We start from the raw sequence: 144,179 nt of genomic DNA, 5'->3' as shown, positions 1-144,179 counted from the left end.
TCAGTAAATGAAAATTCATCAACTTTGGTAGTGTGCTCCATTGCGTGGGCCCTAAACGAGAATGGCAGGAAATAAAGAAGGGAGAGAGATAGAATGGATTCGATCTAAGATGACAGACCTTTCGGAACCCATCAGTTTAGTTACTAGAAACATCTAGTCGGAGTATAAGGAAGAGGGAGAAGGACCATATGTCAGTGAACCTAGTGAACATGTATGGAGAGAGTATGTTAGTGTGGACAAGTGGTTGGCATACGGGTTGATGCAATGGTATATTGCGGTGGTGTGTTTTTCCATGTGTGCATTTCATTCTTAATGTCTTATTTGAACAGGTGGGCACACATAGTGGTTGTTTGTTTAGTATGTCAACAGTCTCCTGAGGTAAGTTTACTTAGTTGTATTACAATCTCTCACATAGTTTGCACATTACATAATATTATAAGGCATACATGTTAGACTAAGAGGTGCTAATAAGGTTATGAATATCTTGATCAAATTTATACGATGACCTTCCAATTCATTCTGTTGATTCTGGTGGTGACTCAGTCAATTGAGTAGTAGATCTGATAGTGAATACCTCTGCCAATGACTAGGAAAAAAAATCTCGTTCATGGAGTTGGATAGAGTATCTCTATGAAATACAACTTTGAAGTGATCTATCCCCAAAATTGGTTGCTGGGAGAGTGGCCAAAAGGTCAGCTATTCCCCATCCATCGACCCCATAAGTAGCGACCTTATAAAATGCATAGTGACCAGGGTTCGCATATTTCCCGATTTATACATTCATACTAATATTGAAATAAATATATGCAACACAATTTGAGAAGGAGATGGGATTGAAATTAGCTCTTGTAGAAAACTATGGTGTATCGTATGAAAATCAAACTTATAAAGAGTGACCTTTCTAAACATTTGAACTGAACTTTGAAATTTTATTGGGCAGGTGTGCAATGTGCAACACAAACTTTTTTTTTATGCAATAATGAAAAATCTATTTAAATATGTCTCCAAAACAAATGACACAATAACGAATAGTAGAAATATCATGCATATTACCATTATGCATAATAATAATGCTTCAAGAGTATTGGGAATATCGATGTTTGAAGTAAACACATGGACATGAAGTATATTATTACAAAAGTGTGGACATTTTGATATATTCATGAATTTAATGCCTTGATTATTTTAAGAAAACCACTCGTACCTTCAAAAAAATCTATGTTTAATGTGGTCTTGAACTTCAAAAAAATATTGAAACCCTTGTTGTCTAGGATGAAAATATAGTAAATACAATAGCTATAATTTTGACACATAGATAGTCTCCTAAATGAATAATATTAGCTAGTTTCCTCCAATAAAAAATGATGAACTTGTCCTTTAATGAATAAGAAAATATGTAACTTATCTAGGGAAAATACATATATGATCTGCACATCCTTAATAATAGATGACCACTAAGGTCTCTTATAACTCTCTAAACTAAAGTTGGGTGGATTTGGGTTCCTTTACCGATTAATGACAACTCATGGTTCTATGGACCTCACATGACGTGAGCCTCACATGACAGGAAAATTATAATAATTAAGATTGTGAAAAGGAGAAAACAAGACAAATAACTCACATAATAGAACTATAGCTCATGAGTTCAAAATTATTTAATTTGTTGATATAGAAGTATATGTAGGAAAAAATTCTTATAAAATATCATGTAGAAAGATCTTTGTATGCTAATAATAGCCTCACTAGATAACTTTTTAGTTTTATATTTTACATATATGTTAAACACTTTTCTAAATTTAGATTCTCCACATGTAACTATATGAAAATTGAGAGTAAGTATATCTAACGTAGGTAATGACATGTAGATGTTAGTTTGACCTGAGTATTTTATAAATCAAATCACTTTAGATACATATATTTTGGTGCAATAAGTTATAGGTTAATATAATTTTGTAGGGCCATAAGGGAGTATTGAAGTGTTGATTTCAAAAAGTAATTGTAACGCCCTCTTACCACACTTACCCAAGATAACTAGCCCATTGGGGTAAGTATGTGACAAATAGTTACTATTATATGGTTCAACTCCCTAAGTATAGTTAAGGAAGTGGAATTGACAAACCAAAACCAAATCGACCTTCCTCAGGAGCTACAGGACCCCCAGTTGCTAACCAACCACTCTAGGGGCCCAACCCCTGAGTTACCTTTATTTTTAATTGAACTAGACCCCAAATCACTCACATGACAAGCCCTCTATGTGACTATAACCCTCCAGTCTCTCCCAAAATGAGGCCTTTATGTGACTGTAGTCTTTTCTAGGTAGTCCTATGCGAGCAACCCCAAAATCTGAGCCACATTTTCAGAGCTAGGACTTAGGCCTTTGCCTAGAACTCGCTGAAATTATGAAAAATGATAAATAACAAGAATACAGGGCCTCAAATTCAAAACTTGAACAAGGACCTAACCAGACTCATCCTAACCATGACATGCATTTCGTCAAACACATCATGAACATCTAATGTACAAGTCATAAAAGCACATCTGAGCATAGTAGCCTTATACTTATCTTAGATTTGTCGAGAAGGACTAATGACCTCTTATATTTGCTGCATTATAATATATTAGGTCATTCATTCATTACATTTTCATCTACTAATCAAAACATGATGAGAGCCATAACCAAGATTTGTCATAAACCATGCTTATCAATAGCATATAACCATAGAAATATTGATGGTGGAAAAACCATTAAAGCCCCATAATAACAAGTATATTTACTCATAGAATACAAGAGGTAAATAGTTCTTATTAACTTTTTCAAAATCCAACCAAGTTAGGGATTTTCATGTAGCACCCATCTAAAGATTGGTTTGAACCAAACGTTTCTTTCAACTGATCACCCCCACGCCATATTCTAAGAATGAATGTGGAATATCATGGAATAAACAAAGAAAACCAAACCAGGGATTCTAGAGGCCAAATCACCTCAACCCTTAACTAGTGATTCGATCTCATTGTCATACATCACTAACCATCAGGAGACTGATCTCCATCCATGTTGTCCACGACTCCAAAGAATTTGTTTCAAACCAGCTTCCAGGACTAGTAACTCAACCCACAACTGCCATTAGGCTCCAGAGTGTTCGTTCAACCAACCTTTAGGTCTAGAAAATCAACCCACCAATGGATCTAGATCATTTTTCCAATCAAGGTTTCCAGGACTAGTAACTCAACCAAATTTTTTATAGGGCTTCCAAAGAATTTTTCCAACCAGGGCTCCAGGAACTAATAATTCAAGCCATAACCGTAAGGAACATGAGCAAAAACCATAAAACAAATGGTAAAACCCACAACACCATGGCTATCAAGGAAATCACAACACTAGGAAAAACCACTTTCAATCGAGCCAATCTTCTATGCCAATCATAGATCATAACCAAATAACCACATCCATATGCCATGTGTGTCGAAACTTGCAAGGAAATCATACATGCAACATTGTACCTGCAAGAAAAACCTGTTGTAGTTGTTGGTCCCATTGTTTCCTTTCTCTTTCTTTCTTTACCTTTTCCTTCTTGCTCCAAATCTAAAGTATAGCCAAAATCCTCCAAGAGTGCTCCAAGAAACTCTAAGTGTGCAAGAGTATGAGAGAGAGAATAGAGAGAGAGATCCAAGCTAAGACTAACAAAATGTTGTCACCCTCACAAAGGTTTCTCATACTAAAAAAATGTTGTGAACTGATCCTCATAATCCTTTTTATCAATGAGGCCTCTATTTTCTTCATTTTCCACTATTTTCTTCATTTTCCACATTACATGCAACATGTGACCTTTCACCTTCCGTTTCTCCTATTTTCCATTATTTTCATAAATAAATGCCAATTAATGCCCCATTCCTTTCTAAAGCATTTTCCATTTCCTTTGTTAGTTTCCGTAACCATTAATTAATCACCAGTGATTCCTATCGTAATGTTTTCTTCCCAACGTTCAGCTTGGAATAGGTGTCCCACTACCTTGGTTATTATTTTGCCTTTATTAACTTTATTAAATGGATTTTTAACCTAGGGCTATTACAGACCCCTCCCCTTACGAGAACACCATCCGCAGTGTTAAATGACACCTAGAACCAATAAGTCAACTAAAAATAAAACATACTTCCTATGAAGCTTTATAATGTAGCTCAATGCAATATTTATAATGATCAGCTTGTTGAAAATCAAACCAAGATGACAAAAATAGCAGCATGACAACCATACCACTTATTGTAGATTTATAACACAACTTGTTGTGGTATTTATAATAACAACCATACATAGATATGTACATATACCAAAACTCATTTACCTCCTCCAACAAACAAGGAAGGATACATAGCCCACCTCTAATAATACATCTCCCATGTCACTTCAGCGGGCCCAAAGTGCTTCCATTGCACTTTAACTTGTTTGATTGCTCGATTTCAGAGCATGAACATCTTTCTTTGCAAAATGTAATAAGGTTCCAGCTAGAATTCACTATTGGTTCGACCTGCAATACATACTAGCCAATCATGTGATCAACATCTTTAACATACTTGTTAAGTAATGGCACATGGAAAACATCATGGACATTCACTATCAAAGGCAATGCAAATCAATAGGCCATTGGTATAATCATCTCAAGGATCTCAAAAGGCCCACAATACTGAGGTTTTAGCTTCACACATGACCCAATTATCAAGCATATCTTCTTGGGATTTTTTAGTGTCAGTGTCTTCACACTGCCATTAGTGATCAAAATCTGCTCTTTTGCATTTCATAGTAGGAGTCCCATACTGATGAGTTTGCATTCCATTAGGTCATGGATTCAATGATGGTAGGGTTTTCTTCAAATTTTTCCCTCATGATCTGTACTTGCTGATCCTCTTTCATATATTTTAGTCATGGCTCATGTTCACTTTGCAATTCATTTCATTAGGTCTTAGGGTTTGGTCTCATTAGGTTTTAGGGTCCCACCATGGTCAAATCCAATAATTACATGCCAATAATGATCAGCAAGGACATGAGGAGGCCAATAATGATTGGTAAAACCATAATTTATCATTTTGAAAGCCTAATGTAGTTCTCACCTCAAAACTTGCTTTGAGGTGAAAACATAGTATTTTGTTTTTATCTTCATTTATGATGTAATTTTATCTTTTCATATGTAATATTGGTTCCCAGCTACTCCTAAGCATCTTGTGATGTTGCCAAGCACCTGCCACTACAAAAATCAAGTCATCTTGAGCACCAATCCACCTGCAAGAGCAAAAGAAAACAAGCATGAGAAACAAAGTATTAAAAAGTCAAATAAACATTAGAAAAGTGGGTTTTCCAAAAGCAAAAATCAAATGGAGTTCATATAAAACCCCCCCATCCTAATTTCAAAATCATTATGCCATGTTGGAAAAAGCCAAAGGAGAGAAAAACATCAAATGAGCAAGTGTTTGTGAGCAAGGAATTCGAGCGCTGCGCTTAGAGAGAAAAACACTGCGCTTTTGAAGTTTTTGGCCCGGTGCTGTGCTTAGGGAGGAGGGAACTACACTTAGAGCCAATCACTATGCTTAGGGTCCATTTTTTCAGTTCAAAATATAATAGGCACTGCGCTTAGAGGGTGGCGTTACGCACCTGGGTAGTGGCACTACGCACCTGGGTAGTGGCGCTGCGCTTAGGCCAACCAACCCAAAAAACGCTCCCGAATTTAGATTTACACCAAATTTCCTCCAATTCCATACTTTGCAAGTAAGTATCACTCCTCTCCCTCTAATTTGGTTTGCACATGTTAAGATTTTCATAAGTTTCCACTCATTATATAAAACCCTAATGCTCACCATAAACCCTAAATCATTTGGTTTATTTCACTACATAGTTCATAGCTACAGCCTTCCACATATCATGTCCTCCATCCTCACCTGCTTCTCATCACTTGTTTTTTCATCCCCATAAATCATCCTCTCATTCTCATAATTTGTACCCTAGCTATAAATACATACAATCACTCATAAACCCTAGAGCCTACCCCTCATTCCATTCATATTGGTCTCTCTACACTGTAAATTTTTATGAAATTAAATAGTGAAACCATGGACAGAGGAAGTGATTTTGAATATGATGAGGAGACAGCCAGTGACAGTTCTGTAGAGAGACATAGGCAGAGAAAGCCTCACAAGGGAGGAAAAATCATAAGAGAAGAGCCCACCAGTTTAAGAGAATTGCAAGCTTGCCCACTTACAGTCTCTTGTTTCAGACACTTTGGATGTTTTCAATTCTATGAACTAGTGGAAATAGCTCATTTTCATCATGAGTTGGCCAGACTTTTTGTGGCTCATTTGCATAACTATGAGGTGACACTTGCTGGAGTAACCTTCACAATATCACTAGCTATCATTTCAGAGGCCACTAGAATTCCTAATGTTGGTGAGAAATGGTACAAGGCTTAGGATTTTGATGAGCATTACCATGAGCCTTACATGAAGACTTAGTACAGAAACTAGGTGAAGAGGCTTTTCACCTTCAAATTTTTGGAGAACAGGTATGTTCCTTTGATGAGGATTATCATCAAATATTTCACTTGTGAAGGCAGATTCTCCAGGTTGTATTCTTACCATATCAGACTCCTCATGCACTTCACCAGGGTAAAGATGATGAATCTCCCATATTTTTTGTTTAGAAACATTGACAAAATATCTTACCTTCTGCAAAAGAAGCCATACCCTCAGCAGTTGAACAACATCTATCATTACTCTTTGATAAAAATCATTGTTCTTCACCATCTCAGTCTTCTTAACATTCCTCTAGAGACTTTCATTACTCATGAGATGTCCAGAGGTCCACAGATTCTTTCACCAGTGCATCAAGAAAAAGGTGGGCCTTCTAGCCATGGAGAAATAAGGGAAGAGGTCAAGGAAACCAAAACTGCTGAGGTGCCAGTGTACTTGACATACCAGAGAGGCATAAGGAGACTTTTTGCAGCTGCTAGGCAAGTGTTTTCTCCACGGGATGTGGAAGGGACCTTGCCTTCTTCGTCAGTCCATAGGGAAATGTTATCCCCACGAGGTGTGGAAGGGGCTTTTCCTTCTACATCGACAAAATAGGTATTGGTTGAACAGCTGAGAAAAGGCAAGGAAAAAGTGCAAGAGGAAGGCCTTGGTGATGAGGAGGAAAGCGATTTTGACTTGACTAAGCATGAGGAGCCACAACAGTGCTATACTCATCATGGAGTTAATATCATTGACTTGGAGGCTCAGGATGAAGAAACCATCAAAGACATTATCATACAGGAAAGGTAAGCTCAAATACAGGCTTTGGCCGACAACTTATAGAGAGCCAAGTTCATCATCAAATACTTGGAATAGGAAAACAAATAGTTCAGTGACAAACAAGTCCTCATGGAGTTGGAAATGATCAAAGAAAAGAAGCAAATTGCTAAAGAGGCTCATGTCACATTGACTCCTATTGATCAGGAGATTGAAAATGATAGGGAAACCTAGCTTGAGAGAGTCAACATACATCCAGAAGGGCTCATTGAGAAGCCCAACAAGGATAAGAAAATGATCTGACACATGGCACACCATTACATGACCCGCAACAAAATTGTAACATGAGGATTAGAAAATTAAAGGCTAGGCTAAGGAGAGCTTTGGAAGGCAAAAGGAAGTAAGATAGATTGAAGATGTTGGATGAAGCCTCCCTAGCCCATCAAAGTAGTTGATGGTGGTCTCTCATGCCAAATTTGGGTAGCTTTTGAAGAAATTTTGTCATTTTGAAATTTTGGAAATACAAAACACAGAAACTCTGCTCAAAAGTGTAGCGCCACTGGCGTTGTGCTTTTTCTAGTGGCATCCAATGCACAAATCATTTACATTTTTGGATTCAGGGCATCAAGAACTTGGACCCTACCAATTTTCCGAATTTTTGAAGAAGATTAAATCCACCAAATGGTCCAAAAACACTCAAAATTTGACCTCTTTGCCAGTTTTTGGACACACAAAAGAAGCCTTGGGAGAAATAGTTTTTGAGGGGGCAAATGAGCTCCAAATCTAGAAATTCTAGATGTTCCAGAAACTAGACTTGAATATCTTTCCAATTGGCTATTCTGGGCTCAATTTTGATGATGGTAAGGCCTCCAAAAGTGGAATCAAATTGGCACTACGCTTAGGACCAGTGGCGCTACGCGTAGGGCATTTTTACTCAGGATGACTATTTTGCTAAATTTAGACCACTTTCTTGTTTTCTCTCTCATGGAGGTGAATTTTTCTAATGTAATTAATGCCGTATTTTGTAAGTGTAATTGTAAAACTCTAATAGTTGGTAGATTTATTAGATGAAAGTGGTTTTGAGGGTAATGAATCAGTTTCCCTTCTTTTAGAGGCAAGTTGTTTGACTGCCTAGATTCCTGGTCTTTGTTTGGAAATGGTTGAAACAACTCCTATTCTCATGGTTTCAACCCCTGATGGTTAGGATGAGGGATTTCAATGTCTATATCATGTATTTTATTTCTCATTTTCAAGGGTTGGATTTAGCTGGAGGCTCATGTACTGAACAGTTATCATTTTGTAGCAGTTGTGGCAAGAAACTAATAAAGTTGCAGCTATTTTTATGGGATACCTATGGTATGGCCTTTAGCATGTGTTTCGTATTCTGTTAATATGTTCTCATGTTATTTATGTATGCCACTTTTATATAATTGCTTCTGGTTGGTTGTTTTCAAGTCAAATAGGTGGAATACATTAGCTTTTAATGCTCTGCCTTTGGAAAACACCAGTATTTCATGTTTTCTTCTATTTAGGAAGGATTCTTGACTTGCACGGGACATTCTTAGCTCCTCACTAGTCTAGCCTTTCACCCCATCAAGCTTTAAGGTGCTGAAGATCATACCTACCTTGCCTCATAGAATCCCCTGCAATTTTGACTTAGTTTCCTAGACCCAAATTGCCCAGCTCCTCCTGATCTGGCAAAAATACCACAAATTCAATCCAAACCCTTGAGCTACTATACCTCGCATAAAATCTTATTCCTGAGATAGTAATATTGACTAAGATCCATAAGGAGAGAGCCCTCTCCTGACCTAGTAGGGCTAGCTACTAGGTTAAGCGTGGTTTGTGGTTACCCTATAATTGCCTCCCTTCAGCCTGAGGTCAATCTAGGCGATAACATAGTGGCAACCATACTGGGGAACAAAATAATAATCACCCTGGTAATATCTTTCAACTAAATTATTGAACTTTGGATGATCAGTTTTAGAATTTGCTAGGCTGAAACAAAAAGTTGTAAAGAAAAATAAAAATTTCAAAATTTGAACACACTGGCTTCGAGAAGGTACATGAGGGCCAATCCTGATCTGAATCCTCCCCTTGTATTTGAAAATCCCAACCTAATTCCAAGAATAATCGGACAAGATGGTTCGGTAAGCCCTAGACCTATTTTCAAATCAAATTCCTATCCCAGTGAGTGGTTGTTTATTGAAGATCTCCCTTTTGATGAGTATTTTGATCTTTCTCTCTTTGAAACCAAATCTGAAACTGCGCTTGATAATATAGTTCTAAATCCGGAATTTGTTGCAAATCTTGAAAAAGAAAGGGCAAACAGATAAATTGACGAATATATCTTAAATTCTCCCCAATCATCCATCACCGCTGCCAATGTCCCTGAGCTTTCAGAATCAGCATCCACTACTCTCATCTTACTCGTATTCCCATAAATTCCTGAAGTCCATTCTCAACCTCAGTTTATACCTACCCTTCCTCTTCAACCTATCATATTCGATCAAAAACCTATCACCCCTACTCCTCCATCAACCACTCCATTAAACCCAGGTAGTCCAACCGTTGTTTCAAATCCACCTCGAGTCATGGTTGCTTGATATGCACCCCTTATTTTGCCTCAAAATCTAGATGATATGCTCGCTGATTACCAAAGTAAGATACCTCTTTTTGATGCCACTCAAAGTATTACAGCACAACAACATGTTGACAGAATGAATGACTTCTTCGACCTTCATGAGGTAGATGTAGAAAATGTGACTATGAGGTTATTTGTGCAATGTTTTGGAGGCGAGGTTTGAAAATGGTTTAGAGCTTTACCAGCAACCTCTATCAACAATCTGTCGCAACTGCATAGACAATTCCTAGATCGGTGGGACGTAAAGAAGAACCCACTTCAAATTTTATTTGAGTATGAAAATATCAAAAGGAATGCGGATGGAAGTGTGAAATATTACTGTGTGAGGTTCAATGTAGTCTATAATTCTATTCCGGCTGACATTAAACCACCGATGGGGTTAGCATTGCTCAAATTTCCAGACGGTTTCGATGCTGATATGGCATATCAGTTACGAGAAAGAGATCCTACCACACTTGAAGATATGCAGAAGAACGTTGTAAGTGTAGAAGCAAATTTGCTAGCCAAAAGAGCGAGAATGAAATCTGAAAAGAAGGTGACTATAAAGGAAGAAGCATCTACCTCAGATGTTAAGATGGATACTTTGCTCCAGAAAATTGAGAAGATGTTTGACCAGCTAACTGTTGCAGATAAACCTAAAACACCAATCACGAATCCAAACTTCAGAGGACAACAGCAACACCAATTCCAGATTAAGCAGAGGGAGAAAAAGGCATAATATCAGATAGCACCACAATAGCAGGTTAGAACTCCTTTGCAGTAGAACTATGTGCACGGAATGGAGGAGTAAGATGATGATGATCCGGTGGATGTGGCAAACCATCTCTTCACTGCGGATGGTATGCCCATTTTTCTGACGAAAGATGAAGAATATTTGGAGGTTCCAGATACCCAAAGGGATGAAGATTACATACTATCAAATGAGGCAGTTTTGGAGGACGAGTCTGATGATTATCAGTGAGGATATATGAATGCATTGATAACACAACATAAGCAATATTCATTGAGAAGAAAAGATGTACCAGTCAGTCCAATTCAAGAAAGAAAGGAAGCACAATCCAAAAACGACTCCACAAACATTCAGAAGAGAGGGAAGGAGCTTGTTGATCTGACTTCTAGCAAAGGACCATCTGCAAATAGCGTTTCAAAAGAGAAGAACAATCAGTAAAGTGCAGCAAAAAAAAGGGCAGAAAAGAAGGACCTTTTTGTCAAAGAGCTAGAGAAAGTTTCAACTTTTAGTATAGAAAATGAAATTGCTAAATTAAAAGTTTCAATTCCTTTGACTAAGTTGATTAAGAACAGTAGCTATAAACACCAAGTGTCCAAAGTTTTGCATATAGATCCTTTATCTGATATAGTCAATGTAGAATATGATCATCCTAAGCTCATTTTTGGCCCTGCCTTAGAATGTTAGTCGGAAGATAATGAAGTTCCTCCATTTTATATAAGCCTTAGGCTACACGAGTATGTTCTCCATAATGCCATGTTCGACTTCGGAGCTTCTCATAATCTAATGCCAAAAGCTATTATGGAGAAACTAGGCCTTGAAATTACTCGAAAATATCATGACCTATATTCTTTTGATTTCGGTAGGGTTCATTGTATTGGTCTTATCAAAGACTTGATAGTATCTCTAGACTAGATCCCAGCAAAAAATGTTTTGATGGATGTGGTTGTTACTGACATTCCCCCATGGTTTGGTATGCTTTTGTCTAGATTGTTGTTGTGGGGAAAAATGCCTATGCAGGACGATCCTATCCACCTAACGTGTGACAGTGCCTTAGCAACAAACGAGTATAGCTATTCTGGTTTCTTCCTTTATGAAATGTGAAAGAAGAGAGACCAATAGACTTACCGGTGTCTTCCATTTGTCCCTCGATCTGGCCTCTCTTCTCTTTGGGAGTTCACAACTACTTGCCTTCTTGCTTATCCAGCTTCAACTTCCTGCAAGATCACAAGAGAACAGCTACTTGCGACAAGAGAAGAACACTACACAAAGACAAATGTTCACATTCATAACTAGTTTAGGATTAGAAATAAACCAAATACACTAATGCAATCACACATCAAGAATACATCAGAATATAGGAGAAACCAAGATAGCTTTATTGATGAATAACAAGGTTCAGGAAGAGATACAACCCAGAGGGCTCCAATCCAGCATCTCCTTCCCAGCAAATGGAATTCCTATCTTCAGCTCCTTCAAAGCATTAAGCACCCAATGATTCCAGTCTCAAACCAACAACAATTCTTTGCAATAACAAAATTCCAGCCTCTAGATCTCATGGAGGAGAGATCCATATATAGATGTTTGGAGAGAGGATGAGTCAGCTTGAGATCTGACTAGTGTCCTCTCCCTCTGTCAGTTCTTGAGTCCACTTGGAGGTTCTTGCTTCCACTTGGAGATTTGGAACCTCTTACTCATCACCAGTCGAATTCCCTGAGGCAAGTGTCATTTTGGAAGCTTCCTGGGTTTTGACACCTTGAGAAATGAGCCTGCCACTTGTCCATTTTCGTTCAGCGCAGCTAGCGAGTGTTCCAGTTGACATTCAACGCAGGTAGCCAGTGTTGGCTTTGACATTCAGTGCAAACAGCTAGTGTAGCCACTGAAATGATCCTGAATTGACTTGTTTCTGAGCAATTTCAGGTGGAGAACTTCTGTGAATTGCTGTGGTTTGTGAGCCTTGTTCCTCTAGTGGTAGGAACAACATGCTTAGGGACTTTGGATCCCTTAGATTATGGACATTTCATGCTCAATGCTGTAAGGCACAAAAATGTCTATAACAGTTGCCCCCTAAAGTATGAGGCTGTTTATCGGGCGAAATGATTTATCAGGGGGATCCAAAGTTCATCCAATGCTGAGAGGAGACCTGTAATAAGATACAATACAATACATTATTTTTCATACTGCTTTCGTGATCTAGCTGAGGTGGGCATTCCCATGCTCAGCTTTATAAATTCATTTTTCTGTACATAGAACAAACAATCGTCTGATGGTAGACTGATAATTTTGATGAAATTATCATCCTTTCAGTAGGATGATTATCTGCTGCAATGATGTACATGTCAATGTCTTTATTTTTCCTGAATATATATCGCAGCCCGGATGGATGAAACTAGATCTGGGGTCTTCAAACTCGTTCGATCTTCACTCTAAGTACAAGTCGATCCATGTGAGAAATGTTCTGAAGTCGAACATGGAAAGACATCGCTTGCTTACCGGTCAATGATGTAAACCGTTAACAAGCGCGAGAGGAATCACCGATAATGATAATGACCCTCAAGGTACTGCAGTACAATTCACGTGGTGTGAATAAAGGACTTGGCATCGAACACCACGCAAAATATTTCGGTTGAAGGTCATTGATGTATACTTGTCGCCGGAAGTGAGAAACTTGCCATTGTGGCATGCAAGCTTCAAAGTATTGAAGGGGTTGTTCCTAGATCAACTTCTTGGATAATGAGCTGATGTCGACAAGAAGCGATCCGTCAAAGGAGGGCCTTAATGAATCCCACATCAGTGACATGGAACGGAGCTAATGATTTTAATGGAGGTGAAAACGATCTGTGACATATGATTCAGGGTGGCGGTCATGAAAGGATGAAGGATAATGTATGGCAGTGGATGGGACACGATTGACTTCTTCTGAATGACTTCTCTTGAACATGTGGCGACATTGATACGATGGATTGGTAGCATTACCCCAAATATGGATGTTATGGCGAGACCATGGATGTGACCAGTGAATGAAACAACCCAACCCGATTGTGGTGCGGAGGAAAAGTGTCATGTTCAAGAGCGACTTGCTACCATCAAAGTTTTCTTTAGTTTCTCCCAATTTTTCCCCAGTCATTGCTGACCAGTACCTCTTTATTTTTGTCAAGCTTGAGGAGGATAACATATGCTTGTTCTATAACCTGCCCTTCGGGCAAGCCCATCGCTATGTTTTAACGAGCCTAGCGATAATGAAACTCGTTCTCGTCTAAAGACAAGTTTGTCGCTATTTAATGATTTTAACGAGTCTAACGACAAGGATAACTCGGTCCTTTTCATTTTTAGAGAGTCTGAAAAGGTACATAAAGTTAACTCCAAAATTCCTTTTTCGTCATCTAATCCCTTCAGTCCGAAAAAGTATAAAACAATACAGAAGGGATGAGTTTTCGATAGTTTTAGCGAGCTGAACAAAACAAGCACTCGATATTTTTGTGCAATAATCCCTCAGGTCCAATAAGATTAAAATCTAGAGGAGGGATAGCTCTTATGGTCGCTTTAACGAGTTGGAAGGCCAAAACTCAGCAATCTTTTCATATTTTACGAGTCAGTTGAAAAGAGCTTAAAGAAGACTCGTCTTTTGAGGAACGAGTGATAAACAAGGATAGCATCTGATTCCAGGTACAGGTTGGAATTTTCCAATCACGGCAGTGTCACAAGGATGGCTAGGTGAAATCACTCTTCGCAGTTGTTCCTCAAAATGGGTAAACAATCATATGGAGGTGAACGATCGGCCAAATGAAAAGTGGAGGTGATGGTGCAAACACGACCAAGGTTTTAATGGCTGATGATATTACATTCACAGTGGTTATTTATCGGGATGGTTCATTTTTTAACGAGCTTAAACGCGGGTGGAAACATTTGCTCGAACTTATGTTTATTTTTTAACGAGCATGAACTATGTGCTAAAACTGCTCGGATCTTGCGTTTATTTTTTAACGAGCATGAACTTTGTGCTAAAACTGCTCGATTACCCAGTCATATGATAAGAGTGTCTCATCATGATTCTATTTTTTATGAAGCTTCATCTCACTAAGCTTTGCTCCGGATCCTTTCTTTATGCAACTTTGGAAACGACTAATCCTACGAGTTTAAAGGGTTAGAGGTCCTAAAAATTTAAAAAATAAATAGCGCCCCTTTCTAGCACTCCAAAAGGTTTGCATGCCCCCAGGTATAAAGTACGATTTCAAGGTTACCTCTACTTCTCTTCTTTCAAAACAATTGTTTTAAAGAGAGAGACTTCACCTCTTTCAGGTTACCCAAAGATTGTCTCGTTAATCTTTCAAAACAAAACACTTCTTCAGCAATGTCTACCGAAATAGACAAGGGTGAGTGACGATGCCCGCCCTCTCACATAACTTTGACAATAGAATCTTATTCTAGAATAACCCTCTTCCTAGACAGACGGGGTACAGACTAGTCATATTTTCCCACGGAAACCTACTCTATACCCAAAGTTTCCCTGCCGAAGCAGACCAAGACGCATGCCCCCTGGGTTCCAGTCATATCCTCCCGGATTGCTCGCGCTCATCAGGAGGATGGACCGTGGGTTGAGAGACTTCTTGTGTGAATAGACCATTTAGGGATGGTACATGACTATTTGCGATGCGTGATCCGGGAAATGAAAGTTGGTCCACGAGCTTGACCACTCTTCCTCCATGCGGAAAACACATTACTCTAAAGAGTGAGGAGACTATAGCTCCCATGCAATATATATAGTCTCGTCCAAGGAGTAGGTTATAATCCAAGGGTCCTTGAATGACCATCACGTTCATTTGAACGGTCTTCCCTTTCAATGTTATGGGCACATTGGGGAGGATCCCTAAAGGTCGACTGGTTCCTTTATCAAAGCCTGATAGATTTCTCATTTCAGGCAAAAGCGCTGGCGAACCAAGCGCTTTCCAAGCAATAGAGGAAAGGATACTCACAGATGCCCCCTCATCAATGATAGTGCCAGCCATTACCATTCTGTATATTTGAATGATAATTCTGAATGGTATGCTTGCTGGCAATCGGGGTCTGCCTAGTTGTTTCCAGTCAAAGGACACAACCAGGTTGCTTGGGGGTGGGACCGAATAGACGGCCGGATATCGCTCTGACGAACTTCCTTCCTGCGATAAAGGAATGGGTGCATTGCCCCCTTGTTCATCAGAGTCAGTGTTGATGAAGAGAATCTAGACGGTGTCGTCTTTATTCTCCTCTGTGATGGTATCATTCGAAGATAGAGCCTCTGAAGGCAAAACCGGGTCAACTGCCATCTCAACCTTTTGACCTTCGTCAGGCATGGATCCAGACGGTTCATCTTGAATGATAGGTGCTTCGGCTGACCACCTGGGCGGGCCAGCCGGGTTCTCAACTAGTGAAGGCCTTGGCAGGAGTTTTTGATATCCAGGAGGAAGTTGCGCTCGCAAAATCGGGCGGTCTTCCAGAACTCTTTTAGCCTCATCTAAGAAGGGACAACGGTGGATGGCGTGATCGCCTTCACACAGTTTGCAGGGAAATCTAACTTTCCCTCTCTGTCCTGGGACTTCACTTTCACTAGTCGACGATGAGCAGTCAACATGGATATCAGAGGTTGATGCTACTGAATTGTGCAAACGGGGAGACCAGTCCCTTAGTATTCGAGGGATACAGGGACAATCTCTGTGGAAATGGTCTCCCTTGCATATGACGCATGGCGATTTAGGCTTGGTCAGTGCTGTGTGTTGATTTTTGTCAGACGACACTTGTTTGCCCCCAGTCGCCTTTGGCTCCTTCTTCTTCTTCTCTTTCTTCTTCTTTTCCTTCTTCTCCTTAGGAACCTGGGTTTTTGTTTTACCAGCTCTGTCAAGCGAAGAGGAAGGAGGAGAGGAAGAGTTCGATGAAGTAGAAGGCTGGTTGGCAACTCTTGTCTGGTCTAACTATTGACTCGACTGTTCAGGAATGGTGGTGTTCTGAACGACATTGGTTGAAAAGAGCCACACTGGCAAGCCAATTGTCAGTCCTAGAAGCGACAATGTGGCCATGTGGGGCACACCAACATCTCCCCAAGAGGAGAAGGGACTAGGATTTCCACCAAGGGGAATTCCTTGGTTGGTGTGCTCCATCTTTCAACCTAAAGATCAACACAGGAATTAAAGGGTGATTGTTCCGTTTAAAATAAATTTTTAACGACGCTTAGACACAACTTGCTTTTTCAGTTTTAAAGAGTCGAGAAAAAGCTAAAGATGACTCTAGTCTCCTTCGATGTTTTAACGAGCCCGAAGTGACAAATGCTCAGATGGACTTTTTCTGTTATAGAGTCTGAAAAAGGCCAAAAGGAACTGCTCTGGAGTTCTAGGTAGAGGGTGTGCCAAACTTTTCGCAAAACCGCAGAATACTTTTTAGGGTACGAGCCGTCGATCTTCCTGAATGTTGTGTTCAGTGCATTGCGATCAGTAGGGCAGCCGGCACGGCTTCCTAAGGATAAAGGTTTTATACCTATAGGGGTCTCCCAATATATACGCGACGGTACGTGGGAGCACAATCCGTACTGGCGCTATCGTCCCTCAGGAGGAATCACCCACCATCCACGAGATCGACAGTATCCAGGCTTAACGACGCCGGAACACATCTCTAGCCTAGACCTCTATGTTGTGCGTTACGTTACAAAGCGTTGTTAAGTTCATTCAATTTATTTTAGGTTGATGTTTTTAAAGTTTGCCTTTCAAGGTTCACCACGATATGTATGATACAAATTCCTAAATGCAGTCTAAAGATGATAAGCAAGCTTTATATCTTTTCAACTTTGAAAATCCTAGCTACTAAGGGAAAAGAAAGACACCATCTTTTCTCAAAGAGCAATCAGCACACTCTAATGCACTTTTCCTAAATCCAACATGCAAACTATCAAATGCAAATGCACAATGCAGGTGTTTGTTTTCCGCTTTCTTAGTATTGATGCCTACAAAGAAAGCTTTTTGTACAACTTTGAATTTGCTTTTAAATGATCAATACAAACAAGTTTACTTTTTCGAAATCAGAGAGGGTAGAAGAGATTACAACACTTAACGATTTTTGAAATAAAGACTTGTTTTGACACTTAAAAGAGACAAATTCAAACCAATAAGAAAAAGTAAATGTATAATCAATCTGCAAACAGCCAATGAACTCTCTTCTAAGATCACAATCAATAGATCTGAATCAAGGGCGACAGGATGATTATTTCACTCATGCAAAGGAAAACCGTAAATGACGCCACAAACACATAAAAACACTCACAGTCTTTTTGTACAAAATGAGGAGGAATCTAAGCAGAGAAAAGGAGTTATCAGACTGGTACCTATGCTGGTTACAGGCTGCAAAAATCAGAGATCAAAACAAGGCAAAACAGAGCAGAGAACCCCAACTGCACAAGGCAAAACTGGTTCAGTGCAACCTCAACACAGGGGTTTTGACATTCAGCGTAGGTAGCCTTCACAGGACCTGCGTTGAAATGCAGAATCCCTTCGCTCGGTCTGCGCTAAAGGAGAAACTCTCGTTTCCCTCAGGTTCTGGGTCACAGTTTGCTATTTAATTCACTGTTTCAGGCCAAATAAAAGCAACAAGCAAGGTGTAATCAAAGGGATGCTTTGAAGGGCTACTAAGATCTATCACAAGGATCATCAAATCATTTGTGAATCCATTGTTAAGATCATAGACAAGTCCAGCAATTGGATCAAAGCAGCAACTGTCTACTTTGCATCCAGGAAAGATGCAGTTCGATTGTTGATGTCAAGTCTATGAATCAAACAATGATAGAAACACAAATAAAATGACTAAACAAATTTCCCCACTAGAGTCGCCAATTTGTTGTGGGGAAAAATGCCTATGCAGAACGATCCTATCCATCTAAGATGTGACAGTGCCTTAGCAACAAACGAGTACCGCTATTCTGGTTTCTTCCTTTATGAAATGTGAAAGAAGAGAGATCAATAGACTTACCGGTGTCTTCCGTTTGTCCCTTGATCTGGCCTCTCTTCTCTTTGGGAGTTCACAGCTACTTGCCTTCTTGCTTATCGAGCTTCAACTTCCTGCAAGATCACAAGAGAACAGCTACTTGCGACAAGAGAAGAACACTACACAAAGACAAATGTTCATATTCATAACTAGTTTAGGATTAGAAATAAACCAAATACACTAATGCAATCATACATCAAGAATACATCAGAATATAGGAGAAACCAAGATAGCTTTATTGATGAATAACAAGGTTCAGGAAGAGATACAACCTAGAGGGCTCCAATCCAGCATCTCCTTCCCAGCAAATGGAATTCCTATCTTCAGCCCCTTCAAAGCATTAAGCACCCAATGATTCCAGTCTCAAACCAACAACAATTCTTTGCAATAACAAAATTCCAGCCTCTAGATCTCATGGAGGAGAGATCCATATATAGATGTTTGGAGAGAGGATGAGTCAGCTTGAGATCTGACTAGTGTCCTATCCCTCTGTCAATTCTTGAGTCCACTTGGAGGTTCTTGCTTCCACTTGGAGATTTGGAACCTCTTACTCATCACCAGTCGAATTCCCTGAGGCAAGTGTCATTTTGGAAGCTTCCTGGGTTTTGACACCTTGAGAAATGAGACTGCCACTTGTCCATTTTCATTTAGCGCAGGTAGCCAGTGTTCCAGTTGACATTCAACGCAGGTAGCCAGTGTTGGCTTTGACATTTAGCGCAAACAGCTAGTGTAGCCACTGAAATGATCCTGAATTGACTTGTTTCTGAGCAATTTCAGGTGGAGAACTTCTGTGAATTGCTGTGGTTTGTGAGCCTTGTTCCTCTAGGGGTAGGAACAACATGCTTAGGGACTTTGGATCCCTTAGATTATGGACATTTCATGCTCAATGCTGTAAGGCACAAAAATGTCTATAACAATTGTGGGGTGTGAAACTTAAAGGAACTTTACAACTCGATTTCTCTTATGCTACCATTCCTGTGTTTGGCCAATTGAGAAAACTATACAGGGAAAAGAAAATGAAATACATGATTACTAGCAAAGAGAAGCCACTCAATCATCTAATAAACGTTGTATATACAGATTTAGAATCATTTGTACTATATTCAGATAGTGGTTTGAATGATGTTGATAGTCAGTTAGTTGAAGTAGAAGATGTTCTGGAAATTTCAGAAAATTTTAGAGCAGCCCTTGATCAAGAAAGACAGAAAATAGCAAGTTCTTCTGAGCAGTCCACATACCAGCAGCAAAAAGATAGTGAACAACAAAAAAATGAAGAGATCAATCAAGGTAAGAAAGAGAAGGAAACAAAATTTCAGCATCTAGAAGAAGAGGCAGGCCTTTGGAGCATGGATTTTGACAGAGTCGTGGGTAAGGATGGTGCTGGCATAGGGATTTGGATTCAGAGCCCTGCTTTCTAGCCTGACAAAGTCCCTAGTAATGTTAGAGTATGTTCTTACAAATTGGCTTTTGATTGCTCTAACAATGAAGTGGAGTATGAAGCTTTGATTACAGGTCCAAAAATTTTGAATAAATTAAATGCAAAAAGGATTTCAGTCTATGGAGATTCAGAGTTGGTAATCAAACAGGTAAAGGGAGAGTATCGAGAAACGCACTCGCGGATGAGAGCCTACAGAAATACAGTCTTCGACATCTTGCGAATGTTTCCTGATTATACCTTGACAATTGTACCCCGAACTTAGAATATTATTGTAGATTCACTCACCACTGCTGCAAGCAATTTGAAGATCCCAATGAACTCCAGCAACAAGTTTGAAATTCATGTCAAACACCAGCCTGTTGTTCTGGATAATTTAAGGTATTGGCAAGTGTTTTGGGATGATAATGAAATCAATACCTTTTTGCAAAATGAAGGAAATTACAAGGATGCTTCCATAGATGATGACTATGATACTGATGAACAAGAGATTGAGGTGAACCATATGGAGATATTGCAGCTGAAAGACAACATTATTCCTAAAGGTCTCATACCTTTAGAAGAACTTTTTGATCAAGATGATGTGGCTAGAAAGTCGAGTTTGGTGCCTACAGACAAAGAAGTTGAGGATGTCAATCTTGGAACAACAGATAAGCCCAAGTTTGTGAAATTGTCCAAAGAATTTTCTCCCGAGCTAAAGACTAAATATGTTAAATTTTTATCTGAATTTTCTAATGTGTTTGCTTGGGATTATTCAAATCTGAAGGTGTATGATAAAGATATAATTCAGCACACTATTCCCATCAAGCCAAACCAGAAGCCGTTCATATAGAAGTTGAGAAGGATTAACCCAAAATTACTGCCTTCCATTGAAAAAGAGGTAAACAGATTATTTAAAGCTGGTATAATTGTCCCAATCAGATTTTCTGATTGGATTTTGAATCTGGTTCCAGTACAAAAGAAGACTGGAGAAATAAGATTGTGTATCGATTTCCAGAACCTTAACAAGGTATCTTTGAAAGACAATTACCCACTTCCGAAGATGGATCATATCCTGTAAAGAGTGGTTGGAGCATTGTGCATGTCGCTACTTGATGGCTATTCAAGTTATACTTAGATCCTGGTGAATGAAAAGGATCGGGACAAAACTACATTTACAACACCTTGGGGAAATTTTCATTATGCTAAAATTCATTTGGTTTGAAGAATGTTGGAGCCACGTTTCAACGAGCCATGGACATCGCTTTTGCCAATGAAAAGGTTGTATTTTTGGTTGTATATTTAGATGATTTGACAATGTTTTCAGGTTCCCGTGATGAGAATATACATCATTTAAATATTGTGTTTCAGAGATGTAGGAAGTTCAGGATATCTCTTAATCCAAAGAAAAGTCTCTTTGCCATGGATGAAGGAAAGTTTCTTGCTCATATTATCTCAAAAAGAAGGAATTCACATTGATCCTTCAAGGGTGGAGGCAATTCAGTAAATAGATTTCCCCCGAAACAAGAAGGAGATACAAGCTTTTAATGGTAAGATGAATTTCTTATGCAGATTCATACCCAATCTAACTGAACATTTAAGAGAAATAACTAAAATGTTGTAAAACGATAGCATGGTAAAATGGATGGAGGATCCCATGAAGTCATTAATTTTGGTAAAGTATGCTTTATCTACAGCCTTGGTCTTGATTAGTCCTGATTACACTCAAGATTTCATTATATCATTTGCATTCAAGCATACCATGGCCACAATATTGATGCAAAAGAGAGATCAGCTGGAGAAGCCCATTGCCTTTTTCAGTAGGACTATCCAAGATGTTGCCTTGTGGTACAATATAATTGAAAAACAGGCTCTTGCTCTTGTCAAAGCATTGAAGGATTTCAGAGTGTACATTTTGCACTCACACATTATAGCATATGTCCCCAATGCAACAGTAAAGGATGTGTTGATACAAATTGATTCGAAAGGAAGGCAAGGAAAGTGGATTGCAGTGATGTTGGAATACGATTTGGAGATTAAACCCACAAAGCTGATCAAAGGACAAGGTTTGGCGAGACTAATGGCTGAATCAAATCTGCATGCTTTAGATATCAATCTCATCACAACCATGTCAGAAGATGAAGAAGAAGGCTCTCTCATTCAAGTGTCTGAAATGTTTCTTTAGTCACCATGGTATTCAGACATAGTGTATGTACTTCAACACCTTTCGCCACCTCTGGGAATGACAAAGAACAAAGGTAGATCACTCAAACTCAAAGCTGCAAAATTCTACATTCTAAATAATGCCCTTTATTGGAAAGATCTGGGAGGTGTGTTACTTAATTGTTTAGTTGAAGATGAAGCTCAACAGGTGATGTATTACTTTCACAAAGGTGATTGTGGTGGTCACTTGTTCTGGAAGACAACGGCAAACAAAGTGTTGAGAGGAGGTTATTATTGGCCGACTCTATTTTCAGATGTTTACAAAACAATCATGAGCTGTCATGAATGTTAGGTCTTTCAAGGGAAAAGAAAATTGCTGCCTCTTCCTCTGAAACCTGTCAAAGTCAATGCACCATTTCAGCAGTGGGGACTCGATTTCATCGGGGAAATCCATCCAATTTTGTCGGTGCAACACAAGTGGATCCTAACAGCAACCGACTACTTTACCAAGTGGATTGAAGTGATTCCGACTAGACAAACCACATATACGGTAATCATCCAATTTCTAGAGTCAAATATTTTATCTCGTTTCGGTTGTCCTAATAAAATCATCAGAGATAATGCAGCCACATTCAAATCAAAGAGGATGATTGAATTTTGCAGCAAGTATAACATTACTTTGCATCATTCTACAGCATATTACCCACAGGGAAATGGTTTGGATGAATCATCAAATAAGTATTTGGCAAACATCATCAAGAAGATGCTGGAAACAAACAAAAAAAGTTGGCACAAGAAGTTGGTTAATGCCTTATGGGCTAATAGAGTGAGCCACAAGAAATCCATAGGTATGTCTACATTTGAATTAGTTTAAGGCACTGACACAAATTTTCCAACATTTGTTCCAGTTCCAATTATGAGACTGTTACAGGAGGCCGGTAGTGAAGAGGATGACTTTCAGCGAAGAATCAATCAGATGATTCATCTGCAGCAAACAAGGGATGAAGTTTTCCAAAACACTTTCAAATTATAGGAAAAGATCAATAAGATCTATGATTGGAAAACTAAAGCAAACAAATTTCAGCTAGAGGATGTAGTGTTGCAGTGGGATGCTCGGAATGAGGACAAAGGGAAGCATGGTAAGTTTGAAAACTTATGGAAAGGACCCTATAAGATTGCAGCATACAGAGGATAGAATGCTTTTTTCTCAAGGAAATGGATGGTCAAGATTGTCGAGGAGGGCCAGTTAATGGTAGGCTCCTGAAGCACTACTACTTCTAAGGTGGTTTCTGAAATTATAACATGATCAATGTACATACCATTTTCTCTTTCATTGCAATATTTCAAGGTACACAGTCATTCCAGCTTGGGGCCCGAGGCGAAGGCTATAAATTTTGAATGATTTGTGTAAGGTTTGTCAGTTTTGATTTAGTTTCTAGTCACAACTTGAGTCATGAGTCATTTTCAGTTTGCATTGTTTCAGTGTTCAATTTTTGAAAAGTTTTGACTCCGTTGCCCAATGGATAAGGCTTCTAAGTATACGGTATTGTTGCCACCTCCAAGGAGCTACCATCCCCATTGGAGCCAATGTTAGTGTTAGTGTCAGTGTCTTCACATTGCCATCAGTGATCAAAATATTCTCTTTTGCATTTCTTAGTAGGAGTCCCATACTAATGAGTTTGCATTCCATTAGGTCATGGACTCATTGATGGTAGGGTTTTCTTCAAATTTTTCCCTCATGATCTGTACTTGTTCATCCTCTTTCATATATTTCAGTCACAGCTCATGTTCACTTTGCAATTCATTTCATTAGGTCTTAGGGTTTGGTCTCATTAGGTTCTAGGGTCCCACCATGGTTAAATCCAATAATTACATGCCAATAATGATAAAAAAGGACATTAGGAGGCCAATAATGATTGGTAAAGCCATAATTTATCATTTTCAAAGCCTAATGTAGTTCTCACCTCAAAACTTGCTTTGAGGTGAAAACAAAGATTCTTGTTTTTATCTTCATTTATGATGTAATTTTATATTTTCATATGTAATATTGGTTCCCAGTTTCTCCTAAGCATCTTTTGATGTTGCCAAGCACCTGCCACTACAAAAATCAAGTCATATTGAGCACCAATCCACCTACAAGAGCAAAAGAAAACAAACATGAAAAACAGAGTATTAAAAGGACAAATAGACATTAGAAAAGTGGGTTTTTCAAAAGAAAAAATCAAATGGATTTCATATAAAACCCTCCCATACTAATTTCAAAATCATTATGCCATGTTTGCAAAAGACAAAGGAGAGAAAAACATCAAATGAACAAGTGTTTGTGAGCAAGGAAGTCAGGCGCTGCACTTAGAGAGGAAAAAGTTGCGCTTCTGAAGTTTTTGGCCTGGTGCTGCGCTTAGGGGATCTTTTATCAGTTCAAAATATAACGAGCACTGCGCTTAGAGGGTGGTGCTACGCACTTGGGTAGTGGCACTACGCTTAGGAGAGCCAACCCAAAAAACGCTCCCAACATCAGATTTACACCAAATTTCCTCCAATTCCACACTTGGAAAGTAAGTATCACTCCTCTCCCTCCAATTTGGTTTGCACATGTTAAGATTTTCATAAGTTTCCACTCATTATATAAAACCCTAATTCTCACCATAAACCCTAAATCATTTGGTTATTTAACTACATAGCTTCATAGTTGTAGCCTTCCACATATCATCTCCTCCATCCTCACTTGCTTCTCATCACTTTTTTTTCATCCCCATAAACCCTCCTCTCATTCTCATAATTTGTGCCCTAGCTATAAATACATACAATCACTCATAAACCCTAGAGCCTACCCCTCATTCCATTGATACTGGTCTCTCTACATTATAAATTTTAGTGAAATTAAACAGTGAAACCATGGACAGAGGAAGTGATAGTTCTATAGAGAGACATAGGAAGAGAAAGCCTCGCAAGGGACGAAAAATCATAAGAGAAGAGCCCACCAATCTAAGAGAATTGCAAGCTTTCCCACTTGTAGTCTCTTGTTTCAGACACTTTGCATGCTTTGAATTCTGTGAACTAGTGGAAAGAGCTCAATTTCATCATGAGTTGGCCAGAATTTTTGTGGATCATTTGCATAACTATGAGGTGACACTTGCAGGAGTAACCTTCACAATATCACCAACTGTCATTTCAAAGGCCACTAGAATTCCTAATGTTGGTGAGAAATGGTACAAGGCTCAGGATCTTGATAAGCATTACTATGAGCCTTACATCAAGCCTTAGTACATAAACCAGGTGAAGAGGTTTTCCCTCTTTAAATTTTTGGAGAACATGTATGTTCCTCTGATGAGGATTATCATCAAATATTTCTGTGAAGGCAGATTCTCTCAGTTGTATTCTTACCATATCAAACTCCTCATGCACTTCACCAGGGTAAAGATGATGAATCTCCTATATTTCTTGTTTAGAAACATTGACAAAATAGTTTACCTTTTGCAGAATAAGCCATACCCTCAGCAGTTGAACAACATCTATCATTACTCTTTGATCAAAATCATTGTTCTTCATCATCTTAGTCTTCTTAACATTCCTTGGGAGACTTTCATTGCTCATGAGATGTTCAGAGGTCCACAGATCCCTTCACCAGTGCATCAAGAAAAAGGTGGGCCTTCTAGCCATGGGGAAACAAGGGAAGAGGTCAAGGAAACCAAAAATGCTGAGGTTCCAGTGTACTTGATATATCAGAGAGGCACAATGAGACTTTTTCCAGCTACTAGGCAAGTGTTTGCTCCACGGGATGTGGAAGGGACCTTGCCTTCTTCATCAATCCACATGCAAATGTTATCTCCACGAGGTGTGGAGGGGGCTTTACCTTCTACATCGAAAAAATAGGTACAGGTTGAACAGCTGAGCAAAGGCAAGGAAAAAGTGTAGGAGGAAGTCCTTGGTGATGAGGAGGAAAGATATTTTGACTTGACTAAGCATGAGGAGCCGCAACAACACTATACTAATCATGGAGTTAATATCATTGACTTGGAGGCTCAGGATGAAGAAACCATCAAGGACATTATCATACAGGAAAGGGAAGCTCAAATACATGCTTTGGCTGACAACTTAGAGAGAGCCAAGTTCATCATCAAATACTTGGAATAGTAAAACAAATAGTTGAGTCGCAAACAAGTCCTCATGGAGCTAGAAATGATCAAAGGAAATAGGCAAATAGCTATTGAGGCTCATGTCACATTGACTCCTATTGAGCAGGAGATTGAAAATGATAGGGAAACCTAGCTTGAGAGAGTCAACATACATCTATAAGGGCTCATTGAGAAGGCCAACAGGGATAAGAAAATGCTCCGACGCATGGCATACCATTACATGACCCGCAATAGAATTTGTAACATGAGGATTAGAAAATTAAAGGCTATGCTAAGGAGAGCTTTGGAAGGCAAAAGGAAGCAAGATAGATTGAAGATGCTTGCTGAAGTCTCCCTAGCCTATCAAAGTAGTTGATGGTGGTGTCTCATGCCAAATTTGGGCAGGTTTTGAAGAAATTTTGTCATTTTGAAATTTTGGAAATACAAAACATAGAAAATATGCTCAGAAGCATAGCGCCACCGGCGCTATGATTTTTCTAGGGGCATATAATGCACAAATGGTTTACATTTTTGGATTTAGGACATCAAGAACATGCACCCTACCAATTTTCAGAATTTTTGAAGTAGATTAAGTGCAACAAAAGGTCCAAAAACACTCAAAATTGGACCTTTCTGCCAGTTTTTGGACACACAGAAGCAGCCTTGGGAGAAATAGTTTTTGAGGGGGAAAGTGAGCTCCAATTCTATAAATTCTTGGTGTTCCAGAGACTTGAATACCTTTCCAATGAGCTATCCTAGGCTCAATTTTGATTATGGGAAGGCCTCCAAACGTAGACTCAAAATGGCACTCCGCTTAGGACCAGTGGCACTGTGCATAGGGCATTTTTACTGAAGATGACTGTTTTTCTAAATTTCTACCATCTTCTTGTTTTCTCTCTCATGGAGGTGAATTTTTCTAATGTAATTAATGCCATGGTTTGTAAGTGTAATAATAAAACTCTGGTAGATGGTAGATTCATTAGATGAAAGTGTTTTTGAGGGTAATGAATCAATTTCCCTTCTTTTAGAGGGAAGTTGTTTGACTGCCTAGATTCTTGGTCCTTGTTTGGAAATGGTTGAAACAGCTCCTCTTCTCATGGTTTCAACCCCTGATGGTTAGGATGAGGGATTGAAATGTCTATGTCATGTATTTTATTTCTCATTTGCAAGGGTTGGATTCAATTGGAGGCTCATGTACTGAACACTTATCATTTTGTAGCAGTTGTGGCAGGAAACTAATAAGGTTGCAGCTATTTTTATGGGATACCTGTGGTAAGGCCTTCAACATGTGTTTTTTCTTCTATTAATATGTGCTCATGTTATTTATGTATGCCTCTTTCATATAATTTCTTATGATTGGTTGTTTTCAAGTTAGATAGGTGGAATACATTAGGTTTTAATGCTCTCCCTCGGGAAAACACCAGTATTTCATGTTTTCTTCTTTTTAGGAAGGATTCTTGACTTGCTCAGGCCCTTCTTAGCTCCTCACCAATTTAACCTTTCATGCAATCAATATTTAGGGTGTTGAATATCATACCTACCTTGCCCCATAGAATTCCCTGCAATTTTGACATAGTTTCCTAGACCCAAATTGCCCAGCTCCTCCTGATCTGACAAAAATACCAACAAATTCAATCAAAACCCTTGAGCTACTATACCTAGCATAAAATCTTGGTCCTGATATAGTGATATTGACTGAGATCCATAATGACAGAGCCCTCTCCCGACCTAGTAGGGCTAGCTACTAGGTTAAGCGTGGTTTGTGGTTACCTTAGAATTGCCTCCCTTCAGCCTGAGGTCAATCTAGGCCATAATAGGATTGATGCATAAATACACATGTTCCCCAACATGAAACTCATTAAATTCCTTGTGCTAATATAAATAATGTTTCTAACTATCATGTGTTTCTCTTAGATTATTCTTAATAACCTGCATTTGTTATTTTATCTCTGCCAACAAGTCTGGTCCTACCAATACCCTATTAGCTAGATCACTCCACCTAATAGGAGTATTACAACTCCACCCATACATTTCCTCAAATTAACTAATCCTTAGTGACTCCTCATATCCATTGTTGTATGTAAACTTAGCCAGTGGAAGACACTCTTCCCACTTTCACTACCCATGCATCACATACATTATCAACATGTCCTCTAGAATCTTATTGACCCTCTCTATATGTCCATCTATCTGTAGATGATAAGCTATGATGAAGGTCGACTATGTACCCAATCCTAATAATAAGTCTTTCCAGAACCTAGAAGTGAACTTAGCACCCCTATATGACATAATCTTCATTGGAACACCTTGTAACCTCACTATCTCCGTGATGAAGAATTGTGCTACGAAACTAGCTAAATACATAGACTTCGTGAGAATGAAGTGTGCTACATTTTTCAACCCATCCACCACAACCATAATAGAATCATTTTTAATAGATTTCCTTGGCAAACCTGTAATGAAATCCATGGAAATGACCTCCCATTTCCATTCTGGAATTGGAATTAGTTGTAGTATACCATCTCGATGCTTACACTCTTCTTTTAATTGTTAACAATCCAAGCATCTAGCCACAAACATTTCCACTTCTCTCTTCAAATTCATGCAATAATAGAACTTCTTCACTGATGTTAATTTCTTTTGATATCTTGGGTGACCTAAATATGGCTTAGCATGAAATTCCCTCAAGATAAGCTTCATGAGCTCATTGTTGTCCAACACATAGACTTTATCCTTAAATCTGATCAAACCATCCGATGTGAGATGAAAGTCCACATCCTAATCACCTGTATCCTACTGTAACATGTGCCTAAGATCCCTCTACCTTTCATCCTTCTGACCCTGCAAGATTTGATCCTATAAATATGTACCATATATACGACCTCATAACTGCTAGACGATTTACCTATACTCTTATTGTAAGAACATCTGCAAACCCATTCTCTTTCCTTTTAATGTACTTGATCTCAAAGTCAAACTCACTAATCATGGCCAACCATCTATCTTGTCTGGCATTCAGATTTGGTTGGTCAAATAGGTATCTCAATCAACTATGATCCCTCATCAATATGAATTACCTTCCAAGAAGATAATGTCTCCATATCTTCAAAGGATGGATGATTAGTGCCAACTCAAGATCAAATTTAACATAATTATTCTCATGTTGATTTAGTTTCCTTGATTCATAGAATGCTACCTATCCTTCTTGCATCAAGACTCCACCAAGCCCTCTCTTGAAAGCATCTGTACATACCACAAACTCTTTGTCTAGATCTGTGATTTTTAGAACTTGGTAGTTTGTCAAGAACTACTTCAATTGCTTGAAAGTAGCTACACATTATTCTATCCATTCAAATTTATTACCTTTCCTTTGCAATGATATAATGGGATAAGAAATTTGTGATAATTTCCCGATGAAGTTCCTATAATAACTTGCTAACCACATGAATGATCTAACCTCATCCATAGTCCTAGGATATTCCCAATCCATGATAGATTTTATATTTTCTGGGTTCTTTGTTATAGATTTCTTCGAGACAACATGCCACAAGTAATGTACCTCTCTCTAAAAGAAACTACATTTAATAATCTTGGCATACAACATATTCTCTCTTAGCAATCGCAATGCTGCCGCTAAGTGTTCGAAATGCTCTTCCTCATTCTTAGAACATATGAATATATCATCAATGAATACAATAACAAACTTGTCTAGATAAGAACACAATACGTTATTCATCAAATAGATAAAATTCATTGGATCATTAGTCAAACCAAAAGGAACGATAACAAGCTCATAATTCCCATACCTAGTCCAGAAAGTAGTCTTGTAGATGTCCTATTTTTTAATGCATACCAGATGATATCCCAATCTTAGCTCAATATTGAAGAATATTGTTGCTCCCTTCAATTGGACTAACAAATCATCAATCATTGGAAACAAATACCTATTCTTGATGGTTACATTATTCAGGTTCTTGTAATCAATGCACAGTCCAAGATTACCATCCTTTTTATTGATAAATAACACTGGTGCACCCCAGGGTGACGCACTTTGTATGGTGTATCCCTTGTCAAGCATTTCCTTCAAGTATAACTTCAATTCCTCTGGTTTTCTCATCATGTATGGTGCCTTTGATGTTGGTGCTTCCCCTAGTACCAGCTCAATAGAAAAGGAAACTTCCCTATGAGGTAGTAACGAGAATCTTTGTTAGAAATACATCTTAAACTATTGTAGAACTAAGTACCTATTCAAGATTTCCACATCCTCAACATCCTTACCTTTATCACTAGAAATATGAACTGCAAATAATAGAGACGCTTTCATCATACTAAGATTTGTGTGCATTGTTGTAACTGGCAGTGGAATTTTGATTTCTCTTTACCCGTCAGACCAATTTTATTTTGCGTTTTGGATTTTTATGTTCTCCTTAAGGAATAATATGTTTAAAATTTTTCCCTTTAAGAGTGATATTCTAGGAATTTCGTCCTTAAATTTGACCAAACCATCCATTGTGAGACAAAACTCCACGTCCTAATCACCTGTATCCTATTGTAACATTGCCTAAGCTCCCTATACCTATCATCCTGCTGACACTACAAGATCGCATCTTGTAAATATGTACAATATGAGCTCATAACTTCTACACAATTTACCTCTACTCTTATTCTATGACCATATGCAACCCTCTTCTCTTTCCCTTTAATGTACTTGATCTCAAAGTCAATGTCATTGATCATGGCCAACCATCTAGCTTGCTAGCATTCAGATTTGGTTGGTCAAATAGGTATCTCAATCCACTATGATCACTGATCAAGATGAATCACCTTCCAAGAAGATAATGTCTCCATATCTTCAAAGGATGGATGATCGCTGCCAACTCAAGATCATGTTTAACATAATTCTTCTCATGTTAATCTAGTTTCCTTGATTCATAGAACACTACCTATCCTTCCTGCATCAGGGCTCCACCAAGCCCTCTCTTGCAAGCATTTGTATATACCAAAAATTCTTTGTCTAGATCTATGATTTTTAGAACTCGGTAACTTGTCAACAAGTGCTTCAATTGCTTGAAACTAGCTACATATTATTATATCCATTCAAATTTATTACCTTTCCTTTACAATGATGTAATGGGATAAGAAATCTATGATAAGCTCCTAATGAACTTCCTATAACAATCTAGTAACCACATGAATGATCTAACCTCATCCACAGTCCTAGGAACTTCACAATCGATGACATATTCAATATTTTTTGGGTCAATTGTTATGTCTTCCTTCGAGACAACATGCCCCAAGTAATGTACCTCTATCTAAAATAAACTACATTTAATAATCTTGGCATACAACATATTCTCTCTTAGAAATCTCAATATTGTCGGTAATTGTTCGACATGATCTTATTCATCCTTAGAATATATGAATATGTCATCAATGAATACAATAACGAACTTATCCAGATAAGAACACTGTACACTATTCATAAAACAAGTAAAAGCAGTTGGAGCATTAGTCAAACCAAAAGGAAATATAAAAAGTTCATAGTTCCCATACCTGGTCTAGAAAGCAGTCTTGTAGATGTCCTATTTTTTAATGCATACCTGATGGCATCCTAATCTCAACTAAATATTAGAGAATACTGTTGCTCCCTTCAACTGGTCTAACAAGTCATTAATCCTTGGAAACATATATCTATTCTTGATGGTTACCTTGTTCAGTTTCCTATAATCAATGTATGGTCTAATATTACCATCCTTTTTATTGACAAAGAACACTGGTGCACCCCAAGGCGACACACTTTGTATGGTGTATCACTTGTCGAGCATTTCCTTAAACTATAAATTCAATTCCTATGGTGTTCTCATCATGTATGGTGCCTTTGATGTTGGTGCTTCCCCTGGTACCAACTCAATAGAGAAGGCAACTTCCCTATGAGGTGGTAAATGGAATGTCTATCGGAAATACACCCTTAAACTATTGTAGAACTGGGTACCTATTCAAGATTAATACGTCCTCAACATCCTTACCTTTATTAGTAGAAATATTCACTGCAAATATTACACACACTTTCATCAGGCTAATATTTGCATGCATAGTTGTAACTAGCCTTGGAATTTGGATTTCACTTTACCCGTCAGACCAATTTTTTCCGACGTTTTGGATTTTTATGTTCCCATCAAGGAACGTTATGTTTAAAATTCCCTTTAAGATTGATGTTCTAAGAATAAATTAACCTTTCATTAATAAATGTTATATTAATAATTTACACTTCAATAATACAATTATGTTAAATATTCAGATATTTATCATAAGAAAGAAAGAAAATAACTATAACACACAACTGAGGAGTTAACAAACACAAATGAAGAGTTATTTTGTTTATTTTTCATGGAGAGAAAAAAAATATAATTGTGATCACTAAGAAGATCCTTGAATTTTATTTTTAGACTAGAGTTATCCAAACAAATCGAACTTGAAAGGATAACAAAAAAAATTGTAAATGTTTTTGCACCATACAATTCAAACCAATGCTAGTACCTATGGCAAGACTTGATAGCCCTGATCCCTGTTGTTTTTCTAGAACAAACTTGTGAAATACATTGATGTCATCATGGGGAACAAATTCCCAAGAGATACATAATATGTGATACTACAGATAAGGGTTACTACAAATAACTAATTCACGTAAGGCCTCCGTACGACATGTCCTTGTCCACATGAACAACTATGCAATAAAATTTTTTTGAATAGTGTAAAAGTATTCAACAAATACTGAAATCTATTTTATTTATGAATGTTTATATCTGAGGTTTGAACAAATTCATATTGTAGCAATAAAATCGCAAATCAAGTTTCGTGAATCCCTGTTTGAATACAGAAACCTGAACAAGGTTTGCATGTCACCACATAGTAGCAGGATCCACCAGATATTGGCTGCACTAGATATTTTCAAAAAATACTTGCCCATGAAAACCCTAATATCAACATATCTAGAGCATCAAGTAATATTACAGACAACCAAACTTACGAAATTTAACATACAGATAAAAAAAGGGTTGAAATGGTCAAAATAGAGCCTAGGATCTCATGAAAATGAAAAAAGAAACGAAATAGTCGAGTTTCTCCTTCTAGAGTATCTTGACTGCATTGATAATATGAATAGTCTTTACACTTTCGATCCCTACATTGGCAAATATTGTGATTACAACATGCTCTCTCATATTAAAGGGCCCCAAATTCAACAAGAATTCCCATTTTTTCCTTGTTAAAAACTTTTCCATTAAATGACACAGACCAAGCACTGCAATTTGTGAAGAGATTAGCGTAATTGTGATGGGTTCTCTTCTATAACCAAAGAAATGTTTGAGAAACAAGAACATGATGCACAACAAAATTCCAATAACCCACATCCTGAAATTCATGACAGGAATGTCTGGATTGTCTATAGTTGAATGTGCCCTGATCGATGGGATATTGTTCATCGTACTTTTCCTCAGTTGAATCCTCTTTTAATGTTATATTCCTTTCCTCTTCCTCTTTCTCAATCGATTTCCCAAGATCTCCCTGTGAGTACCATGACAATTTATTTATCTCTTCTCCATAATTTTTGCTGGTTCAAGTTTCTTCTATAGGTACTTCCATTTGAACACTACACTTATTGTTTTATCCCTCAAACATAGAAAAAATAATCTCAAGTATCCTATTAAACAAATAATCTATCATTCAACTTAGATCTCACTCAATGTTCAGTGAGGTCCAAGTTGAATGATAGATTCTCCATTTTATAGGTTACTTGCGTTTTTTTTTTTTTTGCTTAAGTGATAAAAAATAATCCTAGTGTTCTAATGATAGTACCTTCATAAGCATACCCAACCAGAAAAATTCATGGATAAGAGATACATAAATATTCATGCCATTCATAGGGAGGTCCTGGGAAAGTCACTGAGAAAGTGGAAGCAGAAAGCCTTATTCGATTAAAATTCTAAGTCTTCTTGAGATAACTATTTACGTTGACTCTACTATGTGAGAAAATTGAGAAAAAATTACTCCTTCGAAAGAATTTAAGTCTCTCTTTATAGTTCCCCTTGAATCCAAAAATATATTTGTAATCTTAACTCATAAGTATGACTAAGACTATATAGTAGGATGTGACTTGAATATATTTGGTCAGTCTCACTTTCAAGTGAGACTAAAAAATTTCGAAGAATAAGATACTTTTCTTGTGCTTCTACGAGTATCCATACTATGTAAACAAAATACATGTCTATTCTACTGAATTTTGTCACTATGTTATGTGGGTTTTCTTTTGTGTTTCACTACGAATGCTCCATGCATATATATATATATATATATATATATATGACCTTCTTTGTTAGACTGAAAACTTGCAAGTGAGACTGAAAATGTTCAAAGATAATTTGTTTCCTTTCCTTCCAAGAGGTCTTTCAAAATATGAAACTAATGGACATTCCCATTCCGATAATTTTTGTAGGTTTTATTATGTTCCACTCACAATGTTTCATACATTGGTTGCAATTTCATTTTAACGTTAAGTGAAATTATTCTTCGATTGAATTTTTGTAGACTTAAATGCCTTTTCGTTTCAAAGAGAAAAGTTGCTTTGCTGATTACAAAAATGATTCGAAATACTTGGTATATGTATTTACGTTAAATAAAATTTCTTCTAAATTAAATAACCTTATGTGCTTACATCTTCTTCAGGGCTACACAATTTGGGCTCTCAGAGACCTTTCCACTTTAGTTTGGTTGATTCTTTCTTGTTTGCTACATGCTAAAATAGTGGGATCCTTACATAACCTTTCATTCCCCATATCTACTGCACAACACATCCAATGTCTCTAGAAAAATACTCCCATGGATTCCACTTGAAAAGTAGCTCCACAAACCATGCAGTGACATATTATTTTTCTGAACTCTATTACTTAATTTCTATTTTTCCCTAATAACATTATCAATTGTTTGTGGGACTCGTGACCAACTTTTAGACGTCATTTACAGTTTATTAGTGACAAAATTGTTTTTCATTATCTATGCTTTCAAATTATAAGAATTATTCTGCTGAAGGGATGATTTGGATTTCTTTGAATGCTTTTCGCTTTAGAAAATTTAAATAATCAAGCATACAGTACAATACAACTAAGAACGACCATATATTTGAATATTGTTAATATTTGATCAAATTCCAAAATCGTAGGAAGCAAAGATTTGAAATAATGTATATTAGTTGAAAATACCATTCTTCACTTGGCTAACATTATTGTCATTAAATTATTTTACTTATCAAATTACTAGTTCCAAGTTGGTAGCGAAGGGAAACTTTTGCTAATGGAATGGTGTTAGATGATATTATTAACATTTTCCCAAACAAAAAACCGTCAACAATATGTTCCTTAACCTTTCATAGCATGTCACTAGGAACAATCATTTAAAATTTTAACCATATTTTATGGGAAAAATCCTCTATGACGGGAAAAATGCCTATCAAATTCCAACCCTGGTCATAACCATTGTAACGAATGTTGAATTTTTCTTACCTTCCAAGATCCCCTTTTCTTCGTTGTCATCCAGGCACTCAATATCCTTTTCATAATAATTCACCCTGGTCGTATGAGAATGTAACCAATCCATACCTGTTACAGGCATATTTGGGCACATCACTCCCTACGATCAAATTAGTGTAAATAGGGTCTATAAAACTCTAATTCGGTTGCTACATGCCCTAGACATGCCAACTCATTGATTGCTTTCATCCATGAGAGTTTCCTAACTTCAAAACTTGCTGAAGTACTTCCTTGGGTCACCAACGAACCGTTGGTCACGTGTAAGTGCTCTGCGGAGTAGGTAGCCCCATTTAAGGCTTCGTTGTAGAGCACCTAAGCCCACTCATGCCTACGCTGGGCAAGAATACTCGAAATGTTCATTGGATCCTGAGTATATTCCTCCTTTCTAGAGCCTTCTAGAAGGAATCCACCTCCTATCCTATCAAGATGAGCTCGACTTAGGATAGCCTTGGATCATCTAATCCTCTATCCTCTCATCCCTTTGAACATGGAAACTAATCATACAATTATGCAAAACCATTCAATACCATATTAATGACAAAATAAATTTCATTCATCTATAAATTGGCCTCCCATCATAGAGCCAAATACCTTGGATATTATAGAGAAATATTGTTGGTTTAGAGACTTGAAATCATTGTCAAAGTAATGCTATGCTGCTGGATGGATGTTGCTATTGGTGTGATGAGGGTTTGGACTAAGCTGGATGAGTGACACGAGATTGAACCACATTGGGTGTAGCTTCTCCTTCTATCAATCAATAAAGTTGTTTGTTCCCTTTCCAATACTTTTGTCTATATCAATGATGAATGGATGTTCAAATGTTGTGGATTCCATTTGTTTACAATAAATAGATCATATGCTTTCATTATTGTCGTCTTTTGTTTATGTTGGAAAGTACCAATTGAGCGAATTCAATTTGAGCGGGAGTGATGGGAGAAACTCAAAGGAGATCAGAGGAAGGAAATGATCACAAGTAGGTTCTTTTATCTTATCTGTTTATTGTACGAAAAGGTTAAAAATCTTTACTTCAGTTGTTCGAAGTGTAACTACCCACTTAGGGAAGATATAGTTATCCGTAGGTATAAATTTCGTATAACAAATTGGTGACCAGATTGGGGAATGACCATCGTTCCTAATAGTTATCCCCTATGTTAGTAGTACCAGTAGACTTTTCTTGAGTTCATTTACCTATAATCAGTCATTTTGAGGATTGTTTGGTGAAAATGTGTGCTTATTTGTGTGCTGATAGTGCTCTCTAGCATCAACGCACTATTGTTCTTGACACAGTGTGCTGCAGAGTAGCCTTAGCCTAGAGACAATGCTCTGCAACACACTGTCTCCCACTTAGGGCTGCACTGGTACCTTTCAAACCAAAAACCCATTTCTTGCTTGATTTTTTCCAAACTGTTTCACATCTTGTTTGTTGAATGGTTAATGTTTCTCTGTCCCTAAAGTCCAAATTAGCGTTTCTTTTCCCTGCCCACTTTGGCTATGTTTGTTCAATGTTTCTTTATGTTTTCTTTATCATTGTCAAATCAATCCCAAAGTTATCTTACATTGATTAGTCTTTACTTTTCTGAAAAGTAATTGTCGTAAAGTCTTCATTTCTTTAAAAAAGAAACTGTCGTAAAGTATTCGTTTCTTATGAAAAGCATTGATTGATTGTTTATGAATTTAGTTTCTTTATGTTCTTCTAAACATTAAAGGAATGAAAATAAAGACATGCATAATGCATGTAGAAGTTTGTGTGTGCTTGTAGGAATGGTATAGGGAAAGTTGCATTAGATGTGCTCTATGATCTTTGTTTAGAGATTTTGATTGCTCTATCCCTTTTAATTACAGTTTTCATTGTTTAAATAAAATGGAAAGAATGTTTCCTATCTTCATTGCATTCTAGGAGTTTTAGAAACATCACACGGTGAACCTGAAAGGCAAATATTTAAACAAGATCAACTAAAATTTATCTCAATTAACCTAATGGAGAATTGTGACTTAACGCACAATAATTAGAGGTCTAGGCTAGAGACGTCTTCTGGGGTTGTTAAACATAGTAGCTGTCGCTAATGGTCTGCAATACATTTCAAGTGCGATACCTCATTCCACGTACGTAAGTATATCGTAGCTCATCCACGTACTTTTGGGTATATCAGATAGTTTTATAGTACGAAAAGTATAAGGGAATGCTCTCATTCTGCGGTTTCACATTAGATAGCGCTAACACAAATTAGGCCTCCACGTACTTTCGTGTATACTCGGGAGGACTACATAGGTTGCTATCCATCCATAGGTAACCGAGTTGGCTGCCTTATATACTGTGATACACCAAAAACAACATTCAGGGAGATCACCTGCACGTATGTTAAGTCCTTGGATCCTCCGAGGCAGTATATTGCAGTTCACAGTTACTTGGTAATTCTTTTTCCTAGATTACCTTGTTTTTGTTTATTTATTTTTATAATAAAATCAATCAGCGATCATGGAAGAAAATCAACGTTTACCCCATTGTTCGCGTAGGACATCGAGTAAACCACCTTTATCGCCTAAAGCTATACGTAGTCAGCGAAAGCGGTCATGTTTAACTGAGTCTAGTACATCACAAACTTCTGGTTCTTCATCTGATTTACCAGAGTCACCTATACTGGTACGTACTACGATTCTGGTTGCTCCTACTATTACTGGTTTATCTGCTACTGATGTGGAACCTTTACAAATACTTGAGGACACTAAAAGTGAACTTAGTGAAACGCAACTAAGGTTTTCCAATAATAAGTTGATCATCAACCAAAATTTGTTCAAGAAATTCATCATCAACCCATTATTCTTTTACCAGAACACTTGGATCCCAAGGTTGAACAACCAGAAGTTGTTTGCATATTGGAAGATGATCGACCGGTTTATTCTCAGACATCTGTAAATGTTGAGACTTCTCCTTTACTGTAGAGTCAAACACCAGAAATTTATTACGGACCTGGCGGTGAAATCCTTCCACTCGGTTTGGTTGCTATTGAAGAGGAATTTTAAGAAGAAACTTCACCTAGAACTCCAACTCGTTTTGGACCAAGGCTATATCTTTATCCTTATTTTCCTCGGTCAACTTGTATTAATCCTCTTGATCTTGTTTACTTTCAAACTCCCATAGATTCATTAGGACATTTATTGGGTCATTTGACTACGGCTGAAACAACATCCTAGACTATATCATCTGTTACAGCTGCGACAACATCTATTGTTGCTACTTCTTCGATGTTTACCACAACACATGAGTCACATTAGTATGGTGGTCCGTCCATCCCACTGGGTTACCAATCATTATCTGGAACTCACTCTAGTGTTTCTTATAGTCCATGGTCTTCACCCATGTCGTCCACAAGAATTTTACCTGGTTCTTCACTTACGGATACTGAACAATTTGATCCATCAAGTCAATATCAATCTGGTCCATCTGGTTACCATCTAATTTATCCACTTAACACTGGATTATCTCCATATGGAGAATAATATGCCCAATCTTCTTATTCTCCATACCTTGGGGGGACACCATATGGCAGTATACCATCATCTTTAGGTCGAACTTATTCTGGAATGACTATTTGTCAATGGCAGCCTACAATGCATGTTCAACCAAGGCTTGTGTATTCATCACAACCAATACAACATGTTTCATCCATACCTACTACACCTGTCGTTACGACTTTACCATAGTCACAAGCTCAGTTGGTTGTATCTCACCCTTTGGAAGCTGGTCCTTCAATCTCTTACCCTCAACTTTCAGGTCTATAGAATTATTCTTCTCAGGCCATTTTACAACAACCATTTGTGTCTGAAATCCAACAACCTTAGGCCAGTTTACCATTAACTGGGATGACCTAGACTTATACTGGTCCAATTTATCCACAAACTGGTTAACCTTATAGTGGTGGGAAACAACCATTGTATCAACAACCGTGGTAGCCACAATACCAACAACAACAACAATTCCAACAGTACCAAACTTATCATGGGCTTGGTCAGCAAGTCTATGCTGGGTTTGGTCTCTGCAAGCTCACCCAGGTTCTAGTTAATAAGCCTATGCTGGTTTCTTCAAAAAAAAATTATCCTGGTTCCCAACAACAACCTTATATTGGATATGCTCAAGAAACCTACCCCTATCAAGGTTACCAGTAGCAGATTCCTTATGCTAGTATGCAAAGGGCTTTTTCCCAGGTAATTCCATCTTACCCTGGTTATGCTCATCCCGGCCTAAACCGACAGTGGCCTTTTGTCGCAACACTTGAATTACCAGATTTAAATCGGATTACCAATGATCCCATTATATATCTAGTTTGGTGGCCAATGATTCCACACAAATTTCCTTCTGATATTCCTAATTTCAATGGAAACCCTGGAGAATATCCATCCAATCATGTTATGACTTTTCATTTATGGTGTTCATCCAACTCCCTAAATGACGATTCAGTAAGACTACATCTTTTCCAGTGAACGCTCATTGGCCTGGCTGCAAAGTGGTATATTTAATTGCCACGAGCTTCATTTGATAACTTCATAACCTTAACCACTATATTTTTAACCCTTTTCCAGTTACCCATCAGATATGAAACTGGAACGGAACTGTTGACCAACTTTAAATAGACCACTGCTACTCACATTTCTGATCATATTCATGAGTGGCGTCATCGTCATTCAATGGTCAAAAATTTTGTTCTTGGTCAACTTTTAGCTAAGCAGTTTATTAAATCCTTGTTACCATCTATCACCGAGGATGTGGCTAAAGCAAGAGTTGTTACCGAAGAGAAAGTAATTTCTTGTGCCCAATACTTGTACTTGATTTACACCCAGTCTCGCATGCTCTATGATAAGATTCCAAATGCACCTAGACCAACTTTTACTATTCCACCACCTCCATCTAGTAAGGACTCTCATGTCGGTGATGGTGTGATAGATTCTTCAAGAACTGAAATAGCAAGTAAACCATCTAGTCAAAAACTTGATATTTCAAATCAAAGCTCTAAAACCCATCATAATACACTTGCTTCCAAAATAAATGCCCTGTATTCTAAGAAAGGTAAAAACGAAAAGCAACCTGGAAGCAAGAAAAAGGGGAAAAAAAAAGAAACAAAATTATCCCCCTGAAGAGAAATCATCTGATTCCTCTTCTCCGGCTATGAAACGTCATTACCCATGTTTAATTTGTAATCAGGAGCACTTTATGCGAGACTGTCCTCACCACTCTAAAGTCTCAAAACTTCTTTAGACTTCTAGTATAGCCATTGTGTTGACAAACCCTTTTCCAAACTCATAGACTCATTTGGTTGCTACAGATCATCCTTCCACATCACACGTGTGTATGCTATTGCCACTAAGCCTAAGACTAATGTTTTGGTGACTACACGAAGTAAATATTATGGTAATCCACTGTCGTCGATGAATAAACAAGCTATATATCAACCCAATACTTCGACTTCTACTTCGTCTAACTCCATTTGACCTCCCATTTCACCAGAGTTAAAAATAAAACTGCCTAAGATAGTTGTTCATAAATCTACATTCGACCCTCGAGCTCGAGCAGCGCAAAATTATAACATAGTAGAAGATTTGGTGCAATCACCTTCTATTATGTCAACGCTTGAGGTGCTTCAAAGTTTTCCCTCCCAAAAGCATGCTTTATTGTAGCAATTGGTGGAATTGATCCGACGAATTCCAATCTCGTAGGTTTTAACCATGCAAGTTATACGCCACAATTATGACCATAGTTAGCATTCTTGATCTAATTAAATGCTTTGAGTCACCTCCTTCACCGAACCATTGTTGGCGAAGGTGAATCTACATGTATCATGTCAATGAAATGCTGGAAAACACTTGGCTCACCACCTTTGTCATGATCACCTATGATGGTAAAAGCTTTTCATGGTCACACTTATACACCCCGTGGAATTTTAAGTAACCTGCAGATAGAACAGGGGGAAAAACTGTAACTTTTGAAGTTGAGGTCATTGAAGGACCCCTTGAATACAATATTTTACTAGGAATACCATGGGTTTACACTATGGTTGATGTGATTTTGACATACTTTTATATGATCACTTTCCCTCATAAAGGCGGAATCACAGTAATTGATCAACTCGCCTTCTTCGCCTCTAGTTCATAGGCAACTGGAAGCATTCTATTAGTTCATGGACCTCCGCTATCTCTTCAGAACATTGGAGTAGGTCTCTTCAAAGATTCTTCCCTAATGGGCACCTTTTCACTACCGTCACCATCACAAATGGCGGAAGTTGCAAAAGTTGAGACTTGTAACATGATATCTTCCACTTCATCTGACTCATGGAAGATTTCCAATAATTTTGAAGTTGATATGCATAATGAAACCATGTCGCTAAGCCCAATTGAGCTCGCATAGCAATCAATATTTTTGGCTTGCGTGGAAAATCCAAATCCATCATCACCGATTATATGGGTTGATCATTTGTTAGAATATGGTACTTCCTATGATGCTTTTTCATGTACATTTTCTATTCATGAAGGAATCATCCAATCAATGATGACAGAATAAGAACCATGGGCAGATTATCATCATCGATCCCATCTTCCAGATCACATAGAAGATATTACAAATGAACTAAATTGCCCTTCAATTGTTAATTTCCTTTCAAACTAGTTATTTATAGACACAATCGATTCCAAACGAATCTTATCGAATATTGAAGAAACCATTTATATTGATATTTCGACCAAAGCTGGAATTCTAGAAAACATCCACGTTGGAAAATCTTGTTCTCCATCAGAACTTGAAACTTATCATGCTCTTTTTTGTGAATTCCACGATATATTTGCTTAGTCATATGAGGAAATGCCAGGTATTGATTCTAGTACAGTTGAAGATAAGATTAAACTATACCTTGCTGCCAATTCAGTATGGCAATGCCTCCATCCTATTCATTCGAAGAAGGCTGCTACCATAAAAGCAGAAGTGAAAAAACTTTTTCATGTTGGTTTCATATACCCCGTTCCTCTTACCGATTGGGTTTCCAATATTGTTCCTGTCATGAAGAAACAAGGAATAATATGAGTGTGTGTTGATTATAGTGATGTTAATCATGCATGTCCAAAAGACAACTATCCCACTCCCTTTATGGACCAGATATTTGATGAATGTGTTGGATGTGAAATATTTTCATTTATGAATGGCTTTTCCAGCTATAATCATATCAATATCCACCCACGACCAAAATAAAAATGTCATTATTTGTCCCTGGGGCACACTCGCATATAGAAAACTCCCTTTTGGTTTGAAGAATTATGGGGCAACTTTTCAGAGGGAAATAAATTATGCCTTCCATGGCATCAAACACATCATTCAACCCTATCTAGATGACTTACCTACTCATTCACAAAAATGAGCTGATCACCCCCAACATTTGAGAGCCATCTTTTTATAATTTCAACACTACAAAATTCGACTCAATCCACATAAATGTGTGTTTTGTGTTGGTTCTACTCATTTTCTTGTTTTCGTAGTGTCCAAAGAAAGAATTCGACTTGACCTCTTGAAGGTTAAGGCAATTCTTGATCTGCCGCTATCTTCCAATTTACTTCAATTACGGAGACTCCAAGGGAAGGCTAACTTTCTAAGGAGATTCATTCCCAACTCATCTTTACTCATCTTTTGGAAAAGGGAATTCCCTTCCATTGGGACGAGGTTGTGCAAGCTTCCTTTGATGCTCTCAAAGATACCTTGATCCGAGCATCATTAATGTATTCCCCTAATTTTTAGAACGAATATTTCCTCTATCTTGCCACTCCAGATACAACCATTGCTATGGTTTTAGTACAAGAAGAAGATGGGATTGAACATCCGATCTATTATTTGAGTCGTAATCTCAACGATACGGAATTAAGTATTCTTACGTGGAGAATCTAGCTTTGGCTTCCATTCAAGGTGCACAGAGATTTCACCATTATATCCTACTCTGAAAGACCACTATCATTTCGGATTACAACCCTATCACATATATCTTGTCACGTCAATTGATAAGGGGGAAATATTCAAAATGAATCATCATTTTGGAGGAATTTGATTTTTAATTCATCAAATCCAAGTCAAAGAAATCTCTAGTTTTTTCCGAGCTTCTTTGCGACGTTCCCTCTACCGCCATCCAAGGATGTGCAAGGAGGCTCGACCAAAGGGAGAGGAAAAATCTCCCTGACTTCAACCAGTTTCCAGTTTCCTTCAACCCATATCCTCTTTAGGAAGGTGAGGGCAGGTTGAGTTTGAATTCCTTCTGGGCATTCAAATCAATGACTCAAGAACGAAACCATCAATTCTAGATGAGTCTTTGTTTCTCATCTTGTCATCTGACCCTTGGTATGGCTATATAGTGATCTATCTCAAAACCAAAAATTTACGGTCTGATACCTCTTTCTTGAAAAACTGAAGTATTTGATATCAAGCCAAATCTTATCTAATCATTGGCCCTTTACCATCATGGTATCGATATGATTTTTCGTAGGTGCCTCACAAATGAGGAATCCAAAAAAGTTCTAAATGATTTCCATTCTTATGATTGTGGTGGACATTTATCTAGGTATGCTACCGCACAAAAAATTCTTTGTGCTGGTTACTTCTAGACTACCATATTTAATGGTTACATTACTGATGTCAGAAGTTGTCATGCATGCTAGATTTTTTACTGTAAAACTCGATTACCACCTGCACCACTGCATCATGTCGTCTTTGTTGGAACATTTGAAAAATGGGGCATTGATTTCATGACATGTAACCCTTACTCGGTTGGGGGGCATGGGTATATTATTGTTGTCATTGACTATTCTACGAAATGGGCCAAGGCGATGCCTACATTAAAAAACTCTGGTGAGATAGCTGCACTTTTTTTCTTCAACCATGTTGTTGCACAGTTTGGTGTACCACAAGATGTAGTTACAAATCATGGTTCACATTTTCACAATCACATGATGACTGAATTAACTGCCAAGTTAGGACTCTCACATGATAGTTCTACTCCTTATTATCCACAGGCTAATGGACAAGTTGAATCCATCAACAAAGTCCTTAAGCGAATTCTTCAACAAATGATAGGAGTTCACAAACGAAACTCACATTTGAACTTGTACTTAATTTTGTGGGCTTACCGAACCTTAGTATGAAATGCAACTGGATTCATACCTTTCCAATTCGTGTATGATCTTGAGGAAATCTTACCAATACAATGTGAGATTTCATCACTAAAACTCGCAAAAGGAGCTTACGAGTTGGTTGATTATGATGGAATTCCATTGTTGCAGCCTCGAAACGGGTTGTATATTAAACGTTACTATGCTTGATTGTGCGTAGTAAAAACACTGTATATATACTTTGATTGCGTGCGTTTGTCATAGTGTGACCTTTAGAGTTTTCATGTGGTTATTAATCCGCTTTGCATTTGTTACAAATGTCAGAATATTTGGAACCATTTGTTGGTTGTGCCAATGGTGCTAATCTTAGTACGTAGAGCCTATCCTCTGCAGCATGGGTCATATTCACTCCAAGTGGCGAGTTAGTGAGTTTTCAAGGGATTTGTATCAGTCACTCTATGAACAATATCGCTTAGTATAGCACATTGGTCGAACTCCTATGTGATGCCATTTCACCTGGAATTCGCTGAATCATCATTAGGCTAGAATCATAACTTGTCGTACTACAACTTACGAATGCTTATACTGTTCAAAATCAAACTATTCATCGTATATTCCTTAGAGTTCATCTCTTGGAAACAAATTTTGATTACATTCAATATCAACACATTTCCAGAAACTTTAACACATTGACTGATTCTTTAGTGAATTATGTGATAAACGGACATTTATGACATATGTAAAGAGTAAATTTTCAATTCACATCAATAGTTGAATAGGATTACACATAACCATACAAATACACTGAAAGTAAAATAGATAGATGTTCAAAGTTTTTACAAAAATTTGTGTCCAAGACATGTTGGTGAATTTAACATTAAAACCTCAAAATGCATATAGTAAATCATCCTAAGTAGATCTAATGATGCTCATGATAACAGGTCACTGCCTGAGCTATGATGCACAATAGCCTTATCCAACATCTAGGTAAACCAATAGTATGGCGTTGTAGTTTCATCGTTAACTCCTCGATCTGAACATCTGGTATACTGAGGATTAACCCCTCTATATGATGTTGCAACTCTGCTAGTGTCAAGATTAGATCTAAATCTTAGAGAACTTCTCTTCCAACATTTATCCCCACTGGTTCACCTACATCCTATTGATGACCCCTTGGTCAAACAGTTCCAACATCTATATACAGTAGAACATTTTTAGTTTATTCTTGGAAAAATAAAAAGACACAAAAACATGTAAAAACTCAAAAAATAAAAAATACATGGTCAAAAAAATCTACGTATAGAACCCCATTGAGCACCCATTGGTAATCTCAAATTTTGATCTCTATGGAAATCCATCCCGGAAATCAATCCCTGCGTTGGATGCTCTTCTGTGACAATATGTTGTCAATGGAGCCAACTAAAGAATGTGGTAGAAAATGGGATTGAGGACTGACCATCATGTGTAGCCATCAACTCTACCCATATCTGCATCCGTGGATCTCTAAGACCGGCTAAACTCAATGTCACATGCTGAGGTTACATCAATGGAATTCTCTCCAAAGTAAAAGTGATCAAGATCGATCCATAGCTGAATTTTTCGTGTTACCAATTTTTACTTTAGTCAGTTACTCTTTCATAAAAGAGAATACTACCTCATACCAGTTGAACATAGTTTTCTCGAGACACTCAAGCACATACTGCATATATGATCTATTCACGACATGAAGTGTCACGCTACCTGCCAACTTTGTGATAGTAAAGAGGATTGTTCGTAAGGGAATATCACGCACATGCCTGATGTTTATATTTCCATATTTACTAGGTTGTATACCTAGCTGGCAGAATTGTCGAATGTAGTCCCTCACTAATTCAACCCCATTGGTAGAACCTAAAAGAGAAATTGGGGCACCACGCCCTAACAATCTTTTGAGAAAGTAAATATCATTGATCAATATAGGGAGCAATTTTTCCCCTATGTGAAAAACCTATTCCGCTCGATCCCATGAATGAACCAAGAACTGCAATAGTTCTAACTGTTGCCTCATCCCTGATAACCTTAAATATTTGAGTAACCCACAATCTCTGAGGGCCTCAACAGTACCAGGATCATTTAGGGAAACCATATCTTGTTCTTGATGTTCTCTTTCATGCCATGTGATAGCCATTCTGATTGGATCAAAATTGGAAATCACACCATAGGATTAGTTGGGATACATTTCATGAAACAAGCTGCAGATATTTTGGGTAGAAATGATGACTCAAATTTCTAAATTGCACCCGCACCCCTAATATTTAGACAGTGTGATGCAAAGCAGTTTCCCTTTTGTTTGACTGTTCTGCAACGTATTTTTCGATGCATAAGGGTGTGTTGATCCTAGGGCATGATATATTTACCCTAGGGACCCCAAAACCCTAAAAGATTTCCCTGAAATTGAAAAAGAATGACCTTAAATGAAATAGAAGACTCCTACCTAGTCCTTATGGCCCAAAGAATGATCCACATAATCTCCCACAATCAGTTGCTAAAGTTTGAGGTAAAAAAAGGGTTCAGAGCACAAAACTGAATGATAAATGTCAAATGGTAAAATGACTTGATAAAGTATTGTTTTGTGGTTATTTCATATTCATTAAATGAATAAACTATAGTTTTTACCTATTTTTCCCAATGAAACATGTATGCTTAATCTGTTTGGTGGTTCTTTGAGTAGGTTTAAAGCTGCCATAGTGAATTTGACACGCATGATCGTAAAATGTACTTTTGACCACAAAGCATACTTTATCTCTTTTTCGAGCTTTGTTAAACATCGAAAAAGGAACCCCCCTAAAGTCCTCTTTCAACTCTTTTCAAACTCTCAAAATATGAAAATCTTATCAGGCGCTTGTCCTTTTCAGCTCATAAATGGATTGGAAACAACATCCACTCATCATAAGTTTAACCCTTTTCCTGACTGAGGTAGATTACTTACGAAAAAGGAATACATTGGTCAAACATGTAGGCTCTCTCTTGTATTATTTTACGTTTTTTCGGACTTGAGAGACAAATTTATGAAAGAGAACTTGTGGAGTTTTCTTTTTGTCCCTTTTCAAACTCTCTAAATATGAAAAGGATTGAGTTCTTATTATTGATAAATTCGTTAAATAGCAACAAACTTGTCCATCATGACAAGGCCGAGTTTCACCTTCACTAGACTCATTAAAATATCACATAGAGATGGATTCACATAAAGGGTAGAATTATACATCAAGCATATGTTGTCCTCCTCATTCTTGTTAAAAAATAAAGAGGTACTGGTCAGCAATGATTGGGGAAAATGGAAAAAGGGATAAATCACTTTATGGTAGCAAGTTGCTCATGAACACGACACTTTCACTTCATCTCTGTGACTATTTTGGTTGGGTTATCTACTTGATGGTTATCATACCTATGGTCTATCACACCATCCATCACTTTCATTATGGGTCAATGCTGCCAATTCATTTCATGTCACCGACATGCTCAAGAGAAGTCACTTAGTAAACTTCATCCTTTCCAATACTCATAAACCTTAATTTTCACGACTTCCATTCTTAAACATTGTGTCATCAGTCACATATATTCAGAATCATTACACTTGTTTTGTGTCATTAATGTGGGGTACATCAAGGCACTCCTGTAAAGAGTCACTTCTTGTCGACATCAGCACATTATCCACGAAGTTGACTTAGAAACACCCTTCTAGTACCTTGAGGCTTGCATACATCAATGGCAAGTTTCTCGCTTTAGGTGATAGGTTGGCACAACAAGCCTTCGATTAAAATCGTTTGTGTCATGTTCGACATCAAAACATCTATTCACCCCATGCAGAACGTATTGTAGTACATTGAGATGCATTATCATTATTGGTGATTTCTCTTGCACTTGTTAAAAACTTACACCATTGGCTGGTAATTAGACGATGTCTTGCCATGTTTGACTTTAGAACACATTTTCACATGGTTAGACTCGTACTTGAGCAAAAAAATTGGACGAGATAGAGGACCCCAGATCTAGTTTCATCCATCTAGGCTGTGATTTCAAGAGAGTACTCAATCATCTGTACCTTGGATTTACATAGATGGTCATCTTATCATGGGTCTATATCTGTAGATGACTATCTGAGTTATGTACATGTAATGAAAAGTTTATATGTTGAGCATGGGTATGCCTTACCTCAATAATTCATGAAAAATTCAAAGCTATCATGATATTATGTATTGTAATTGATTCAGGTCGCCATTTGCTTCATATCCTCCTCATCACATCATAAAGCATATCACTCAACATTATCCTTTTTGACTTCATGCTTTAGGGGGTAGATGTTACAGGTCTATTTGGGCACATCACTCCTGATGATAAAATCAGTGTAAACAAGGTCTGTCAAACTATAATTCAGTTGCTACATGCCCTAGACATGCCACCTCATTGAGTGCTTTCATCGATGAGAGTTTCCTGACTTCAAACTCTGCTGAAGTGCTTCCTTGGGTCACTAGCGCACCCTTGGTCAGGTGTAAGTGCTCTATAGAGTAGGTAGTCCCATTCAACATTGCGTTGCAGAGCATATAAGCCCACTCGAGCCTGCTTTGGGTGAGAATCCTTGAAATGTTCATTGGATCCTAAATATATTCCTCCTTTCCAGAGCCTTCTAGAAGGAACCCACCTTCTATCCTATCAAGATGAGCTCGACTTAAGATAGCCTTGGATCATCTAATCCTCTATCCTCTGATCCCTTTGAACATGGAAATTAATCATCCAATTATGGAAAACAATTCAATGCCATATTAATGACAAAACCACTTGCATTCATCTATAAATTGGCATCCCATCATAGAGCCAAAGATCTTGGATATTATAGAGAACTATTGTTGGTTTAGAGACCTGAAATCATTGTCAAAGTAATGTTATGCTACTAGATTGATGTTGTTATTGGTGTGATGAGGGCTTGGACTAAGCTGGATGAGTGACATGAGATCGATCCACATTGGGTTTACCTTCTCCTTCTATCAATCAATAAATTTGTTTGTTCCTTTTCCCTTTTTTTTCTCTATATCTATGATGAATGTATGTTCAATTGTTGTCGATTCCATTTTTTTACAATAAAAAGATCACATGATTTGATTGCTTTCGTCTTATATTTATGTTGGTAGGTACCAGTGGAGCGAACTCAGTTTGAGAGGGAGCAATGGGAGCAACTCAAAGGAGATCAAAGGAAGCAAAGGATCACAAGTAGGTTCTTTTATCTTATCTATTTATTGTAGGAAAAGGTTAAACATCTTTAATTCAATGCTTTTCATTGATGACCATAATGTCACTAACCCATAGTTGGAAATAATACTGAGAGGGGGGCGGGGTGAATTAGTATTAGTCAACTCAATAATCTTTTTCTTTTCATTTTGAAATTCATATACGCTACTTCATTGAATCTAACTCCCATGTACACACAGCTGCGATTAAGAAAACCAATGTATATCAAGCAAACTTATGATTCAGTTAATTCATCATATGGTGATCTTTAATCAGTGCATCTATACATCATTAACCATATAAATAGTAACCATGTGTACTAATATCAGAACAAACCATCACACATAAGAAACACACATGAACACCAAGATATAAGGTGGAAACCCAATGTGAGACAAAAACCACCTGATGTTGTCTTCTTTTAATATAAGAAAAAGCTATTTACAATCTTGTACTAATGTAGACACATACCAGTACGCTGACACCCACCTGCAGAAGGATACAACCTTCTGCCATTCTCCAGCTACTAATGGAAGGGAGCTACAACCCCCTAGCTCTTGTACTAGACGATCTGTTTACTAGTACGTAGGTGCCAACCTACTGAAGGCTGCAACCTTCAATCGTTTTCCAGCTAATACTGGAAGGGAGCTCCAACCCCCTAGCTCTTCTACTAGTTGATATGTTTACCAATACATAGGCACCAACCTACAGAAGGCTATGACCTTCTCTCTTCCTCCAAGGACCACGTTTCATAAATTTTCAAACTGGATACTCTTGGAACACAACACCATAATCTGAAGCCCACGTTTCATCCAATTTTCATACTGGACCCATCAACAACAACGAAGCTCAAAATCAATCATCACTGCAATACAACCATTGCATTAACTAATCATTGAATACTCAATCATCAATCTTTGTATCACTCACAACTAAATCACTGAAGCCCTGTCATCAAAACACAGTCACCAGAACTCAAAGCAGAACCCAGAACTTTGCAACAACCACTAGAACCAACTGAAAATTCAAATATCATATTTCATAATGTATACGCTATTTTGACGAACTTAACTAGCATGTATAAGTGTTTTTACCAAAGCGAACACATGTACATATCTGCAAATACTAACTTAAAAACTTCAAAACTATTATTGAATTTAGTCATACACAGTTCATAAAATTTGCAGAATAAAACATGCGTCAATATTCAGATCTAGTCTATCCATGATCAAACCAAATAATGATAATACATTCCAAGCCTTAAGATCTCGATCCATCATCCATCATCATCCACATAGGTGCATCCTTAGTTCAGATCAAGCAAAACATCACAAACCTATAACATGCATACTGGATCTCACACTTCGTCAGATATTCAATACTTGCACACTTGGCCTAATGATCTTCTCCTCCTTTTATAGTTTTACGCCTTTCTCAATACCATGGACCAAAACCACTTAGGAACAATACCTTGGACCAAATACCTAGGGTCAATACCTCGGACCAGATACCTTGGACCAATACCATGGATCAAAATATCATGGACCAAATACCCTGGATCAAAACTTAGTTTTCCAAGATATACGTGCTTTTCCTTCTGTGAAATTGCATGTGTACATTATACGCTCCTTTTGGTATGTTGACTCGCGTGTATATGCTACTTTGTCACGCTGAACCTCCATATACATCTCTTTATTCATTCTTTGTAGTTTGATCATTAATTCTTTGCTATTGACCTGCAGCACTATGATCTGTCATCTAAGTGAGTTTCCATCAAGGACAACACCTGTATCATAATGCCAACACCCACATTTTTCAAGTATGCCATACTCTTTACTCCCAGATTGAGATAGCAAGAGTGTTTACATAGTACTCCAAATCTATTAATAACAAGAATTTATGCAATCATGATTTTAAAACAACGTACATAGCAGTTGTAATGAAACAATTATAAGGCTACAAATCATGTATAAGGTATGATAATAGATGTATTTCCAAAACTATGGAAAGTCTTCCAATACCTTCCACAATAAACATCTCTTGTTCTTCTTATCTAATCTATAGTATCTTTGGTGATGAATGACTTATGAGTTGAATAGTGCATAAGTAATTCTGAGCCTCTTTTTCAACTCCTCTTCAACACATTATAGATATATAGAAATTATAATATCCACATAAAGTATCTTGTTGCAAAACTAAAATCCCACATTTAATATCTCTGAAACAATGCTCACAACTATTTTTGTGCATAGCGAGGAAAGTGATTTAGCACTCAATAATCTTACACATATCTTCCATTATTTGGAAAATCCAAACCAATTTCTAGACATTCTCTAACCTCCCGGATACATGGAAAAACAAGTATATTTTTTCCTTTGTTAACTCATTATATAAGTTATAGGTATGTAAGAGCTAACAATTACTCCACACAAATACGAAACCAAAAGTATTTAGAATCTATATAAAAAACAAAAAGAAACACACTAAACATTATTGATCCACTTGCATTAGTATACTAAGAAAAAATGACTTATTCATGGACTGCTATCCATTTCTTCATAAATAATACTACCATTCTTGAAAATTCCTAAAGCATTCATCCATATGGCATGTTCAATCTGATAATTTTTTTACTTGACCAAGTACTGAATATAATCTTTTCCCCTAGTTGTCTTCACCACCTTATTATCTAGGATTGATAGAATTTATATTATTTGTGCTTTATGTAGCTTTTTCTTTAAATTTATAAGAGTATAATATTTCAAGAATACAAGCCTAAAATATTAAAAATAGGATATATTCCATTGTTATTTGCAAGCACTATCTCATAATAATTTGAAAAAAAAAAATTGAGACCTTACAAGGTCTAATTTTCTTCAATTTTAACTCATTTTCTCTCTCTAAGGAAATATTTTCATCTTTAAATATGTAAGAACCAAATATTCAACCTGAAATACTACCTCTTTCTCAATTAAATATACTTTTTTCTTGTATTTTACTATGTTTACTTTGAGGTATCGTTTGACTTTTTTATGAAGCTCATGCATCATTATTACAAACTCTTCTTCATAAACACTTAATGTAAATTTACTTCCTAGGTGTATTAACTCATAAATAAACTTTGAATTCATGTTATACATAGAATAAAATGGAATGGAACTTATTCTCCATTTAGGTTAATCATTTTAGAAAAGCATTGTTTGAGCAAGTATTTAGTCTCACTATTTGGGATGTTCACACACTAAACTTCTTAATATATTTCTGAAAATTTTGTTAGCTAACACAATCCATTTATATGAAGACGGTAAGATGAAAAGAAACTAAAACATGTTGTTAGTACTTATAAACGAGGCCTCATAAAAGACCAAAAATCTTTTGTAATAAACAATACTTCTAGAAAGTGCATGAAATCTTACTACATTAAAAAATAAGTTGGCTATGTTAGTTGCATCACTTGCTTTAGTACATCATATAAAATCGACTACTTTGTAAAATCTATCAACTACAACAAATATGGAATTTGTGGATTGCGACATTGTATTTTCCACATTATTGAAAGACAAAAATCGATGTTTCGAATCTGAAGGGCCATCCATCATTAGGAAAAAAAAGCGTGGGGGATTGAACACATTGGATCATATATATATACGAATGAGATGTTATATATGATAAGTTAGAGACAAAGGTGAAGGAGAGAGATCAAATCATGAAAAGTAGGGTGAGTTACCTACAAACAAAAAACTTAAAAACCAAAAAGATTAAAATTATTAATAAATATTCATTAAATTTAATGTATAGTAAACCAAACTATCTATTAGAAAATTTCTAGTATTGAATTATTACTATGAACATAAATGTTAATATAATTATTATGAAGACTAATATTAAAACGAGTGGTATATTAGAGTTGAAACTAAATATTAAAAACTACATGTAATATAGTGGTCTATTAATATTAATATTACCAATGAATACAATAAAATATTAATATAAATACTTTATTGAAGTAATATTAATATTTTAATAAACTATTAGTGATAATATTTTATTATATAAGGTATTGCTAGGAATAATACTAAGTAGAGCTAATAATAAGTAGAGCTGAATTTATCCTTGTGTATAGTGTAATATTATTATAAATTATTGTTTTTAAACTATTAAAAACTTTAATGAGTTAATAATAATATTAATATTAATAACTATAATCTTTAAAATTATAATAAATTGTTTTTAAACATGTTAAATGTTTAATAATGATACTAAGATAATATATATTACTAAAGTATTATTATTATGAATACTATTCTTAGGACTATAGCTATGAAATTACGAGAAAAGTGACAGGGGAACATGTAAAGTGACAACTCTAGTGTATTAAAGTAAATGGAGAATGAAAGAGTGATAGAGGGCCAGTGAAATTAAGTGAGAGAGATAAATGCTAATAAAGGAAAGAGGAATAAGAATAAATTGATAAGGGGTAAGAGAATAAAAGGGGTAGATCAAAACTAGGACGAAGTGGGGGTAACCGAGTATAGGAAAGGAGAAGGAACAATAAGGAGACGAAAGAGGATAAAGGGAGGGGAGGGGAGGGAAGGGAGGAGGTGGGGAGGGGGAGGGAAAAGTGGTTAATAATACTCAGGAAAATGTAATGGGAGAATGAAAGAAGAATAAGTCAAAAACTATAGGGGTAGGAGACAAGTGAAATGAATGGATGGACCTGGGGAACCTAGTGGGGAAAGAAAACAGAAGGGGATCATGGTAATAGAGTAGGGAAACTAACATTAGGCTCGTGTGTCTTAAGGTTCTTCATCGAGGGAATCAGCCTTATGCTTACTTCTAAAACGATGTCTCTATTAACATTGTTAGGTTGCTTGATAGTGTCAATAACTTCCCTAAAACATCTTTTGAAGTGACGATTTTATTTAGAAATCACCTTTGTTTCTTAAATGAAAACATGGTGCATATTTTGTGTACAATTTTCTGTAAGGGAAGATGTTTGTATGCAACCATGTTAAATATATACAATGTGTTCTTTAACTCTTGTGAGGAATGATCTTCTAGTTTCTCCAATGTAACAAATTCCACATGAATAGTTTACCATGTACACCCCTGAGTTAATGAGGGTTATATTTCTCATCAAAATATTCAATTTTACTACCAATGGTTTCCATAGAATCTAAAGCAATAATAATTTCCTTTTTCTTAAGGCTTTTAGCTATTTTTTCTATGACCCTCTACATATAAGTTATATAAGTTGGTTTGGAGGGGTTAAGTGTCTAGTGAATGAGTTCCTATTCTTCAATCTATTTTGATAGGTTTCTTCATTTCCTTCTCCATATAACCAATGTTCTTAAATACCTTTATCAAATGAATGTTCTCCTTATTAATGTTTTCATTGACTAATATCCTTAGAGCTCTTACAACTAGAGTTTTATGGACCCCTATTTTCTAAGAGTTGTGGTGATGAGGGTTGGTGTGGAGGAATCTTTCTATGTTTTTTTTCTTTCTAAATACTTGGTGTCCTAGGGTTCTATTACATTTTCTAGTGATTATCGCATTAAGAAAATATATTTTTCTTTTCTTGTTTTCAAGCCCCATGGTAAACTTGATATTATCTAAGATAGAATTGAGGTGTTTAAAGAAATTATCAGTTTCTTCACTTCCATGGGGCCATTCAATCCCTTAGGATTTTTGTCGTGATCATGGATACCATTTAGATTCCAAAATTTAACATTTATATTTCAATGCTATGGAAAATTTGATGTCTCAATCCATCAACAAACACCACAAAAGCTTAAAAATCTAAATTTAGCATCATTACCTTTATTATTCTTTATAATCGAAGTTCAAAATCCGTAGTTATTGAACCTCATGGCCTATTAGTAATAATAAAATCTTGATATAATCCTATGTTCTTATTTCTTCCCCTAAAATTTCAAAATATCTCACATCTTTGAACAAAAAAATTCATATTAACTTGCATTGTTGGCCAAAAATACTGTGTATTCAATTCAGAATGAATTTTATTTTTCCCAAATGTCTTGTCAAATTTTCTCTATGTTTATTCTTCAGTAAGAGATGTAAAATTTAGGAATCCATAACTAATTACACTTTAACAACATTACTTCTATAAGGATGTACTCTATCGATGGGATCCAATCTATTTTCTTATGGGATTCTCACTTGTTGCACAAGCATCATATATGTTTAGATCCTCTTTGTACATGTATTTAAAGACACAAAATCACAATATATTCTCTTGAGACTCTTGAAAATCAATAGTTGTCATACTAAATCCATATACATCTTTCTTAAATTGTCCACTTGTATGCTTGAAAATGAAGTGAAAATTTTCATAAAGTTAATTGGTTTTACATTCCCTTTACATAATTTAGGATGACTGTCGACAAACTATAAGCCATAGTGTTTGGTAATCTGATTTTTAGTTAAATTACTTGTCATTATATTTTCAAACCTGGGGTTTGTGAACTTGCAAAGTACACTTGCACAATATATGCAAGGAATCAACTTTCAATTTCAAAAGGAAATTATACTATATTGAAAGAAATTAGAAGACTGAAATAAACCTATTCATGAAAATTTTATAATATGAGTATGCACACACTTTCTTTTTCAAAAGTCTCGAATTAAGAACTTGGAAAGAAATATTTTAATCTATGAAATTGAAATGACGATTGGCATGAAAGTAAATTTACTCTATTGACATGAAAAAAAAACTATTTTAGTGACATGAAAGTAAATCCATGTTTCAATTGAAATTACTAATGTGTGCATTGTCAAATTAGAATCATTCAAGACTATCTATGAATTAAAAAGAAAACAAATTGAAAAACAATGAGCCTATAATACGAAAGCAAAGGTAACATCTTTCTCTACACACTTGCTGGAGACTAGAGCGAAGATGAACCCTACATGCAGAGCCGCCGCCTCCTCGCCTTCGGCCGCCGTCTGGCCTCTGGAAGGCTCTGTTGATGCAGGCGAAATGCGATCTATTCAAGGACCTCCGCTCCAGTGCATTGCTGATACGCCAGGTCTCCATTACATTCTGAAAGCAACCCTCCATCTCCACTGCGTCGCCTTCGGCCCTGAAGATGCCAGATCTGGATCTTTTACGGCCGCATCTCGTGCCAGCTGCCTCCTATAGAATGCAGAGGCGGCAACTGAGAAAGAGGACGCAGATTTTTCTCTTGTTTCTCCTCAAACCTCTGTAGAACGCATGAAAAGCTGCCTCCTGCAGAATGCAGAGGCGGCGACTGAGAAAGAGGACGCAGATCTTTCTCTTGTTTCTCCAATGGACGAGCCCGCGTACACAGAAGGCAGCCTGCCTAAAGAAGCCAATGTTGTTTCAGAAATTTCATATTCGGATACCCTTCACAGTGCGAACCTGAAAACGAGATCTCTGTCAGAATCTCCGACACGAAAGAACTCCTTTGCATCGGATCTGGGCTGGAATGAAAGCTACCAACGGCAGAAACCTTTTTCTCCCCCTCTGCCTCCAGGGCGTCAAGAGTTAGGAGACCCTACAGCCTCTGGCCCTGTGCTGCTTCAGAATGTTTCTGGAAAAAAGTTCTCTGCCCCCTTTTAGGTTCAGATCACACAGATCTCAGGCAAAACCATTATGCAATGGGTACACCCTTCAGATCTGGTGCAGAACCTCAAAGCAAATCTGGAGCACAGACTTGGGATCCCCACAGCCCTTCAAAGACTTATCTTCCAAGGTAAACAGCTCGACGATCTTCTTCCTCTCTCTTTTTATAGCATAAAAATCAACAGTTCTTTAGTGTTTTCCTTTCGCTTGAGAGGTGGAGCTGCAGGGCAATCCTCTTCTGCTCCTCCATTCTCCTACAAAGATGCAGTCCGCTCTGAGATACCTGCAACCCAGGAACCTCCTAAACCCAAGCCTTTTTTGGTGGACAAATTGGAGGAGGTTCCCTCTGTTGAGATCTCCTACTCTGATCTCGCAGACGACACCCAAAAATTTGCTGAAAGGGCCATCATCTGCAGATTCAATGGGCTATGGCCACGCTCAAAGGATCTTTATGACTGGATCAATGACAACTGGACTGATCGTTGCAAGGTTCATTTCTGTGCAAAGGGATATATTATAGTGTTGTTCTATAACCCCGAGAACTATGAAAAGGCCTTAGAAGAAGGCCCTTGGTTCATGGGTGCAGCAGGCCTCTTCTTAACTCCATGGTTCCCAGACTTTGACCCAGCTTCTGCAGTCTTCACTAAAGCCCCTGTATGGATCAGACTTCCAAATCTCCCAATAAACCTGTGGCGCACAGAAGTATACAGGCAAATAGGCAACGCCTTGGGCTGCTTTTTAATGGGAGATTACAAGAGGGAACGACAAGGTCTCTATACATATGCTAGAGTATGTGTGGAGCTAGATTTAAGCAAGGGATTGCCAGAGCAAATCAACCTCAAGATCAATGACTCGGTTTGGACCCAGTTTCTAGATTACGAAAACACTGCCTTCCGATGCCGCCATTGTCACCTAACAGGGCACTTGCAGAACTCATGCCCATCGCTGACAGAAAGAATGAAAAAGGGCATCTTCGCAAAATCCAAACCCAAGCGTTGGGCCCCCTGTCCACCGCCACCAGCTGGGAGCTCTAGCTCCCCAAGTAAGGAGGATGAGGAAAGTGATTCAGATCCGGACCAGGCGCCTCAGCCGATGGTTCCGCCCACGGAAACTGAGGGGTACACCCATGTCACAGCAATCTCTCAGAAACGCGCCCATGAGACTTCCTCCTCTGAATCTGAAAAGGAGTTCCCGAAGATAGAGAATTCCAGTCTTCAAGTTGTTCTAGCTCATTCTCCCCATGAGGGCTGGACAAAAGTCAACAAAAAGAGAGGGAAAAAACACTGTGTTGAAGTTTCTGCCCCTGTGGGGTAAAAGTCAGTTAGTCAGTCTTTACTCTCAAATTACTTGATGTAGCTGTGAGATTGATTCCTTCCTCCGGGACCGAGGTTGATGGATCCATCATTTCCGGTCTGCCGGTCTCTTGCTTCTCTTGATTGTACTATATTTTACTTAATAGAATTAGTCTTTACCGATAAAAAAAAATAAAAATACGAAAGCAATAATGTTTGACCTGCAAAAGAACACAAATGGAATGAGCATAAAATAATGTAAATAATGCATGTAATTAAAACACTTAGAATGAATTATAAAAGTAACTAATCTATAAAATATATGAAACGTTAAAATGCATCTCATGCTCACTAAGTGGCCATTTGAAAGTTCATGAGAGGTGGAAATTTGGGAAAACTATTGATCAAATTCCAACCATATCAAAGTGAACTACAATGGTATTCATAACATCAATCATAAACATAGTGTCAATCCTAAACAGCGAAAACTCTACAATCAATCATGAGCATAGCTCCCAAAATATTCACACCTTTTTAGCGGTGAAGTCACTCGTATTTATAAAAAAACTAAGATAACTAATTCATAAATGTTAATCCACAAATATCTCATAGATCCAAAAATATCTCATGTGGTTACAACCCTGTGTTGACATTTAGCAATTTGCATCTCTTCATATCCTCTCACAAACTCTCCTAGATTTGATAGGATACACCTATGAAAACTTCCATTATTCTTCTCCATTAATTTTTCTTGATCAATGATCTCAAATATTCAAGAATTTGAAGAGGAAATTCAAATTTAAGACTTAGATGTTGAATATGACTGTGTTGGAATCTTCAAATATGCCTACATATGTCACAAAACTTATGTAACCTTTATATGAGTAAAAATTATTTTTCTACTATTTAACCATAAATTCACTCAAAATACCAAAATATATGTATTTTAAAATCATATGTCTACAACCATATTTGATTATGAAGTTGGTCTTAATGCATAGTTATGGAATTGCATAATATGGAAAATTCTAAAGGAAAGTGAAAGAAACAAGGGTGAAATGAATAGAATTTTGGAGACCCAACACAGCTATCAATATACGACATGGAATCTTTAGGAATCAAATACTACTCAATTTATTCAAATTTTGGACAATGCTTTTGAACTCTTTGTCATTTGTGGAAAATTATTTTTTGCATCATTAAGTTTAACATTAAAATAAGAAAGCAGCTTAACTTCTTGACTCCTATAAATTCAATTGGCATCTCATTCAACTTGGAAAAGTTCACGAAAATTATGTAGACTTAAAAATGTTTGTTCTGTGATCATTTCCTTGATAAACTAAAATTTTTTTTAGCCACCTAATTCCATTGGAATAGTTTCTTATTTCACTTAATTGTTTTCATAATTGGAGGAGAAATCCCTATCCAATTTGTTATAATTTTTTTTATAAGAACTAGTTAGAGCATGAAAACTTATTTAAATGATACTCTTTCAATTACATAATTCTATAATTTCTTTTAACTTTTCTTGATCCACCAAAATAGATAAGCTATATCATCGTAAAAATACACTTCCTGTGATTGATTAATAGTTTTTTTTTCCTCACTAATTATTTGAAACCAATTTAAGATGTGTCAAGTGCTCCTCCTTTGAAAGAATATAGAGTACAATATAATATAAATAAACTATGAAAAAATTACCTATGAAATACTTAATAACTTTATTCATAAGCCTCATGAATGTCCTTAAGGGTTTTTTAATATAAATTGAATAACTATCCACTCATAAAGCCTAACATTGGTATTACATATTGTTTTCCTTTCACCACCTTCTTTGATTCTCATATGATAATATCTACTTTCAAAATATATCTTAGAAAAATATCTTCCAACACTGAAATAATGCATCAAATTATACATACTAGGAAAAGGGAATTCACATGTATTTAGAGTCTTGTTTATGGCTCTCAAATCTATATAGTTTTGCCAACTTCCATCCTCCTTTGGCCTAAAAATTGTTAGAATAGCACAATGGATTAAACACTCTCTTACTATCCATAAGGTCGATAATTCATATACTTGATTCTTGATTTTATCATTTTCCTTTTGAGTCATCCTATAAGGTTTTGTGATTGGGAGATTAGATCTTATAATGAGATATATACGATGGTTAAATATTCTCACTAGAGGTAATTCATTAGGTAATCATCCACAATAATATCAACAAATTCACTAAACAAATCTTGAATTCTTATAATCATGTCAATAAACCTTGTGTTGTGGGAAACTATTCTTGGATATCGAATCAATGAAAAGCTTAATTTTTCATTTATAATACAATGTAATAATACTTAACCACTATCCATTAGCACTTTGAAACTAAGATCCTCAGTTGCAGTTCATGTGCTTTCTTCCATCTTTCTCAAAATTGTAGGTTTCACATCTTCCATATTGGATTCTTTTCTAATCGAATTGTTGAGGCATACCCAAAATAACATGAAAAACATGTATTTTGACATAAAATAATATATTACATGATATTCACACCTCCATATATGAATTTCCTATTGGAATTATTCATTTTAACAAGAATTGCTGCACATTTTGCAACCAAGACACGTTATATGAAGTTGGATGTCTTGTCTTCTTTAGCCTAGTTTATTAACAATCTCAACGGACACAAAGTTGTTATCACTTTTTCTATCAATAATAAATTTGCAGCATTAACCTTTCACCTTGTATGTCATCTTGAACAATGGGTGAAAACGTGAATCTGGGTTACACTTTTGTGAGAAATTCCCTCGAAAAATTCGCAACCTCATTTTTTCAGCCAAACAATTTTTGTTTTTTCGGCTAAATTTCCTAAATTTACTCACTTGAAATATTATAAAAATGTTCATCTGAACTTCTAGCCATTTAAACTAATGGCCATCGTTAAACAAAAAATTCTCCAGAGTTGAAAAAATGGCAAAAAAGGGGTTCGGCCAAACTATATTTTTCGACTAAAAAAATGTTTATATATATGACAGGTTACACCCTGCTACAAAGTTTTATTCTCTTTTGATTTATGATTGTGTTCTATTGAGTCGAGTGATCTTACCATGTGTGTTGTCTGTGATCTGTGGTTTGCTGAGCCAATTTCAAGTTGAGCGTTGTGATTCGGATTTAAACAAGAACACAACAAATTACAGACATAACCATAAATACAAATATGCAGTAGAAATAACAATTCATTTCATTAATATAAAACACTGAAATATGCTTACAAACATAATGGAAACAAGACTAGCTCGGGCAATGGTAGCTTATCTCTAAGAAGAGATGTGGTGGCTACATGCCTCTAAACTACATTACAATGAGGCTCAAAGGACTATTGATTATTGAGAAACAATGGAAAACATTAAACATCAGAAAACCTAACCCCAGGAGATGAAGCGCCAAACTATGGGCCTCGTTTGGGTAAATTGGTACATCAACTTGTCGGGGTCGTAACTTTGGCATACGATCTCTATTTAACGTGCACAATGCCTCACTAGAAAGATATATCCGAGGAATATAACTTTTGAATGATAAACATAGGTATATTACCCATGTTGGACCTGATTTTCCCAAAAAATATTGGTTAGGGCCTCAAAACGGCTCTGGGATTTTAAGACCCGAAAAACTGCCAAAAATAGTAAATTGTGCTACAAATAAGGAAAATAAAAAACTGAAAGAAACAATGGTGGGGGTCGAAATGGAATAGGAGGGTGGACACCAGTATCCACCCGGATCATTCCCCCCCCCCACAAGGAAGCAATGGTCCCCATTGCATTGAGTTCCTCCATGAGATGAGGAAATTTCTTCTAAACCTGGTCTCTGGTGAGCCACTTGCCCTGGTGAAGGCGTTGGCCTGCTTTGACAACTCGATATAGTTGGATCCTTTATTTTCAGGCGTTTTTGATCTACACATCCATGATCCAATCAGCCGTGGCTTGTTCCATGCAATCTGGATTTAACTTTATAGGTTTGAGTTGTTCTGCAATGTCTGATGTGTCTAGCAATGGTGGGAAGTATGGTCGAAGGCAGTCCACATTGGACACTCAATGCAGGCCAAGGAATGTGGGAATGTTGAGATCAAATGCATTGTCTGCCATAGCCTTAGTAATGGTGTAAGGACCATATGAGAGTGGTTTGAGTTTATGATAGGCTCTAGTAAGGCATTCCTTCTATAAATGCAACCAGACTTTGTCGCCCACCTGAAACTTGTGTGGCACCCAATGTTGATCATGTTGCTACTTGTACTTGGAATTTGATTTCTCCAAAATGTCATGGACCTGGTGGTGGATATTTTGAATGTTCTCAATGAATTTGTTTTCCTTATTGGCTTCGACCTGGACATGAGCCAAATCTACATGAGTAGATGCAAATGATATTGCCACATCAATGGGACATACTGGCTAGAATGCCAAGCGCACTTGAAAAGGGTTGTGGCCAGTCGAGTTGTGGAGAGCCCAGTCATAGTTGTGTTGGAAATAGGGTAGGCTCTCAACCCATGCGTGTGGCTTCTTTGAGCTGTACATGCACGAAATGTGTACAATCACCCTATTGACGACCTCTCTCTGGCCATCAGTTTGGGGTTGGAAAGTTGTGGACTTAGTGAGCTTGGTGTCCAACATCGATGATAGACTAGACCAAAATGTAATGAGGAACCTATTATCCCAATTTCAGATGATCCCAAAGTGTACCCACACTCATTCCAAGAAGAGTTTAGTAGTGACATTTGCTGTGATATTCTTGTTGCAGGCCGCCATAATGGCCATCTTCGAGAATCTGTCGATGACCAAAAAAACAAAGTCATTTCCATTCTTAGTAGAAGGAAGTCTTGACCTGTAATCCATGGAGATGGATTCCCAAGGTCTACTAGGGGTATGAAGCAAAGTATAGAGGCCTTGCTTCTTAATGGTTGGTTTGGCAATGAGACAGGTAGTGCAGGATCTAATGTACTTCCCAACATCTTGTCGAAGATTCAACCAATAGAAATACTTCTGTAGTACTGCCACTATTTTCTCGACCTCAAAATGCCCAACAGCCTAACTGTAGTGTGCTTCCCAAATCATCTTGGCACGCTCGCTTGAAGGAACACAAAGGTGTCCCAGGTGGCATAATAGGGAATCCTTGAGGTCAAAATTTGGAACTTATTGACCCTCCAAAAGTGTGTGGTATGTGTGGCCAATCAGAAGTATCGTGCTGACAAGAGTTAAGCAGAGTGGTTAAAGCCATTATCGGTGGTCTCCATAGGAAATTTGCAACATTATTGGTTCTGCCCTTCTTATACTTTATATTCAAATGAAACTGTTGCATGTATGTGGACCACCTCTGATGGTGATCATTCTGCAACTTCCCTTGTGTCTATATGAATTGCAGGAATCTGTGGTCTGTGTGGATGACCCTTTCCTTCCCCAAAATGTAGTTCTTCCATTGTTAGTAAGCCTCCACAGTGGAATACATCTCTTTTTCATAAGTGGGATACTTCCAGACTACGTCTGAAAGTGACTCACAGTGATATGCCACTAGATGCCCCTCTTGAGTAAGGACTGCCCCAATAACATAGTCAGAGGCATCTATCTCGATCTCAAATGGTTGTATCAAGTCTAGTAATGTGAGCACTAGTGAAGAGCAGAGGAAATGTTTCAACTCTGCGAATGCCTTCTGTTTAGATTCAAAGAAAAAGAATTTTGCTTTCTTTCCTCCCTTGGTGACTTGACTCAAGGGACAAGTGATATGAGAGAATCCCAACATGAACCTGTGTAAAAATTGGCAACACCCAGAAAGTTGTAGAGCTCTATGAAAGTGGTTGGGGCTGGCCAATCCCAAATTACTTGGATCCTGGATGGATCCACATGCACCCCGTTGTTCATCAATAAAGTATCCCAGATACTGAACCTGGATCATCCAAAAATGCATTTCTCCAAATTGGCACACAACTTGTGTTGCCGTAGTGCTTGGTGAACCTATCGGATGTGTTGGAGGTTCTCTTCCCAACTCTAGATGAATATCAGGGTGTCATCCAAGGATACCACTAAAAATGTGTTGGTGAATGGCCACAAGATGTCATCCATCAGCCTCATGAAGGTTACAGGAGCATTCGTCAACTTGAAATGCATAACCAACCATTCAAAAAGGCCCTCCTTGGCTTTGAAGGCAGTCTTCCACATATCGGTGGGTTTGATTGGTACTTGGTGATATCAGGACATCAAGTCAATCTTGCTGAAATATTTGCCCCACTTGAGCTAGTCCAGAAGGTCATCAATCCGTGGGATCGAGTACCTATTTTGGACAGTGATCTTGTCCAGTGCTTGATAATCAATAGAGAGTCTCCAAGTCCTATCCTACTTTTGTACCAACATGATGAGGCTCCCATAGGGTGATGAACTCGGTCAAATGTGAACTTTCTACAATAGCTTGTGAAACTACCTCTTGATTTCGTCGTTCTCCAAAATGGTGCGCCAATAGATTGGTCCATTTGGAAACGATACACCTGGGATCATATCGATAAAATGCTTGACCTGACAGTGCAAAGACACCCGTGCAGGGGAGGTGAATATGTCCTCGTTCTCCTCCACGACCTTGTCCAAGTGTTGTTTCCATGTGGAGGGGCCCTGTCTAGAGGTCATGGCCACCGTATTCTCCTTTCCCTGAGGGCATATCATTAGGAAAAAATATTCCTGGTTTTGGAAATGAGCTTGTTGCATTGTTTTACAGTAACCAAAGATATGGAAAAAGGCAGTGCTACCTCTGGTATCTTGTACGACTTATTTCCCAATGTAAGAATAACAGTGTGAGGCCTTGACTCATACACAACATGTCGCTTCCACAAGTATGGTAGGCCTAATAATACATCACAAACATCAAGGGGAGCAATGTCCTATAATACCTCATATGTGAAGGGCTTGATGTTGTATGGAAGGTGACATTGCTAACTCAAGCAAAGATCCCATCCTTATTGAAGCCACCCGATGGTGTATAGTTGCGGGGGTGTTGTGGTTAGTAAGCCTAGCTGCTTCGTGACCTCTGCAGAATGAGGTTCTTTTGGCTCCTAATGTCAACAATGAATGGTAGCGGGGAACCTTTTACACTCACCTGGGAGTGGAAGAGGCGCTCGTCCTCATCTAGATCTTCAAGTTCCTCCTTCTGGATCTTCGTGGTAGGAACGTTGGAATTGGGCTCCACATCGATAATCTTCTTCCACTTTTCATTCCCCTTGGTGGGTTCTGACTCAGACTTAGAAAATGCATCTAATTCCAAAGCCTTCACCTCTGCCACTAGTGAATACATGGCCTAACACTCACTTCTGTTGTGAGCGGAGATATTATGTAACTCACACCACTTTCCTGTGTCCTTATTCAACTTCGTGGTGTTGTTCTTTTCTGTTGGATTTGGTGGGTTAACTTTGACCGCCCCACCTTGATGTTCTGTGGTTTGGTAGCACATTTCCCTTGCTTTGGATTTGCAGATCCAAAGTCTCACTTCTTCTGTTTAAAAATTTTCTCAATCTTGACGGCGTACTGGTACAACGGGCCTAGCAAGGAGATGTCTAGGAACTCCATCTCATCCTAGATGTACTTGTGTAGGGAGCCGTGGTACTTAAGTATCAAATGTTTCTTAGAATCCTTGATACCTAACCTCATGCGAAGGGTACATAAAACATTGGTAAGCTCTGGCACATCTTGGTCCCTTGCCTACAACAAAGTTGTCTATTTCATGTATTTATCCTCATAGATCCTGACAGGGTAATACTGCTCCTTGATGGCATCCCGAAATGAATTCCAAGTGAGTACAACTGAAAATAGTGAGGTCGTACTTTCATCCTTCAAACATACTTAACCAATTATCTACAACATCTGCATCTATTTGGTGATCAAATATGGGAATGTCAAAGTTTATGTGTACCTTAAAAGGAGTGGAGCCTCGAGAGTGGCTGTTGGACGTGGATGCATCGTTGGTGGGAAACTATTGAAGGATCTGGGCAAAGTTATCCATCATCGCATTCCCTCTTTTCTCAAGGAACTCCTCAAGAAATATTTTGATAGGAACTCCTACCTCTTCATCTTTCTTTTCTTTCCCCATGGGTGGTCGTCTAGCTTTGCAAATATGATCTTGCAATGGTTCAACCAGATCGAGCCCTAACTTGTTATATCCCGACCTCGTTGGGGACAAACAAAGAAAAACAAAGGAAGAGCAAACCACTCTGATACCACTGATTCGAATTTAAACAAGAACGAAGCAAATTACAGATATAACCATAAATACAAAGATGCAGTAGAAATAAAACTTAATTTCATTAATATCAAATACTGAAATATGCTTACAAACATAATGGAAATAAGACTAGCTCGGGCAATGGTAGCTTATCTCTAGGAAGAAATGTGGCAGCTAAATGCTTTTGAACTACGTTACAATGAGGCTCAAAGGCCTATTTATTATTGAGAAACAATTGAAAACCCTAACCATACAAAAACCTAACACTAGGAGATGGAACGACAAACAATCGGCCCTATTTGGCAAATTGGTACATCAACTTCCCAGGGTCGTAAATTTGGCATACGATCTTTGTTTGACACGCACAATACCTCGTTAGAAATATCTATCCGAGGATTAAAAATTTTGAATGACCAACATCAACCAAGAATCCATTGTGGTCTCGACGTTTCCAAAAAACTTCATTTAGGGCCTCAAAACTGCTTCGGAAGTTTAAGACCTGAAAAACTGCCAAAAATAGTAAATTGTGCTACGAGTAGGGAAACTAAATACTGAAAGAAGAAATGGTGGGGTTCCAAGTGGAATAGATAGGTGGCCACCAGTATCCACTTGGATCATGTTGAAGGTTCACTTGTTTCGTCAGTAATTTAATTTCTCGGAGCCGAGAGTTGTGAGGTTCATTCGTTTCTTTCGTAATTTAATTTTTTTATATAGGAATTTTTTAGGTGGATTTTTTTATAATGTTTTTTTTTGTTTGCAGTGTGGTGTGAGAGGAATTTTGGTTGGTTTGACTCATCACTGGAAGCTTTCTCAACCTTCTTGTCTAACTTCCTCATCTGGACAAAGTAAGTCACCCAAGGCTCCATTTTGCGGTCAGAAGATAAAATCAATAGATAATGATAATGGCAATGATTTTAAATTTGTACCTATGTATAAATTCTTAGAAATGATTTAATATCCAGCACCTTAATTTTGTAACTCTGTCAAAATTCTTTTACCATGAAAAAAAATTAACTTAAGGGGAATTCTAATTACATTCTGATCCAAAATGGATTTTGGATAGACTCCTAAGTCTAAGTTTTCCTCCCTGAGGAAAATGAAAGTCCAAGGAAGTTCCTAGAACTCGCCTCATTGTAGAGGTCATCTCATTCTGAATCTACTACAACTTGAATGGGTAAAAATTGACTTAGGATGCAGAAGTTATCATAAAATGAAGCTTCCTATATCCTTTGGAAAAAGGGGCAAAATCCCTTGAAAATGGGTCCTAAAAACCCTCTAAGTCTTCAAAATCTCCTAAAAGGTCAAAAACATCACAAAAGGAGAAGTTTTGGAAAAGGTGGATAACGCTATCGGGCCTTAAAAAAATGAGAAAACAAAAAAAATCGAGCCCATAGGAGGTCAAAGGGACAGTGAACAGGAGACATTGGATCTGGCCAATCAACGGTCCAGATCCGATCAACAATCGTAATCGGCGGTGGTTATCGAAGCATATCGGAGCATAATATATGATTATTTCGATCACAAAAATTACAATTGGCGATCACAATAGAGCGCAACATCGGCCCGAGGCTTGACCAATATGCGATTGAGATCAATCGCATCGTGATATTGCAATCGGAGTTACACAAAGGAGCGATCATACACACATATATATGCGATGTGATCAGCTGGACCCGATAACAAATATAAATGCTATTTGATATGATTTTAAATCCATCAAATGGTGTATTTCTATGTATTTCGTGTATTTTGTTTACTAAACAAATTACAAAGAAAATGTGTCGATGCGATATTACGGACCCGAAAGGGTTTATTAATACTGTTACATATGATTTCAAGTCCAATAAGCGGGATTTTCAATGTTTTTAATGTACTTTATAAATACAAAAGGAAAACCATGGAACAGGTAATTGCAACATGCGACAGTGACTAAGGGCATACCTGATAACGTTATAAAGTGCATTTATGAAAATTTCAAGTCCGGTGAACAATGTTTTCTATGGATTTTTCCCGTGTTTGGTATATTTTCCTATGTAAGCAAGCAATGGCTATGATGGGGGATTTCAAGCGCTGATGCACTCTCCCGTTACATAATAGGTAGCATCCATCCCCGAGGACGTTTAGCAATGATTGCTAATGCTCAGAAAGGGGATTTGAGCATACCAAAATAGGAAGACAGAGAGCCGGAGAGGGAAAATAAACCAACAACACCGATTTGGTTTAAAAGCCATAGAATGACAGAAGCAGGGGAGTTGTTGGTTGTTGAAGTCATTGTTGGGTTTTGTTGCTGAAAGTGAAGCCAAAGCAGGAAGCTAAGGCGAAGGAGGTAGCGCAGAAGCAAAAAGGCAGCCAAGGGAGTCACTTGGAAGTCAAGTGAAAAGTTGAGAGGGTTGTAAGCTGATAGAGGGCAGAAAGAAGCCAGAACTGAAGAGCCAAAGCTAGAGCTAGAGCCTAAGAGCCAGAGTCAGAGCCAAAGAGCCAGAACCAACAGCCAAGAGCTAGAGCCAAGAGCCAGAGCCAAGTGCTAGAGCTTCAAGATCCAAGGAATAACATGGTGTCTGAACCCACTGTTTCTGTGTAAAACAATAAGTGTTAGGCCAAGAGCTTGTAAAAAAGACTAATACCATAATCCCAGAGAGCCTAGAAAGATGACTAGAGCTCATGGAGATGTAGCCCAAGAGTTGTGGGTGAACTCCTAATTAAATTGATGTCTTATGTGTTTTCTTACTGCTGCATTATTCACTTTTATATGCATTTATATATCAATTTAAGCACATTCACACAATTGATAAAATAGCCAATTTTTAAAGCATATAATCAGTTAAAAACAAACATAATCATACATTATATTCTCAAGAAGATTATCAATTCCGCATTGGTTAATCAATAAGACTTGGCAATATTCAAGCTTTGGAAGTGGGAGAGGTTCTTGTAAGTTAGACAAAAAGCCGAAGTGCCCCATTTTCAGATCAGGTGGTATCAGAGCTTAAGATTGATTAATCCCACCTTCAAAGAAGCTTATATTAGAATGCTTCATTGACAGAGCAAAGATTGCTTGTCTGAAAGGTGTTTAGGCAATCAATGATTGATTGTCTGATTGTTGTATGCTTGTTTTATAGACTGACTATTTTCTAAGTTTGTAGAGGTAAAGGGAGAGATACTGATAGCTCAGTCTAGGAAGGGAAAATAGGAAGAAGGGCTGAAGGCATTCCTCTATCCCAAAGGACCTCAAGGAAGTCCTTAAAGCATAAGAGGTTTGTTGCAAAAGTTTTCTGAATAAGCTCCTTATTTATCTTGTTAAAGTTTTTTGTTCATTGGCATAATGACAACTTCTACAAGTGGGTCCTCAAATTCTTCTTTCTTCACAAGATTCTTTGATGAAGACATGAAGCAAGAATTTTCCACCATGGTGGATATGGTGAGCGAAATGTATGAGGATAGAAGGAAGAGCAACAAACTTAGGGAGCAGTTAAATTCCATGAAGGAAGAGAAGCAGTTGCTTTCTGACAAATTGTAGGAAATGGAGAGGTAACTTCATATTGCAAATATGAACCTGAAAAGGATGCATGAGTTGGAGACATAGCTCTTTGTTGCCTAAGAAGCCTTAGTCAAGTATCAGCTTGAAGAAGAGGTAAACCGTTCCAGTTTGTCTTCAAATTCCTCTAAGGATGCTTTTATTGGTTCTTTTTAAAAACATACTAGAGTCATAGGTTCCAAGCTAATGTCCAAGATGGCTATGAAGGAAAAGGCTTGTGTAGACATGCATAAGGTATTTTTGAGCCAATAATGATTGAGGAAAGGCCTAAGTATTTTGGACTTGGCTATGGAAGCTCATGGAGAAATTTCCAAATCCGCCATGAAGGCCATTGAAACAGCTACAAGAAGGGGTTGCATTGTAGAGTGTGAAGACTGTATTCAGGAGGAATGCAATAGCTTGAAACATCATTTGAAGGATGCAGGTGTTTAGAATCACACACTAGAGAGTGGGGGAGACTCTAGCAGCCTTGAAGAGATTGATGGTGTCCCAAAGGGAGCCACTTATTCATTTGATTCACCTCGTCATGAAGGCAATAAAGGTGAAAGAGAAAGGTATAAATCTGGTTCTAAACATTTTCCTTTTGATTGTGCAAAGCATGATAAATTTCCACATATGTATGGGAAAATAATTGCATGTTCCTTTTGTGGTTTGGATAACCATAATGTTTCTAGATGTTGGAAGAGAATGGCCACATATAGGAAACTTTTGAAGGAAAAGAAGAAAAAAGCCAAAGGTCCATTGGAGAAGGCAAATCATGCTGTCAAGATGATGCACATGCAATGCACTTACTACCATAAGAAAGGACATCTTGCTATAAAATGTTGGACTTCGAATCCAGCAATGCTTCCACAAAAACTAAAGAAAGTGGAAAGAATAGATGGTAGGAATGGAAGTGAAGATTCCATGAATGATGTCTCTTGGAAGGATTCACATGATGATGTTGATGTGTAGACAAAGGTAGTACCTTTGAAAGGGATTGGTAAGGAATGGTTATATTTCTTATCCAATTAAGATTGCATGTCTATTGATGCATCTACATTATATTTCATTTCATCTTCAAAATTATAATGTGCTTAAGTGAAAGTTGAAGGATGAAATGCGTGCATGAGCATGAGATGCATGAACACAGGGATATTAATGATTTCCTTGTTTTTGAACATGTATGTGTAATTAACTTGCAGGGTTGATTGCTTTGACGTGCATGTGATGCCATGTTGACTTGGGAGAAGTTAACTTGGTCTCCAAATGGAGATAATGATGAAGTGTTTCATCTTTTGAAAAAGAGTCCAAATGGTCTTTTTCTACATGCTTGATTTGAACAGTCATTTCTTTAAAAGCATGTTTTATGGGCTTGTTATCTAGTCCCTCATCTATATGCAGATGTAAGACATGGAGGTGATTAAAAGATTTGAAAATCTATTTCTTTTGTTGAAGCAGGAGTTTAAGCCATCCAGTTGTTGTCTGTATTTCTATTGTTGTTAATAGTTGTTGTTGATAATTTTTCAAACAGGTACAAGTGAAATTTTTGTGGAGTAGATGAACTTCACATTTGTTTGAGCCACCTTGGATCAATGATCAACGAAAAGTAGTTCAAACCACCTTCTATGGCCATTTCCGCAGAAGTTCTGCAGGAAGGCAAGGAGGAAGAGAGTTCTTCCCAGGAAGACTAGCCCATCTAGGAGGGGAAGTGGTCAAAAACTTTGGTTCAGAGGAACTATGCAAAGGAAAGTGTAGGGAGGTTGAAATAAGAGGGTGAGTCACTCTCATTTACTGTTCAGATCAACATATCAGTCTTTTGGAGACCGAAAGTTCTTTTAGTGGGAAGGTGTGATCCAAAATGGATTTTGGATAGACTCCTAAGTCTAAGTGTTCCTCCCTGAGGAAAATGAAAGTCCAAGGAAGTTCCTGGAACTAGCCCCATTGTAGAGATCATCTCATTCTAAATCTATTGCAAATTGAATGGGAAAAAACTAACTTAGGATGCAGAAGTTATCATAAAATGAAGCTGCCTATATCCTTTGGAGAAAGTGGGAAAGTCCCTTGAAAATGGGTCCTAAAAACCCTCTAAGTATTCATAATCTCCTAAAAGGTCAAAACCATCGCAAAAGGAAAAGTTTTGGAAAAGGTGTATAACACTATCGGGCCTTAAAAACATGAGGAAACAACGAAAATTGAGCACATCAGAGGTCAAAGGGACAACAAACACGAGTCGTCGAATCTGGCCGATCAACGATCCAGATCTAATTAAAAATTGCAATCAGTGGTGGCTATCAAAGCATATAGGAGCATAATATATGATTATTCCAATCGCGACATCATAATCGGAAATTGCAATAGAGCGATATCGCAATCAACGACCACAATAGAGCGCTAGACCGGCTTGGGGCATGAGCGATATGCGATTGCGATCAATCACATCGCGATATCACAATTGGTGTTACACAGAGGAGCAGTCATACACACATATATATGTGATGTGATCAATCAGACCCGATAACAAATATAAACACTTTTTGACATGATTTGAGATCCATCTAGTGGCAGATTTCTGTGTATTTCTTTTATTAAATGAATTAAAAAGAAAATGCGTTGATGTGACATTACGTACCCAAAAGGGTTTATTAATACTATTACATATGATTTCAAGTCCATAAATGGGATATTCAATGTTTTTAATGTATTTTATAAATACAAAGGGAAAACCACGGAATGGGCCATTACGACTTGCGACAACGACTAAGGGTAGACCCGATAATGTTATAAAGCGCATTTATGAAAATTTGAAGCCCGATGAACAATGTTTTCTATGAATTTTTCTCGTTTTTGGTATATTTTCATGTGTAAGCCAAGAATGGCTATATTGGGGGATTTCAAGCACCAATGCACTCTCTCGTTACAGAATAGGTGGCACCCATCCCTGAGGGCATTTAGCAATGATTGCTAACACTCAGAGAGGGGATTTGAGTGGACCAAAATAGAAAGACAGAGAGTCAGAGAGGGAAAATGAAGCAATAGCACTGATTTGGCTTAAAAGCCACAGAACAATAAAGACAAGGGAGGTTGCTGGTTGCTGAGGTTGTTGTTGGATTTTATTGCTGAAAGTGAAGCCAAATAAGGAAGCTAAGGTGAAGGAGGCAGCACAGAAGCAAAAAGGCAGCCAAGGGAGTCACTTGGATATCAAGTGAAAAGCGAAGAGGCCTGTAAACTGATAGACGGCATAAAGAAGCTAGAGTCGAAGAGCCAAAGCTAGAGCTAGAGCTGAAGAGCCAGATTCAGAGCCAAAGAGGCAGAACCAAGAGCCAAGAGCCAGAGCTAAGAGCCAGAGCTTCAAGAGCCAGGGAATAACATGGTGTCTTAACCCACCTTTTCTATGTAAAACAACAAGAGTTAAGCCAAGAGCTTGTAAAAAAGACTAATAACATAATCCCAGAGAGCCTAGAGAGTTGACTAGAGCTCACGAAGATGTAGCCCGAGTGTTGTGGGTGAACTCCCTATTAAACTGTTGTCTTATGTGTTTTTTTTTACTGCTACAATATTCACTGTTATATGCATTTGTATATCAGTTTAAGTACATTTACACATTTGCTAAAAAATCTTATTTTTAAAACATATAATCAGTTAAAAACAAACATAAGCATACACTATATTGTTAAGCATATTATCAATTCCACATTGGTTAATCAATAAGACTTGAGAATATTCAAGCTTTGGAAGTGGGAGAGGTTCTTGTAAGTTAGACAAGAAGCCTAACTTCCCCTTTTTCAGATCGCATTCTTACCTCCAAGACCTAATGGGGATACAACTAGAACATTGTACATGATAGTAACTTAGCTACCTTTCCATAATTACCAACTCTATACCCACAGTCTACCTCAAATTGCGTCTTAAATGGCCATGTAAAAGAAATTAAAATTGAAATAATTAAATTATCATCTAAAGATACATACACTGTATCACAATATTTCTTTAACCATTGCATGAATTCTAGATTTTCTAGCCTTAGCATAACTGACTCCCAGTAGGGGAAGGCTCTCTCAATAGAGAATGCTCTCGCAAAAGTGCCAAGCCAAATACTAGCATGCCTGCAAAAAGAATGAGGAACTATCAGCCCCATTACAATTCCAAAACTGGAAAACGTTGCACTAAAATGTTTGTTCACTAAATTACATTCTATTCATGCTAATTGTATATTCAGGTTAAATATCTAAGAAGTTGTTGAGTTATCCTATCCCGGCTAGATTTTACTCTAGGTCGTATGGAGGAACATATGAAGAAAATCCAAAAGGAAGTGAAATTCAAACACCCTTCTCTGTTTGAACAACCTGCTCTAGCGAAGAAGCTTAGTCCCTTCCCCTCCCTGAGCATAAGCGAAGCTAGAGGTTGTGTAAATGGGTGTGGTAGTCATTCCGAAAATGGAATTCTTAATTTCACTTTCAAATCGTTGAAAATAAACCCTAAAATATGCATCTAGTTTCTGCATATCAAGGGCAATATCGAGTGGAACTAGAGTAATGAAATCAAAGACTTTCCCTTAAAACTTACATATTTTCTTTGCATATTAATAATTTCTAAATATATGAAAGTTGTGTACCTTGTCTAGGATTTCTATAATTTCTACTAGCTTAATGCCTTCTTGCATGACAACTTGAAAGTCTTTGAACTGATTACCTTTGTCTAGTGATGTATCTAAATATTATTGGAAATTTGATCAGCGATATGCTTTACAGACAAGATATTTTCCTTGAGTTATTTATGCCATGTTTTGCTGGAAGAAATGATTTTAACCAGTCCTAGCAGCTTGGTCAATTCTACCATAATAAGAACGGTAGCAGGATCAACTAGCGACAAAGAGATCGTCGATTCCAGAAATTAGACACTAAGCGATCAAGCATTTGGTAATGGAAATCTCGACTTGCTCTGACACAAGTGAATCATGAACTGAGAAAGAAATGAGCTAGGACTAGATGGATTATAGGAGGAAAACTAACACAATCATATTTGAAAGGAATTTATCATTCACTGCAATAATTTTTAAAGGAATAGGGTGTTTTTTACATTAAATATGTTTCAAAATTTGATAGAGTTTCGAGGATGTCTTACAAGTTTTAAAATGGTGTACAAATGTAGCGAAGGGAAAATAATTATGAAATTGACATTTAGAAACATACTTGTGAGTTGATTCACAACAATCATCACATTTAAAACATTTGTGCTTAAAGGTTCAGTAATTAGGTAGCTGTATATAACTACAAACAATAGAACATTTATAGGTAATTAGAACAATATAACAATAATTTAGAGGTATCTTTTTCTACAAGAAAGTTAGCTCAAGTTTGTTGGGAAGTCTATTAGGATAGCTTAAATTCCTTAAAAATGATTTTCTTTCAATATTTTAATGAAATTTGATTGTACAAGGATTAATCTCACCCATATCAATTAATATCATGAAATTTGAATGTATAAAGGTTAACCACACACATACCAATTAATCTATATCTTATAGTTATTTAAAAAAAAATGAATTAATTAAAATATCATTTAAAGAGACATAAAAAGCTACCATAATATAAACCAAAACTTGTTCTACCTTGATTTATCTCATAGAACAACCTTGATGCTTGTTGGTAACATAATTTCCTTGCTTCTGTTGTTATATGTTCATTTATGTTTCGTTTTTCATTATGTGTAATTCACTTTGCGTCCCTATTCTCTTGGAACATGGGTCTTATTAGCTTCCTAAGATGAGGCAAAATACACTTAATTGATTGTTCTTGTAGTTTCACTTTTCAAGTAGAAGTTTCTTTTTGAGATACATCTTTTTTATTTCTAATTAGAGTGCTGGCATTTCTTTGTCATTTATTTTTTGTGTTTTCATTTTAATGTTATTGGGTTGCCAATTAGAGTGTTGTAATTTATTTTTCATCTATTTTCGGTGTTTTACTTTTAATGTTATTGGGTTGATATGTTCTACCTTCATTTATCTCATAGAGCAAACTTGATGCTTCTTGGTAACATACTTTCCTTATGATTTCATATGTTCACTTATGTTTCCTTTTTCATTATGTGTAATTTACTTCAAACTTCTCTATTTTCTTGGAACATCGGTCTTATTAGCTTCATAAGATGAGGCATAATAGACTTAATTCATGGTTATAATACTTGTTCTTTTCAAGTAGTAGTTTCTTTTTGAGATACATATTTTTCATTTTTATTTTGTTGGGTGCATGAGATTGAAGCTAATTCGAGTGTTCAGATCTCTTTGTCATATATTTTTAGTGTTTTAATTTTAATGTTATTGGGTTGCTAATTAGAGTGTTGGCATTTATTTTTCATCTATTTTTGGTGTTTTATGTTATTGGGTTGACTTGTTCTACCTTCATTTATATCTTAGAACTATGGTCCAAATGCATCAAAATGCTTTGAAGAAAATCCCTATGATTATGAGGAGACCCTACTCAATCAAAATGTTATATCCTGAGAATATGGGCATATCATGCAGTTCCAAAGACCTAGAAATGATGCCCCTATCATTAATGCTAGTATCATATCCCCGTATTCTCAGCACATAACATTTTAATCAACAAAATGAAAAAATTGATCAATGGAGAGCAGACCAATGAAAAAGACGGTAATATCATGGCCATTGAAAAACCTTTATGATTCTTGGTAACATATTTTCCATGCATCTATTGTTATATGTTCATTTATGTTTCCTTTTCCATTATGTCGAAGTGACATTTCTTCCCTTTTTGCTTGGAACATGTGTCTTATTTCCTTCTTATTATGAGGAAGAATACACTTAATTGAAGTTTATTGTACTTGCTATTTTCAAGTGGTAGTTACTTCTTGAGATGCATATTTTTCATTTCTATTTTGTTGGGTGCATGAGACTGAAGCTATTTAGAGTCTTTCCATTGCTTTGCCATCTACTTTTTGTGTTTTAATTTTCATATTATTGGGTTGCTAATTAGAGTGCTGGCATTCATTGGTCATCCATTTTTGGTGTTTTAATTTTAATGTTATTATGTTGACTTTCTCTACCTTGATTTATTTCGTAGAAAAACCTTGATGTTTTTTGGTAACATACTTTCCTTGCATCTATTGTTACATGTTCATTTATGTTTCCATTTTAGTTATGTATAATTCACTTTTCTTACCTATTTTCTTGGAACATGGGTATTATTAGGTTCCTAATATGAGGCAAAATACACTTAATTGAAGGTTCTTGTACTTTCTCTTTTGAAGTAGTAGTTTCTATTGGAGATACATCCTTTTCATATCTATTTTGTTGGGTGCATGAGATTGAAGTTGATTAGAGTGTTGGCATTTCTTTGTCATCTATTTTTGGTGTTTTAATTCTAATGTTATTGGGTTGACTTGTTCTACCTTGATTTATCTCATAGTAAAACCTTGATTCTTCTTGATAACATACTTTCCTTGCTTCTATTGTTATATGTTCATTTATGTTTCCTTTTTAATTATGTGTATTTCACTTTGCTTCCCTATTTGCTTGGAACATGGATTTTATTATCTTCCTAAGATGAGACATAATACACTATATTGAATGTTCTTTTACTTCCTCTTTTCAGGTAGTAGTTTCTTTTCGAGATACATCTTTCTCATTTCTATTTTGTTGTGTGCATGAGATTGAAGTTAATTAGAGTGTTGGAATTTTTTTGCCATCTATTTTTGGTGTTTTAATTTTAATGTTATTGGGTTTCTAATTAGAGTGTTTCCATTGCTTTGTCATCTATTTTTTGTGTTGTAATTATATTATTATTTGGTTTACTTGTTCTACCTTGATTTATCACGTAGAAGAAACTTGATGCTTCTTGGTAACATACTTTCCTTGCCTCTGTTGTTATACATCCATTTATGTTTCCTTTTTCATTATGTGTAATTCACTTTTCTTCCCTATTTTATTGGAACATGGTTCTTATTAGCTTCTTAATATGAGTAATAATACACTTACTTGGATGTTCTTGTACTTTCTCTTTTCAAGTTGTAGTTTCTTTTTGAGATACATATTTTTCATTTCTATTTTGTTGGGAGCATGACATTAGAGCTAATTGGAGTGTTTTCATTTCTTTGCCATCTATTTTTGGTGTTTTAATTTTAATGTTATTGGGTTTCTAATTAGAGCGTTGACATTGTTTTTTCATCAATTTTGGGTGTTTTAATTTAATATTATGGGGTTGACTTGTTCTACCTTGATTTATCTCGTAGAACAACCTTTATGCTTCTTGGTAAGATACTTTCCTTGCTTCTGTTATTATATGTTCATTTATGTTTTATTTTTGATTATGTCTAACTCACTTTGATTCCCTATTTTCTTGGAACATGGGTCTATTAGCTTCCTAAGATGAGGTAGAATACACTCAATTAAAGGTTCTAGTACTTGCTCTTTTCAAGTAGCAGTTTCTTTTTTAAATACATCTTTTTCATTTCTATGGGGTGCATGAGATTGAAGCTAATTAGTGCGTTTGAATTGCTTTGTCATCTATTTTTTGTGTTTCAATTTTAATATTAATTGCTTTCTAATTAGAGTGTTTTCATTGCCTTGTATCCATTTTTGGTGTTTTAATTTTAATGTTATTGGGTTGACTTGTTCTACCTTTATTTATCTTATAGAACAATGTTGATGCTTCTTGGTAACATACTTTCATTTCTTCTATTGTTATATGTTCATTTATGTCTCCTTTTTCATTATGTGTAGTTCACTTTGATTCCATATTTTATTGGAACATGGTTCTTATTAGCTTCCTAAGGTAAGGTAGAATATCCTTAATTGAAGATTCTTGTACTTTCTCTTTTCAAGTAGTAGTTTCTTTTCGAGAGACTTTCTTTTCATTTCTATTTTTTTGGGTAAATGAGATTGAAACTAATTACAGTTTTGGCATTGCTTTATCATCTATTTTTGGTGTTTTAATTTTAATGTCAGTTTTTTAATTTTAAGAAGGAAACATAGATATTAAATTTACTAGAATAAAATTGGGTCTATCATTTTTCATTTTAAGTTTTTTCCTCATTCTTAACTATATTTTAAAAGACGCATATATAAATAAACCCATTTAGGAAAAATAAATTAAATTGTGTTATACTTTTAGTAAGAAAAAATTATAACAAGGTAATACAAGTGCTAAACTTACTAGAATAAAATCAGTCTATCATTTTTCATTTTATTTATTTTCCCTTTGTTAACAAGAGCTTTTAAAGAAGCATATAAATATACCCATGTGTGGCATATAAATAAACATGTATTATAGTTTTAATGAAATTTTTTTATAATAAGGAAGAATAAGTGTTAAATTTCCAGTAATGGAAATAAAAATAAATTAAGAAATACTTTCAAACTTGGGTGATTTGAAGCTAAGTTGAATTAGAAAGAGTTTGTATATGTGGAATGAACATAAAAATTAATTAGTAAATACTTTCTGTTAGTTTCAGCCTTTCCAGCCTTCCTCCAGTGATCAAATGTGCTCTTACAAAGTGATTTTGAAGTGTCAAGGTCAAATTTTGTCATTTCAGAGAGTCTTCAAGCAAAATTTGGTCACTAGGCATTAGGCCTAGGGTTTGCCCAAATGTTAGTCCATGTCATCATTCAGCTGAGTGTATCATCTTTCAGAGGGTTTTCATTATCATGTCAGTGTCGAATGAGTCATTTCACGCCTTGTTCATGCTTCAGTTGTGCTTTGGCAAGTTCATTTCCCTCTCCTAGGGTTTTGAAAGCCAATTTCTCTTGGACGGTCAAATCATCGGCAAAACTTGTTTACTGATGTTCATACACCTTCCCCTATCCTTAAAGTACCTTATCAAACACTTCCCATCCCTTAGATCCGCCAAATTCCTCATTTTTGCGCAAACCCTAGTTTCTAGCTACAACCTGGCAATTTTCTAGGTTGGGCCTGTGTTTTGCCCTTTTGGACCCCTTCCCCTCACTCAATCTCTGAGATTCCACTTTCCCCTACTTCCTAACATCCCTCCCTACTCCCCAAAATTTCCCCAAGAATTTAGAAGTCCCCTATCCCCTTCATTTCGCTCCATTTCGACAAAATTCCTTGTTTCACACATCGGGACAAGTTTCACTCAAATGATGTTTCTGAGCAATCAAAGATGAATTTTGGAAAACTGAGAGAGGTTATTGTCCAAAACATGCCAAAGAAGAAAAACCTTCTTCACGTTTTACACAGGTGTCATGGTTTGAGAGAAATGTCAAGAATTCCGTTGCCTCAGGAGAATCAAAGACACCTCTGAAGTGACCTTGGGAAAATCAAGTTTTCTCCTATTGGGGTTGGCCAAATGATTTTCTTGATGGGTAAAATGATACCTAGACATAAATATCTTTCCAATGAGCTATCATGAGCTCAATTTGGGGTTGAGGAAGGCATTGAAAAGTTGACTGCAATAGAACTCTTCTTTCAGGCAGCCTCATTTGGCACTTTTTGACCAGTCTTGGGAGATTTGATTTTTGATAGGTGAAATCAACTCCAAAATGAAAAATTCTAGTGGGGTTAGAAAATAGACTCATATACCTTTCCACTTAGCTATCTTGCACCTGATTTGGACACCGGGAAGGCCCTCAAACAGGCCTCTCAATGTGCGCTACCCGTCAGGCACATGTGCGCTACATGTCAGGGAATTTTGCCTGTTTTGAACAGTTCGGCCAGAAAAACACTGTTTTCACTTGGTTTAATGTTTTGGGCATATAAATGATGGATTTTTGTGTAATTTTCATGGCTCTATGATGCTTTTACTCTCCTTGATCACTTCTAGAAGATTCTTGAATGTAAATGGTAAAAATTTAATGCATGGATATGTTTCCTAAGTTTTAGAGGCAAGTTGTTTTGACTGCCTAGGTTTTAGGGCTCAGTTTAGAATTGGTTGAAACAGCTCCTAGAAGGATGAGCTCGACCCCTAGAGGTAAGGGAAGAGGTTGGCTTGCGTATATTATGTATTTTCTCAATCATTTTCAGGGTTGGAGAGGTTGGACTCTTGAGGGAGAAACTCCTATTGTATATTTTACTTGTATCTCTACAATTTGAGGAAAAGGAAGACCAGGGTTTTGCAGACATCATTGGGATTCTTGTGGACTCTTGTGTTGATGGTGTGTTCTCTTATTGCAATTGTAAGTGTGTTTATGTGTTCCATCTCTTTCTTTACTGCAGCTTATTAAACAAATGAAGTGATAAAGTTTGAATTCATGCTTTCCATGCTCAGCTTTCAAATTTGTTTAATGTTTATGTTTTCCACTGTCTACAGAGGATTCAAAGTCATTGTTTTCCCTCTTTAGTTTCTCTTTTTTCTTCCTTGATCATCCATCTCAGCTAAAGGCATTAGCACAAACTCCTACCTTGCCCCAAAGACCCACCTGCAGAAACTATGTCAAATCCCCGCACCCTAAAATTGCAGATCCTCAATTTGCCACCAAAAACCCCAAAACCCCCAAATCAACCTTTTAATCAGTTTACTAGCCTAATATCAGTGTTACCTTTGATTGGTCATCTCACCCCATTGAAAATTTGCTGAGATAGACCGGAGAGAGCCTTCTCATACCCCGTAGGGCTAGCTACGAGGTGAAATGGTTTGATGTTGCCTTGAAGGTTTACCTTCCTCAGCCTAGGGTGAAATCTCAAGCTCTAGCATAGTGGCGACCATACTGGGGAGAGCAACTGATCGTTTGCTCATTGACGTGTTATTTCATAAGTCTTAGACGGAGCCTGAAGTTACGCCAGGTAGCCTTCGAAAACGCTCTTGTTTTACATCAGCGTTAGTAGATAAACGCTGCTTCAGTCAATCTCCGTGAGCTTGTGAACGTGGCACTTCAATTGCATTTTACCCCAGTACATGTATCAAGTTCAGATCTGATTGTTGATGGTGGACAACGATCAGACACTTGCAAGGCTGAAATCATTCACTTGGCGACTCTAAATCAGTTTTGAAGATCAGATCCAAAGACTCCACTGGAGGATGATCCCGACCAGCAGAAACATGAAAGGAGAATATGGCAAGATCAGGTACTCAAGTTGGAATTTCATCCAAGACATTTTGTTCTTTGTCATAAATTATTTCTTCTCTTTTCCCAAGAATGTCAAAACTTCTTTGCAAAGTATATTGTATTTGAGAAGAGATCCTCGGCTTGCAGTTGATTCTTTCCCTTTGAAAAGTGTGAATACCAAAGATTTGCATGCCTTTGAGCTTGACCAAGATCCTTTTTCCGAATTTTGTGATGACCATCTTCGAATTGATGAGCCCCAAGAGACCAAGACTAATTCTATACCTGCTGTACATACCCCTACACCTTGTAAAATTCCAGATCGGTATAAACCTCTTGTCTTACCTTCTATTCTTCATGCTTTCCCCAAAAATTATGATCTATACTTGCCGAGGTTTGATGGCGAAAGTAAGAATGTCAACGTTGAACAACATGTCCAGAATTTTGAGAATTTTCTAGATCTTTTTGAAGTTGATGAAGAAGATGTCAGTATAAGGCTTTTTGCTCTTTCTTTGCAAGCCACAGTGAAGAGTTGGCTCAAAGCCCTGCCTGATGCATGCATCTCAGATTTCCAGCAGTTTGTCAAAGTTTTTCTCGACAGGTGGATGATCGGGCATAACCTATTCTTGATTGTAGAAGAGTATAACCAGCTGAAAAGATTGCCAGGTGAGCCAGTACAACAGTTTTCGGCCAGATTTAACCAAGTTTATTATTCAATCACAGTTGATATAAGGCCTACTCCTAGATCTGCTCTCTTGCACTATCCGGGTGCCTTTGATCCGGAGATGGAGTTTCAGTTGAGAGAAAGGGATATTGCAACACTTCACGGGATGCAAAACAGTGCAGTGAATGTAGAGGCACATCTGCTGATCCGAAGGGCAAGGATGAAGGAAGAAGAGATGAAAAACATAGATCTGGCCGAATCAACATCTCTAGAGGTAAAGCTTGACATTTTGGTAAGTGTCGTGGAAAGGATGATGGACAAGATCAACTCAAGGAATGATTATGATGTTCATGGCTCGCTGATTGAAGAAGAACAAGTTGCTGATCCAAAGCATTTTGTTTCTCATCCTAGTTGTCATAGATCTGATGGTGATTATCTTATTAATCATTGTGAAGAAGAAAGAACTGTTGATATGACGTGTATGTTTGATGATGATTTGCCTCAGTTTGATGAGTATTATGATGATTATGTTCTCCAAACAGTAGCTAATCTTGTAGATAAATCAGCAGCTAGTTTGTGCGAGGAAGAAGTTCATTTTTAGCAGCTTGAATATAATGTTCAGCCATCACATCTCAGCTATGACAGTGGCGAGGAAAGTGCAGCAAATTTCGAAGTAAGTGAAGGATCTTTGCCTTTTTGTTTTGATTCATGTCAGTTCATCAGAGATAACTACCATGCAATCAGAAATCAGATGTCAACAAGTCTTGATTTGGACCATCTTGAGAGCAATGAAAATTTTGTTCAAGACTTCTCATATTCAGATTTGCAGCCCCCAAATGCCATTGGTTGTCAAGTTGCAGATGAAAGCATGGAAGTTGACATATTTGATCAAATGATACAAGAAGGTTCCCTACCTTTTTGTTTCGAATCATTTCAGTTTTTGAAGGGTAGATTGCATAGTAAATCTTCAAATGAGCAACCTGTAGGAAATCAACAATCACTCAGTTTTAATGTTGAGGATGAAGGTCAAATTACAGATGAAGCTGTGGAAGATGAAATACATGATGTGATGATGCAGGAAGATTCTATACCCTTTTGTTTCGAAGCATTTCAGTTTATAAGGCAGAATTCTCGTAAAATTTCTCAAGAACAAGATGAGCAGCATGTAGGCAATCATGTAATCACAATGGAACCAATAGAAATGGGATTGCAGCAGTCTTTTCAAGTTTTTCATGATCCAATAGCTGATGTTTTGGATGAGGTTTGCAGTCAAAGTCTTTCTCCATTGATCACATGTGAGCTTGAAACATGTGCTGATATGAATTTGATCCGGCAGTCGGTTTCTTTGTCATTTTCAGCAGAGGTCTCATCACAAGGCTCAGATCAAAGTTTGCATTCATGGTATGAGGAAAAGAGAAGTAATCCATTGGATGAGCTAGGTTCCAGTGTGCTTGAATTTCAAGATCCTTATGCAGTGTTTTTGGAGGTGGATAGAGAATTCATATCATTCAACGGATCTGTTCCCAAGTTGTCATGGGAGTTGCCTTTCAGTTGTTCTCTCTTGTTGTTCATAAGCAAGCACTTGTGGAGAATTCGAACAGCAGATGGGACACTTACTTGGTTACATTGGTTGTTTCATTTCACTTGACCAGGTGATGAATGAAACTGTTAGAGTAGGTTTTGATGAATAAGCTCCCCTTTGAGCATCATTTTCAGTTTGTCGGTTGTGTTCAAGTATTGAGTCAGTTTTTAGTTGAGTCATGAGTCCTTTATGAGTCAATTTTTAGTCTTTTTGTTAAGTTAGTTTGTGTTAGTTTTCAGTCATGCATTTCAGCTTGAGTTTATGACTCCATTGCCCAATGATTGTAAGGCACTGGTCTGCTCTCCCAGAGGTTTATGGTTCTTGGTACCTCCAAGGAGCTACCATCCCCATTGGAGCCAATGTTAGTGTCAGCCTTTCCAGCCTTCCTCCAGTGATCAAATGTGCTCTTACAAAGTGATTTTGAAGTGTCAAGGTCAAATTTTGTCATTTTAGAGAGTCTTCAAGCAAAATTTGGTCACTAGGCATTAGGCCTAGGGTTTGCCCAAATGTCAGTCCATGTCATCATTCAGCTGAGTGTATCATCTTTTAGAGGGTTTTCATTATCATGTCAGTGTCGAATGAGTCATTTCACGCCTTGTTCATGCTTCAATTGTGCTTTGGCAAGTTCATTTCCCTCTCCTAGGGTTTTGAAAGCCAATTTCTCTTGGACGGTCAAATCATCGGCAAAACTTGTTTCCTGATGTTCATACACCTTCCCCTATCCTTAAAGTACCTTATCAAACACTTCCCATCCCTTAGATCCGCCAAATTCCTCATTTTTGCGCAAACCCTAGTTTCTAGCTGCAACTTGGCAATTTTCTAGGTTGGGCCTGTGTTTTGCCCTTTTGGACCCCTTCCCCTCACTCAATCTCTGAGATTCCACTTTCCCCTACTTCCTAACATCCCTCCCTACTCCCCAAAATTTCCCCAAGAATTTAGAAGTCCCCTATCCCCTTCATTTCGCTCCATTTCGACAAAATTCCTTGTTTCACACATCGGGACAAGTTTCACTCAAATGATGTTTCTGAGCAATCAAAGATGAATTTTGGAAAACGGAGAGAGGTTATTGTCCAAAACATGCCAAAGAAGAAAAACCTTCTTCACTTTTTACACAGGTGTCATGGTTTGAGAGAAATGTCAAGAATTCCGTTGCCTTAGGAGAATCAAAGACACCTCTGAAGTAACCTTGGGAAAATCAAGTTTTCTCCTAGCTGGGTTAGCCAAATGATTTTCTTGATAGGTAAAATGATAACTAGACATAAATATATTTCCAATGAGCTATCATGAGCTCAATTTGGGGTTGAGGAAGGCATTTAAAAGTTGACTGCAATAGAACTCTTCTTTCAGGCAGCCTCATTTGGCACTTTTTGACCAGTCTTGGGAGATTTGATTTTTGGTAGGTCAAATCAACTCCAAATTGAAAAATTCTAGTGGGGTTGGAAAATAGACTCGTATACCTTTCCAATTGGCTATCTTGCACCTGATTTGGACACCGGTAAGGCCCTCAAACAGGCCTCTTAATGTGCGCTACCCGTCAGGCACATGTGCGCTACATGTCAGGGAATTTTGCCTGTTTTGACCAGTTCGGCCAGAAAAACACTGTTTTCACTTGGTTTAATGTTTTGGGCATGTAAATGATGGATTTTTGTGTAATTTTCATGGCTCTACGATGCTTTTAATCTCCTTGATCACTTCTAGAAGATTCTTGAATGTAAATGGTAAAAATTTAATGCATGGATAGGTTTCCTAAGTTTTAGAGGCAAATTGTTTTGACTGCCTAGGTTTTAGGGCTCAGTTTAGAATTGGTTGAAACAGCTCCTAGAAGGATGAGATCGACCCCTAGAGGCAAGGGAAGAGGTTGGCTTGCCTATATTATGTATTTTCTCAATCATTTTCAGGGTTGGAGAGGTTGGACTCTTGAGGGAGAAGCTCCTATTGTATATTTTACTTGTATCTCTGCAATTTGAGGAAAAGGAAGACCAGGGTTTTGCAGACATCATTGGGATTCTTGTGGACTCTTGTGTTGATGGTGTGTTCTCTTATTGTAATTTTAAGTGTGTTTATGTGTTCCATCTCTTTCTTTACTGCAGCTTATTAAACAAATGAAGTGATAAAGTTTGAATTCATGCTTGCCATGCTCAGCTTTCAAATTTGTTTAATGTTTATGTTTTCCACTGTCTAGAGAGGATTCAAAGTCATTGTTTGCCCTCTTTAGTTTCTCTTTTTTCTTCCTTGATCATCCATCTCAGCTAAAGGCATCAGCACAAACTCCTACCTTGCCCCAAAGACCCACCTGCAGAAACTGTGTCAAATCCCCGCACCCTAAAATTGCAGATCCTCAATTTGCCACCAAAAACCCCAAAAACCCCCAAATCAACCTTTTAATCAGTTTACTAGCCTAATATCAGTGTTACCTTTGATTGGTCATCTCACCCCATTGAAAATTTGCCGAGATAGACCGGAGAGAGCCTTCTCATACCCCGTAGGGCTAGCTACGAGGTGAAATGGTTTGATGTTGCCTTGAAGGTTTACCTTCCTCAGCCTAGGGTGAAATCTCAAGCGCTAACACTTTCAACCTTCATTTCAATTGAAACTAAGTTGAATGAATTATAGATTTGTAGTTGAGTTGAATTAGATATCTCTAGTTGATTCCTTCCTGGAATTCTGCAACCATCCAACCAAGTAGAAACAACCTTTATTGCTACCTAGCCTTTCGACATATTTGTCTAAACAATGGTCTTTTGCACAACCCAACAATACCTATATAAATATATTAAATTCATTTTATTAAATTTTTCTTTTACATGGATCATAAACTCCATTGAACATGGTTAAAAAATGAACATTATGCATTGAAGTTTCTTGATATCCCAATCTAGGGAAAGTAGTGATTACTTATGTGCTATGCACTAATGTGACAAACAAAGTTCCCCAAAGGAAAAGGAATGTACCTAGAAGAACACCAAACAATGAAGCATATTATATTTCATTAATAGAAGGCTTAGGAACAAATAGGGAGTATGGATCCAATGGAATTGTAGTCTTTACCAATTTAAAAATTCTGTGCAACCAGATGAAAGGCATGTACCAAGTTAAAAAAGAGAGGTTAAAACAACTACATGGAGAAGAAAAAAATATTGTCAGTCAATTTCAATCATTTACCATAAGACATTGTGAAAATGTTAATATGATGTCTAGTGATATATTGTACGGGGAAATGTCAATTCAAGCTTTGTGTGTGAAATATAAATTAGTGTTAATAACTTCTCCATCAATATTTATTGATGGAAATTGTAAGATACCTTTGATATGTGTGTGTTTTTTAGTCATCAATGTTTCATTTTCAATGACCATGTTTGTTCTTCAATTCAATACCAAGTGTTCCCCCACTATGTAAGAACAACTTGATGAATATGACATGTCATAGAAAATTTTGTATTTAATTTTTAAAATGTGTGTGCTTCAACATTTGTGTTTCTAGTATTGAGTATATTTTAAATGAAGAGCTTCAGATTGTTACATTAATTTCTTGACTTATTTCAATGTTTTTAAATAGAAATTTAAGATCTTAAAATGCACGATGTAATTTCAAGGGTTACATCAAATAAATGCATGAGGTAACTTGTAGGGTTATATAAATTTTTTGAATTCTTAATATTTTTAAATAAAAAATTAGAGATTTTTAAATGCATGAGGTAACTTCAAGGATTACAACAATTTTATGAATTCTTGATCTTTATAAATAGAAATTTTAGAAAGAATTGTAAATCAATGAGGTAAATTTTTAAATATCATGAATCTATATATCTATAGATATCCATATCATGGATGCGAATTCACTGCATGATTATTTGAGGCAAACATCAATAGAGTGTCATGCATCTACTAGAGCGGGAAGTCTAGGTCGTGGATCAAAGAGAATATCAAATGAATTGGGGTGGTCCATAGTTAAGCCTACGGGTAGAATATGAAGCAAAGGCCACTAATTAGAATAATCAGGCCAGAGAGACAGAGTCTCAATATGTATTCATTTGTCTTATATTTATATACAGAGGATTCGATCCTGAGTGTAAGTGAGTGATTCAATTATTGAATGATGTAATCAGTGATTTGCTTAGTTTATATATGTAGGCATAATCGAGGCAAATACATAGAGGAAAAGAGATAGAGGATCGCGTGAATCTTTGATCCATTTGAAGGATCGATTAGGGGCCAAGAGGAGAGTGATAAAATAAATCATCAAATTAAGCGCAAGAAGAAGTGAATTGAGAGCGAAAGGTTGAAACCATTGAAAACCCAAAAACCATAGAAAACTAAAGTAATGGCAGAAAATCTAAGTTAAGTGGAAGCGTGAAGAATTGGTGCATAGGGATCGTTGGATCTAACATATCAATGGTGGGGATTGGATCGTAGAGATTAGAGAGTTTGAATCACATCATGACTTATTAAGTGAACGAGCCTGACCCCAAGTGACTTGCGATTAAGCGATGGAACGAGGAGCATTAGATCTAAGAAGAGGATCAACGATGGAAACTTAATCACATTTCGGAGAAGGAATAACCCTTGGGCCATAAAGAAGTGAAACAGGAAATGTCGATGTGATTGGTGAAGTGATCACATCACAAACATTCAACATTGCTTTATCATCGCAGGAGTATATGACATGCAAAGTGAGCAGACCCGATGGGGTTATATGGCCAAAGCTTGTGTATGTTTTGAAGTTCGTTATGTTAATCGCATATCGGAGGAGACAAGGTTCATGTGTAATGAGACCCGTGGATATTGCGATTAGCGATAGAGATAAAGGTAAATCTAAAAATATGTGCAAAGACTATATTTAAGCGGAAAAGGTATGTTTATGTGTATTTCCCTTATAAAGGGTTTAAAATAAAATATGTGTGATATGTGGTTTTGCATGTGTTAATTCCAACATTACCATAGTTGTAAAGTGGGGGTTGGTATATATGCGAGCTTAAGGATTGCGTAAGGTTTATAAGGGTTGAGTTATAAAGCCCTGATAGAAGGATTTGAATAAAGTAAAAGACTGAGCTATTGTAATGAAATAATTCCGCATAAGAGTTTAATAAAGAGGGTCATAATCATTGATAAATTATAGATTTGACTCAGTAGAGAGTCTAAAATTCCTGGGGCATATATATATGCATAGTTATATGCATACTGTGAGTATACGGCGGAGCCCTACATCAACTGGTATCAAAGCAGTTAAAGTTCTTTGTAGAAAAATTAGAACAGAGTTATGTGTAAAGATGTTTATGCAGGCAAGAGGAGATCATATTTTAATCTGACAAATAGAAAGCACACAGGGGTGATGTGTAGCAGAACTTTCAGATGCAAGAAGACAAGAGGACAATCCATTCAAAATGCAGGAGAATGGTGGAACAAGATCATGCAAATATCCTAAAAAAGTAAGATGATATGTTTTGTTTTGATCTAATTGAAGATTGGAGAATGTGTGGTTTTTATATTGACACACAAGTGACAACATAAGAAGGTGAGAAGGTTGCAGCAATCTAGAGCGAGGAGTGCCCAATTGGTTGAAGAGGAAAGAACCAGAGAAATGCTAACAGACTGAGCTTAGAGGAGAGAAGCTTAGTGAGGCATATGTAGCAAGAAGGAGACTTGTTATTGTAGAGGTAGTGTTGCAGCGCACAAAGGCAATTCCACAAAGGATGTGGGTAGAATTGCCAAAGGATGAAGAAAGCTAGTAAGAGTTTCTAAGTGAAAGAAAAGGTGGTTAGAACCAAGTATTTCATTGTGATTGAAATACAAAAGGACAGTTGTGTTCTTAGGAGATGCAGAAGAGTTGAAGCCTACAAGGAGCAGAGAGAAGTGCTCAAAGGAGGTTCCAGAGATAGAGAACCAAGTGCTTGCCAAAAGACCAAGTACATAGGAAAACTTGCTGAGGTAGGTTGCAACAAGGAGGACTTGCCATTGCAGAGGCTTTAATGAAGCTCATAGTAAGTGAGTAAGAAGCTCATGAAGATAGAGAAGAAGAATATGGTTACTGATAGTCATAGTAGAGGTTCTGAGGAAGACCACAACAGAAGAAAGATGAAGAAAGAGGATGCCAAGGAAAATGGTAAGAGAACTAGTCAAGAGGAACTTGACAAAGAAATTGCAGAGTTAAAAGAACAACTCGATGCATTAACGAGGATACTTGAGGGAAGCCAGAGACTAGGTTGGGTCTTGAGGAAGAAGCCAGTGAAGTGGTCTAAGTTAGAGAGAAGGCTACAAACAAAGGCAAGTAAGGTGGATGATGGAAAAGCTCAGAGAAACTGAGTTGGAAATGAAAATGGAAGTGTCCATTTGTGAAGTAGAACAGGGTGAAGCTATGAGTGAAGATGAAGACTTAAAGACTGAAACTTCAAGTGAGGCCAAAGGGTCACATGGTTTTAAATCTAACAATTTGTGTATATTTGCAGGTGAAACATGTAAAGAAGGGCAATTTTCTGATATTGTCATAAAGGAGGAAGAAGACAACCAGAATCTAAATTATGTTCTGGAAGAAGATGAGATAGATAGGTCTCATATACATTTGGGGAAAGATATCAAGCAACCAAGTAAAGGGCTTGAAGAGATTGAAGAGGAGACTATCGAAGAATTTCCGAGTCATAAAGAGAACTTGGAACAATAAGGAGATATGATCGCTGAAACATCATGTGGGACCACAGGGTCTTATGTTTTTAAGACTGGTAGTTTGTCTATGGATGCAGAAAAAATACAGGAGAATATTGATGCAGATGGTGAGGAAAGGATAGCTCTTGGAGAAGATAAACAACAAGAGACTCAAGACAAACTTGAAGAAGAGACTATGTTAGCTGAAAACATAGTAAAGGATCATCAATTCATCATGATGATAGGCACAATGGAAACACACATGGAACATGTTGAGATAGTCAGTAATAAATAAGGACATCTACTAAAAGATGTTAAGAAGGAAGAAACCTATGCAAAGGATTTAACCTTGGGAGAAAGGACATCTAATGATTGGTCACTAACAAAGGAGGGTTTTGCAAAGGATGAGAAATCTTTTGAAGCTGTCAAAAGTATGGAAAAGTATCTTTCAAAAGATGAATACTCTGGAGTAAAGGATAAGGGATAATATCTCTTGAATGGGGAAGGCAGTAACTTATTGCAGCAAAATGGAACTCAGTAATGAAATTGTTACCACACAGGGACAATTTCTTATGGCAAAAAGAGATGAAGTTCAGTTTGAAGAACTAATATGTGAAACAACAGTTGAAAGTGTTGAGCCTTGCAATTTTCAAATTGACAATTCATTTATAAATGCAGGGATTATAAGTGATAATGAAGTACTTCCAAAGTGTCACAAAGAAATTGCATTGCTGGAATATTTGTTGGGAAATTCAGAGTATGACAGTGTGATTGTAGAGGAAGAAGTTCACTACAATGAACAAGGATAGAAAGACATCACTAGAGCACATGGTGTGGAGGAGAGACTAGTTGACAGTCTCATGAATTCTTTTGAGAATACAAAATATCATACTGATGTGCTGACAGAGGAAAAAGAAACAGAGTAGCAAACTAAACTGTTGCCAAAGTAAGATAAGGCACAAAAGCCTTATGTTTTTTATTTTAACAAGTGTTTTATGAGTGCACATTTAGTTATGGATGCTGGAGGAAATTTGGCACAAATGAGAAACCAAATAAAAGTGAAAGAAGAAGATTCTATGGAAAAATTTAATCCATGGAACACAGATATTCAATTGCTGGAGAAAATGTTAGAAAGTTGAAATTCAGTGCAGACAGAGATAACTGTGAAAGAGGGTAAGGATGAAAGGGAGGCATCAAGAATAGGCGAGGAATAAGTAAGGACTCAGCAACTACATGATGGAAGTAGCCAACAATAATTTGAAGAGTTAATGGACAATAGCAACAACCTAAAGCAGAGAAAAAGAGATAACAGTGAGTGGCAGAATATGGACCAGCCCAAAGAAATGGTAGAGATGGAGATTGAAGAGTTATGGCAGTTAATGATGAAGTAGTCCATATGGAGGAGGTTGACAATAGTAGGAAGGATGATCAGTCAGAATATGAACCTAATTGACAAGGAGAGGAAGATAAAGCAAGAGACAGTAGACATGCAACAACAACAAAGGAGCAAAGAATTTGGGTGGTTGCAAACTAATGTTTGGGATGCTGGAGGTTTTCTAACAACATATGAAGACACATGATCAAGATATCATGAATATTTTCTACCTTGGGAGTCTAATGCATGAGCATTTAGCCCAAAAATATCATTGTATATTAGTAGACATAAGGGGTCTTGTGTTTTAGGGAAGTTGGTTTCCTAAGTGTTGAATTAATGTAAATATTTAGGCGTTTCAGTGATATTCAATGAGAATAGGAATTAATTAGATATTGTGGGACATATTTGTAAATGTTATTGAATGTAGGAGAACATGAGAGGATTAGGATTAGTTAGGAAATAGTTTGAAGAAACTGTTGAGCAACTGAAAAGTAAATGAGGAACAGTTCCTCAACTATAAAGAAACTGCTAATAATGTATTGAAAAGAAAAAAAGAGAGAGGTTGGAGGAGTTAGTTAGCTAGCCAGCCAACCAGCCAGCCAGTTATAGTGGAATTGTAAGCCTATGGGCAGAATATGAAGCAAAGGCCACTAATTAGAATAATCGGTCCCGAGAGATAGAGTCTCAATATGTAATCATTAGTTTTATATTTATATACAGACAATTCGATCCTGAGTGTAAGTGTGTGATTCGATTATTGAATGATGTAATCAAAGATTTGCTTAGTTTATATGTGCAGGCAAAATTGAGGCGAATACACAGAGGAGGAGAAGAGACAGAGGATCGTGTGGATCTTTGACCCATTTGAAGGATCAATTACGGGCCAAGAGGACAGTGACCAAAGAAATCACGAAATTAAGCTCAAGCGGAATTGAATTGAGAGCGAAAGGTTGAAACCATTGAAAACCTGAAAACCACAAAAAACTGAAGTAATGGTGGAAAATCTAAGTGAAGCAGAAGAGCAAAGAAATGAAGAATCGGTGCACAGGGACCATTGGATCTAACAAATCAATGGTTGAGATTAGGTCATAGAGATGAAAGAGTTTGAATCGCACCGCGACTTATTAAGTGAACGAGCCCGACCCCAAGCAACTAGTGATTGTGACTTGCAATTAAGTGATGGAACGACGACCGTTAGATCTAAGAAGAGGATCAACGGTGGAAACTTAATCGCATTTTGGAGAAGGAATAACCCTTGGGCTGTAAAGAAGTGCAACAGACGATGTCGATGCGATCAGCGAAGTGATCGCATTGCAAACATCCAATGGTGCTTTATCGGCATGGGAGTATATGTCATGGGAAGTGAGTCGACCCGAAGGGGTTATATGGGCGCAGCTTGTATATGTTTTGAAGTCCGTTATGTTAATCGCATATCGAAGGAGACAAGGTTCATGTGTAATGAGACTGTTAGGCCCCTATACTACTAGTGTAACCCCTTATTTTTATTAGTAAAACACACTTATTATATTGATGTACCCATGTAGTGCCCATATTGTTACTAATGTACCCCATAGAAGCCCACTATTGTTATTATTGTGCCCTTACATTATTATTGTTATGACGGATCTGATTATGTTATGACCCCTTAGACTCCTATATATAGAAAGGAGGTCTTTTCATTTGTATCATCCAAGAATTGTTAATTTATGTAATGTAAAGGAGGTTGCCCCCTCGAAGAGGCTGAATTCTAAGGCGCCGATCTATCCTTTCTATCTTTTCTTGAGCTGGTTTCATAACATTTGGTATCAGAGCTTTGGATTCTAGGGTTTCGCTAGTCCAAACAGGTCATTGTGGCATTTTTGCTATAACGTTTTTTAAGTGACGTTTCAGAAGTTGCAAAAAAAACCCATTTGAGAAGACATCGCGCTGAACCTTGGGTCCGAATTTCAGAGCTTTTCACGTGATATTTGCGGAGATATGATTTGAGTAAGTTGGTCCTTTTGCAGACTCCTGAATTACATTCAAAACATGTGACCTAGGTAAAATCGTCATAACTTTCTCTCTGGGGATCGGATTGAAATTTCGTCAGAAGGTATAGAAAGAGGACGGACTGTAGTTTCTTGTAGATATATTTTAGAGCCAAAGGTCGAAACAGTGACACGTGGAACTTCATACAATTTCACTCTTCTAGAAAGGTCTATAATCAGGTCATCTTGGGAGATTGTGCATAACGCTTTCTTGGAGAATCCAATTTGGATCAAACAGGTGGAATTGGAAAGAAGACAAAGAGGGCTACTACAACTCGCAATTTCAGAACTTAAAGATCTGAAAGTATAGAGTTACATTCGTTTCAAGATCGAGCTCCTAAAATCAAGAAAAAGGAAGATGAGGAAGTTTGATGGCAAGGATCCGGTAAATTGGATACTTCAGATGGAGCAATATTTTGATCTAAATGGTGTACAATTGTTACAAAAGGTATGTATTGCATCTTCATATTTAGAACCGGATCAATTTTTATGGTATGACGGGCTTTGTTCTCTTAAAAAACTTGTTACGTGATCAATTTTCACGGAGGAAATGATAGCACATTATGAGGATACAAAGAGCAACACCTTCTTTAGAGCAACACCACAACAATTGGAAAGAGTAAAAGGGCTTTGTGACATGTTGGAAAGAAAAATTATGGAAACCAGGAAGCATACCCATCACAACTATAAAGATGGAAGTGTTGTTTCTCCTAGCCTTCCACAACCTACAAGGGTTACATCACAACAATTGGAAGAAAAAAGAGAAAAAGGGCTTTGTTATAATTGTGATAGAAAATGCACTAAAGGTCATACGTGTGTTGAGAAGAAATTATTTTACATAGAATATGAAGAGGAGGAAGAAAAGGATCAAGAAACATCAAAAGAAGAAGATATACACCAGGACCCCACCCCAGAGAAAGAAGAAATGAATCAGACCATATCTTGTAAAGCATTAGCAAGAATTACCACTCTTCAAACTCTCAATATAGAAGGACATATCAAGAAGAAAAAGGTGCAAGAAGTGAAAGATCACATAGAGAAAGAAGAAATGAATCCAACCATATCTTGTAATTCATTGGTCGGAATTACCACTCCTCAAACTATCAAGATAGAAGGGAATATCAAGAAGAAAAATGTTCAAGAAGTGAAAGATCGCATTGAGCATCAAGTAATGAATCCGACCATATCTTGTAAAGGATTGGAAGAAATTACCACTCCTCAAACTCTAGAGATAGAAGGACATATCAAGAAGAAAAAGGTTCAAGCAGAGAAAGATCAGATCGAGCATCAACAACAAGTTCTCCAACTTTTAAAGGATAACGCCACTTTGGTGCAAAATCAAACGAAACAACAAGTAGATCAACATCATAGTGAAAAATGTTTTCATGTAGGTGATTGGGTATTTTTACTGCTACATCTCAAGCAAGCTATTTATGAGAAGGAAATGTTGGCAATACTACATGCACTTAGAAAATGGCGACCTTACCGAATGGGAAGACTCTTCAAGCATGAGGATGTGGAAGCATTGTTTTGTGCTATTTCTATTATCCAACTAGATTGGATAAACGAAGCAAGGGATGCATGGAAGAAGGACGAAGAAGTATGGCCACTTATTCAAAAGTTGCAAAAGATCCCAATTCAAACAATATTGCTAGAAATTGAAAAGGAAGGAAAAATCATATTGGAACCTGTAGCAGTCACAGAAAAAAGAACCCGACAACTACGAAATCAATAAATTTTAGAGTATCTCATCAAGTGGAAGAACTTACCCGCTGAAGATTCCACATGGGAGGACAAGAATTTTATACAGAATCATCAAGAACTACTCATGCGTTGAGGACAACGCTTTTTGAAGGAGAGGGGCATGTTAGGCCCGTATACTACTAGTGTAACCCCTTATTGTTATTAGTAAAACCCACTTATTATATTGATGTACCCATGTAGTGCCCATATTGTTACTAATGTACCCCATAGAAGCCCACTATTGTTATTATTGTGCCCTTACATTATTATTGCTATGTCGGCTCTGATTATGTTATGACCCCTTAGACTCCTATATATAGAAAGGAGGACTTTTCATTTGTATCATCCAAGAATTATTCATTTATGTAATGTAAAGGAGGTTGCCCCCTCGAAGAGGCTGAATTCTAAGGCGTTGATCTATCTTTTCTATCTTTTCTTGAGCTGGTTTCATAACAGAGACCCGCGGATATTGTGATTAGCGATAGCGATAAAGGTAAATCTCAAAATATGTCAACAGACCGTATTTAAGAGGAAAATGTATGTTTATGTGTATTTCCCTTATAAAGGGTTTATAATGAAATACACGCAATATGTGGCTTCCATGTGTTAAGTCCAACATTACCATAGTTATAAAGTGGGGGTTGGTATATATGCAATCTTAAGGATTGCGTAAGGTTTATAAGGGTTGAGTTATAAAGTCCCGATAGAAGGATTTGAATAAAGGGAAAGACTGGGCTATTGTAATGAAATAATTCCACATAAGAGTTTAATAAAGAGGGTCATAATCATTGATAAATTATAGATTTTACTCGGTAGAGAGTCTAAAATTCCTAGGGCAAATATATATATGCATAGTTATATGCATACTGTGGGTATACACGGGGGAGCCCTGCATCAATTATGAATTTATGCATCTTATTATTTGAAATTTTTTTATTATATATTTTAAAACTTTCGACATATTTTAAATATTACACTCTTTATTATGATTTAATACATGCTAATTTTGTATTTTATGTACATTTTGCATGGTACAATTTGTATGATGTATGGTTTGATGTTTAAAACTTGGTTCTACATATTTAGGTTCATCAATATGTAGCAATGAAAGTAAATTTTCATTTACTTGGTACATTTTGCATTCAATCATTCCTATAATTTCAGTATATGATTATTAGGTTTTGTGTAAAGTTATTTTTTCTTGAATTATTTAAAATGAATCTATTAAAATTTAAAATTATAAAATGTCAGGTATACATTTTACATTTTAATGAATCTTATAATTCGATGCAGATGTCTAAAACCATGATAACTTAAAATTGTATTATAAAATATGGTATGTAAATGTTGTGTTCATGTATAGTAAGGCTACTATGGATATCAATTGATAGTTAAATTTAAAAAAACTTGTTTGAATGCACATTTACATAAGTTAGATAAAATTGCAATATAAAACATGGCCCACAATTTGCATGATGCATGCATGGTTTGATGATTTTAAATGTTTTACATATTTGAATTTAGTTGGTACATTTTGCATTCAATCATTCCTATGATGTTAGTAGATGATTCTTAGGTTTTAATTTTAAGTTGTTTTGTCAATTTATTTAAAATGAATCTATTAAAACTGTAAATTAAAAATGTGAGATCTGCATTTTGTGTTTGAATGAATCTTATAATTTGATGTAAATATTTAAAACGATGATAAATTAAAATTGCATTATAAAATATGGTATGTACATTTTGCATTCATGTAGAGAAAGGCTACTATGGATGTTTTTTGATAGTTAACTTTTCATATAAAGTTGTTTGAATGGACATTTACATAACTTAGATAAAATTACATTATAAAACATGACCGACAATTTCCATGATGCACGCATGGTTTGATGCTTTTAAATGCTTTACATATAATTTAGTTTCATGAATATGTAGAAATGAAATGAAATTTTCATTTAGTTGGTACATTTTGCATTCAATCATTGCTATAATGTTAGTAAATGATTCTTAGTAAATGGCTCAGCCAACCACAATCATAAATTAACATAACAGTAATAACACATCATGCATCGCAAATTAAGAGAGTAGTAAATCCTGGATACAAGTCTACATAACATGCAATATACCTATAACTTTGTAACTCAATACAAGATCAAATGATTATTTCTTTCACATCATCACATTCTTAAGAATGCACAACTTAAGAGTGCACAAATGAAATGCTCACAATGTACTTGAACTCTAAGTTATCAAAGTTGAATCCAAGTAGAAGCAATTGTTGGGAAGTTGATTTCAAAAAATTATAATTGAATGTCATCTTCAACAATCCGTTCATGGTCAACTTTCGAAATTCTCCATTTTTCAACTTTCAATTGCTTTTTTTTTATTGAACTTCTATTAACTTTATGTGAACTGCACACACCAAGTGACTATATTGGAAACTTATGACATCGGCTTGATAGTCTTGAAAGTAAAAATTACTCTCACTTTGGTGAGCTTCTTGGAAAAAATAACCTTTCATTATAATAGACCATCTTTCATCTAAAAAATCGTTATCATCAGTCTTCCAATAACTTAATTTCTAATTTAGTGCACCACATCAAATAATACTTAACATTTTATATGTTGTTAATGGGTTCAAATAAAACAAAAACATCTCCTACACAATAAAACAAGTGTAAATTCATATCATAATTAACATGAAATTTTCTAAATATCAATATTGACTTGATTTTATTATCTATTTCTAGATCTTTATATTTTAACTATTATTTAGATACCTATACGCATTGATTTTAAAAACATCATATATATATATATATATATATATATATATATATATATATATATATATATATATATATATATATATATATATATATCATTTGAAATCAATTGAAATATTACCATCAATCACCTTTAGATGATACTATAGTCTCCTCTGATTCCATCTCTTCAAAGCTTGCTGCTGACATTTTTCCCTTTGTATTTAGTTTTGTATCTTGGCAAGGTTTTACATACATACTATTTTCAGAAACATCATTGGATTGTGTGTTCTCTATGTAAATAGGAAAAAAACAAGAATATTTTCTTTTATGAAATGCAAAAACTTTTCGGTAATCCTTTGTTTTAATTGAATGCAATTTTCAAATCCCTTTTACTATTTCAGCTTCATGTGTAATTGATCTATCTACTTCTTTTACTCCTATATGCAAAAAAATCTATAGTAAGTTCAAACAATTTAAATATGTTATTTAAAATAAAATTTATATATCAAAGATAATCATCCTCACGAGGTTTAAACTATATAATTTATAAATGTTTAAAATTAAAAAATTAATAAAAATGATCATATATTAAAACTATATACAAGTTAATTTTTATATGTGTACATACCACCGTTCCTACCTTGATTGGTTAGTATGATTTCTTAGTGCAACATTGGACCATTGAACAACTTGGCTAGCTAAGACAAAATTGTTTTCACAGTGGTCCATTTGCTATCTTCGAAGTGCTCATTTTATGCATGCCCTTGCACCATCATGTTCTCCTTTTCGATTATCAATCTCAAAGAAATTCCAACAATGTTTAAAGTGGGTATTCTTATGAATATGACATAACCAAAACAAAGATCGTGAATATTTGAATTGACCTGCGCATCCATATGACTATATCCAATGTTCATTGAATTTTATTCCATGACCTTTCAATAAGTCAAAAATCTTATCAAAATTTTTATGAAAGTAGCTCATAAAAAGATAGAAAAGATAGACCAACACCTTAGAAATAAGCCTCTTCGAGGGGGCAACCTCCTTTACATTACACAAATGAACAATTCTTAGATGATACAAATGACAAGACCTCCTTTCTATATATAGGAGTCTAGGGGGTCATAATATAATCAAAGTCTACATAACAATAATAATGTAAGGGCATAATAATAACAATAGTGGGCTTCTATGGGGCATAATAATAACAATATGGGGACTACATGGGCACAAAAATATAATAATGGGATTGTACTAGTAACAATAAAGGGTTACACTAGTAGTATAGGGACCTAACATGCCCCTCTCCTTCAAAAAGTGTTGTCCTCAACGTTTGAGTAGTTATTGATGCTTCCCTATAAATTCTTGTCCTCTAATGTGGAACCTTCAGTGTATAAGTTCTTCCACTTGATGAGATGCTATGAAATTAATCTATTTTGTAGCTGTCGATTTCTTAGTTCTGTGACTGCTTCAGGTTCCAATATGATTTTTCCTTCCTTGTCAAGTTCTCGCAATATTTTTTGAATTGGGATCTTCTGCAACTTTTGAATGAGTTCCCACTCCTTTGGGCATATGGATATCTATAAGGCCTGATGTTTGGAGGAACACTTCCTGGAATCAAATGAATAGCATGATCATGATCACAAATAGGTGGGAGGCCTTTGGGAGTCTCAAAGACCTTGGAATGATTGTCCAAATGTTTTGGAGATCTGGAGAAATACATGATTCCGATGTGAGATCCTCTAGTGAACACAATTGTGTAATTATTCTCCATCGTCATTTATTTAGAAGCTTTGTCATGCTGTTAGAGTTGATTATGTTTCCTGGTTTCCCTTCAATACCCCTCAATTCAACTTCCTCTCCTTTCCAAAAATACTTCAAGAAAAGTTGTTGAAAATTAAAAGCTAGCGTACCCAAATATTGTAGCCACTGGACTCCAAGTAAAACATCAACACCACCCATTGGAATGGAAAGAATTGGGCTATTCAATACATACTATCTCATGGATAGCTTGATATTATGGCACTTTCGAGAGCAATTTATGGTTCCTCCACTTGCAACCATCAGTTGACACTCTGGTGCTAGATATAGGAAGCAATTCAATTCCTTGGCTATCGTACAATGACTAAAATTATGGGTACTACCTGAATCAATCAACACTATTACGTTTTTCTTCTTGATATGTCCTTCTATCTTGATAGTTTGAGGAGTGGGAATTTCTTCGAATGCATTACAAGATAAGGTCGAATTCATTTCTTGATGCTCAATGTGATCTTTCCATTCTTGAACATTTTTCTTCTTGATATGTCCTTCTATATTGATAGTTTGAGGAGTGGTAATTTCGGCCAATGCATTACAAGATATGGTTAGATTCATTTCTTCTTTCTTGATGTGATCTTTCACTTCTTGAACCTTTTTCTTCTTGATATGTCCTTCAATCTTGAGAGTTTGAGGAGTGGTAATTCTTTCCAATGCTTTACAAGATATGGTTGGATTCATTTCTTGTTTATTTGGGGTGGGTTCTTGGTGTATATCCTTTTCTTTTGATGTTTCTTGAACCTTTTATTCCTCCTCTTCATAATCCATGTAAAATACTTTCTTCTCCGCACACTTATGACCTTTAGTGTATTTCCTATCACAATTGTAACAGAGCCCTTTTTCTCTTTTTTCTTTTGATTGGTATGTTGTAAACCTTGTAGGTTGTGGAATTCTAGGAGAAAAAAAACTTCCATAATTATAGCCGTGAGTGGTGGGATTCCTTGTTTCCATAACTTCACTTTCAATTTTTCTTGCCAACCTGAATGCCTTCTCCAATGAATCAGGTTCCCAAAAATGAACCTCATGTTGAATGTTATCCTTTAAAGTCCCTATGAAGATATCAACCATTTTCTTCTCTGGAATATCATTTTCCCTTATATTCAATTTTTGAAAGTCCTCAATGTGCTCTGCCATTGAACACTTTTGTTTGAGATTTATCAATTAGCTAAAGGAGGTACTTCTTTTTGTATCCTCATAATGTGTTATCATTTCCTCCATGAAAATTGACCATGTAGCAAGTGGCTTATGAGAACAAAGCCCTTTATATCATAAAAATTGATCCAATTCTAAATATGAAGATGCAATACATACCTTTTGTAATAGTTGAACCTCATGTAGATTAAAATATTGCTCCATATGTAGTATACTCCCTCATAACACCTTTTCTTTATTTTAGGAGCTCGACCTCGAAATGACTATAAATATGTAATTTCGGATCTTCTAGTTCTCAAATCATGATCTGTAGTAGCCCTCTACGTCCTCTTTCCAATGCCACCAGTCTGATCAAAATTGGATTCTCCAAGAAAGAGTTATGCACAATCTCCCAAGATGACCTGATTATATACCTTTTAAGAAGAGTGAATTTGTATTAAGTGCTATGTGTCACTGTTTTGACCTTCGGATCTAAAAAATATATACAAAAAACTACAATCCATCCTCTTTCTATAACTTCTTACGAAATTTCAATCTTATTCTCAAAGAGATAGTTATGACAATTTTCCCCAGGTAACCAGTTTCGGATGTAATTCAGGAGCCTACATAAACCCTAACTTACTCAAGTCATATCTGCGAAAATATAGCGAGACAAGATCTAAAATTCGACCCGACGTGCAAACCGCTTTTTTCTCAAATGGGTTTTTGTTTAGCCTTTGAAACTTCGCAGCGAAAAAGTTATAGAGAAAATGCCATGATAGCCTGTTTGGAGTAGCGAAACCCTAGAATCCAAAGCTTTGATACCAAATGTTATGAAACCAACTCACAAAAAAGATAGAAAATATAGATCAACGCCTTAGAAATAAGCCTCTTCGAGGGGGCGACCTTCTTTACATTACACAAATAAACAATTCTTAGATGATACAAACGACAAGACCTCCTTTCTATATAGGAGTCTAAGGGGTCATAATATAATCAGAGCCAACATAACAATAATAATGTAAGGGCATAATAATAACAATAGTGGGCTTCTATGGGGCACAATAATAACAATATGGGAACTACATGGGCACAACAATAGAATAAGGGGATTACACTAAGAACAATAAGGGTTTACACTAGTAGTATAGGGACCTAACAAAAACAATGTTGTATAAAATGTGTATCATGTGTATGATCATCATTCATATAAAAGTGATATTCTTTAATAACATTTGGATTCTCACTAGTGACTTCTATATCATCAACATTTTGTTCAGTGTGTTTATATATAATATGGGAAAGCATAGAGACTTGGTTAGAATGATAATATTCATTCTGTATTTCATTTTGTGCAACAAAAGTGTAATTCTTTGCAAAATCAACTCTTGAAAAAATGGTACTCGGTGGAGAAAGTTTCATGGGATTTTTTGAATTATGGCCCCTGCCATCAATCTCTATGTGAATGCTTGGTGTGCTTATAAATGTATGTCTCAAATTTCTTCAAAAACTCTATCACATGAATTTCTTCTTGTTGTAAGTCAATCATTTTAGCACTTGTACTATTATTTGAACTAATTGATGTATGGATATATTGACCTCTCTTCCATTTCACTTTTAGGTTAGATAATAATTGATCATTTATATCAATAGAATATTTATTGTGAAATAATGTCAAATTTCCACGATGATCACAATTTTTACCACCAACACATTTCTTTTGGTAAAATAATTCATGACTTTCTCTTTCACATAGAATTTCGGATATGAAAATAGGGATAGTGGAAGGAGGACGTGAATTTTTCCACAACATTTTACAAAAATTAAGGAATGTATCATAATATAATTGAAATTCCACAGGATAACTACAACAACAAGTGTCGCATATAGTGATAGGTTTAAGATACCATTATTTTTTTTGCACAAAACTACTAATTGAGACATTAATTCCACGATTCTTTTCTATGAAATTATTGAAAAACTCTATCTAACTGGTGTCCAAGATATGTTTTGCATGTTATTCATACTAATTTCATGTTATTCTTCATCACATAACATCCCTTGCTTTTGGTGAAGCACGTGAATTTTTCATCCAATATTCATATACTATTTTTTTAACATATTCTCCAAGTCTCTTTTTATGACTGCCTACAAATAACTACCCAAGAAGTGAGCTCATCATTTACAACTATTTGCAATTGAAATTTCCTATGTTTGTGCAATGTTTTTTGTGAGGTCCCTAATATTTTTTCCATAGAGTTTACGAAACTATTTTCTTTAGTAATTTATGAAACCACTGCCATTTGTATTTCTCTATGTGTGTCTACATCATCTTTCTTTCTAGATCTTCCAATTTGTTTTAGAGCACTATTTATATTTTGATTCATATTTTCCTTCATCTTTTTATCTTTCGTTGATTTTTGAATACCCAATAGAGGTGTAGCATATTTTAATTTCTTTGATGTTAGGAGACCTCTCAAAATTTTAGCTTGATATGTAACACTTTCATCTTTCAAGAGATTCTCAATAATAACCTTAACATGGTATCGTTTAACATGGTCACCTTTTTTATCTCCATATATGTCAGTGTCAACATTTTCTAACATCACATCATCGATATTGATTTCATATATATATATATATATATATATATATATATATATATATATATATATATATATATATATATATATATATATATATATATATATATATATATATATATATACTTGATTGTGATTCAACTTATTCATTTGCTTCTCTTTCCATTTTCGACAACATCATCAATCATTGGTTCATTATCTTTTTCGCTTTGCTTTTCAACATTTTCAATCTCCTCATCAATATTACGAGGGATATCTCTCTTTATTTAAATTGCAAAATATTTTTCAAATTAGTTCATCAAATAAAAATTAGATTTCTCAATACACTAGTTAAATTTTAAATATCATTTATAATATTTACATTTACATACATACTTCAACTTCTAGTTGAGATTGATTTTTCTTACAATATTTGTGCACTCTTCCTTCTTTATTTTTTAATTGTTTCTCCTGTATTCTCTACCAGCTCAATGTCTCTCCCTTGATCATATTTTCTCTTACAACTTCTTTGATTTCCCATGATAATTCAGTCTATGTAGATTTTTAAAATCCAACCCAATAAAGTCAATTTCAAAATCCTACAAGAAAAACTCACTTTCAAAATTTACACCAAAAAGTTCACCTTAAAAATTTAGCACAAAAAAGTTACTCTAAAAAAACCTCACTTTAAAAATTCAGCCAAAAAAAATTTACTTTCAAAAAATCTCATTTTAAAAATTCAGCACAAAAAAGTTACTTTAAATATTCAGACCAAAAGACTTACTTTAAAACTTAACCTCAAAAATTATCAATTTAAAAAGTCAACCCAAAAGACTTACTTTAGAAATTAAGCTAAAAAATATCACTTAAAAAGTTCAATCCAAAAGACTTACTTAAAAAATTAAGCTAAAAAATCTCACTTAAAAATTCCAACCCAAAAGGCTTACCTTAAAAATTAAGTCCAAACAATTTCCTCCAAAAAATTAAGCCCAGAAGATCTAGCTTAAAAGTTCATTCTAAATGATTAAAGAGTGTGAAAATAATGTTTAGGCTCCATTTATTTATATTGTTAGAGGGAAACGTTTTTTTTGGAGGGTCGCATCGTTTCATTTTTGCGGCCTATAGAAAATAGTGACATGTTTTGGCCAAACTTTTAAAAACAATTTGGCCAAACAACTCAACTTTGGTCACCTTTTTCCAACTTCAAAATGCTTAAACGCCATCAAATTCGGTGAACTTACTGTCATAACCAATACCATTATTTTCATAATTGAATCTACTTTTAGTGCACATAAATTTTATGGAATTTCATAGAAATTTGCTAATTTTAATTAATTTTATAAAAAATTGTATGCAATCTTTTTTAAGGTCATTATGACTAAGTGGTATCAAAGATCTGTATCTTCCAAAATACACTATAAAAAAATATGAAAAATTTATGGTTCATTACATTGGCCCATCTTCTGTAATGAGTAGTTTTTATATTTTTTGTTTATAAATAAAATGTTGAGAAATTTAATGCTCAGCTAAACATCTTCAAAATCTATAGTTTTTTCATATTGGTTCAATTCAAAAGATTCTTATAATTATGATGTGCATGAGTTTGTTTCATAAATATAATGATATTGAAGTAGAGTCTATCTAGATTGTTGGAACAATTTTTTTTTTCAAAAATACCAAGTTAACAAAGAACACAGTAGTGCTCAAAAACATGAGGTGCTTTGAATCCATTGATTTTTAAAGAACACACAATGAAACAATTGCTAAGTTGACATATGAAATATGAGTTAAAAAATTCCAAAAAATAAGTAATAGAAAGCTAATAAGATTTCTGACCAGTTTTTTATATATTCTAAAATGAAATCCTAAACAAAAGAATTGCTTTGGCTTGCCGAAAGTTGAATAACTTCTAAAAATGATATTTTTTTTCTAAAAAAACACCAAAAAATGTAACCCAAATTCACATTTTCACTTACGAACATTTTAATTAAGATAGCGCAATTTATAGTGAGATTGTGATTTCATGTTATTTAAAATGCACTTTTAAATACATAAATGGATTCATCACCCTAAAAATTCTTGAGGTATTAAAAATTTACAAATTAATCAACTTAAAATTATAATTCCAAAAAATATTTAGGAGATCTCAGGAAAATTGATCAAGAAAAGTGCTCATAAAATAACCATTTTATATGCTAGTTACACTAAGTAAATATTATATATTAGTGTTATATTATGTTCTATATTGTGTATTATGTTTCCCCTAAAATGCAAGAAATTTGACCTGGTAACTATTCTAAAAAATTATCTTAATAATACACCCATTCATATTCAATCCAAATCCCATAAACCTATTATATTATATAGTCAATATTATTTCATTAATTAATTATATAATATATATAACTATTAATATTATATCACATCTATTATAATATATGTTTAATATTTAAATATAATTATATTTTAATTAATCTATATTTTTATTATCTAAAATAATATATAATTATAAAAATATTATAACATTATACTAAATAAAAATATATAATTATAAAAATATTATAACATTTGTTTTTATATAATATTAATAATAATAATTTTACTTTCAGTTTTTTTCACATATAATTTAATATAAATATATTTCCCTAATTACAAGTTAGTCAATTAATAATATTAAAATAGATAATTATCATATATAGTGAATTTTGCATTACAATATTATTTAGTTAATATTATGATGACTTAAGATGAATATGAACTATGTAACTTTAAAAAGGTAACAAACAATCAAAATTCTTTAACATATTAAAGCAATGGATGAAGTTTTCTCACATCACCATAGTTTTGCTACCTTAATATGTCAGGTAGGTTGATAGTGTGAGAGATAGTATATAATACTAATGATAATTATATATTTTACTAATTATATTATATATTTATCAAATTATAAATTATTTCATCAATAATATTAGAATTACTAACTATAATTTATAGTGATTTTTTACATCTTAATATTAGTTAGCGGTGGTGATGACGATGATGATGATGAATGTCCAGTAAGACATATATCCTCTATCAAACTTTAAGAAGTAAGAAATTGATAAAAAATTACGAGATTACCATACCTTAATATGCCAAGAAGGTTACTAGTGTAACATATATTCTGAAAATTAACACAAATTTGACTAGAATCTAAGAAATCTAAGAGAAATTTCTTTTCATCTTTAACCCTCTTAATATGACACATGTGACCCTTTTATTATGGAATAGGTGACAAATTCTTTCTTCACATGCCTTGTTGGCTTTTTCCTCTCATGAGAAACAATTTTTTTATGAGCAAGGCTCATGTTCTTACTAACAATAATTGGCACTCATTAAAAATTCTGCTTTCCAAGATTAGGGTTGGTTACTCCCTTACAATATCATAATTTTATTTTTCCCCTAACTTTTTATCACTCAATTTTTTTTTCTTAATTTTGGAAATGATAATATTTTTAATATTACTAATAACAATAATAGTTAATACATAATTCATAACTTTCTCTTAAATTTGGAAATTATAATATATTTAGTAGTTATTATATAATTTTATGAGATTTGTGAAATATACATATTTCATCTATTATATCAAAATTCATCATATCACTTGTGTAAATTGAACTTCAAAGAAGATTCTCATCTTTCCTCTTAACAAACGAAGATAAATACAATTAAAAATAACTAATACGTAGTTATTAAAATATTATGATTTTTAAAAAATATATATTATCAATTAAATTCTATTTATTTCTTCTCTTTAACGTACCGCAACGTAAATAATTGTTTTATGCCGTGGAGTTACACGAAGTGAATTTTGAAGTTTAGCACGGCATGAGGCTTAAGTTTTTAGATTGACGGGTGATTCTGGTTTTATCTTTTCTATGGTCACCACAGATCTTCAACAATCTCAATATCATTATTCCTTCCAGTCTAATTAATGTATCAATCTCGGTATAGGCATATCCAACGGTACAAAATAAAATTGTGACTTGAGGTGTTCCAATTTGGAAGGCTTCGAGGTATTTGATAGGATCATGCTGAGAATAAATATAAACACTTTGCTCCTACATGACCATGCCATTTCTTTTCCAAAATAATATCAATGACAGTCGTCTATCTCTGCAATGACAGTCGTCTATCTCTGCATCAATTAGCTGGGGCGATTTCTGTCTTGAAGATAAGCTCAACATCTCAATGGCAATTCAAGTGGGCGAAGTTAATGTTGAGGGTTCTAGTGTCATGGTCACTCTCCATCCTATTAATAATGTGTAAACGCATACTCATAGGAATTTTACTCCACGACATTGTTTATGTTTACTATGAAACGCACAATATAGTATAAACACACATTTATATTATGAAGTGCAATTGTTCCTAGAAATCAATCGCTGGGCATTGCTTCACGATAGGCAAGTCTCCAAATCCAGAGGAAGAAGCATTTTATTCGATGATTTTGATTGGATCCACTCAAGCAGCTCGTGAGAAACATTCGAAAAAATGTCAGCATCTTCCAATTGAATATGATATCAATAGAAACGAGAAATATATCTTGGTCCATAAATTCAGAGAAACGAGAAACTTTTCTTGGTCAGTAAATTCAAAGAACTGTGGTCCATCATCATATTTCTCAAAAAATATTCTTCGAGATGCGGCTGGGATACTTACAATAACTATGTTCCCAAGTGTACATGTGGAGTAGAGCATATTACCGTGGTGCCATGAGGTGTAATGCATTGTAGAGAAGCTAATGAGCCATAATTGTTGCATGAAATTTTTTCGTATGCATTAGCTTTTCATTGGTCTTCTAAAAAGTTTTGACAATTTCTTTTGGTGCAAGCTAGACATTACTTTTGGCTAGAGGTTTGATGGATTTGTTGTCAACATGCAGTATATATGAGGTATCATAGAGACGCTAGCTAGAGAAGTTGCCTTTTGTGTATTGAATGTATTTGAATACACTTGAATAGTAGCTAAGATCCAGTGCTCATTCTCACATTGAAGGCTTTCCCTTTCTCTCTTTTTATTCTTTTTCAACATTTTTAATATTATAGAGACTACTATTCATGTTTTACTTGTGAATTTACATTGTAAGTTGGAAATTTTTTGGTTGAAATTGACACCCTTAATTTTTAAAGCTTTAATTATTGTAAAATTACTTGAATTAATAATGTATTAGAGTTATTGAACACTCTAATACTCTCTAGTGTTCATGATACAGTCATAATTAGCCAGGAAACTCTTTGATATTCAAACCTATTTGCAAAATGCACACGGAAAGATAAACTTTTTGAAACTCAAATCTCAACAACAACATGATCAGTTACAATAGAAAAGTCATCATTATGAAGAGGTTCTTGTTAAGAACAATTCCTTTTTTTATAATAAAGTTGACTATCATAAGTAATTATAAATTTATTAGCATAATGAAGTCTTTCAGGAGCATTTTTTAATAAATATGGGAAGGATCAACATGCATTTCCCATGTCCATCTTTTAACCTTCGAAATAAGATGTTAACAATATGAATATAACAAATATTGCATATGACATGGATGTTTCCTTTCATATTCCGAATTATTCCAAGCCCATCCATTTTCATAGTATTTTGTTTGTTCAAGACGATTCATCTTCATTCTCTACTCTTCAACAACCACGCTATATTTGGATATGCAAACATTGTAATCTAGTTAACAATGTGAAGGATTAATGATTTTATCTTCATCCTTATGAGAATTGTATTAAATGCACTCATCATTCAAACAAATGTTCTAGAAACAAAACTCTTGCAAGAACAACGATTCACTCTTGATGGATTGCTTCTTCCCAATGGTCTTCAATAACCACGAAGATATACTCATCAAACCACATAATTTTTTCTCGAGTATGGGCATGTCTTACACTAGAATATATATTCATCCTCTCACCTTATATGTAATAGAAGGAAATGGATGGTCAATTACCAAGTTTAAATATTGATTAAGAGGGCACAAGCTATAACCTGAACCAAAGCTAGCTGTGAGAGCCTAGAGCTGGAGTTAGTCATAGACAAATTTAGAGTTGTGTCCATAGATAGATTCATGCTCCATGAGCATGCTTTTTGGTTGGTGGCCTACCTTAAACTACCATCAACAAAAGACTTCAATTTGTTCTACATAAGTTTGCGGTTATCTTTAAACCATCATTAGAGAGCACTTCCACTATTAAAATACTTCAACTTCTAGCTAGATTTGAATTTGTTATGGGAATTACTTCGAGCTTTAGTTCTAGAGTTTGTGGTCAAACTTAAACTACGACTGCTAGACACCTTGAGTTCGTCTACCTCATTTATATTTTTTTCTTTCTTAAACAACCATTTCAAAGAGCACATCTAGCCATTGTTTTCCATGCCTTTTTGCACTTTAGCTCTCTTATTGGACTCATATACAACCCTTTGGATTAAGCGGGGGATGTGAGACCCTTACTATATTAAGGTTATTGTGTGGAATGTGGATATTTAGTAGAAGGTGAAGAAACCTTAGAACATGAATCCATTGGTCAAAATATTGTATATATATTAGAACCATCTTTAATGAATAGGAAAATTGCAGTTATTCTTTCATTTTGGTTTCACATTTCAAAAAAAAATATATAGAAAAAGATCTCCTAATATACTAGAAATAAATATATGTGGGTGGAGCCACAACTAAAACTAGATGAGGAGAGATTTCCTTCATTTCCTATGAAATGTCTATCTTGTTATGGGCATTTTTCTAAAAATGACCCTTAAATTCAAGAGGAGCACCCCACTTCAAAAGCAATGCTAGAGGACAAAATTTAAGTTAGGATGGTTTAGATGGATCCTAGAAAATGTAGAAATTTGCAACATAAAGAGGTGAGCGATCAAAGGCATCTCAGAGTGTACCATGGAGATCATGAGATATCAAAATTGAAGTTTTTTAAAAACTAGATGATTTTGAGAAGGAAAATAAGGGGGAAGAGAAATGATGTAAAACTGTAATATAGAACAAATTATCCTTAATATAATGCATAACCATTGAAGTCCATATTTAGAGATTATACCAATAAGTAAAAAATATTTGAAACTAAAAGTGGAATAGGAGGAGGTTTTGGACAAATAAATGATTTGATAAACCACTTCAAGAATATGGATAACAATGTGGTCTAATACATAGTAATCACATTGTTAAGAACACATTACATAACTACTTACCTTGTATGATTATAAGTGTCTAAATGAACTAATGTTGGAGGTGCATCTCTCTCTATCTTATTGTGATATCTCAACAATTAACAATACAAATTTTTGAGTTTTGTGCAATACCCACAACCCTAGTCTAGTAACTCATACTAAATTACAATATAAAGAATTTAACCATGAGTATATTAGAGTGGATTGAAGAAACTACCAAAAATAGTACATAGAAAACAAAAAAGAATATCATATATGGTAATAGTCCCCCATTCTCCCATGCTCCCATATTTGATGGGGCATATCACCCCCGTGAATCCCTTTATTTTTGGAGCTAACCTATAAAGCCTCAAGTAGATGATATTAAGTATATATGTAAAATATGTACATTATATTAAACTTTAAATCACTTGTTAAATGCTTTGGGAAAATTTGGGAAAGTGGGAAGGAATCTATACTTCTGGCTAGTATGGGGAACAATTCCTATTCATTCCCTACACCAATAGATGTTTATAGAACCAAAAACTATAATCAGTGAATCCCCAACATGATTTAAGGTGTCATTGTTCACTCTAAACACCTTATCATATTAAACAATGGAAATAATTCATGGTTTAGTATAGCTTGAATTTTCTACCTCCTTAATAATTCTAGGGTGATAAAGAGTAATAAATAGAAGAAAATTTGAATGAACATCTAGGCGAGAATAAATTTATTATTGTATAATGTTTATAAATATTATTCGTGACACTCTAATTGAAACTCTATTATATGTAATTTTTCTTCCATTGATTAAATATCCTACTTGGGAACCTTTTCAACCTCTCTAAGCACAACATCCTAACATTAAATAATCTTCTTCACTAATAGGTTCCAAATTTTATAACCTTTCATACAATATTTACAATGAGTAAAGATATAGATCTTAGCTTTATTATCCAACTTAATTATACTTTCTCTTTGAGAATTCACATAAGATTTGCCACCAAAAACTCTATCATGCTAAGGAGAGCATTTTTTATAAGTCTATGGCTCATGTACAATTTTGTCAGCTAGCACTCATATAGGTAATCAAATTGCCAAGTAGCATCTAGTATACATTATCTATGACAAATATTCTTGTGGTATACCTATTGCACTAACATACTTCTTTCCTTCCCCATGAACATATTGTTCAATATTTTGCATTTCCATTCTATTAAGCTCTATATGGAGCAATATTTTCCTTGTTATCCTACTCTTCTAAAAACGTTTCTTGGATTTAGTTTTTCAGAACTCTCAACCATATTTTGTCCTAAACATATTTATTTTCTTCCCCATATCATTCTATACAAGATCCTTAAACTATTTAAATTTATTTAAAATATTATATGTAATTTTAAAGAAATGCATGCATATGTTGCTCCAGAAATCATATAGGAATGAAACATATTATTAAGATTCACCCAATGACGGAATAGGAAGAGGTACAAACACATCGCTATATATCAACACATATATCCCATTTTTTTCTTCTGCCACTAGATGGGAATCATACCCAGTTCTATTTATGATATATATGATGTTCAAAAAAAAGCATATCCTGCTGAGAGGTTAGACATTGCTTCAATTTTATGTTTATATATTTATCATGCTATAATGAAAGAATCTCCCTCCAATATGTACCCATATTTATAATCACATTGCAAGGATGAAAAGGGTAATGTCTTATACATTTCCACCCTCGTGAACAATTTAACCATTACAATTTCAGTAATGATGTTTCATGAAAAATTGCAATAGATCTTATCCAATATACGCAACTTCAAACCATTGTTTCCTAAACCCTTTGCTATGTTTCCTTTCCAAAACTTGTATGAATGGTCACATCACTAATATTACTTATTGATATCATTCTTTAAAAAAAAATTAGAATGTTTATATCCCTAATAATAGTGCTAATATCTTCATCTTTGAACAAGAACTTGACCCATCCACGAATTATGGTTTGGGCTATCGATTCATTTTTGAAGGGAAATTCACCTCAGTTCCCCTTCTGATATTTAGAGAAAAACTCCTTCTGAGGATCCATATGAAATTAAATACCCAATTTGATCAAAGTTATAACATGATCCAAAAGTTTACCTGTCCGTGCCACTTAAACTTCACCTACTTAATTCATGAATGATTTTGTGCTTATGGAAGGGGCATAATCGCATCCCTTACTTTTATCAACAATATTTCATCTAATTCCATGTTCCACTACCTTTCAATTTCATTGTAGTTTTGACTAAAGATTAACATCTACCTCTATATTTATATATATCCCTCAATGACTTGATTTTCTTCTTCTACGGATGACCACATATAGATGAAACATCATTTACCATCTTCCATGTATTTTGTCCACCTTTTTGTTAAAAGTAAGGATACAAAACTGCCTGAATCATCAATGAGAATTTTATAGTACTATCAACTCATACAACAAAATTATTTCAAGAGTGTAGCAAAGAACATAATAATATTTACAATAATCTTCTTCCATCATCTTAATATGAATGAATTCTATTTGAAATAGAAGGTGTTGATTGTTGGAACTAGTGAAATTATGACAAACAAAGTTTGAGTGAAATATATTATCCCATTTTTTAAAAATAGGTGGAACTCCTCTTTCAAATCAATGAAATAAATACAAAATAACTACATAGATAAAAATTGACATAGGACTATGATTTATATAAAAGGTGTGTTAAAAGTAATATGGTACAACATTCACATGAGCATAATTGAAAGTTTCATACTCATCAAACTCTAGTGACATACTCATTGAAGTTTCCCAATCAGCTTATCCAATGTAGAGGTGCTGTTATAAGATTGTCATGGATTTGAGTTATCACTTGCGGCATTGTATTCATCTGAAATTTTCTTTTTATTTGAACTCTATAAGGTAACGGGATATTCATGAATTTATTGTTGTGTGTCAATTAAAACCTAATTATCGCCTCCTCATTCTATATTCCTTTCTTGATGAAATGAACCATTATTATCCTATAAAACTAATATGAGTTGTAAATATGACATGCTGGTTAAAACCCTAGTAAACTTCTAATATTTTAATTCAAACACATATAAAATAATATAATATTTGTCTATATCAAATATTATTTTAATACTTAACTGGTCAATTCTAATAGGATGTGAGGTAAGCTATTCTTTCCTGTCCTTGTCGAAGAGGGTGGCACAATTCCTCCATTCTCAATAGATTTTTGTTAGAAATAACTTATCACGTACGTAAACTAGAAGAAAAAAATGGCTTCACTTCAAATCCAAAGATTAAAATGAATGAAAATCCTTCTTGCGAATGGAAAACTCTCTTCCCTTTAAAAAAATTAATGGCTTCATAAGAAAATCTATTATCGAGTGAATAAAACAATTTTTTTCTATATATTGTAAGGAAATTATTATGTACATGATAAAAAGTACAAATAGGTATTTTGTTGGAACATTGATTGATACCTAAGTTGTACTAGATCTATGTTATAATTGGTGTGCTCTTCCTTGGGTAGACCACTGAAAACATAATAGTAGATAATGGTGTAGATGAGGCGTGAAGTCATGCAGATCTTTTTTGTGAGATTAAAATCCCCAAAATCATAGGAAATTTTCACTGAATTTACATGATCCCAATTGGCTGAGTCTCCCTCATGAACAAAATAATGAAATATACATAGAAAATAATTAGCTTTTGTAGGTCCATGGTTCGTAATTACAAAAAACACAACTAGCAATATTCTCAATATGAGCTATCTAATGTACTTCTATCGATATTTCTAGAAATAACTATGCGTTGACTTGATTATGTTTATCTATGTATATTTCTAATCTGGTGGTCTCTTAGATGAGATATCCTCCCTGAAATATATTGAGGTACGTTGGTTTATTTATGATTTGGATTAGATGACATGATATACCTTGCACGAAGAGAAGAACAAAGATGAATAGAAATGCGGTAAACTACAGTTCACGAGATTGTCCCTATGGATCAAATGAGCAACATGGTGTTGGGTACTCTTTTAACATAGCAGACACGTTGAGAATCTTTAAGGAATAGATAAGGAGTTGTAAAGTAGATAATGAAACAACCATGCAGGCACAAGAGAAACAACAAGAATTCAATACATTAATGCTTCAAAGTTTGTCAGAATTGTAGAGACAGTGACCACTTCTGATCATCCATGGATAGAACGATAGGGTAAATATGGAATATCATAGTAGATCTCATAGTGGACACAAGTCAGATAATGATGACATGATTAGAGATGGAACGTTTTTGGAAACTCTGGATAGGAGAGGCAATGGACACAGGTTTTATTCTAGTTCTGGTTCTGACAGGTATCATGATCATCATCGTTATCATCCTTACATGAGGAGTGACATGGGATATTGTTTGGATGTGTTGAAGAAAGAAAAGCCACTTACATTTGATTGGGAAATGAAGAAGTCAAAGGATGCTGAAGCATGGTTTCTTTGGATGATTAAGATCTTCAGGTTGTATGATTACTCCACGAACATGAATGCCAAAATAGCTAAGTTCAATCTTAAAGGAAAAGAAGACATTTTGTGGGAATATGTAAATAAAATCAGAGGCATCCATGACGAGGATTTTACATGGGATAAGTTTGACAAATTATTTCTAAAGAAATATCTATGAGAGAGATATTGTGACGATAGAGGAAAGGAATTCTATGATCTGAAAATGGGATCTATGACTGATGAGGAGTAAACTAGCATATTTTTGGAGCCATTGAGATATGTTCCTTATCTCAAGGAGGAGAAGCCCATTATTTAGAGATTCATCGGTGGGTTTCTAGTAGCATTCAAGGAAAAGATTGAATTTTATGAGCCTAGATCATTGGAGGAGGCCATCCGGAAGCTAAAGAATTGTTATGAGCAATCAAAGTGCAGATCTGAGAGTAAGAAGGAATTAAAAGGTAATGGTAATAATAAATGAAAATGGGACAAGAAGTGAACAAGTCCTAAAGATACAAGTAACCAAAAGACTGCAACAAGGCATAAGAAGTTCAATGCATCTCACTGAGGACATGGATTTCAGTCTAAGAAGAACAAGGGTGATGATAGTTATCCATTACGGTATTGGAATTATGGAGGAGAAAATTTCAAGAGAGATTATCCACAACATTAGGGTTGTAGACCACATATCTACAGTGCTCAAGAGGCATAGATAGTGGGGGATGTTGGATAGAGTATTACTCAGATCTATTCAAAATTCGATAATAGGAAGGTACATCACCAAGCATCTATTATTGAGATTGATGGTAAGATTTGTGATCAATTTTCTTCTATTTGATTAACCCTAGATCTAGTTATAGTTATGTTAATTCTAACTTGGTGGAAAAGTGTGGTTTGGATAAAGAAGTGCATGTAGAATCTTAGTTAGTGCAGTTGGGTATAGGTACAAAGAAGTGAGTTGGTCACTGGGTAAGAGCTTGTGCATTTGAGTTGAATGGTATGCCTACGTCAGTACATTTGAATATATTGTCATTGGGATCATACAGTATGTTGTTGGGTACGAATTAGTTGTATCTTCACAGGAATATGGTGGATTTTTATAACAAGGCTCTTGAGTGCCTGGATGACAATGGGGAACAAAGAGTCTTACAGGGTAAGAAGAAGGAAACATCATTTAGAATAGTGAAAACTATGCAGGAAAAGTGCAATTGCAAGAAAGCGTGTGGATTATTCATAGTGCATATTTCTAGTGACAAAGTTATGGATTTGAGGATGCGGATTTCTTGAGAAGGTACCCGATCCTACAATAATTTCAGGATGCATTTCTCACAAATATTCGAGGGTTCCCACCTCATAGGGAAGTGTATTTTTCTATTGAGTTGGCACCATGGGTAGCACCGGCATCTAAGGCACAATACAGGATGAGCACAATGATGTTCATTGTGTTGAAGCTGCAATTACAGGAAATTCTTGACAAGGGATACATTAGGACAACTGTATCGCCTTAGGGTGCACCCGTATTGTTTGTAAAATAGATGGATGGTACACTTAGGTTTTGCATAGATTACATACATATGAACAAGGTGACCATCAAGAAGAGGTATTTGCTGCAAAGTTTTGATGAATTTTTCGATCAGTTGAAGGGAGTAGCAATATTCTCGAAGATTTACTTGAGATCAAGATATCATCAGGTATGCATCAAAGAAGAAGACCTCTACAAGACAGCTTTCTGGACCAGGTATGGAAATTATGATTTTGTTGTAGTTCCATTTGGTTTGACTAATGCTCAAGCTAATTTTATGTGCTTGATGAGTAGTGTATTGTTTCCTTATCGTGACAGTTTTGTTATTGTATTCATTGTTAATATATTGATATATTCTAAGAATGAGGAAGAACATGTCGAGCACTTAGCATCTATGTTGAGATTGTTGAGAGAGCATCATTTATATGCAATGATTAGAAAATGTAGTTTCCTTTAGAAATAGGTACATTGATTAGGGCATGTGGTTTCCAAGGAAGGGATATCAATGGGTCGAGAGAAGATAAGTGTTGGAAATAATACTGAGATGGGGGGTGAATCAGTATTATCAATTCAAACACTTTTTCATTTTCATACTCAAATATATATATGCTACTTCAGATATGGGAACCCGCGTATACATTCAACTGTGTCTAAAGAAACTAGTGTATATCCAGTAAACTTATGCTTCAGTTAATCCATTAAATGTTGATCTTTAATCAGTGCATCAAAACTTCATTAACCATAAGAACAGTAAAGAGGTGCAGTAAAACAAAACAGATCATCACACACATGAACACAAGATATAAGGTGGAAACCCAATGTGGGTGAAAACCACCTGCTACAATTCGTCTCTATCTTCTTTTAATAAGAAACTTATTTTTACAATATTTTTGTACTGGTGCAATCTTATACCAATAAGCAGGCTTCTACCTGCAGAAGGCTAGAACCTTCTCTTGTTTTCTAGCTTCTCCTGGAAGGTAGCTACAACCCCCTTAGCTCTTGTACTAGCAGATGTACTAGTACGTAGGTGCTGACCTACAGAAGGCTACAACCTTCTCTTTACTTCAGGGACCTTGTTTCATAAATTTTCAAACTGGATCCATCAATAACATCAATCGAACATCAAGTGTATCTGCATCAAAAAATCTCCTTTGCACCAAACAAAACTGAATCAAACAATCACTTCTCTAAATGCTATAACCAGAATATAGTAACAGTAACCAAAAACCAATCCTGAACCCAGAACACTGCAGCAATAAACAGAAGTAGCTAAAACATATTTTCTGAGATGTACACTACTTCAATATGCGGAACCTGCATCCATATGCTATTGTATTAAGGAAAACCTGCATATATGTTGTTTTGAATTACCTAAGCAGTGTGCATACACACCTTTGCTATGTCGAACCTGCATACAGATCTATAAAATACAATTTACCCTTTTCAATTATTCAAACATCAGTTATACCCAGATTATCAGATTTATAGATCAAGTCATGCGCCAAATATAATAGATCAAAATCACACAAAGATACTTCTCTTCAAGCCTTGAGATCTTGACCCATCAATAGAACTTATCCATCTTCTATCGCTCAGGTTCCTCCTTGATTCAGATCTAGCTATGCACCACAACCCAATCACCAGTATTCTAGATCTTCCTCTTCATTAGATATTCAATGCTTGAGTGAATGCCTTTGCCTAATGATCTACTTCCCCTTTTATAGTCTTAGGCCTTACTCAATACCATGGTCCAAAACCACTTAGAACCAATACTTGGGGCATAATACCTGGGTTCAATACTTTGGACGAGATACCGTGGTCCAAAACCATAGGTCCAAATACCAAGGACCAAATACCATGGACTAAAAATAATTTTTCCTACATGTACGTGCTTTTCCATGCATGAAAGTGCGTGCATACGCATACGCGACTTTTGATCGGCAATCCCGCGTGCATACACAATCTGGTTAAGAGCAGCCTACGTATATCTCTTTTCTTTCATTCTGAGAGTCTCAACTGTGATGTGCCATCTAAGTGAGTTGCCATCAAAGACAGCACCTATGTCATAGTGCCAAACATGTGCCATAATGCCAACAATATCCCGCTTTGGACTTGATGGTAACCCAAAGTCACTCAAAGTCATTCTCCTCCTTTGACATCAAGGACAAAGGGTTATGCTCCCCCTGAATACATGCTGAAATCTCTTCTCTCATGTGTTGTCCATGCTCCCCCTGACTGTAGGCAAGGTCTGCAAAAAGATGTTCTACAAGAAATAACATGACTCTATACAATATAAATGACCTTCCTATCACCAAAGACTCATACATACATACATCTCCCAACCAAGTGGGGATATACCAATATTGACTCATCCACCCAACCAAGTGGGGATACACCAAAAGTTTACACATGATAAAACAAGATCATTACATCATACATCCCAGGCATAGTGGGGAAACCAAAATAGGTCGTTACATGACCTTGATGATAAAAGATATACATGACATAGAGACAAAGTATCTAAAACAAGACTATGATAGTCATCAACAACTATCATCAGCAGCATCTGTCAATCATCATTCAGACCAGCAACCATGTTCTTCCTCTGCACTTGTTCCACCTGAAACCAAAAACAATTGTAAACTTGAACCAAGATCTTCTAAGATAATGCCAACAATGCATTATTAGAAGTATATATGCTCCCCCTAAACCTGTGCCAGATGGTCTCTGTTAGACCCATATCAGACTCTTTTCATCCTGAACCTGGCCCACTGTTTGTTTTCAAACCAACATATACGTGACTGTATCCACAAAAACTTATGTATGTACACTGATGCTCCTCATGAAACTCGTGTACAACCACTTTTCTCTGAAACAGATAAGTTTCAACAGCAAGATGATGCATCAACTACTCCTAGCTTTTGCCTGAGGTATTCAAATGTCTCCCTGGGTAGTGGTATGGTGAGTATATCAGCATCTTGTTCCTTGGAGGGAACATACTCCAATTTGAACTTTTGTTCAAGCACTTGTTCCCAGAGAAAATGATATTTGATAGGTATGTGCTTGGTCTTTGAATGCATGATAGGATTCTTTGAAATACTAATTTCACTTGTATTATCACATAAAATGGAGATAGGTGGAGTACAAGTGATTTAAAGATCTTGCAAATTTTGCATCATCCAAAGGAGTTGTGTACAGCAAGATGCAGCAACCACATATTCCGCTTAAGCTGTAGATAAAGAAATTGAACTTTGTTTCTTGCTGAACCAAGATACTAATCTGGAACCCATAAATAATGCACCACAATTAGTGCCTTTTCTGTCATCCACACTTCTTGCCCAATCTGCACCTGTATATGCATGAAGTGTGAGATTTGTATCTCTAGGATACCATAAGCCATAGTTTTGTGTTCGTTGAAGATATTTGAAAATCCTTTTAACCGCCTGAAGGTGTGCTTCTTTTGGATTTGCCTAGAATCTTCCAACTATTACCACTGCATGGATGATGTCTAGTTAGGTAGCTGTCAGATATAGCAGACTACCAATCATGGATCTATAGGTCGGTTGATGTACTGCTATTGAATCATTATTTGTGCTGAGGTTGCATCCTGTTACCATAGGGGAACATACCAGTTTCGAATCTTTCATGCCATATTTCTTCAAGAACTGCTTGACGTACTTGGTTTGTAATAGAAAGATACCATCTATATTTTGTTGGACTTGTAAACCAAGAAAATATGTCAGCTCACCAAGCAGGGACATTTCAAATTCTTTTTGCATCACCAAAGCAAAGTTTTAACTCATGGCTTCTTCATTGCTACCAAAGATGATATCATCAACATACACAACAAGTATTATCAATTTATCATTATCTATTTTTATATATAGATTGTTATCTGCTGATCCCTTTGAAAAACCTTGTTGATGGAGGCATTTGTCTAGGTGATAATACCAAGCCCTTTTAGCTTGTTTAAGACCATAGAGTGCCTTCTTAAGTCTGCATACAAGTTTTGGATCATTTCCAAGGATGAATCCATATGGTTGCTCAATATACATTTCTTCTTCTAATTCTCCTTTTAAAAGGTAGATTTCACATCCATTTGATATACTTTTAACTTCTGAAAGCTAGAAAGAGCAAGGAACATTCTTATGGCTTCATGTCTAGCAACCGGTGCAAAAGTTTCTTCAAAGTCTATACCTTCTTGTTGAGCATACCATCTACAAACAAGTCTAGCCTTGTTTCTAATAACATCTCCATTTTCATTCAGCTTGTTTTTGAATATCCATTTTGTCCCTATGACATTCTTATCATTTGGTCTAGGAACCAAATCCCAAGTGTTATTCTTTTCAATCTGCTCAAGTTCTTCATTCATGGCCTTGACCCAGCATTCATCTTTGCATGCTTTACTTACATTTCATGGTTCAACGGAGGAGAGAAATGCTAGATAGCTTGAAGCTTCTGTAATAGTTCTTCTTGTTTGTACACCTACCTCTTTCTGCCCCAAAATTTGAGTCTCTCGATGATTCTTCTAGACGTACCGGGATGGAGTCTTTTCTTCTACCCTTATCTATTCTTCTGGTGCCTCATAGGTTTCTTCTTCATCATTAGTCTGATTTGAAGGATCGTCCTCATCATCTTCAAAATCTTCAGATTTTACCTGCTTTGGATTGTTGCCTACTTCATCAACCACTACATCAATACTTTCAATAATTTTTCCAAGTCTTTTATTGTAACACTTATATCCTTTACTTCGGGAAGAGTAACGAAGGGGAATGCCTTCATCTGCTCTAGGTTCAAACTTGCCAAGCTTTTCATCAGTCCTTTTGATGTAACATTTGCTTACAAAGACTTTGAAATATTTTACAGTAGGAGTCTTACCATACCAAATTTCATGAGGAGTTTGAGTGCTATTTACCCGGACGTTTGTTTTGTTGAGAATAGTAACAGCTGCAAATGCAGCTTCACCCCAGAAGATTGCAGGAATTCTAGACTCATAAAGCATAGCACGAGCCATTTGTTGAACCATTCTATTCATCCTTTCCACTACTCCATTTTGTTGAGGAGTCCTCGCAGTGTAGAATTCCCTTCTTATTCCATGTTATTCATTAAAGTAAAAAAATTCTTCCGAGGTAAATTCCCCTCCTCGATCAGACCTAAGGCATTTGATCCTGCAATCTAATTCATTTTCAACCAATGCTTTGAATGCTTTGAACTTTTCGAAAGCTTCGTCTTTATGCTTCAGAAGTCCTATCCAACACATTCTGGAAAATTCATCAATGAACAATATAAAGTATTCTTCTCCTCGAGGTGACTTTTTCCTTGATGGAACACATAAATCGGTATGGTCAAGTTCAAGTGGCTTAGTAGCTAATCCTTCCTTCTCAGGGAAATGAGTTCTGGTTTGCTTACCAACTGACATGATATACATGTTGTATTGTCTGGAATTTTGATGTCACGGAGATCATGAACTGCCTAATATTTGCATGCTTTCCTTATCTGAGGGAAGCTTAGATGCCCCAATCTTCTGTGCCATAACCAATGTTCATCATTTTTGCTTAGATAGCATTGTTGTTGTCCTCCCTTGAGTATGTATAAATTATTTGGAGTTCTTATGCCTTTGATCACTATTTCTCCTATATCAAGCTCACGAACAATACATCCATTTGATCGAAATATTACCTCATTTCCTTGATCACACATTTGACTCACACTCAATAGATTATGCTTTAAGCCATCAACATACATAACATTTCCATATTTGACCTTTTCTTTCAAAATAACAGAACCTTTACCCTTTATGAGTGCAGGGGTGTCATTTCCAAATGAGACCTTCCTTTCCTTTTCTAAGGCACTACATGACTGAAGTTTTTCTTTATCACCTGTCATACGTTTCGAACATCCACTGTCGATGTACCATTGATTTTCTTGTCCTTCCACATATAAGGTTATACCACATCTTTTTGGTTATGATTCTTTCTTTCTCCATGTTTTGGGACCCAATGAAGCTTTCTCCTTATGAGATGTTTTCTGAAACTGACTCCTACATTCAGAATCTTCATGACCGAAGTTGTTACGAATAGAGCATTCTATTTCATTTTCAAGAGCAGAAAAGTTGTTGTAGGTCCTCTTCATGATCCCAGTCATACTCTTTTGATTTCGTGCTTCTCAAGTCATGATGGTCTTGTAGGCGACACATTGAGTAGCTTTGTGTCCAAAGTTATGACATGAAAAACATTGGCCATTAAAGAAATTCCTGCGATTATCAAATCTACCATCCAGGTGATTGTAGGTTCCATTGACATTCATTCTTGAGGCAAATTGAGAATGATTTACCTGAGGTTGGTTGTAGCTTCTGTTCATCCTTGAAGTAGATTGACCTCGATTTACCTGGTGATCCGCTTTATGCCTTTGCTGATGATTGTCAACCTATTCACTTCTCCTTGCTACCTCAAGATAACTTTTGGAGGTGGATGGCTTCTGCGCTTGAGATGCTTCTTCAGTATATCCAAGACCTGTCTTGATTAGAGCAGAATGCTACACTTTTATAATCTCATCTAAAGTTTCAGATCCTTTAGAAAATCTAAGATTAAGAGAATTTGTTTTCCCAATATCTTTTCTAAGTCTCACAATTTCACATTCTAACTTTTCATTGTGTTTTTCCCTTTTAGCAAGTTGGAAAGTCAGAGTGTCTATAATCATACTCTTTTCTTCTAAACAAATTTTAAGTTTAGGAATTTCTTCATAGAGTTCATCTTCATCTATAGCATCCAAGAAATCATCATCTTCAAAAGCCATCAAAAGTATATAATCATTACCATATTCATCTTCATCACTATTTGAAAGTCCATCATTGTCTTCATGTGTATAATACCTTTTCTTACTTACGTTCTATATTCTGTTCCATTTAATTGGTTCCTTACCCTTATCAAGCTTATATTCATGAGGACATTCGGCTACATAGTGACCGACTCTTCCACAATCAAATCATTTGAAAGGTAACCTACCTCTTAATCTTCCAGAGTCCCGTTGAAGGTTTTTGACAAAGTTTGATTCCTTCTCTCCTTTTGATGTATGTCTTGATTCATTGTATTCTCCTTTTGAAGTTTTGCATGCGGCTTCTTTGATGTCTGATGGACCCCCTGTTCTCATTTCGAAAGCAATTAGGATTTCGTGCAGCTGTGACATGGTAATACTCTGAACATTCTGCTTTTCTTCTATGACAGAAAGTTTTGATTCAAGCTTAGAAGACAAAGATCTTAAAACCTTTTCAACTAAAGTAACTTCTTTTATCTCTTCACCGAAATTTTTCATGCGATTAACAATCCCATTTATATGTAAGAAATAATTAGCCACACTTTCATCATTGTGCATTCTGAGAGTTTCATATTGAATTCTAAGAGATTGTAGTTTTGCACGTTTTACCTAGTCATCTCCTTCATAGCTTAGAATGATCTTGTCCCATATTTCTTTGGCGGTTTTGAGCTACATAACCTTGACGAATTTTGATTGAGATAGACTCCCCAATAGAGTATTGACAGCCTTTGCATTTGTTTTATACTGCTTTCTACTGGTGGTATCTATAGGAGTTGCCAATGGGAATGTCTATCCTCCTTCCATGATATCCCCAACTTCTGCACCAAGAGATTGAAGATAGGATGTGGTTTCTACCTTCCAATAGACGAAGTTTCTCCCATCAAAGATTGGTAGCCTAATGGATGCCTTCCTTTCGTAGTTGCTCATGATGATAGATCTTCCTTTAAGCGATCAAGCTTCTTCTGAAGGACCTGCTTTGATAGCAATTGTTGGAAATAATACTGAGAGGGGTGGTGAATCAGTATTAATTATTCAAACACTTTTTCATTTTCATACTCAGATATATATACGCTACTTCAGATATGGGAACCTGCGTATATACGCAACTGTGTCTAAAGAGACTAGCATATATTCATTAAACTTATGATTTAGTTAATCCATTAAATTCTGATTTTTAATCAGTGCATCAGAACTTCATTAACCACAAGAACAGTAAAGAGGTGCAGTAAAACAGAACAAATCATCGTATACATGAACACAAGATATAAGGTGGAAACCTAATGTGGGTGAAAACCACCTGCTGCAATTCATCTCTATCTTCTTTTAATCAGAAAATTATTTTTACAATATTTCTATATTGGTGCAGTGTTATACTAGTACACATGCTTCTACCTGCAGAAGGCTACAACCTTCTCTCATTCTCCAGCTTCTCCTAGAAGGGAGCTACAACCCCCTTAGCTCTTGTACTAGCAGATGTACTAGTACATAGGTGCTGATCTACAGAAGGCTACAACCTTCTCTTTTCTTCAAGGACCTCGTTTCATAAATTTTCAGACTAGATCCATCAATAACACCAATCAAACATAAAGTGTATCTGCATCAACCAATCTCCTTTGCACCAAACAAAACTGAATCAAGCAATCACTTCTCTAAATGTTGTAACCAGAATATAGAAAACTACAGTAATAAACAGAACTAGCTAAAACATATTTTCTAAGATGTACGCTACTTCAATATGTAGAACCTGCATGCATACGCTGTTGTATTAAGGAAAACCTATGTATACTCTATTTTGAACTAACTAACCAGTGTGCATACACGCCTTTGCTATGTCGAACCTCCGTACAGATCTATTAAAGAAAATTTACCCTTTTCAATTATTCAAACATCAGTTATACCAAAATTATCAGATTTATAGATCAATTCATGTGCCAAATATAACAGATCAAAATCACACAAAGATACTTCTCTTCAAGCCTTGAGAGCTTGACCCATCAGTAGAACTTATCCATCTTCTAGCGCTCAGGTTCCTCCTTGATTCAGATCCATCTATGCACCACAACCCAATCACTAGTATTCTAGATCTTCCTCTTCATTACATATTCAATGCTTGGTTGAATGCCTTTGCCTAATGATATCCTTCCCCTTTTATAGTCTTAGGCCTTACTCAATACCATGGTCCAAAACCACTTAGAACCAATACTTGGGGCACAATACTTGGGTTCAATACTTTGGACGAGATACCATGGTCCAAAACCATAGGTCCAAATACCAAGGACCAAATACCATGGCCTAAAAATAAGTTTTCCCACATGTACGCACTTTTCCGTGAATGAAAGTGCATGTATACGCATATGCGACTTTTGATCAGCAATCCTGCGTGCATATGCGATCCGGTTAAGAGGAAACTGCGTATATCTCTTTTCTTTCATTCTGAGAGCCTGAAATGTGATCTTCCATCTTAGTGAGTTGCCGTCAAGGACAACACCTGTGTCATAGTGCCAAACCTGTGTCATAATGCCAACAATAAGGGCTATCATGGAATGGGAATGTCCTAGAAATGTGGATGAGATAAAAATTTTAATGGGGCTAGGAAGTTATTATAGGAGGTTCATCAGGAAATTCTCTCGCATTGCTTATCTAATTACATTGTTGCAATGGAAAGGTAAGAAGTTTAAATAGATAGAGGAATGTGTAACAAGTTTTAAGAAGTTGAAGCAATTGTTGAAAAATTCTTTGGTGTTAAAAATTTCAGATCCAGACAAAGAATGTGTGGTAAGTACATAAACGTACAAGATAGGACTTGGTGGAGTTCTTATGTAGGAAGGACAGGTGGTATGCTATGAATCAAGGAAACTGAATGAACCCAAGTAGAATTATTTGACACATGATCTTGTGTTGGCAGTGATCATCCATGCATTTGAGATGTGGAGGCACTATCTTTTAGGCAAGAGGTTTGTATTGATGAGTGGTCACAGTTGATTGAGGTATCTATTTGACAAAATGAATTTGAAATCTAGGTAATTTAGAAGGTTGTAGATGCTCTTAGTAGGAGGATACATGTAAATCGTGTAGCATCTATGAGTTGTTATGGGACATATTTATAGGATCAAAGATTATAGGCATGACAATAGGATGACAAGTACATGGAGCTTATGTACATGCTACAACAGTGTATAGGTGACCAAGATGTAGATCAACATCTCACAGAAGATGTCTTGGTTAGATCTAGGGAGAAGATCTATGTGTTGAATGGAAGCGAGCTCAAGAACCTTATCTTGAGCGAATTTCGTGCTAAGCCATATTTAGGTCACCTGAGATATGAAAAGACATTGACAATAGTGAAGAATTCCTATTATTGGCCAAATTTGAAGAGTGAAGTGGCATAGTTTATGGCTAGATGGTTGGATTGTCAACAGGTAAAAGTAGAGTGTAATCATCCAGGTGGGTTACTCCAGCCAATTCCGATTCCATAGTGGAAATGGGAAGTCATTTCCATGGGTTTCATTACAGTTTTACTGAGGACATCAAAACAACATGATTCTATATGGTTGTGGTTGACAGGTTGACAAAGGTGGCACACTTCATTCCACTGAAGTCTACATATTCAGCTAATGATGTAGCATAGGTATTCATGAAATATGTAGTGAGGTTACATGGTTTTTTGAAGAAGATTATGTCAGAAAGGGATGCTAAGTTAAATTTGAGATTTTGGAAGGAGTTGTTCGCAAGTTTGGTACATAGTTTTCCTTCACCATAGCTTATCATCCGCTAATAGATGGATAGACAGAGAGGGTCAACATGATTTTTGAAGTCATTTTGATAATGTATGCCATCCATCAACAACAAAAGTGGGAAGAGTACCTTCCACTGGTAAATTTTTCTTGCTACAATGGGTATCAAGAATCTTTAAGAATGAGTCCATTTAAATCACTCTATAGGTGGAGTTGTAATACTCCCATTAGTTGGAGTGATCTAGTTAATAGGATATTGAGAGGATTGGACATTCTAGAAGAAATGGAACTAGAAATATAGGTAGTCAAGAAGAATCTAAAGGCACCACAAGATAGACATAAAATTTATGCATATCGAAATAGGTTACTTATGGAGTTTCCAGTTTGGGAACATGCGTACTTGCACTTGAAACCCAAGAAGAGTTCCTTGAGGATTGGATCATGTGCCATGTTGGCACTTTAGTTTTGTGGACCTTTCAAGATATTGAAAGGATTGGACCAGTACCCTATTGACTTGCACTACCCCCGATAGTGAAATTCCATGATGATTTCCATGTGTCATTGTTTACGAATTATGTTAAAGATGTTGATCATGTGATTGACTAGTGTGTATTATAGGTGGATCTAGAAGGAGAATTCCAACCTAAACCTTAGTGCATTTTGCAGAGAAAGACGCTCATGATCTAGACCCGAGCAATCGAGTATGTTAAAGTGGAGTGGAAGCACTTGAGATGTGGTAAATACGAACGAGAGATGGCAGATCATATCTGAGCTATGTATCCTTCTCTATTTGTTGGTTGAGTGAATGTTTTTGGTATATGTTTGAGTGTGATGTTTTCGTGTATGTATATATGTATATGGATGTAAATATTTCCATGAGCTATGTTATAAAGCTCCAATAAGCAGTACGGGTTTCATGTCATAGTGGTTATGTTTCTCATGTTATTATTCTTCTCAATAGGATGATCATTGTAAATATTGCATCAAGCTAATTTATAAAGTTCCATGAGAAGTATGTTTTGTTTTTCACCGTTCTTGTTGGTTGTAGATGTCATTGAACATCGACGATGGTGTTCTGCCAAGGGGGAGGATTATATAACTTCCCTGGTCAAAAAACCATGTGATAAAGTTAATAAAGAAAAAATAAGACCATGGTGATGGGACATTTATTCCAAGATGAATGTTGGGAAAAAGCATAGTGATGAGGACCACTTGTGATTAATTAATGGCTATAGAAATTGGTAAAGGCAATCCTTAAGGATTTGGAAATACAAAGTGGAATTAGTTGGTATTTTATTTACGGAAATAATGGAAATTAAGAGAAAAGGAAGGTGAAAAGTCATAGGTTGCATGTGAGGAGGAAAGTGAAGGAAAATAATAGAAATTGAAGGAAATAAAGGCCTCTTTAATAAAAATGCTTATGACGATCAGTTGATAGACTTTTGTTAGTCCAATTTTGGAGCTCTCTTTATTAACTCTCTCTCTCTCTCGTACTCTTGGAAACCTAGAGTTTTCTTGGAGCACTATTGGAGGAGTGTGGCATACTTGGGATTTCGAGCAAGAAGGCGAAGGAAAAGAAAGAAAGTGCTAGAAGAGATCGGGATGAATAGCTACATGTATTTTTTCTTGCAGATACTGAGTTGCATGTATCATTTCTTTGCTAGTTTTGGGCATGCATGACATATGCATGTTTTTATTTGGTTATGATATGGTATTGGCATGGAGGATAGCCTAGATTGACAGTGGATTTTTCCAAGCATCTCCATTTCTTGGATAGCCATGGTGTTGTGGGATTTACTTTTACTTTCTTGTTGGTTCTCATATTCCTTTGGCTATGGGTTGAGTTATTAGTTCCAGGAACCTTGGTTCGACAAATGGTCTGGAAGCCCTGTAATATATTAGGTTTAGATCTTAGTCCTAGAGCCTTTGTTAGATGAACGATTTGGAGCCCTTGGTGCGTTGATTTACTAGTATTAGAGTCTTTTTTGGACAAACGCTTTCGAGCTCGACAACAGTTGTGGGTTGAGTTACTAGTCCTAAAGCCTTTGTTGGAAAAAATGCTAGAGATCCCTGGACAGCATAGGGGGAGATGGATATGGTGATGGTTAGTGAAGTCTAACCTTGGGGTGGAATAATTGGTTGAGGGTTCAGGTGGTTTGGCCTCTAGAATCCCTAGTTCATTTTTGTTGGACTTTTATCATGAGATCCCACATTCACGCTTGGAATATGGCATAGGGGTAATTGGTTGAAAGAGAGATTTGGTTTATCCCAATCTATCATCGAGTGGTTCATGAAAGTCCCATACTTGGTCGACCTATGAATTCATTATTAAGATTTCCTTCTTCGTGGTATTTTATGTGTTGGTTCATATGTGGTTTTTATGGTTGTCATATCTTTGTTATTTTTGTTGGTTATATGTGGGTTATGAGTATGTTTTATAATGTAGTTGATGTATGAATCTCATCATGTTTCGATTATTTGATGAATCTACACTGTATATATGACATAATAGATCATAATGTATCTATTGTGATAAGGCATTAATGCTTCTTATCGATTTGCAGATATGTATGAGAACCCTATGCTCAGATTTGTTGTTATGACCTGTAGATTTCATGGCTAGTCGGGTTCTAGTCAAGTCCTTGATCAAGTTTTTTTTATGAAAAGCACTGTCTTCATGTCTTTTATGAGTTCTAGAAGTTTCATGGAGCTCTAGGCAGTGAATGTGTCCTAGCCCTGGAAAATAGCCTTAAATATCGTAGTCGTTGGCATAACACTGGCAGAAACAGGCTATAGTCACACTGAGGAAGCCTCATGGGAGTGACTTGAGGCTCTCAGTCACTTGGAGGGCTTGGTAAGGGAGTGACTAGGGCTTTAGTTCAGAAAAGGGTAAGTTGCCTCAGGAGTTAGTCAACTGGAAGGTTTGGTTAGCTCCTTGAGGATCTCTAGCATGTGTGGAAGGTCATAGTGGTCTTGTCATGTCGGTTCCACTTCCTTAACTTTACTTAGTGAGTTGAATCATATCATGGTAACTCTTTGTCACATGTTTACCTCAGTGAACCAGTTAACTTGGGTAAATGTGGGACAATTTGGTTACAACAACCAAAACACCCTCACTAACTCATTCCACATCTTGTAGCACTCTCTCCAAATTCTCCAGTAGCAAAAACTTAAGCCATAAGTCTAAGAGTGAGAAACCAAAGGGAAAAAGCCCCATTTTTTACTCGTTCATGCAATTTATTTCCCACATTACTAACCTCTTTGCATTCTGAACTAAATTAATTTATTCCTCACATTATCGAGAGAAAACAAAATTCTGTAACCTACATTCCATTTTCATAACACATCTAATAATAGTTTTCCTATTCCAACAACTATCAGTTTGAGTGTTTCAACAGCTCCAAGCAACAAGAGTATCAACACATGACAATAGGAGTGTTATCAACTCCACAAAATAGGAGTATAAACGTTATCCTAAGAGTGCAACAACTTAAAAGTAATCATCATTTTGAAAAAATTTAGTTATGGGAGTAGCTACAACTATACGAATCTGTAGTTTTATTACTCTTATGAATAGATTATGTTGCTTAGTTTGGGTGAATTTCTTGCATAGGACTTGCGAAATTCGCTAGTAGAGTGATTTACTTTTCTAAACGAATTGGAATTCCAATTGGAAAGGCATTTTAGGATGCGAGGAGGAAGTTTGAGCATTTTAAATTTCTTACTCCTAATCCCACATATGTTCCACTGGCATGGATCATAACTATTCATAAGGACCCTCACTATACATTTTATCATCACCATGTGAGGGAGGCTTCAAACTAGACATCACTATCCCTCATCTTGTGTGCTTTCTATGAGGATGATGTAAAGTATCGCTTGCATGCTTTGAATTTATATGGGGTGTCATGACATCCATTGAGCCCCAACTTCCATTTTAGCATTGAACCCCTTGGCATTTCCCCACCGAGGAATTTTATTTATCCTTGACCTTATAATATTTCCCTTTCCTTTATACTAGTAGTTACCATGGTTTTGTTCTTTAAAATTGGTCAAATAAATAGGGTTATGGATATTCCACCATCCGAACTCCCCATTCAGCTCTCATTTGCCAGCCTAAAGCTGATACAATTTATTGGCACATGTGGAAGCTTCATCATTTTGACTTCTAAGGATCTGGAAGTACTTTTTTTTTGGAATGTTTTCCAAGATCCTTCTTATTTTTAATAATGTTCCTTTGCATAAGTGCTGGATAATGATGAGTGAGTCCCCTAAGAATATGATGTTTGTTACCTATGATTTTTTAGCTATTATAACTCTTTACATCAATGAGGGCATTTGTTCATAGCTATTTTTCTTTTGACCCAATCTTCATGCATAGATCTTATCTAAGTTTCCTTGAGGGTTGTACAGAATTCCCCCCCCCCCCCTCCTTCCACCCCTTATAATATAATTATTGATAATAAGTATATTTTTATTAATAATAACTATACTTCCTCCACTTATATCACCGAGTTGTGAGACGAGTGACTACTATGTCCACAAAATATTTGTACCAGGAAGATCCACCCAAAGTGTTCTCGCTCAACCACAGAGCTTGACCAGAAGAGTGACGAGATAATTAAAAATATGACGTCTCAAAAACAAAGGTGCTTTAACGATGGGGACTCAACCAATTCAACTAACCCTTGAGACTCTCATAGGATATTATAATATGTCTATAATAGTAATGATAGAAAATATTTTACTAATTATATTATATATTTCTTCTAGTTATAAATTATTTAATTAATAATTATAAAATATAGTGATTTATAATATTAAAAGATATATATTAATAGCTAATACATAGTTTTTTTTTGTTTGATAAGTTGTATGAGTCCTTAGATGATTTCACACTTAATCTTTGGCTACGGACATCTATGTTATCAAAATAACTTGATGACTACACTTGGCCTAGGCCACAATAGCCCTTAACATGGAGGGATTTTTTCCTATAAATTTTTGAACACATAACCTACCCATCATAGAAATGATCTTCACCTCAAAGAGGGAATACACCCACTTGAGCTATACATAATTATTAAGATATTTTGACTTATTTTAAATATATGTTATCTATTAAAATTAGTTTAGTTAGATATTATTATATTAAATATAATTGTGATAAACCAAATGTCTTTTTATTCTTTTAATTTAAGAAAAAAAATTATTAACAAAAATTTATTCAAAATCTAGGTTTTTTCCGGCTTTAAAAGTAATCAGTTCATCCTTAAAAACTAGGAAACTTTGCTAAAGATAAAAGAATAGGAGTCTTACTTCCAATTATGAAAGACAACCTCAAATATATCTATCAATACTAATGTAAATAAATGAAATTCAATAATTAAAAAAGCGGATAATATATTTTTTTGTGTAAAAAAATTACAATAAATAAAAACTTATAATCAAAACGTTAATTAATACAAAATAGCTTAATCTAACTAATAATATATTTTTTAAAATTATACATTTAGGTTGTTTAATTTGTAAAGTTTCAATGGGCTAAAGCTATTGTAGGCCAGTTTTCAGAGAAAAATCATCTTATCTATTTATTTAATAAAAAAAAACTAAGATGTCATTTAGAGAAAGATTAATGAAAAGAAATGTGAAGCGTTCAACAAAATCAGACAATGTTGGTATCCTCGAAGATCACGGATTTTTGAGTTCTGTTTTGGAATTCACGTTGTGAAATCCTTGAAGGAAATCTTTCGTATGGCATTCAGGATGTGCTTCCTCGTCCAAATGGGATGTATTTTCTCTAATTACATTTTGGTGTCTTCGTATCTAAACATTAAACCAGAGATTTTAGTAAACATTAAACAAGAGAGTTTAGCAATAGAACAATTAGCGTAAGGTATAGACTAAACTAATTATTTAAATTATTTAAGAATATACCTTGGTTTGAAGGAATTGATTCTCAACCATTAGCATTTTTTCCTGCATGTCAAAAAATGTGAGAGGTTTTAGAAAACTTTTCACCGCATTAAAACAACATTATTTTCATAATTTAGATTAATAATATTTTCCAACTCAATTCCTGATCATAAAATTAAAAAAAAAAAATTAAAATAATTCACGGAAGGCACACGAATAGTAGGTTTAAGATGTATTAAAATAATTCACGGAGGACATACGAATATTAGGTTTAAGATGTATCGTACCATTTTTTTTAAGGCTTCACTTTCTTCCAAAAAAACTATATTCTGTGTATTAAGAAATGAATATATTTTACACAGGATGGATCCGAATTAGTGAAAGCATGGAGTATTATTACTGTAAAGAAATTTAAATTATAAAAATAAGAGACTAAATGAAATTTTCCTCTCACCTTCTGTAATTGAAGACAACTTATTCCCCTTTTGAGACGTACCTCAAGTTCATTAAGTTCCCTCATACTTGAATTTGAAATATTATCTCCCATCAAATTCCTGTTATTATATCAAAAAGCTTTATAATTAGCATTATTGTAAAAGCTTGAAATTTTCAGATATATACCATAAAAAATATTAATCAAGACAGTTGAGTGATTACAGTTGAATACGAACCTATTCGCATCTTTTAAAATGTCAATTTCTTGCTTTAGCTTTTCTATTTCATTTCGGCAACACTGTAGACACTAAAATGTTATTAGCAAACCCGCCTCTATCATACCAACACATTAAAATTCAAAGATCTAAAACTGCATATTTACGTAAATCATTAAAATAAATGCATATCTGTTTTGTATAAAAATGATTCACGAAATAAATTAATATAGGCGTGCTATTTTTACATACTTGTATATAAAAATAAAAATAAAATGAGAAATATCATGATCCAAACATATAAAATTTATTATAAACGATTTCAAATGATACCTCTACTCCTGGTTCCGTAGTTGGAGTCAATCGTATATCCTTCGTACAGTTCCTTTTATATCTGTCTATGGTTCTACGCACACTTTTCACAAATCATGAACAAAATTACTTATCAGTTATCCAGAGGTTATAAAAGCATATAATACCTGGAAAATATATATATGAAAATAAAATTGGTTTATGTGTATATATTTTTGGGTTAACTTTTTTTTAAGTGTGAAAAGTGTTGGAATTTGGATTTCTCTTTACCTGATATATTTTTTTTTTGGATGTTCTAAAACATAAAGTAAAGAAAAGTTATGTTTAAAATTTTTCCCTTCAAAAATGATGTTTTAAGAACAAATGAACCATTCACCAACAAAATCTTGATTAAAAAATTACCCTTCAACAACAAAATTATGTTAAAAAAATTATGACAAACAATTTTTTTTTTTCACACATTTTGTATGATTCTTATTTTTATTTTATTATTAGTTTTATTATTAATTTAATTTATTTCAATTTTTTTTATTATTCTTATTTTAATTTTAATTTTATTATTAGTTTTATTATTAATTTAATTTATTTTAATTTGTTTTATTATTATTTGTTTTTATTTATAAAGGGGAAAATTTGAAGGCTGGAAAATTATCTGAATGTTTAGAAACTTAAGCGAAATTCAATGGTCAATGATATGACATATATAAAATGTTTGGTGGTATTTGTAAAAATATTTAAATTTATAATAATTTTATATAGTATGTATATAAAATTTTAATGATTTTTAAGGTAAAATAGTTTTATACTATAAAATTTGGGTGAAGCTTTTTCAGAAAAATGGAAATTAATGAATCTTTTTTTTGAAAAACATGAAAAATTGGCCTACTTGAGAATATTAGCCCCTAAAATTTTCCCTATCTATAACATTTACCAAGGTAATGTTTCATGTTCTTTCAATTTTAATCAATTTTAATTTCAACTTTACTATTTTTACATATTTTAATAGGGGATGGAATGGTTAAAAATGATAAAGTTCAAAATGTCCTATGATTGGCAAAATGCCCTATGATTTTTTAATGGATATATTAAGGCATAACCAAAGTGAAAGGACCTATTAGTCATCAGAAGGAGAGGTTTGTTTTCTAGTTCTAGTGAATAATGAAATATTATATTCTTGGAAGAAAAGAGTAAGCATTCATTAGTTGTCAAATTTGTGGATGGTTAAGATTAATTTAATCTCGGGGCATCAAATATTGTCATCAATTCCATTATAAAAAAGTACAAGGATGTAAAAATAATTCTCTTTCCCTTCAACAAATAGATTATTTTCATTATTATAGAATTTGCAACCATAGGTTACAACTATTTTGTATGAATTCTCTAAAAAATTATGGTAATTATAAAATTGCTCAATCATTTTATGGTATGCTTTCAAATCTAATTAGTATTTTCAATAGTATAGTATTTCTGAAAGTAAAAATAGAATAGATTAATGGTGTGAACTTTCAATTCTATTGGAACCCAAATTTAACACAACCCAACGACCAAATAAATTTTCTCATTTTTGAATTGAATTATTTTCATTATTTGTGTCACAGGTTGATATCCCAAAATAGAGAAAATATACTAATGAGAAAAAGTTTCTTCAAGTATCTCTTTAGAAAGAAACTAAAAAAACCCTTATAATGCAAAAGAAACTAAAAAACCCTTATGCATTGCATTATAGTTCAAAACAATGTAATCAAAAATTTGTTATTACATGCAACCAAAAAACAATCAAACTACACCCATAATATCTCTCATAAAATTGGACGTTACCTTCTCGTAAATTGTCAATTGACCAATCAAACTACACCCATAATATCTCTCATAAAATTGGACGTTACCTTCTCCTAAATTATCAATTGACCAAAACATTTGACTATTAGTTATATTTATATATGTGGCCTTCATGAACTAAGCACACAATAACGTGTGAGTATTTGGCAACGCAGTGATCAACACAACTGTATTACACAACTGCATTGACCAATCAAACTACACCCATAATATCTCTCATAAAATTGGACGTTACCTTCTCCTAAATTATCAATTGACCAAAACATTTGACTATTAGTTATATTTATATATGTGGCCTTCATGAACTAAGCACACAATAACGTGTGAGTATTTGGCAACGCAGTGATCAACACAACTGTATTACACAACTGCATTCTCCTATGTTGAGTTCACTTTCTTATATGTGGCCTTCATCAACTAAGCCCACAATAACGTGTGAGTATTTGGCAACGCAGTGATCAACACAACTGTATTACACAACTGCATTCTCCTATTTTGAGTTCACTTTCTTATATGTGGCACCTGTATTACACAACTGCATTCTCCTATGTTGAGTTCACTTTCTTATATGTGGCCTTCATCAACTAAGCCCACAATAACGTGTGAGTATTTGGCAACGCAGTGATCAACACAACTGCATTCTCCTATGTTGAGTTCACTTTCTTTATATCTCCTTGAAACGCATTTGGGATAGCAAGCATGAGTAAGCTTATTGAAACCTCGACTTTGTGCTCTATTTCCAGATATACCGTACCGATAAACTTATCTTTCTCAAATCGAGAAGGGGGCTTTGGGGCCTTTAGCCATTTTTATATATCTTGAACCATTGATCAATAACCTACCCGTCGTTGAAAAGAAATAACATTGCAACATCAGTTTATTCCCCTTAGGTTTCACTGGTTTTCACCATATTGAATCTTCTTGTGGGACAACCGGTGATCAGGTGCAGATACATGTTGCTGAGAAAAAGATTAATGTAAATAATGATAATAGAATTATTTCCATTATTTACTTTAATCCTTCTTGGAGTATGATTTGGTTTCAAGTTTGAGATGGATTTTAATGCCTTGGATTTTTTTTTCAATCGCTATTATGCATTTAATTTAATTAAGTCACAGTTATGTTGTGTTTTAACTTTAAATAATAATAACATAATTATTTCTATTATTTACTTCAATTATTCTTGGAGTATGATTTGGTTTTAAATTTGCATGGATTTTAATGCCTTGTTCAATGGCTCACAGTTACGTTTTATTTTAATTAACTCACAATTACGTTAGGTTTTGCATTAGAGTTTATCGATAGCGTTTTGCATGAAATTTATTAATCATTTGAAATGGGTTGGTCAACAATGGCCTAATTAAAACTTCCATTTTCGATCTAAACTCACAATTACGTTATGTTTTGCATTAGAGTTTATCGATGGTGTTTTGCATGAAATGTATTAATCATTTGAAATGGGTTGGTCAACAATGGCCTAATTAAAACTTCCAATTTCGATCTAAACCTTCAAGGCTCAAGGGTAAACAATGCTATGTGTAAAAAAATACCTACAAGGTATACTTGTATCACAACAATGAACAAAGAACCCGCCTTATAGATGCCCAGAGTCGAATATACTTACGGCATGGGCCGTTCACTCAGGAACTTAGGCATTTATAGGAACTTAGGCTTAAGTTCACGGAGCAACTTAAGCATTTATGTCAACCCCAGGTAAATGCCAAGATGCCCAATGCCAACGTACTTGTTGGTAGAAAATCTAGCGAAAATAAATAGGCATTAATGACATTTTTCGAAAAATGGTCGCCTGAAACGGCCAAAATGCCCTATAACACGGAAAATGCCACTCAAATTCCATCCCTCATAGTGAACCTAAATTATTCATAATTTGTTTTTGAACTACTTTATCAAAGATTCAATCGACTTTTTGAAGTGGAGAGGATGTCTAGGGATTGGTTTTTTTTTTTTCCTTTGTATACAACGTCTTGTTACAAGCACAAAGCGGAAACGTTGTAATCGTAGTTGCTGCCTGCTTTCTGTACGTGAACTTTCACTGCAGGGATCTATTGGAAAAGTTAAAGTCGAATTGACAGGGAATAATGGAGGATGACCTTTGATTAGAGGTAAAGGTATCTCTGAGAAAAAGTAAGAGATTATCTCCTTCAATGGAGATTTCGAGAGTGATCTCCCAATTATACGCTCTATCAAGAGAACAAAAAGGAAAATGTTTGAGTTCATTAAATGGAAAGTACACAGCCTTAAGTCTATTCCAAAAAATTTACCCAATTATACGCTCTATCAAGAGAACAAAAAGGAAAATGTTTGAGTTCATTAAATGGAAAGTACACAGCCTTAAGTCTATTCCAAAAAATTTATTAGACATCCTAGACCTAAATAGATATTATTCCGTTGGACGTTAATTTGTGCGATACTGGAATGGATTGGTATTAATAATCTCTTACTTTGTCTGCTCTTCTTTTTTGTTTTTTTGAATGAATGCTAATGCAACAAGCTTATGGACTATTTATTTATTGAAATAAAAACCAAAAGGAAATGCACGAATATGTAGTAAGGCCAATGTTGTTGGAAATCTGTTATGGTTATGGTGTTAAATGTTGATAATTGCAGGAAGTGTACAAAATTTTGGAAGTTGGCTCCAATTGTGAAAATATTGTATAATACGATATTAACATCAGGCATACTCTCCCATTCCTTTTGCACATTTTAAGAATGATATTAGAGCTGAATGTTCGTATGTTTCTGCCCTCCTTGTTTTTATAATGCTCTCCTCCTGTCTACAATCGATTATTATATTTAGAGGGCATCGTTTGACTGCTTAGAAAATGAGAGTCCAGTGCACAGGTGGAGAAATTTGCGGATCAGAGGTAGGTTTTAATATTATTGCCAATTGGTAATGTGCAATAACCCAGTACAGTAACTTGTTTAACTGTTGTACTTCCATTTGTCATCGAAATGTCTCGGCTTGTTTGTCTGTCTCCTGAAAGTCATTGGAGGAACAGGCTCCGTGAAAGTAAAAGTCACACTTGGTTAAGTCACGCTGAAAGTAACATTTGCTAAAGTAACGAAAGTTACGCTTGTTTAAAGCACCGCAGCTTAAATAATAGGGTTAGCTTTTGGATTAATGTCGTGGAGGAGTATTGTTTTTCTCAATATTACAAATCAGTTAGATAAGATTGCATTGTAAACATTAGTAATAAATGACTTCAGTAAGACTGGATTAAACTTGACCAATTGAATCTGAATTTGGACACTTGGATGGAGAGTTTTGACACCTAGCCCATGGTTTCAATTAGATTCTCCAAAGCTCGCATTTAATTTGAACCACACAAAAAATTAAATTAAGATGTTTGCTGGTCTATGCATAACCTAGCATTACTATTTAAAGCTTTGAGATCATGTCGATTTTCTTTTCTTTTCATGGAGATCCTATAGCCTCTAAATTGTTTCAACTTTTCTTTTTAGTGTATGCTTGAAATTTCAAATTCTTCATTTGTTGGTGCATGTGTTCTATTGTTCCAAGTTATCTAAATATGTCTTCAACATCTTCAAAAATTATCTTGTATGTGTTGTGCTGCTACATGTCATCTTATGTAGTGTTATTTTCATCATCCATCTTTTGCTGCAACATTAGTCCATAATACAATTTCATCTATTCAAGAATCCAATATCTCAAAAATTCACTAATATTTTCATCATCAAAGTTTTCTTCAAGGTTCATTGCTGCAATCTCTATGTAGATCTCATGGTAATGTTTACTTTCACATTGGAAATCAATGGTAAGTGTAAAAACATCTACACAACCACCTTGGTTCTGTTTCTTTTGCGCTATAATGAGTGCTTTCTCATGTTGCACTTCGAACTTTGTTTGTGTCTGTGTCTCCTTATCCTCTTTGTTTGCTTCCTTCTTTGCCTATGCCTCTATCTCTATCTCTATCTCTACCTTTTTCTTTGTCTCTTCCACTTCTTTACTAATGTGTGTTGCTTCAAACAAGTTCTCTTCCACTTACTCAAGTGGGTTTTTCTTAGTGAATAACAACATGTCTATATGATTTTTTTGTTGCATCTTTAGCAACCATTCATCATTAGGTAACCAATCGTCATCGAATTTTACATAAACAATAATAATTATTGGACTCACTATAGCATTGACTGCTCCAATGGTAGCTTCAGTGTCATCAGCAAGCTATTTTGTTGGGTTCACCAAATTGTCATCAACAAGATATGTTGGTGGATTTGCCAAGGTGTTTTCATCAACTGTTGCTTGATTCACTAAAATTTTGTCCACTTGTGACTGTGCACAATGGGGTTCACAAGCAGCTTTATTCTCATTCTCTCATTCTCCTATAAATTCTTGATTCATGATCCACTTGTGGGTGATCACAGTGGGATTCACCAAATTTTCATCTTGGTGTAAATCTGCTGCTATAGATCCACCTTCATCTTCAACTTCATAGTGGGATTCACCAAATTTTCATCTTAGTGTAAATCTGCTCCTATAGATCTACCTTCATCTTCAACTTCAATACTCCCCCTTACACCAAAAGTCCTCCCAATGGTATCTTAGGCTTCCTTGGTTGTCATGGCATCTGAAATCATAATAATGTTGTCACCCACAAATTCTTTAATGCATTTTAATATGAAGACATCATTTTTCCTCTTGAATTCCAAATCTAAAAAGATCTCAAACATCTATCGCTGTCACTTTGACCTTCTTAGCCTCTTGGCTTTTCCCATCTGTTGAGTGTTGGCTCACTACTACTCAACAAGCAAAAAAACATTGTAAGCATCGCAAGCATGTGCAATAAAAAAGATTGTTGTTGCTTGGCTTCCACTAACAAACTTGTCTACAAATTCTGTACAAAAACATTTCTGGCAAACATTCTCTACTAAAGAGACACTTTCACAAAGCCTTCACGAAAATATCACAATTCCTAGAGCTAATTGGAACAATTCCCATTTAAATCTCCTTTTAAAAAAAAAATCTCGTTAAAAAATCGCTCTCTTTTAAACGAGACGAACCTCTCTCGTTTCAATAACAAGCCTTCAAATAATACATTTAACAAACTCCCCTTTAAAAAATCTTAAACAAAAAACTTTGCAAATGGGTCTTTCAAATTCCTTTTTTTAATACCCCACTTAAAATATTAACCAAAGCGAATATTTTAAAAAGATTTCAAACCCCACTTTCATGGAATATCATGAAACGATCCTCTTAAAAATATAATGAAATGAACCACTTAAATGAAAACTAACGGGGGCTTTTTTTTATTTTTTTAACAAACACGGTTGCATGACTTTTTGTCTTTAGCGAGCCTTTTAAGATCAAAAAACAAATGGTTGGAATAATGGTTATGGTTACACTAAAACTTGCAGGTGTTAGTAAATAGACACATCGCAAGCGTTAATGGATCTAGAGAGGTCTTTAAGCACATATTTTCAAACACACTATGAGCATTGGTTTATCCAATGTTGAACAATGTCCCCGCTGCACGAGCCGGCCGGTTGTGATTTGAGCTCAAGACCTTTAATGAAAATTTGAAAAAAATCATGAACCTTTTGACCTTCGAAATTCTTAGACGGACTTGCACAGCTCCCAAGGATGTTTGTTCACAATTTTGCGTAGTTCTTCGATGCACACGGTGCATCAATTTTAAAAATTCGACAATTCATAAGGTTATTGTTTCACAATTAGTTCTTAGCTCAAATGCGAAAGAGACACATTGAGCCTCTTTTACAGGTACACAGTTTCACTTTTCTCCTCAACCTCTCATGAGCCTTGCTTCATATTTGTGAGCCTAAAAAAATTTGAAGTGTTGTTCTCTCTCGAGTCTTATGCGACTTGGTGCTTTGATACCATGTCGAAATTTGAAAACTATCGAGAAGAGGATTTATCTTCTCAGTACTACGAATCAATTAAACAATATTACATTGGAAACATCATTAATAAATGACTACAGTGAGATTGAACTAAACTAGACTAACTAAAACTGAATTGGGACACTTCGATGGACGACTTTGTAACCTAGCAGGTGGTTGGAATTAGATTCTCCAACATAAATGCCCAATTTCTAGTATAAACAAAAATTTATATTGTGAAGTTACACATTTGAATTCTGAAGTGCATTTCTTCTTGGCAATCAATCACTTGTCATTGCTCCACCATATGCGGGCCTTCAAATCCATAAGAGGAAGCATTTGATGCTTTGATCTGATCTGCTCAAGCAGATGGTGAGAAACATTTTGAAAAGGGTGAGCATATTTCATCTTCAAATTGAATAAGATATCAATACGAATGAGAAATATATCTCTATTGGGAAATTCAAAGAACAT

The sequence above is a fragment of the Pinus tabuliformis genome, chromosome 5_2 (assembly GCF_031772625.1).
Source record: "Pinus tabuliformis cultivar Carrire ecotype Pingquan chromosome 5_2, CPIR1, whole genome shotgun sequence".
Classification (NCBI taxonomy): domain Eukaryota; kingdom Viridiplantae; phylum Streptophyta; class Pinopsida; order Pinales; family Pinaceae; genus Pinus; species Pinus tabuliformis.
The sequence above is the reverse complement of the archived record's forward strand: the minus strand, read 5'-3'. Positions refer to the sequence as shown.